At 52.6% G+C, this 139249-nt stretch overlaps 5 protein-coding genes across 7 annotated transcripts; 3 read left to right on the forward strand and 2 right to left on the reverse strand.

Annotated features, from left to right (window-relative positions):
* The first annotated feature begins 1680 nt into the window (after positions 1 to 1680).
* On the forward strand, positions 1681 to 16120 carry HIGD1A (HIG1 hypoxia inducible domain family member 1A). 2 transcript variants are annotated; one of them, XM_012460098.2, is made up of 4 exons: positions 1681 to 1765; positions 5570 to 5709; positions 14272 to 14406; positions 15105 to 16120. In XM_012460098.2, exons 2-4 carry the CDS (start codon positions 5613 to 5615, stop codon positions 15152 to 15154), a joined length of 282 nt encoding a protein of 93 aa, XP_012315521.1. In that variant the 5' UTR covers positions 1681 to 1765; positions 5570 to 5612; the 3' UTR covers positions 15155 to 16120. The 2 variants fall into 2 exon arrangements, with proteins under 2 accessions (XP_012315521.1, XP_012315522.1); XM_012460099.3 differs by lacking the exon at positions 1681 to 1765 and adding an exon at positions 2522 to 3095.
* Positions 16121 to 38134: 22014 nt separating this feature from the next.
* CCDC13 (coiled-coil domain containing 13) lies at positions 38135 to 88405 on the forward strand. Its single transcript, XM_021666620.2, has 16 exons — positions 38135 to 38439; positions 39454 to 39680; positions 41165 to 41313; positions 45549 to 45691; positions 46239 to 46328; positions 50866 to 50982; positions 52147 to 52251; positions 54676 to 54837; positions 57778 to 57954; positions 61656 to 61862; positions 63861 to 64000; positions 64471 to 64554; positions 66647 to 66769; positions 82455 to 82609; positions 85525 to 85639; positions 86165 to 88405. Exons 2-16 carry the CDS (start codon positions 39460 to 39462, stop codon positions 86322 to 86324), a joined length of 2148 nt encoding a protein of 715 aa, XP_021522295.1. The 5' UTR covers positions 38135 to 38439; positions 39454 to 39459; the 3' UTR covers positions 86325 to 88405.
* Positions 88406 to 89656: 1251 nt separating this feature from the next.
* Positions 89657 to 103521, forward strand: HHATL (hedgehog acyltransferase like). 2 transcript variants are annotated; one of them, XM_012460102.3, is made up of 12 exons: positions 89657 to 92230; positions 93902 to 94020; positions 94889 to 94956; positions 95505 to 95618; positions 95713 to 95907; positions 96233 to 96442; positions 96882 to 97053; positions 97388 to 97532; positions 97652 to 97687; positions 102439 to 102640; positions 102985 to 103126; positions 103316 to 103521. In XM_012460102.3, the coding sequence occupies exons 2-12, from the start codon at positions 93915 to 93917 to the stop codon at positions 103438 to 103440; spliced, it is 1515 nt and encodes a 504-aa protein (XP_012315525.2). In that variant the 5' UTR covers positions 89657 to 92230; positions 93902 to 93914; the 3' UTR covers positions 103441 to 103521. The 2 variants fall into 2 exon arrangements, with proteins under 2 accessions (XP_012315525.2, XP_012315526.2); XM_012460103.2 differs by lacking the exon at positions 89657 to 92230 and adding an exon at positions 93391 to 93627.
* A 238-nt stretch (positions 103522 to 103759) lies between these two features.
* KLHL40 (kelch like family member 40) lies at positions 103760 to 110886 on the reverse strand. The gene is made up of 6 exons (XM_012460101.3): positions 109662 to 110886; positions 108209 to 108369; positions 107804 to 107911; positions 107475 to 107660; positions 105135 to 105281; positions 103760 to 104285 (listed from the first exon to the last, which is right to left on the reverse strand). The coding sequence occupies exons 1-6, from the start codon at positions 110805 to 110807 to the stop codon at positions 104174 to 104176; spliced, it is 1860 nt and encodes a 619-aa protein (XP_012315524.2). The 5' UTR covers positions 110808 to 110886; the 3' UTR covers positions 103760 to 104173.
* Positions 110887 to 130181: 19295 nt separating this feature from the next.
* ZBTB47 (zinc finger and BTB domain containing 47) lies at positions 130182 to 136263 on the reverse strand. The gene is made up of 5 exons (XM_021666611.2): positions 134719 to 136263; positions 133012 to 133159; positions 131545 to 131660; positions 130773 to 130917; positions 130182 to 130531 (listed from the first exon to the last, which is right to left on the reverse strand). The coding sequence occupies exons 1-5, from the start codon at positions 136180 to 136182 to the stop codon at positions 130182 to 130184; spliced, it is 2223 nt and encodes a 740-aa protein (XP_021522286.2). The 5' UTR covers positions 136183 to 136263.
* Between the last annotated feature and the right edge of the window lie 2986 nt (positions 136264 to 139249).

Here is a 139249-nt window from a genome sequence, read left to right on the forward strand (position 1 = left end):
CCTTGGTCTCCACAATCTTTTATCTTAACCTGAACATTCCCTTTCTATTCATCCTAGGTCTTTAGACAAATTCAACCAATTATCAACCAGAAAATGTTTACATTTACCTATAGACTGGAGCTCCCCTCCCCCCTTGCCTTTGAGTTGTCCTGTTTCTAGACCAAACCAATGTATTTCTTTTTTTTTTTTTTTTGAGACGGAGTTTCGCTCGTTACCCAGGCTGGAGTGCAATAGCGCGATCTCGGCTCACCGCAACCTCCGCCTCCTGGGTTCAGGCAATTCTCCTGCCTCAGTAGCTGGCATTACAGGCACGCACCACCATGCCCAGCTAATTTTTTGCACCTTTAGTAGAGACGGGTTTCACCGTGTTGACCAGGATGGTCTCGATCTCTTGACCTCGTGATCCACCCGCCTCAGCCTCCCAAAGTGCTGGGATTACAAGCGTGAGCCACCGCGCCCCGCCCGTACCAATGTATTTCTTCAATGCATTTGGTTGATGTCTCACGCACCTCTAAAGTGGATAAACCCGAGCTGCGCCTCGACCACCTTGGGCACGTGTTCTCAGCACCTCCCGAGGGCTGTGTCGCGGCCGAGGTCACTCACACTTGGTTCAGAATAAATCTCTTCAAATACCCTAGAGTTTGATTCTTTTCGCTGACATACCAATTCGCCGGGTTGTTACTGATTATTTACTCGACAAACACATCAGGAGACCTGTCCCCGGAAGCTCGCTGTCCCCCGGGACCTCTGCCGCCTCCCTCCTGAGAGGAGGGTCGCCCGGCCTGGGTGAGGCCGTCGTTCCCGCGACCCCACGCTCGCAGATACGGGCTGCCTCCGACCACCGTGTAAGCGCCAGGACGGGTCCCACGAGACACCCGAAGGCGCGCGCACGGGCCCACAGCCGCCCTGGAATGGGTGGAGCTCGCAGCCGTCCCCGGGCCGGGCGCCGGGCTAGCGCTGCGCCCTCTGCGGCAGCCAGGCCTCCAGCAGCCGCCGGAGCAGCCCTGAGCGCCATGCAGAAGCGCGAGTGAGTCAGACCCGAAGGGCGGAGAAGCCGGCGCCCCGGAGAAAGGCCGGAATGCAGGGACGAGTCCGGAAGACCGCGCCCGGCCCTTCTCCACTTCAGACCTTTCCAGGGCTCTGCAGCAACTGCCAGGCCCCGACCCTGTGACGGTCAAAGACAGCGAAACGCTTCGGCTTTCGGCGCTAGAAAAACCTGTGTTGCTAATTCCGAGTTGTCTGGTGCGTGACTCCGACTTTCTCCCTGTAACCTGCGGCGGAAGTCAGCTCCGTTCCTTCGCGGTCTGTCTGCAGCTCGTGACTGAGCGGCGGGAACCGCGCGGGTCCGCGAACACCGCCTCCACGCGGCCGAAACCTCGCGCCCGCCTCCCTTCCCGGCTCGTGAGGCTCCGCAGGCGGCCAGCGCTCGCCCCCGCCGCCCGAGGGAAAAGGGCGGGAGACAGCTGAAGCCCCTCAAGCGCCGGGGCGCGAAACCCGGGCACCGACCCTGGGCGCAGAGCTCTCACGTCGGTCACCGCCGGCCAGCCGGGGGGCGGGGGAGGCGGGGGGGCGGGGGCGGGGCGCACTGCCCCAGCCAATCCGGGGCCCTCTCTGGGCTGCTTCGGCCTCCGCGCATGCGCACGCGCCGTCCCGCCGCTCCTGGCCTTCGATTGGCTGGGACGGCTGTGGGTGGGGCGAAACCGCGGGACTCGGCGCGTGCAGGAGTCAGACGCGGGTTGGCGTGGGAGAGGATTCCTAGCTCTGGGTAAGCGAGGTGGGGCCGCGGGCGGGAAGACGTAGGGCAGCGCTCAGCCAGGCCGAAGGGGCTCTGGGGGTCGGGGTTGGGGGACCTGCCTCGATGACGGAGCTGAGGGAGGAGAGGTGGAGTTGCCGGGGCTCAGGCCCGGCCTCAGGCGTGGTCGGAGGCGAGGGGTCGGGAGCCGAGGCCTGGGCCCTTCGCGGGCGGGGAGACGGAGGGCTTGGAGCAGAAGCTTGTGGAGTGAGTCGTTGCTGAGCGGGGAAGACTCGCGGATGGGTGTTGATGAGAGACGGGGGCAAGGGCGGGTGTGGGCCGGTCCGGGCGGCGGGGCGCGGGAGCGCCCCCAGAGCTTGGAACTTTCTGAAGAGCGTGCGGAGCGCGGGCGCGGCGGGGTGGGAGAGCGGGGCCCGGGCCACGGAGACCCGCCAAGGTCACGGGAGCGGAGGCGGCGAGGACGGTCGGCAGGGTGAGGGGAGGGCGCGCGAGCGGAGGACCGTCCGGTCCGCCCTGGTGTTTCCTCCACCGGGAGGGGATGAGGCCGGAGCCCTGTGTAGAGCGTCCCGGACCGAATTGCATTTTTCTCCCGGCGAGTCGGCCGGTGGCAGACGACACGCAGTTCTGCGCTGGGGCAGAACTGGGAGCGGCCCACGGGGTGTAGCGGTGATACTCACCCTTGTCAATTCCCGGGCTGGGGCGGGTCCCCGCGACCGGGATCTCTGCTTCCGGAAGTACAAAGGCCCTTCGAGTAAGACGGGTTTGGATGCAAAGTTCTGACAGGTTGAAGCTCCAGCGTGACACACACATCTGGAGTCCTGTATACTGGGGGTTCTCTGTGCACCAGAGTCACTTGAAGGGGCTTCTTAAAGATTCCTCGAGCTCTGCCCCAAACCACCTGAATCCAAGTCTCCATGCTGGGGTCTTGGCCGTCATTGTAAACAAACTGATGGGCGACTGATGCAAAATCAAAATTTGAAGCCAGCGTTGTTTTAGATAGTAGTTCTCGTGACAAAATGAAGAAAGATCCTTCATTCAGCCTGTTACATCTCCTGATACTGGCGGCTCATCTTCCCTTATGCCTCTTAGGTTCCCTTTGGAGAGTTCTTCATTCGTGTCTTACTAAGCGTCCAGAATAATTTATGCTCTCCTAAGTGACTCTGAATCTGGTTACTGGTGCCTTTTTTTAGCGTCTGTTCAACTTTCTGACAAATCTGGAGCAATGATTGTGGGTGAATGAGAAACGGCAACAAAGGGCAGTCTCGCAATGGTGCAGTGAAAAAAGTCTTCAAATCACAGCTGAAATTGTTAGACTACAAGTCACTGCAGAAGAAGATTCCATGTAACTTACGCATGACTTACATTTTTACTTTTTTATAAATCAACGAACAACATGGGCTTCTGTTGAGTAGTGGATTTTTATATTTTCTAATCTGAACTCTTATCTGCAAATTTAATCTAATTTACATCAGCATCATAAGATTGATGCTTTGGCAATATATTGTCAATCAAAAGAACCCAGGACTCTGATTCAGGAGAGCTGGATTCTAATCCTACCCCACCAGACGTGTATTCCTGGTGTTGAGCAATTCCTATAACCCTCTCACAACCCTTTCCCCACCTGCAAAATAAGGCTGTTCTGATTTGTTACTCTCAGATTATATGATTCATAATTATTGTTCCTGATACTTAACCGTTTTCAATTCAGGTGGCTATAAACCATGAATGCTTTGGAAACTTCTACGTGGTAATTAGAAAGACAGTTATCAAAATTTTGTATTCAGAGAATATTTTAGATATGTACTATATGGGAATTATATAATTTATAATATTTGGATACAGAAAAACAACTGACGTGTTGGATTTTAAAATATTCATCCTTATTAATTTTTATTCTGAAATGTACACATAGGTATTGTGGATCACAGATTATGGTCTTTCACTTCAAGCGAATAATGACCATTTCGTTCCCTACACCCTGATTCTTAACTGCAGGGCTACTTTCTGAAACCCAGGTCAAATGCCCTACCCATATCATACATGAAGAATGGAGAAATAGATTTTCTTCTGGTCTTCATTTATATACAAGAAATAGACAGTTAACCCCCTCCCTCCTGAAAGGAGAAAAAACAAACAAACAACTTTTGCTCCATTGACCTGTTAGAGAATTAGTCAGATGTGAGGTAATTATAACAAAAAGCCAGTCTTATAACACAAAATCAGTCTTAAGTGTTCTCTGTGAAACTTGCCAAACTTCCTTTAGCTAAAACACATCATCACTCTCTCTAAATTCAGTCCTTGTCTGTGTTATGCTATTGACGATTAATCACACTGTGATTGAAACTACCATTGCAAAGTTATAACTGAGACAGTGAAAGAGATCTGATCTAGCCAGAAAAGACAGAGCCAGGTGTGGTGGCTCACCTCTATAATCCTAGCACTTTGGGAGGCTGAGGTGGGCAGATCACTTGGGGCCAGGAGCTGGAGACCAGCCTGGCCAACATGGCAAAAAATAAAAAAGAAAATTATCTGGCCATGGAGGTGCGCGGCTGTTATCCCAGCTTTTAGGCTAGGGCACGAATCACTCAGACCTGGGAGGCAGAGGTTGCAGTGAGCCAAGATCAAGATTGTACTCCAGCCTGGGCGACAGAGTGAGACCCTATCTCATAAAATAAAGATAAAAAAAAGCAAAGATAGTAACAGCCCTTTCCCGTAACTATCCCCCTTCTTGCCTGGGGACTAGACGGCCTCTGTAGGACTAATGAATTAACCACAGATTAGAAATTAGGGTTTAGGAGTCCTGCAGCTGGAGGCTACAAGACGCCGCCCCTCCCTAAACTGCTCTTAAGATCAGAGCTTGAGATACTTTGCAGACCCTGCACTTGGTGGGGCAGCTGCACCACCGCATCAATAAACTGGCTCACCGGATCTTGTGTCCCCTACCTAGGAACTGACTCAGCACAAGAGGACAGCTTCAGCTTCCCATTTCATCTCCATCCCAACCAATCAGCACTCTATTCACTGGCCTTCCCCCACCCACCAAGTTATCCTTAAAAACTGATCCTCGAATGCTCCAAGGGATTGATTTGAGTAACAATAATAACCTTGGTCTCCCACATAGCTGGCTCTGGGTGAATTGCTCTTTCTCTATTGCAGTCCCCGGTCTTGGTAAATCGGCTCTGTCTAGCCAGTGGGCAAGGTGAACCTCTTGGAGGATTACATGATTTCTCTTTTTTTTAAAAAATCTAATTTTTGACCCATTAATTATTTTAGTGTTTATGTTGTATTATTCACATATATAGTGAGCATCTTGAACCTTGAGCTTATTGAACCGTGTATAGAATAACGCTCCCTAATTAGGAGTTTATTCAGTTAAGAAGTAATGGAGTACAAACAAAGAGAAGGTCTAAGTGCAATCGAAATTTTCTCTTATTTAGCTAAAATTTTCTTCTATGTCAGATGACAGGGTTGAGTATTCTCAATGAAAGTGGAGCTTATAGGGATGAATTCACTTTCTAAACTAAGCACACCACCCCCTACCTCTGGAGTTGCATTTTCTTTGAGGACCTTAACTGCCACTGACTCCCCTTGAGTAGAAAGGTGTTGAATGAAAGGTACTCTTATCAAAGGGAGCATGATGCACATGAAAAACCCAGAAGTGAAAGTAAGATTTTATATGGGTGATAGGATGGACATAGACTCTTAAGTTTATTTTAACTGATACTAATCAGAGATTCCTATACTTACACTGTGCTTGAGCCCCTTATTTTAAATACATCCAGATATTTAATAATGTTCAGATGCTGTTAATTACAGAACCTCATAGAAAATTCTCAGGAAGATTCTTCAAGCAACCACTATGTCAACAGACCCAGATATTTCCCTTTCTTCATATGATGAAGATCAGGGATCCAAACTTATTCGAAAAGCTAAAGAGGCACCATTCGTACCCATTGGTAAGTTTGACATTTTAGTAATCTTGAATACAATAGAGCCATGATAAACTTGTTCATTGAGCATATCCTGAAAGAATGTATTTTCCATTTGTTTCTTATGTTGTTGAAATATGCTGAGATTGGCATGATATAAATCTCATCACAAAGATACCTATGTATGTATTCAGACTTTTTTTTTCTTTTTGGAGACAGGGTCTCACTCTGTTGCCTAGGCTGAAGTGCAGTGGCTCGATACGGCTCACTGCCCCTTATCCTCTCAGGTTCATGATTCTTCCACCTCAGCCTCTTAAGTAGCTGGGACTACAGGTGTGCAACCACCACGCCTAGCTAATTTTTGTATTTTTTTATAGACATGCGGTTTTGCCATGTTGCCTAGGCTGGTCTTGAACTCCTAGGCTCAAGTAATCCTCCCACCCTCAGCCTCTCTAAGTGCTAGGATTATAGATGTGAGCCACTGCTCCAGCTCAGACTTATTTTATTGAGTCTTATTTCAGTGAATAATGTTGTATTGGAAACCCCAAGACTACCCTCAGATTTGATGATTGGGCCAAGACTCAAGACTCAAAAAAGCTTGTTATAGTTGCAGGTTATTACAATAGGCTATAGGCTAAAGTCAACGAAGGCGTACAGGGTGAAGTCTAGGACAAACCAGACACAAAATTCTAGGTGTCCCCGTCCTGGGAAGTCCCACGGGGAGAGGGGATACATTTAATTCTTCAGTACTGATATGCTGTGTGGCAATACATGCTAAGTCTTGCCCTCCAGGGAAGTCCACCAAGCCTTGGTAACCAGGTTTTATTGGGATGCCAGTCACAAAGGAATGCAGTGTCCATGTGACTGAAATTAGCTATTCAGTCTTCTAGCCCCCAGAGGTCGGACTTGCAGGCATGTGCACTTAAAACAGATGATGCTGCAACATTGGGGCCAATTAAAAAACAAAAACAAAACAGATGAAAGGTAAAATTGATAGTATGTAAGTCTCAAGAAAAAGTTTTAAAATTTTTAATTGTACAAAGAATTTTAAAATTACCTTTAATGCCACCATTTAGCTATAACTATTGTTACCATTTTGATGTACATATTTCTTCTGGTTTTTTTCTTTTTTTATCTTTACAAATTCAGGATCATACTAAGATGCATATATGTATTGTAATTTTTATCTCATGTTTTTACATATGTTACTCAAAACTTTTAATGACTTAATTTGTATTATATAAATGGCTATTACATATAACATTATTATAATCCTCTTGGTAGAAATTTATTGGTTTCTAATTTTTCATTATTAACAATTAAACTAATGAGCATACTTTTAGATGGTTCTTCAAGAAGTTAAAGGACTTTGAAGTCTCTTGAAGGAATATTTCTTCTGACCAAATAAATAATAAGTTAGCTGCAAAAGTACATAAAACAGAAAGATACATGCCCTATGATCCCGACTCTGAAAGACAAGAGCGGTTTGCACATTCTGTCAATGTTTTCTTCTCCATATACTACCATAAATTATTATTTATAATTATATTTAAATGAAAAGTTTTTCTTTAGCCTTGTTTTCAATGCATATAGGAGCATTTATATTTTTAATAATTGAATTGTTAATTTTGTAGATATACAGTATTTCATAACAGTGATCTATAGAATTTTTTGGTTCTACATTCCCTCAGTAAAAAATAATTTGAGCACGTACTTCCTGCCAGTGTGTTTGTGCTTGTGTGTGTGTTTACCTTTTTTTTTTTTTTTTTTTTTTTTTGAGACAGAGTCTCACTCTATTGCCCAGGCAATGGCACAATCTTGGCTCACTGCAACCTCTTCCTCCCACGTTCAAGTGGTTCTCCTGCCTCAGCCTCCCGAGTAGCTGGGATTACAGGCACACACCACCACACCCAGCTAATTTTTGTACTTTTAGTGGAGATGGGGTTTCACCCTGTTGGCCAGGAGGGTCTCAAACTCCTGACCTCGTGATCCACTTGCCTTGACTTCCCAAAGTACTGGGATTACAGGTGTGAGCCACCGCGCCTGGCCGTGTTTACTTGTTTTTAAGTTAAAAAGATGAGATACAAATATAAAATTTTCTGCTCTTTAATGGGTTGTCATTTATACATATCCGTACATATACGTAAATCCTGCATTGATATAACCATTGCCCTGTTCACGACATAGGAGTTGTTCCCATTATGTTGCTTTTACAAACTGTTGGAAGAGTGTGTGTGTAAAAATTAAATATCCTTATACATACTTAATTGTACCAAAACAGTAATTTGCACTAGTAGGCTGTGATGGGCTGGTTTTCCCATACTCTTAATAGCACTAGATATTATTCTTTTTACTTTTTGCCAGTTTCATAAAGTATTTTGTTTAATTTTATATTTATTTGATTATTGGTTGAGGTTGAGCATCTTTTCATACGTTATTGGCCATTCAGGCTTCTCTTCTGTGAATTAGCTTTTTTCGTTTCTTCTGTTTTGCTTTTGCTTTTGTTTCTGTTTTAACTAGGTTGTCTTTCTAACTAAATCATAATGATGTTTTTGGATATTAATGTTTTCTGATATGTTGCAAGGCCTTCACGAGCCTGGGGTTACTTAGGTTCCTGCATTTCTTTTTTTTTTTTTTTTTGAGATGGGGTCTTGCTCTGTCACCAGGCTGGAGTGCAGTGGTGCAATCTTGGCTCACTGCAGCCTCCGCCTCCTGGGTTCAAGCAATTCTTCCGCCTCAGCCTCCCGAGTAGCTAGGACCACAGGTGCATGCCATGATGTCTGGCTAATTTTGTTTTTGTATTTTTAGTAGAGACAGGGTTTCAACATGTTGGCCAGGATGGTCTCGATCTCTTGACCTCGTGATCCCCGGGCCTCAGCCTCCCAAAGTGCTGGGATTACAGGCGTGAGCCACCGCGCCCAGCCACGTTCCTGTATTTCTTTATCTTGTTGATATATCATTGCGATACTAATGTATCTGGAATTTATTTGTAGGTATAACATGAAGCAAAATCTCACTTTAAATTTTTTCTGTTAAGGATAGTTAATTTTCTAACAGTGATTTGGGTATATATTTTGCATTCTTTTCCCGTTTATTTGAAATGTGAACTATGTCATATACTAAACGAGAGATTTGTTACTCAACTACTGTACCTGTTTTGTTGCTGTGATCTGACTTTCTGTCAGAAACTTAATGGTATATTTAGATACCTCACTTTCAGTATTCTACCTTCTCAAGAAGAGCTTGCCTGTTTACTTCGAAACTAGCTTGTTAGTCGCAGCTACTCAGGAGGTCAAGGCAGGAGGGTCACTTGAGCCCGGGAGTTCAGGGCTGTCATGTATTGATCATGACTGCAAATACCTGCTGCACTCTGAAAAAAGAGAGAAAAGAAAAAGAGTTTGGCTTATTCAGTTCAAAACAGGGAAAATGCCTCATTGAGTTTTCCATTTGGATTACATTGAATTTATAAATTTGGGGAGAATGGAAATCTTAGAACGTGGTGCATCTACCAATTTTCATTCAAACCTTTTGTGTCCTTAAATGTAATTGTATTGTTTTCTCCGGGTCTAGAAATTTAATTTCTCTAGATATGTTTTTTAATGCATTCCTGAAAGTAATCTTTTTGATACTGGTTCTAGTTGTGTTTCTTTTTTTTTTCTTTTAAGACAGAGTCTTGCTCTGTCACCCAGGCTGGAGTGCAGTGGGCGCGATCTTGGCTCATTGTAACCTCCGCCTTTCAAGTTCAAGCGATTCTCCTGCCTCAGCCTCCCGAGTAGCTGGGATTACAGGCACATGCTACCATGACTGGCTAATTTTTGTATTTTTAGTAGAGATGGGGTTTTGCCATGTTGGCCAGGCTGGCCTAAAATTCCTGACCTCAAGTGATCCACCTGCCTCGGCCTCCCGAAGTGCTGCGATTATAGGCGTGAGCCACCATGCCCAGCCTCTGGTTGTGTTTCATTTGATTCTCCTGGATTTCCTATACACACAGTTAGATGATTTGTAAACCAGTAGTGTTTCTTCCTAAATTATGCCTGTAGTTTTTTTTAATATGGTTTAAAATTGTTTAGGATCTCCAGGCAGCAACAGCAATATTTACATCATATATCCCTGTCTTATTCTTACCTTTAAAAGGGTTTTTTTTTTTTTTTTTTTTTTGAGACCGAGTCTTGCTCTGTCACTGCAACCTCCACTTCCTGGGTTCAAGTGAGTCTCCTGTCTCAGCCTCCCAAGTAGCTGAGACTACAGGTGCATGTCACCATGCCCAGCTAAGTTTTGTATTTTTAATAGAGACAGGGTTTCACCATGTTGGCCAGGATAGTCTCGATCTCTTGACCTCATGATCTACCTGCCTCAGCCTCCCAAAGTGCTGGGATTACAGGCGTGAGCCACCGCACCCAGCCGGGACTTTTTTTTTTCTCGTTTTGTCATCTTTGAATACAAATATAAAATAAGGCTGAGCGCTTTGGCTCATGCCTGTAATCCCAGTGCTTTGGGAGGCTGAGGCAGGAGGATCACTTGCACCTAGGAGTTCAAGACCAGCCTGGGCAAGATAGTGAGACTTCTCTACAAAAAAAAATTTTTTAAATCAGCTAAGCATGGTGCCACATGCCTGTAGTCCCAGCTACTTGGGAGGCTGAGATGAGCGGTTGCTTGAGCCTGGGAGGTCAAAGCTGTGGTGAACCATGACCATGCCACTGCAGCCTGGGTGACAGAGCGTGACCCTTTAAATTAATAAATAAATAAATAGATAAAAATTAAAAATGGAATATTTCTAGTGTTTTAACACTAAGTACAATTTGTATTTACTTTGGTTTCTGGAATATATTCTAATTCACTTCTTTTACTATTGAGATGATCAAATGATTTCATCCTTCATGATTCTTAAGAGATTTTTTTTTTCTTGTATGTTCTTCCAGTGAATTTAAAAAAATTATTTATTTTTTTAATAGACACAGGTTTCACTCTGTTGCCCTGGCTGGTCTCAAACCCCTGGCCTCAAGCAATCCTGCCTCAGCCTCCCAAAGTGCTAAAATTACAGAGATGAGTCATTGCTCCTGGCCAAGATTTTCTTATGTAAAAGCAATAGTTAATTCCCAAAGTAAAAACCTAATGATCATGGTTGATAATATTATTCTAATACAGTTTTAAAGTTGATAAGCTGGTATTTGGTTTAGGAATTTTATATCCTAAAATTTGTAATTTATATTGCTTTGTAATTTCTCTCTCTTTTTTTTTTTTTTTTTGAGACAGAGTCTCACTCTGTCGCCCAAGCTGGAATGCAGTGGCATGATCTCAACTCACTGCAGCCTCTCCCTCCTGAGTTCAAGTGATTCTCCTGCATTAGCCGTCTGAGTAGTTGAGACTATAGGTACCCCCTAGAACGCCTGGCTAATTTTTGTATTTTTTAGTAGAGACCAGTTTTCACCACTTTGGCTAGGCTGGTTTCGAACTCCTGGCCTCAAGTGATCCACCCGTCTCGGGCTCCCAAAGGGCTGGGATTACAGGTGTGAGTCACCGCGAACATGTTATCTTAATTTTGTTTTGGTATCAGGGATTTGTTTTCTTGGGAAATGTATTGGAAAAAAATGTATTTGTTATATTTTTTAATGCCCTGGAATACTTTAAATAACATGAATTGAGAATGCCCTTATAATTCTTATTGGACCTTATTAATAAAACTCTTTGGGTCTTTATCTTTTTGGGGATAAAGCATGTATTGCCCATTTAATTAATTATTTATTTATTTATTTATTTTTTTGAGACGGAGTTTCACTCTTGATACCCAGGCTGGAGTGCAATGGTGCGATCTCGGCTCACCGCAACCTCCGCCTCCTGGGTTCGGGCAATTCTCCTGCCTCAGCCTCCTGAGTAGCTGGGATTACAGGCACGTGCCACCGTGCCCAGCTAATTTTTTGTATTAGTAGAGACGGGGTTTCACCATGTTGACCAGGATGGTCTCGATCTCTTGACCTCGTGATCCACCCGCCTCGGCCTCCCAAAGTGCTGGGATTACAGGCTTGAGCCACCGCGCCCAGCCTCCATTTAATTATTTCTATGGTTATTGGTATAGAAAGGTTTTCCACCACTTCTTGAATCAAATTTAGTAATTTGTATTTTCCTCAGAAATCATTCATTTCACCTAGATTTTAAAATTTAATTGGCAACTTTAATCTCTTATTTTTTAAAATCTCTTTACCACTTGTGATTATATCCACTTTCTCATTCCTAATGTTGTATATTTATTTTCTGTTTTATCAGACTTCCTAGAGGTTTGAGAATTTTATGTAAGAACCAGTACTGTTTGTATTTTTCTGTGCTTATGTAATGCTTAATAATTTCCTAATCTCTCAGTTACTACTCTAACCTCCAAGTCCAGTTATTAGTACTCAGCTTCTCAGGGGTTAGAGGGTGGTTTTATGTTTTGATTGCTAAGTTTTGGATTTATGGTGATAGTCCAGGAATAAGGCCTTTTTGGAAGTTGGAATTTTCTTCATGGCCTAATAAATGATTGGTTCTGTCAGAGCTTCATAGACATTTGAATGTGGGATCTCTGTTTTAACTTAAAATATTAAATTTTATTTATTTTTAAAATTTAAGTAAGGTTTTTTAATGGTGTTGTTCACTTCTGTAGCTTTAGTTTGGGGCTTCTTATTCTGTTGTTTTTTGAAAGAGATTTTCCCATATTGTTATCTTCTAATAGAGCTGGTCTTATGTTGCTAACAATTTTTGCTTCATTTATTTTACTGCTATATTAGATTATTTTAAAGTTTTATGACTTTTTAATTTTATTATATATATGTATATTTATAAATATATATATTTATATATACTTTTTGAGATGGAGTCTCAGTGTGTCGCCCAGGCTGGAGTGCAGTGGGGTGATCTCGGCTCACTGCAACCTCCGCCTCCCGTGTTCAAGCATTCTTCTGCCTCAGCCTTCCAAGCAGCTGGGATTACAGGTGCATACCACCACAGCTGGCTAATTTTTTGTATTTTTAGTAGAGACAGTTTCACCATGTTGGCCAGGCTGCTCTCAACTCCTGACCTCAGGTGATCCATCCACCTCAGCTTCCCAAAGTGCTGGGATTACAGGTCTGAGCCACCACTCCTGGTCCTACTTTTTTTTTTCCTTATGTTTTCTTTTTTTTTTTTTTTGAGACAGAGTTTCGCTCTTGTTGCCCAGGCTGGAGTGCAATGGCGCAATCTTGGCTCACTGCAACCTCTGCCTCCCAGGTTCAAGCGATTCTTCTGCCTCAGCCTCCTGTGTAGCTGGGATTACAGACATGTGCCACCCTGCCTGGCTAATTTTTTAATATTTTTAGTAGAGATGGGGTTTCTCCATGTTGGTCAGGCTGGTCTTGAACTCCCAACCTCAGGTGATCCACCCACCTCAGCCTCCCAAAGTGCTGGGATTTCAGGCATGAGCCCTCGCATCCTGCTCTTCTTGTGATTTGGAAGTTCTGCAGCTATTCTTGTACTGCTTGCTGGTGGTTGGTTATCTTTACATTGTTAAAGTAGGATGGGTTTTTTTCATCTATTTCAAGTATTGAAATGAATATAAATTTATTCCGTAAGATAAGACCATTAGCACACGTTTTGTTGTAATAATTATAGCCTAATTTCAGATTCTTAATTTTTCTGTATTAACCAGTCATTTTCAAGGGACCAGTACAGATTTTCTTGGCTTTATTGCTCACTGTTGTATCTTAACCATTGTGTCTTTATTTCTTGAACTGTCCATTTGACTGACTGTTTTTATTTGACCGGGTGTTTTCCTCTAGGCGTTTGTATTAGTAAGTGGGTGGCAGCTCGGGAAACAGAGAGCCCTCCTGTAGTAGTCCCAGTTGTTAGGGAGGCTGAAGCAAGAGGATCGCCTGAGCCGAGGAGTCCAAGGCTGCAGTGAGCTATGATTGTGTGGCTGCACTCCAGTCTGGGCAACACAGCAAGACTCCGTCTCTTAAAAAATAAAATAATAAAAAGAAAACATGCAAGGTCATGTTCTTAATGCTTTTGCCCTCAAAATGAATGAGAGTATGGCTCTGTATAGAATTCTAGGGTCATAACCCTTTTAACTGAAACTAACATTGCTCATTCTTTTCCTTTATTTACTTACATTCTTCCCAGTACAGTATCTCCAAGTTTGACATACTCAGGCAGTGTTTCTCAGTGGTAGTAATGTGTAGGACTGTCTCTGCTGTATTAACTGATGATCTTCAGGGAGGGAAGTAGAACAGAGCAAACGGAATACACGTATTTCCTAACTCAGGACCTTCGGCATACTTTTGTTCTGATAATCATAATCTAGGGTCCTGTTAATAACCTAGCACTCTTTTAAAGTATTTTAGCTACTGGCCCCACAAGCCCACATTTTTAAAGATAATCCTGGCTTTCTGGATCTGCCGTTGTTTGCTTAAATATTTTTGGTTCTGATGGGGGAAAACATGAAAAACTCAATTTGTATGTTAGCTAATTAATGATCTGATAAAGAATCCTCATAAAAATAATAGAATGTACATTGATTGGTGATAAAATCATCTTGGTCCCCTCTCCTCATGCATCTGACATACATGTTATTTTGTTTTACAGGAATGGCAGGTTTTGCAGCAATTGTTGCATATGGGTTATACAAATTGAAGAGCAGGGGAAACACTAAAATGTCTGTTCATCTGATCCACATGCGTGTGGCAGCCCAGGGCTTTGTTGTAGGAGCAATGACTGTTGGTAGGTTCCTACAGGAAATTTCCAAATTTTTGTTCCCCATTGAGGTATTTCTTTACAAACAAGACAAGTAAATATTTTTAGCTGACCTTTTAGCAGTTTGAGAATATCACTTATATTCGGTAAAAAATGAATTAATGAAGAGAATTCAAGTAGTGACATAGTAGTTTTTCTATGTTATATTCTACTACAATTTTAAAGAAAGAAAAAATAATCCTGTCAGTCACTGAGTTTATAATTTTACTGACGAGTCTAGACATGTAAAGGGGTTGGTAGTAACGTGTTATCTGGGAGAGACGTAAGTTGCTATTTTATAGTGTTTTTAAAGAAAAGATTCTTAAAGTGTAGGTATTCTATGCTTCTATGGCTTTATAATTCATTGACTTTATTTGGTATGGTGTAGCAAGAGTGACTCCTTTCAAAGTTACCAGGGAAATATTGATTGCTCTTTAAAGGAAATATTGCAACATGTGAAATAGTCCTACCAGCCTTTGCTACTTGGCAAACCACTGTATGTAAAAAGAGTTTTAGAAGTTAAGTTGTTTAAAAAGGCAAGAGTATAAGCTTCCTGGGGTCTTATTCCCCTTGTAAATATTCCATGCTAAGCAACTGTGCTACTTTCAGCTCTTTTATGAACTGGTTTTTATTTTTCAGTATTTAAGAAAATATTGAGATGCTTAACTAGCATTCTTTTCCCTTAGGTATGGGCTATTCCATGTACCGGGAGTACTGGGCAAAACCTAAGCCTTAGAAGAAGAGATGCCGTCTCGGTCTTGTTGGAGGAGCTTACTTTAGTTAGACGTCTCTTTATCGAAGTTACATATTGTTGAAAATAAACTAATTTGTATGGGTTTAGATGGTAAAATGGCATTTTGAATATTGGCTTCCTTTCTTGCAGGCTTGATTTGCCTGGTGTGACCGCATTACTAGTGGCTAGTTTACTAACTACGTCATTGAAGGAAGTCACGTTAACTTGAAAGAAACATGTCACCTAAATGCACTTGATGATGTTGAAATGTCCACCTTAAATTGTTCAGCTGAGCTTAGTTCTAAAAAAGATAACAGGCCAACCCTGAAGTACTCCCAGTTTGCTGCAGAATCTCAGATGTTTCGGATGTTACATAAGAGTCCTATTTGTCCTAGTTAATTTAACTTTTTTCTGCCTGTTTTGTGGACAGGCTGGCCCTTTTAGAACTCTGTCCAAAAAGTTCATGGAATATGACTTGTAAAGCTTTCCACAACTAACAATGTGTATATGTGCATGTGTTTAAACCAAATGTAGAAAGCTTACAGTCGAGCTGCATGATAGTAGTATTTATTAAAGAATCTCAGTTGTAAACATGAGAATAATTTATGGATTCTAGTTCTTGTGTAACTGCGAATCATATTTTTGCTGCTGTTAGAATAAATTTTGAATGTCATCTTGAAATATAAATTTGTATTTTTAGCGCTCATAGCAAAGGTAAATGAACACTTTTTAAATGTGTGCATTGCTTATTTTTTCCGTAAGAATTGTAAACATTAAACTGAACAAATGACCTGTAATGGATTTGATTAATGACTTATGAGCAAGCTGGTTTGGCCAGACAGTATACCTAAACTTATATAGTACAGAAATTTATTACACTTGTGAAATTCTCTTGTCTAAACTGAATTTACATTCCATCATGATAACATGGTATATGTATCGTTATTAAAGTAAGCGACCCATGCCAAATGTCTTGTATTATTTCATGAAGGGGAAGCTTTCTGTAGAGGAACAGGCTGGAGAACAGGTTTCAGGAAATGGTCTTTTTTCTTGTTCCCTACTTTAATCATCTTCTGCTTTCTGTTCCGACGATTTGAAAAATATTCTACTATACGGTGTGTTTTATTTTCTTTTGTGGGTAATTTTTGTTCTATTGATTATCCATATAATTTTTTTTTTTTTGAGATGGAGTTTTGCTCTGTTGTCCAGCATGGAATGCAGTGGCACGATCTGAGCTCACTGAAACCTCCGCACCCCACCCCGGGTCCAAGCGATTCTCCCGCCTTAGCCTTCTGAGTAGCTGTGACTACAGTCATGGCGCCAACATGCCGGGCTAATTTTTGTATTTTTGGTAGAGACGAGATTTCACCATGTTGGCCAGGTTGGTCTTGAACTCCTGACCTCAGGTGATCCACCTGCCTTGGCCTCCCAAAGTGTTAGGATCACGGGCGTGAGCCCCCGCGCCTGGCTGATTATCCATATAATTATAGCACTCTGTTTATTTTCAGTCACTAATAATTCCTTATGAGCAGTATTTAAGTCTAGCATATTTCTTCTTTCCCTCCTCCTCTACTAACCAGTTCTAGTCAATGAGGTTATTGGACTTTACTCTTGTATTTTTTTTTTTTTTTTGAGACAGAGTCTCGCTTTGTTGCTCAGGCTGGATTACAGTGGCATGATCTCAGCTCACAGCAACCTCCACCTCCTCGCTTCAAGTTATTCTCATGCCTTAGTCTCCTGAGTAGCTAGGATTACAGGCATGCGCCCCCATGCTGGGCTAATTTTTGTATTTTTTGTAAAGGCGAGGTTTCACCATGTTGGCCAGGATGGTCTCGAACTCCTGGCTTCAAGCGATCTGTCTGCCTCAGCCTCCAAAGTGCTGGAAATAAAGGCGTGATCCGCCACGCCTGACCTACTTGTATACCGTTAAATGTCATTATGCTTCCCTTTGACTTGTCAGCTTAGCTTCAGCGGATTTGCTCTGTTGCCCGTCTACCGTGCTGTCGGTGAACTTCCACTTTCTTTTCCCTTCGTCTCAATTTTTGTCGTATCATTTCTGTGTTGTGAGAACATAAAATATTTACATTCTGTTCTGTCATCCTCACATTTTTTAGTTTCACAGTTTAAATATATTTGAAATTCAAACATTCCCAGTAATCTCTCGGTCAGCTGAAATTAATGATTTAATAATTTCCTCAAGAAAGACTCATGGAATAATTTTCCTGAATTTTTGCCATGTCAAATATGTTTGTAGTCTTTACACAGTAAACAAAATTTAGCTAGATATACAATTCCCAGTTTATGTTTTTGTTTGGAATATTGAAGTGTTGCTCTAGAGAAGCTTAAAGTGACATTTTTCTGATGTAAGTGATTTGACTTTTTGCTTGGCTGCTCAAATTCTTCCTTTATCAAGTCCAATAACTCACAGGTCTTGGTATTGACCTTTCACTACATTTTCAGAACACTTTCATTCTAATAGATGAGTACTCTACTGGTTTTGTTTAAATAACAAATTTGAGAGTCATTGATCTAGACAAATGGCAGAAGATGGGGGAGAAATACAAGTGAAGGGTTAAGACAGTCATGAGTACTGATGAGCTCTGTGTGAGGTTGCTTTCCTGCAGAGATTGGATCTTAGGTGCTTCAAGTGGATGAGATACTGTTTTTTATTGAATGAGACCTGGGTTCATGGTTCTGCCCCTCCTAACCAAGCACCCATGGTTTTCTTATCTGTAAAATGGGGACGGCATCAGTGGCCTAGGGTTGTCGGGATTAAATAAAATACTGTAAAGGGCTTACTTAGCATAGCACCCAATGCATTAGTAAGCCCAATAGACGGTTGCTGTTTCCATTGTTACTGTGCTAACTATGGGAATGCAGTGGCACGGGAGACACATGAGCCTTGCCTTCAGAACTTATAGTCTAGCAGGGAAGGCTGGCATTAAATAAGTGATTACCATTGTAGGGGCCAAGGGAAATGGTTCCCTTCAGCCTCTGAAGGTTTACTGAAAAATCAGCTGACAAAAGGCTGATTAATAAGAGAAGACATGAAATTATTTTAATGTGTGTATCATGGGGGAATGGCAGAATGATCACTCAGTAACCCAAGAGGATACATGTTTATGTCCCCTTCTTCATAGGGTAAGTGGAGACGGGGGAAATGTGGCAATCTGAGGGCCAATGAATTATTTTTAGGGACCTAAGTAACAGGATGGCCTAAGACAAAGTCTGTTTGGCCCACAGAGCAGGTAACAGTTTGTGACAAGTCTGTCCATTGACGGGTTTTTGTCTCCTCCTGCAATGAGTTAAATTAATGGGAACTTCATGCCGGGTGCAGTGGCTCACACCTGTAATCCCAGTCCTTCGGGAGGCCCAGGCAGGTGGATCACTTGAGGTCGGGAGTTTGAGACCAGCCTGGCCAACGTGGCAAAACCCCCTCTCTACTAAAAAAAAAATACAAATATTACCTGGGCATGGTGGCATGCCCCTATAGTCCCAGATACTCAGGAGGCTGAGGTGGGAGAATCACTTGAACCCAGGAGATTGCGCCACTGCACTCCAGTTTGGGCAACAGAGCGAGACTCTGTCTCAAAAAAAAAAAAAAAAAAACCCTCGGGGAAAGGACCAGGGGTAATTTTTTTTCCCCTTTGGCAGGTCTAGACTTTAAGCAGATAAGGGAGCTTCAAGGAACCGCTTCTTGGTGGGGAGGGAGTGGGAGGTCAGAGAGACCTTGAGGCTGCATCTTCATTCAGTCCAGCAAGTCAAAACATCATATTTTGGGGCATTCATTTCTGAGTCCCAGCACAACAAAGTGTGATGAATATTAGGTATAGGATGCAACAGGAACATCCGGCTGGGGACTGGACCCAGGGCTGGGCTTGGAGAAACTCTCCCTGAGGAAACACTGTTCTGCTTCAAGGAGATAGTATGTTGATTTTTCACTGAGAGTTGGAGTCCGTGGCTTAATGTTGGAGGTTATTGAGTGTTGACGTGTGCGATTGCTTCCATGCGTCTCCTCCAGTTGTCTGAGGGCATGATGGCCTTTCTCATCCGGAGCACCTGGCACGCAGAAGTGCTCAGTGTTGGTTAAATTAACTGAGTAGAATAAAAAGGGTCGGGGCTTCTGCATTCACGATCCTACTGTCCCTAGAAGGTGCTATTTCTAGTTACTGAACAACAGTGACATCTGCTGGTAAGAGTTGGAATTTGACTCCATACTTAAAATCCCCCTAAATAAACGCGACTTCGGAATCACAGAGACAGATTTTTGGAGTGGAAGGAGGGTTGGTCATGTAGGCCATGCTTCTTGCCTCACAGATGAAAAACCGCTGCTCAGTTTCAGGGACCTGAAGCTTAGGCTGTCTCCCATGTAAATCTATAGTTCATCGTATCGTAACTACCAGACCAGAACAACACTGAATGAACATCAAGCATTTGAAAGTTCTCGTGTCATAGTGGAACTTCAGATATTATTTATACACTTGGTCCCATTTGCAAGCTGTTTGAATAGAATAGGGACATTTGGGAGAGGGAGCTGAGACATGCACCCTGCCTGGTTTGCAACTTTATGGGTGAATGATTTACCTGACGTGAGTTCACGGAAGAGCCTGCACTGCTCATGAACCGTTTCCTTCTTAGAGAAAAGAGAGCCTACTTTTGCCTCAGTCATTGTATGAAGCAAAAGAAAGAATTTGTTTTAGCAAGACAAAAGTTAGAAAAATTTCCCCTAAATTAATTCAGTCGTAATGAGTGAGTCGAGGGTGGAGGCCAGTGTCCAAGTGGTCCCCTCAGAAGAAGCTAGGAACAGGTCCTGGCTGCGGTATTTTGAGCTTCTCATAACGTTGGTGTTAGGTCTTTTCCTATCCTGAATGTAATTCTGAAGTGTTAAGAGACTGGATAAAATGTTGCCATCACACCTTTGAGTTATGGTTCTTACCTGGTCTCAGCTTGTCTACAACCATAGCTATTGTCTGCCCCGTGGCACCCCTTCCTACCTCACTCATTTCTGTCAACGATAACCCCATCTCCCACTGACCCCCTAAGCTCAAACCTCCTGGGCTCAAGCAATCTTCCCACCAGAGCACCCCAAGTAGTTGGACTACAGGCGTGGGCCAGCACGCCCAGCTGATACTTGTGTTTTTTGTAAAGACTGGATTTCACCATGTTGGGCAGGGTGGTCTCCACCTCCTAAGCTCAAGCGATCCTCCTGCCTCAGTCTCCCAAAGTGCTGGGATTACAGCGTGAGCCACTGCACCTGGCCTATGTATGTATTTTTTAATTGAGACTGGGTCTTGCTCTGTCACCCATGCTGGAGTGCAGTGGCATGATCATACCTCACTGCAGCTCTATCTCCTGGGCTCAAGCAATCCCCCTGCCTCAGCCTCCCGAGTAGCTGGGACTGTAGGTGCACACCACCACACCTGGCTAATCACTTCAGCCTTTATAGAAGGGAAGCTGAGGAGATTCCCACATACAAATGGTCTTTACTGTGGGAATGGTAAATTAAATACTAGTAAGTGCACAGGAATTGGGGACCTAGTTAATGAGAGAAATGAATAATTACCAGGATCAGGTTACTTTCATCCAAATGTTTTGAAGGACCATGATGTGAGCCAAGAATGGAATTGAGAAATTTGAGGGTAAAATAAAAATACATGAGCAACCGCATGCTGAAGGCTTGGTGGAGAGCCAGGCTAGACCTCATCTATCAGAGAGGCCCCTGGGAACTAAGGACTGACGAATCTGGCAGAACACTGAGTTTTCTGATAAAGTCAATGTATGATGGATGAGACCACATCTATACAAACACATCTTAGACAAAATAGTTCATGGATAAAATAAGATTGACTGTAGCCAAAATGGTGTTAAACTAAAATGTGCTGGAGGAGTCTGGGAGGCTGTTGGCTACCAAAGCCCAAGTCCATGGCAGGTTGCGGAGGCAGAACTTCCAGCAAAAAGGGGCTTTAACCTGGAGAAGATGAACAAGTTTTATCTATGTAGGGCTCCTGATGATTGTGAAGTAGAATAATTTTAAAGGGCTTAACTCTGGGCCAAAAACATCTCTAGGCAGTTTGTTTCTGTTTGTTCTGAATCCATGCTCACAATATCTTTCTGATGACTCTTTTAGCTGGGAACGGAGAGTCTGAACGTGGCTTACAACCCACAGACATAAACGACTGGTTTAGTGTTCCTGGTTTGCATGTCAGTTACGTGTGACTGCTGTAAGTCTAGCCCCGAGAGATACTCATGGTAAAATGACCAGATTGGATTTGGGGCCTGCAAAGCTGAGGTCTAGAATGGGAGCTGTGAAATGGAGAGGGCCAGAAGAGGCCTTTGTTTTAAGCTGTAGCAAAACTTGCTTCCATTAACAGGCAAAACAGCGAAATCTGTAGTAATATGTATGAGTATTAAAATAATAGATAACCGAACAGCATTTCACATTTTACAAAGCACTTTCGTGACCTATTTGACTATCATGATAATAAAGGGACTATTATTATTTTGGGAAGAAAGTTGAGGTTTGTGACTTGACTAATGTCAGAGTCAAAACTCAGGTATTCCCACTTCTGACTTTGTTCAATTCATTTTTGTTTTGCTGCTTATGTTATGTTTACTTATTTGTGGGAGAGAGAATTTCAGTGAGGGGAATCTATTTGGTGACTATTATCATTAAGAGAAATAAGCATGGGTAAAGGTCCCGCTTTAGAGTTGGAACTGCATGGAACTGTGGGGAGAATCTAATTTAGGGATTAGGGAACAAAAGCTGTCAGACCCACACAAGTATGCTCAGCTGATTTTAAAGCTTTATTGTGGTAAATATACAAATAAAAATTACCATTTTAACCATTCTTAAGTGAACAATACAGTGGAACTAAGTACTGAAGCGCTATGCAACCACCACCACCACCACCACCTTGAGTCTCCCCATCAGCCCAAACAGAAACTCCATGCCCTTTAAGAATAACTTTCAGTGGGATGTGGTGGCTCACACCTCTAATCCTAGCACTTTCAGAGGGCGAGGCAGGTAGATTGCTTGAGCCCAGGAGTTCGAGACCAACCTGGGCAACAAAGCAATGAACACCATCTCTACAAAAAATACAAAAATTAGCTCGGTGTGGTGGTGCCAGCCTGTGGTCCAACTACTTAGGATGCTGAGGTAGGAAGACCACCTAAGCCCAGGTGCTTGAGGCTGTAGTGAGCTGTCATCGTGCCACTCCGGCCTGGGCAATACAGCAAGACCCTGTCTCAAAAACAAAAACCCAAAACCTGTCTACTTCCCCTTCTTCCACTCCCCAGCAACCTATATTCTACTTTCTGTCCCTGTGAATTTGTTCATTCTGGGTACCTAACATACATGGACTCTTATGCATTTGCCCTTTTGTGTCTGGCTTAGTTAACTTAGCATAACGTTCTCAAGGTTCATCCAGAATTCAGAACGTCGTTCTTTTCTAAGGCTGAATACTCCACTGAATATATAGACCACGTTTTGTTCCCCATTCATCTGCTGACGGTTGCTTGGCTTGTTTCTACCTTCTGATTATTGTGAATAACACTGCTATGAACATTGGCATACAATGATCTGTTTGAGTCCCTTCTTTATTTTTCGTTATTTTTTTGTAGAGATTGGGGGGGTCTTGCTGTGTTGACCAGGCTGGTGTTGAGTTCCTGACCTCAAGCAGTTCTCCACCTCAGTCTCCCAAAGAGCTGGGGCTACAGGCATGGGCCACTGTGTCTGGCCGAGTCCCTTCTTTCAACCCTTTTTTTTTTAAGATGGGAGTCTCACTCTGTCACCCAGGCTGGAGTGCAGGGTGGGATCTTGGCTCATTGCAACCTCTGCCTCCCGGGTTCAAGCGATTCTCTTACCTCAGCCTTCCGAGTAGCTGGGATTACCTGCCACCACGCCCGACTAATTTTTGTATTTTTTCAGTAGAGGTGGGGTTTCGCCATATTGGCCAGGCTGGTCTGGAACTCCTGATCTCGGGTGATCCACCCACCTTGGCCTCCCAGAATGTTGGGATCACAGGTGTGAGCCACCGCGCCCGGCTCCCTTCTTTCAAATCTTTTGGGCATATGCTTAGAAGTGGAATTGTAAATCCTATAGCAATTCAATGTTTAACTTTTTGAGGAACCGCCAAACTGTTTTCTACAGTGGATATACCATTTTACATTCCCACCAGCCATGCATAAGGGTTCCAGATTCTTCACATCCTGGCAAACACTCGTTATTTTGCATTTTTTGGATCACATCCATCCTGATGAGCGTGAAGTGGTGTCTCACTGTGGTTTCGGTTTGCGTTTCTCTAATCGTTAGTGATGTTGGGCCTATTTTCACGGGCTTATCTGTCATGTGTATATCTTCTTTGGATTAATGTCTATTGAATTCCTTTGCCCATTTTTGAATTGGGTTTTGTTGCTGAGTTAGCTCATTTGATTTTTGACAAAAGTGCAAAAGCAATTCGATGGAGGAAGCTTAGCCTTCCAACAAATGGTGCTGGACCAGCTGGACATCGGAGGCGAAAAAGCAAAAAAGCACCTTGACCTAAACTTCACACCACATAAAAATTACATCGAAATAAATCATGGGCATAAAACACTAACACTTTTATAAAAATGGTGGGAAACCTTTGGGACCCAGGGCTAGGCAAAGAATTCTTAGACTTCACATCACAAGCACAATCCACAAAAGAAGGAATTGATAAATTGGACCTTGTCGAAAAGCCTTTTGTTCTGTGAAAGCCCAAGTGAGGAGGATTAAAAGACAAACTGCAGATTCAGAGCAAGTGTTTGCAAACCACGTATCCAACAAAGGGCTAGTATATAGAATACATAAAGAATTCTCAAAACTCAACAGTTAGAAATTGAGCAAAAGAGATGAACAGACACTTCACCAAAGAAAATATACAGATGACAAGTAAGCACATGAAAAAGATGTTCAATATTAGTCATGTACAATCAGGTATCACTATACACCTATTAAAATAACTAAAAAATAGTGACAACAGCAAATGCTGGCAAGGTGGTGGAGAAACTGGATCACTCAAACATTTCTGGTAAGAATGTAAAGTGGAATAGTCTGGAAAACAGCTTCGGCAATTTCTTCTAAAACTAGATATGCAATTACTATACTACAAAGCAACTGCACTCCTCCATAGGAATGAAAACATGCTCACACAAAAACCTATACATGAATATAACAGCTGAATCATAACTGCTCCTAACTGGAAACAACCCAGATATCCTTTAGTGGGTAAATGGTTAAACAAACTGGTACATTCATACTAGAATCACTCAGCAATAAAAAGTAATGGATAATTGATATACAACAACTTGGATGAATCTCCAAGGAACTATTCTGAGTTAAAAAAAAATTCATCCTAAAAAATCTACATGCTGTATTATTTCATTTGTATAACATTTTTGAAATGACAAAATTTTAGAAATGGATGACCAACGTGGTTATAAAGGGTTAGGGACTAGGACAGGAGGAAGGAGGGAGGTATACATAGTTATAAAAGGACAACAGAGAGATCCTTGTGACAGTATTCGGTATCTTTTTTTTTTTTGAGACAGCGTCTCACTGTCCCTCAGGCTGGAGTGCAGTGGTACAATCTCAGCTCACTACAACCTCCACCTCCTGAGGTCAAGTGATTCTCATGCCTCAGCCTCCTGAGTAACGGGGATTACAGGTGTCCACCACCATGCCTGGCTAATTTTTATTATTTTTACTAGAGACAGGGTTTCGCTATCTTGGCCAGGCTGGTCTTGAACTCCTGGCCTCAGGTGATCTGCCCACCTCGACATCCCAAAATGCTGGCATTATAGGTGTGCATGAGCCACTGTGCCCGGCCAGTATTTGGTATCTTGATGGTTGTGGATACACAAACCAACACATGATAAATCAAAAGAAAGTAGCTAAATTGGAGAAATCTAAATAAGAGTAGGTTGTATCGATGTCAATATCCTGGTTATGACATTATACTTAAGTTCTGCAAAATGTTACCATTGTGGGGAACTGGAATAGTATACAGGGGATCTCTATTATTTCTTACAACTGCATGTGATTCTTTTTTTTTTTTTTTTTTTTTGAGACGGAGTTTTGCTCATGTTACCCAGGCTGGAGTGCAATGGCGCGATCTCGGCTCACCGCAACCTCCGCCTCCTGGGTTCAGGCAATTCTCCTGCCTCAGCCTCCCGAGTAGCTGGGATTACAGGCACGTGCCACCGTGCCCAGCTAATTTTTTTGTATTTTCAGTAGAGACGGGGGTTTCACCATGTTGACCAGGATGGTCTCGATCTCTTGACCTCGTGATCCACCCGCCTCGGCCTCCCAAAATGCTGGGATTACAGGCGTGAGCCACCGCACCCGGCCTATAACTGCATGGGATTCTATAATGACCTCAATACAATTTCAAATTAAAAAGCAAACAATACAAAGAGCAGTGTCCTACAGATACTTCTGGTTAGAGAAACAAAATGGGCTGGAATTAACAAACATCTGTATACTCTACATGAGGAAATACTGGTGACCCAGATTGGATTATCCAGCTTCTTGGATGATAAAATGTCAAGCTTATAAACTAAAGAAAATTCTCAAGAGAATTTTGGGCAGAAAAAGAAATGGCATGAGAGCCTTAGTGGCGACAGTGGAAAATAACAAACCTAGAGGAAAATCATCCCTGGTTTTGAAAAAATGGGTTACTGCAAGAATGATATCCTCGTCAAAAATAATCCTTGAATTGCTGGAGCAAATGTTGCCCCCATTCCCACACTTTCTAATGCACATTCCAATTCGTCTGTTCTGAAATTCTCCTGCGTCCTGAACTTTCTCACAGCATGTTCTTATTTTAACGGAAACCTGGCTCCTGCTGGGAACCATGCTTTCCAGAAGCCCTCTAAGTAGACATGGCTGTTCCTTTTCCTATCCCACATAGTCCCCTCGTGGTCATGAGGTAAACAAATGATACTCCCCACTACACACACCGTATAAAAAGACCCTAATCCTTCGAGGCTCCCCATCCCTGAATCCTGCTCTTCAGGCTGTCTCTTTGCTGCCACCTGTAGATTTACAGTTCTGCCACCCTCAGCTCACCAGGCAGCAATTGGACACCAACGGGAAAGATCTGTTTTTCCTTTATAAGATAACTCTGAGTTTGTACCTGCAGTGCTGATGGCAGTCTAGTGCCATATCTTTATGTATGCATGTCTATGGGGGTGGGTATTCATTCACCGTATGAGGAAAAAACAAAACAAAAACAGAAAAACAACTATCAAGATTTTCAAATTATGAAGGCCAGTATAAATATTTGGCCAGGCACCATGACTCACACTTGTAATCCCAGCACTTTGGGAGGTCGAGGCAGGGGGATCGCCTGAGGTCAGGAGTTCAAGACCAGCCTGGTCAACATGGTTAAACCCCGTCCCTACTAAAAATAAAAAAAATTAGCCGAGTAGTCTCAGCTACTCGGGAGGCTGAGGCAGGAGAATCGCTTGAACCTGGGAGGTGGAGGTTGCAGTGAGCTGAGATCGCACCACTGCGTTCCAGCCTGGGCGACAGGGCGAGACTCCGTCTCAGAATAAATAAATACGTAAATAAATAATTAATTAATTGGAAAACGCCCTTGAATCATCTTTCCTAGAAATTTGCCTCCCACCTCCATATGGCCCTGAAATATAGTAGTGTCTTAAATTGGAAGGTGCCATTAAAAAAAAAAAAAACGAGTGTTTTCCTCTACGAAAATAAACGATGTTCATTATCTTTAAAATCCTCTAAAGCGTAAAAATGAAAACGCAGCACTGCGATTCCACCGCCAAATAGAACCACTTTTAAGGTTTCTACTTCGGTCTTGTTTTAGTGCCTAGTTTGAAATAAACACAACTCTATTGATTACTTCGCTATACGGCGTGCTGCTTCCTTGACTCACCGTCGTAGCACGGCCTTCCTCCGCACTGTTTCACATTTTTCAAATATATCTGAGTAGCTACTATCAATGTCATGGTGCGATCGTTCGCTTTTTAACTCCCCAGCAAGAGAACGGAATACACATCTCTGTGCAGAACGTTTGGTCCACAAAACTTTTTTAAAATCTCCAGCGCACTCGGGACGCTGCCCACTGGGATCCAGCCCCGCGCGCCGTCAGCACCCCTGTCACTTACAGAACTCTTGGCGCCCCTCGGCCCCCGTAGAGAAACGCATTTACGTAGAGAGACGCGTTGACGTAGAGACGCGCTGACGACGCGCGAGTGACGACGCTTGTTTCCCTGGTGATGGTTGCCAGGGCAGCGCGTGCCGGCGTCCGGAAGAAGTGACAGCCGCGGCGGTCACAGCAGGGAGAGGTGGACAGAGACCGCAGTAAGTGCCGGGGAGGAAGGAAGGGCCGGGCCGGAGCCGGGAGAGCCCGAGCTGCCAGGAGCGCGGGCCCGAGCCTGAGCGCACACCCCGGTCCGAGCGCGCTGCCTGTGGCCCCCACAGGACTGAGGCCTCGCCAGGGGGAGTTCCCCTCCAAGCGCAGACTCCAGCCCGGGAACCAGATCCTCACCCGGCCCCATCCCAAAGCCATCCCTGCGTAGACGCTAGCAGGCTTCAGGGCGCCCATCTCGGCATCCGCGGGCGTCTCCGCCACACCTCCAGACCCCCAGGCTATTGTTGAGAATACTCGAAAAGAACACAGTAAAAGGAGAGAGAAAGAGAAAAGCAATGAAAGAAAGTGGCAGACCGACGGGGCAAGGGGCCTTTCCTCTCAGCAGCCCTTGGGAAGTTGCTTCCTCACGGGATCCTGGGTGGCTGCCACTCTTCCCACTCCCTGGCTCTAAGTCCTGCCTGGGCCAAGAATTCTTTCCATGCAGCTCTAGCCTTTACTTTTTTCTTTTTTTTTTGAGACGGAGTCTCACTCTGTCGCCCAGGCTGGAGTGCAGTGGCGCGATCTCAGCTCACAGCAACCTCTGCCTCCCGTCCCAGGTTCAAGCGATTCTCCTGCCTCGGGCCCTCGGGTAGCTAGGATTACAGGCACCCGCCACCACACCTGGCTGATTTTTGTACTTTTAGTAGAGATGGCCAGGCTGGTCTCGAACTCCTGACCTCAAGTGATCCGCCCACTTAGGCCTCCCAAAGTCCTGCGATTACAGGCATGAGCTACCGTTCCCAATCTAGCCTTTACTTTTAAAAGAAAATTAATAGACTTAAAGTAGGTTTATGAAAGCTTTGAAAAGAAAACAGTTCCTTTATACCTTCCATATTCCCGTTTTCTCTGTTAACATCTTCCACATGGCATTGATGTGGTACATTTGTTATCATTGATACAACTATATTGATATGTTGTTACTACCTGAAGTTTATAGTTTACATTCAGGTTCATTTGTCGTTGTTTTGAGACAGGGTCTCACTTGGTCACCCAGGCTGGAGTGCAGTGGCGTGATCATGGCTCACTGCAGCCTGGAACCCCTGGACTCAAGCAGTCCTCCCACCTCAGACTCCTGAGTAGCTGGGAACACAGTCACATGCTACCATGCCTGGCTAATTTAAAACATTTTTTTGTAGAGATATGGTCTTGCTTTGTTACCAGGCTGATCTCAAGCTCCTGGCCTCAAGTGGTCCTCCCACCTTGGCTTCCTAGAGTGTTGATTACAGCTGTGAGTCACCACACCTGGCCAGCCTTCATTGCTTTAGGTTCTACAGGTCTCCAAGTTTTGCTAAATGTGTAATGCTGTGTATCCACCATTAAAGTGCACAGAACACTTTCACTTCCCTAAAAACCCCCGAGGCTTTACTGTTCATTCCTCCTCCCCACCAGCCCGTGGAAACCACTGACGTTTGTCATTGAGAAAACCACCGATATCTTTACTTCTCTATAATTTTGCCTTTTCCAGATTACACAGTTTGCAATTGTATAGTTTGTAGCCTTTTCAGACTGGCTTCTTCACTTAGCAACGTACGTGTCTTTTCGTGGCTTGATAGCTCATTTCTTTTCATCACTGAATAATATTCCCTGGTATGAGTGTACCAGGTTATCTATTCACTTGCTGAAGTACATCTTGTTTTTTTTCTGATTTTTGATAATTATGAGTAAAACTATGAACATTTCATGTGCAGGTTTTTTTGTGGACATATTGTCCAGCTCATTTGGGTAAATATGATTACTGGGTCATATGGCAAGACTGTGTTTAGCTTTGAAAAGATGACCCAGTTGTCTCACAAAGCGGCTTTTCCCTCTTGCGTTCCCACCAGCAATAAATGGAAATGCCTGTTGCTTCACATTCTTGCCATCATTTGATGTTGTCAATGTTTTGGATGTTCTAATAGGTGTGTAATGGTATCTTATTTTTGTTTTAATTTGCAATTTCCTAGTGGTACATGATGCTGAGCATCTTTTCATGTGTCTGTTTACCATCCACATTTCTTTTTTGTTGAGGAGTTTGTTCAAATCTTTTGCCCCCGGGACGACGGAGTTTCACTCTTGTCATCCAGGCTGGAGTGCAATGGCGCGATCTCGGCTCACTGCAACCTCCACCTTCCGGGTTCAAGCTGTTCTCCTGCCTCAGCCTCCTGAGTAGCTGGGATTACAGGCGCCCACCACCACGCCAAGCTAATTTTTGTATTTTTAGTAGAGAAGGGGTTTCGCCATGTTGGCCAGGCTGGTCTTGAACTCCTGACCTCAGGTGACCTACCCACCTCAGCCTCCCAAAGTGCTGGGATTACAGGCATGAGCCACCGCTTCCAGCCTCTTTTCATTTTCTTAACAGTATCTTTCACAGAGTAGAAGTTTATAATTTTAATGAGGTTGAATTTATCAATTTTTTTCTTTCAGGTATCATGCATGCTTTTAGTATTATATATGAAAACTCATAGCCAAACCCAGGGTCAGCTAGATTTTCTCCTGCATTACATTTCGGTATATAATCCATTTTGAGTTAATATTTGTGACAGGCATAAGGTCTGTGTCTAGATTCACTTTTTTGCGTGTGGATATCCGTTGTTCCAGCACCATTGCCTTTATTTCTTTGTCCAGGATCAGTTGACTCTCTTTATATGGCTCTCTTTCTGGGTTCTTCCTTTGGTTTCATTGATTCATTTGTCTGTTTCTTCACCAACACCACACTGTTAATTACTGTCATTTTATAGTAAGTCTTAAGGTCAGGTAGGGTCCGTTTTCCACCTTTGTTCTTCTTTAATATTGTGTTGGATATTCTGGATCTTTGCCTCTCCACATAAACTTTAGAATCATTTTATCAATATCCATGCAGTAATTTGCTGGGATTTCTTTTTTTTTTTTTTTCTGGCAGGTGAGTCGTTACACACTCCTTAGTGGATTCCAGCTTCCATGATCACCATCCTGGTGCTGGGATTTCTGTATTGCGATTGCATTCAATCTGTAGATCAAGTTGGGACGAACTGACATCTTAACAATATTGATTCTTTCTATTCATGTTCATGAGATAACTGTTTGTTTAGTTCTTGATTTTATCAGAGTTTTCTATTTCTCCTAATATAGATCTTACACATATTTCGTAAGATTTATACCCAGGTATCTCCATTTTTGCGTTAATATAAATGGTCTCACATTCTTCAGTTTTCCATTGCTTATTGCTAGTATGTGGAAAAGCATTTGACTTCTGTATATTAACCTTACTTATGGCAACCTTGCTACAATGACTTATTAGTTCCAGGAGTTTTTTTTTTAATAGATTCTTTGAGATTTTCTACACAGACAATCAGTCATCTGCAACCAAGGCGATTTTATCTCTTCCTTTCCAAAATGTATATCTTTTTATTTCCTTTTCTTGTCTTATTCTGTCAGGTAGAACTTCTGGTATGATGTTAAGTGAGAGTGGAGAGAAGGGACGCCTTGCCATGTTCCCGGTCTTAGGAGGAAAGCGTGTAGCTTCTCACTGCCACGTGTGATGGTAGCTGGATGTTTTTTGTAGATGTTCTTTACCAAATCGAAGAAGTCTCCTCTATTCCTAGTTTACTTAGAGTTTTTATCATGAACAAGCATTGAATTTGGTCAAATGCTTTTTCTGTGTCTGTTAATATGATCGTGTGAATCGTGTGACTTTTCTTTCTCCTGTTGATGTGATAGGTTACATTCATTGATTTTCTAATGTTAAACCAGCCTTGCATACTTAACTCCTATTTGGTCATGTGGTATAATTATTCAAATACATCGTTGGATTCAATTTGCTAATATTCTTGGAGGTGCAGGATTTTTTTTTTTGAGACAGGATCACACTCTGTCACCCAGGCTGGAGTGCAGTGGTGCAATCATGGCTCACTGCAGTCAGAGGGAGATTTGGGAATTACCTTCCCTCCATTCACTTGACTGGCCAATTAAATTCTTTCTTTGCTGCAAAATCTGCTGTTTCAGCCAGTTGGTTTTCTGGATGGCAGGCAAGATGAACCTGTCAGGCTGTTACATGCTCCAGGTGCGTCGTCTTCCTCCTCCTCCTCCTCCTCCTTCCCTCTCTCCCCCTCCTCACTCTGCACCTTCTCTTCATCCTGCTTTGTCCACACTCTAGGTCTCAACTACCTGAGACTCCAGCTTAGACTTCCCTTCTGAGTCCCAGACCTACCCAGCATCTCAAAGTCCACCACCTTGTCTGCAGCGTGGAAAACCGGTCCTCTCTCAGGCCTGCTGTCTCCCCCAGTCACTCAAACTCAGCACAGCCCAGGTTCCTCCCCTCTCCTTCTCTGCATACCTGCCTTCAGTCCCTTCCATTTGGCAGCAATTCCTGTTCCCCCTTCTCCATCTCTACAGGTGCAGTTTTGATTTAGGCCCACATGCCTTCCCAGAGACCCCTCCTCACTAGGCCCTTTGCCTCCAGCTCTGTGGAAGGCAGGGGTGATCCCGTGTGCACCCCCAGAACATCCCCCACGCCTCAGGATAAAGTCCAGGCTCCTTCGCTGGGCAGATCAGACCCTCCTTCTGGTGCGTCCCCAAATCTGTCCTGCCCTCTGGCCATTCTGAACCATCATAGTTGCCCACACTCATCACATTCTCTGCACATGCTCTTCTGGCAAGAGAGCCTCTGCCCCCAACTCAGGCACCCTCCCTCCCCAACCCAGGCTGATTTCTTCTGCACTCAGCTTCAAATTGACTGAGATACCTGCCTGTCCTGCAGCCTCTCTCTCCCCAGCCAGCCTCTCAGAGCACTTAACACCTCTCATTCTCAAACTGGATGAACATTAGGCTCACCTGGGAAGCTTTAAAAGTGCAAAAATAATTAGGTGTGATGGTGCACGCCTGTAGTCAGCTACCCAGGAGGCTGAGGCAGAAGAATTGCTTGAACCCAGGAGGCAGAGGTTGCAGTGAGCCAAGATCATGCCATTTCCAGACTGGGCAACAAGAGCAAAACTCCATCTCAAAAAATAAAAATAAAAATAGACACCCTGGCCACAGCCCCGACCAATTAATTCCAAATCTCCACTGGCCTCATGAATAGCACTGACACCCTGGGGGCTGGGCCTGCGCCACACGTGTCCTCCGTGCAGGCGTGATTGGCTCTCCCAGAAGCCTGATTGGCCTAGAACACCACTTTTCATACAGTGATAATGATCATTATTTCCATGCATTCTTTAACCTAATCTCACAACCTCCCTGTGAAGTTCGTAAGTATTTGAGTTCCATTTTACAAATGGGTAACAAAAGCAAAGAGGTTAAGTATAATTTGCCTGGGGCGCAGTGTTGATTCAATGAGTACCAGTTCCTCAGTGACTTAGCGCAAGTTGGGAGTGGAAAATGAGAAAATGCCTTCCCAGAGACCCCTCCTCGCCAGGCCCTTTGCCTCCAGCTCTGCGGAAGGCAGGGGTGATCCTGTGTGCACCCTCGGAACATCCCCCACGCCTCAGGATAGAGTCCAGGCTCCTTCGCTGGGCAGATCAGACCCTCCTTCTGGTGCGTCCCCAAATCTGCCCTGCCTTCTGGCCATTCTGAACCATCATAGTTGCCCACACTCATCACATTCTCTGCACATGCTCTTTACAAGTTACTGTGTTCATTCATTCAGTGACAGTTCTCCGAACGGTAGTTGAAGGCCTGTTCTGGGCAAGATGCTGAGAATTAGCAAACGAATAAGATATTATTAGGACCCCTGCTTTTAAGAGGTCTCTTTGTAAAGGGAAGTAATGTAAATAAAATGATAGATAATTATAATAAACTGAGGTTAAGTTTAGTGATTAAGGGGGGCCCTAAGGATTCTGGGAGTCCACAGAGTCCCCTGAGGGGAATCCTAGAGGCTAACTGGGTGTTAGTGGGAAGGTAAAGGGCTGGGATGGGGAGGCCTGGGAGGAAGGCCTCCCAGGGAGGGGAGTGGCCGAAGCCAGCCTTTGAGGTGCTGCCGGGCTTAATCCTCAGCAGGAGCCACAAACTCAAAACGTGCTGTGGCTGATGGGAAATGTAAGAGAAAGAACACCGTTTATGTGCATTGATAATGGGCAGCTGACGCGCTGGCCGCAGTCTGGCCACAGCATCTGGAAGTGGCAGGGACGGTGGTTTAATGAAAAGAACATATTGTTCCCCAAAGGAACTCTCTGCGTAGCAGCTGCTGTCCATGTAGGATTATGGGCCCAGCATTGCCAGATCCGTAAACTTTAAAAAGAAGCTGGTGGAAACCACACGTAGCATTCAAAGGCCCCCAACCATCTGAGTGGACTTCCTTCTCAGCCAGAGCCCTCCCAGGTTAACCTGAAAGGCTGTTTCAGGCCTTGATGGGAAGCAGGGGTTGGACAGGCTTCATTATGCCCTCCTCCCTTCTGGAATTCAGGAAAAGTCGACAGACACTGAACATCAACACAGACCTTAAGTCTGATCAGAAACATTTACACTCTGTTCTCTCTGAAGCCTGCTGCCTTGAGGCTTCATCCACACAATAAAACTCTGGTCTCTCTTCTCCTAACCCAGATGTTCGTTTCTAGTTACAGTAACTCTTTCAACCAACTGCCAATCGGAATAATTTTAAATCTGCTGTGGCCTGGAAGCTCCTCCCTCCTGACCTTGGAATTGCTCTTTCTGACCAAACCAGTAGATACCTTCAATGTATTTGGTTGATGTCTAAGGTCTGCCTGAAATGTGTAAAACCAAGCTGTGCCCCTACCACCTTGTGCACGTGGTCTCAGGATCTCCTGAGGGCTGAGTCACAGGCCATGATCATTCATATTTGGCTTAGAATAAATCTCAGTCCGGGCGCAGTGGCTCACACCTGTAATCCCAGCACTTTGGGAGGCTGAGGTGGATGGATCACTTTGAGGTCAGGAGTTCGAGACCAGATGTAACCAAACTAGATATTTAAACAGACTGTAACCGACTCTTGTACCAGTCACAGAGTTTCAGCCAGTCACAGGCAGCCAGCTGCTCAGATTGTATCCAGGTAAGGCAGTCAGCCCAGCTGCTTCTGTGCCTCACTTGTGCTTTGTGTCCGTCACTTACTTTCTCTGTCCATACATTTTACCTGACCGGGTGGCAGCCCTGGAGTCACTCTGAATCTGTGAATCCTTCTTTGCTCAATTAAATTCCGTTAAATTCGATTTGTTTAAAGTTTTTCTGTTTTTATTTTGGAGACAGGGTCTCACTGTCACCCAGGCTGGAGTGCAGTAGCTGGATCACAGCTCACTGGAGCCTCAACCTCCTGGGCTCATTTGGCCTTCGGGTCAGCCATTATACTCACATGTATTGTTTACTACAGTGAAAGAATACAGGTCAAAATCAGCAAAGAGTCACATAGGGCAGAGTCCGGAAGACACAGGTGCAAGCTTCCAGTCCTTTCCCAGCGGAGTCCTGTTGACAGTGCTTACTTCTCCCGGAAACCATTCATGGCAACTTACGTGGAGTTGCCGGCCCGGGAAGCTCCCCTGAGCCTCGGTGTCCAGGGTTTTTATTAGGAGATGGTCGTGCAGGTGCGGTTGACCTCAGTCACTCAGTCTCCGGCCCCCTCCAGCCTACCCCACACCCAGCAATGGATCACATTGTTAATTCGCATACACTGGAATGGCCCAGGGCCCCAGGTGAAGAAAAACACTCTCATCAGGAAGCGCAGTGCTCGGAGAGTCTCTCTTAGGAGCGGGTCAAAGGCCAAACCTGTTTTTTGGAATGTGCAGGTGTGGATGGTACAGGTTTTCTGAGTTAATTCTTTCCCATTCCTCTTACTGTATGGGGCTGCCTGGTAAAGAATTTCAACAAAACACCAGCTCCTGCTTGTGCTTGACCTTTGCCAGACCCTGGGCTCGGCCCACAGCACATTCAAACCACCTGGGCAGCACGTAAACTGTCCCGTGCCTGGTCTCCACTCCAGACCAATTTAAATCAGATTCTCGGGGTGGGGCCTGGTTATCAGCATTTTTAGATTGTATCCTGGGAATTTGGCATTGAAGCAAGTTTAAGAGTAACTGAGTACAGGCTCTGGGACCGCTGCCGTGGGAGAGATGGAGATATGTACATTGAGAAGGTACAGATTCAGCAGCTGAGGCTGTCTGGGCAGAGAGAGTGTTCCTCCTGGAGGGCCAGACAAGGACCAAGGCATTCATGCTGGGTGTGGGAGGACCAGCAAGATTGAAGCTCTGGAGGAGAAGGAGGTGTAGGGACAGGAGCAAGTCAACACAACCAGCTGGAACCGGCATCAGGAAAGGGAAGACACTGAGGCCGGATCCAAAGCGCTTATGCTGTTGGCCTTGGCTCTGTGGCTGAGGGGCATCTGCTGGAGCTTTTTGCACGGAGCCTGTCAGGCTCAGAGCTGTGCTTTAGAGAAAGTAGTCCCTCAGCAAATGCTAGTCATTCGTTCACCAAATATTCATTCCATGCCTGCAGCATCCCAGGCCCTGCTGTAGGCATGAGGATTCAGCAGGGAACAGCACACAGAGCCTGCCATTGTGAAGCTGGTGCGGAGGGAGAGAGGCGGGGAACAAGTAAACAAATCAGAATACAACGTGTCAGGTGACCTAAGTGCCATGGAGGAGGAAGACGACACACGGCAAAGGCATGGGGAGTGAGGGCGGGATGCTTTCCACAGTAGCTGTGGGGAGACCTCCGTGATAAGGTGACATTTGAATGGAGGGTGAGGGCGGGATGCTTTCCACAGTAGATGTGGGGAGACCTCCGTGATAAGGTGACTTTGAATGGAGGGTGAGGGCGGGATGCTTTCCACAGTAGAAATGTGGGGAGACCTCGGTGATAAGGTGACATTTGAGAGGAAGTCGGTCAGGTGGATGTCTGGGGAAAGGACATTCCTGGCAGAGGTAACAGCAAGTGCAGATGCCCCTTCGTGGTTATGAGTCTGATGTCAGTGGGAATGGGGACATGGGGGCAGATTTTAGGACGTTTATGGAGAATACACAAGATTTATGGTTAATTGCATGATAGGTAGATGGTGTGGCTAGAGGTTGGTTTAAGGCAGGGACGTCACCGCTGGCTACACTTTAAAATCATGAGGGGAACATTTAATAATTCCAGTGTCTGTGCCCTATTATTTCATTTATGTGAAGTTCAGACAGACAAAACATCAAGAACGTGTAAGAAACTGACCACCCAGTTATAAGACAGACAACACACTTTAAAAATGGGCAAAAAAAAAATGCAAGTAGTCATGTCACAAAAGAAAATAGACACATGGCCAGCAAGCACATGAAAGGTAACTAGTCAGCCGAGGCGGGTGGATCACAAGGTCAGGAGATCGAGACCATCCTGGCTAACACAGTGAAACCCCATCTCTACTAAAAAAAAAAAAAAATTAGCCAGATATGGTGGCATGCGCCTGTAGTCCCAGCTACTCGGGAGGCTGAGGCAGGAGAATCGCTTGAACTCAGGAGGTGGAGGTTGCAGTGAGCCGAGATCGTGCCATTGTACTCCAGCCTGGGTGACAGAGCGAGACTCCGTCTCAAAAATAAAAATAAAAAAAAAAAAAAGAAAGGTAACTAGTCAGCAGAGATGTAAGTTAAAACCACATTGAGATAGCATTTTATTTTTATTTTATCTGAATTAATGTATGTATTTACCTATCTATTTATTTTTCTTTTTTTGAGACAGAGTCTTGCTCTGCTGCCCAGCTGAGTGCAATGGTGCAATATTGGCTCACTGCAACCTCTGCCTCCCAGGTTCAAGCCATTCTCCTGCCTCGGCCTCTTGAGTAGCTGAGATTACAGGCATGTGCCACCACGCCCGGCTAATTTTTGTATTTTTAGTAGAGATGGGATTTTGCCATGTTGGCCAGGCTGGTCTTGAATTCCTGACCTCAGGTGATCCGCCCACCTCAGCCTCCAAAGTGCTAGAATTACAGGCATGAGCCACCACCCCCAGCCGAGATACCATTTTACATACCAACGGGAAAGACTAAAATTTAGGCTGACCAGACTAAATGCCGACAAGGATGGGGCACCTGGGACCCCAGGCATTGCTGGGGAAGGTAACACGGTGCAGCCACTCTGGCCAACAGTTTAGCAGTTTCTTTTGAAGTAAAGCATAAATTTACCATATAAGCCAGAATTTTTACTTCTAGGTATATGCCCAAGAGAAATAAAAACATATATTCATAGCCGGGCACAGTGGCTCACGCCTGTAATCCCAGCACTTTGGGAGGCTGAGGTGGGTGGATTGCCTGAGGTCAGGAGTTTGAGACCAATCTGGCCAACATGGTGAAACCCCAACTCTACTAAAAATACAAAAAAATTAGCCAGGTGTGGTGGCAGGCACCTGTAATCCCAACTACTGGGGAGGCTGAGGCAGGGGAATTGCTTGAACCAGGAGGTGGAGGTTGCAGTGAGCCAAGATTGTGCCACTGCACTCCCGCCTAGGTGACAGAGTGAGACGCCTGGCTGATTTTGTATTTTTAGTAGACACAGGGTTTCTCCATGTTGGTCAGGCTGGTCTCGAACTCCTGACCTCAGGTGATCCACCCACCTCGGCCTCCCAAAGTGCTGGTATTACAGGTGTGAGCCACTGTGCCCGGCAACAGCTTTATCCATAATAGCCAAAGCTGGAAACAGTTCAGATGTCCAACAACAGGAGAATGTATAATCAAATTGTTTATCTAAACAATGTATATTAGTAATAAAAAGGAATGAGCTTATAATGCATGCAGTGATATGGATGAATCTCAAAAAGATCATACTGAGTAAAAAAGCCAGACACAAAAGGCTAACTACTGCATGATTCTAGTTATGGGAAATTCCAGGAAAGGCAAAACTGCGGTGAACAAAAGCAGGCCTGAGTTTGCCTGGGTTGGGACTGGCAGGGAAGTGACTGCAGAAGGGCACAAAGGAGGATCTGGCGTGGTGAAAATGTCTTTTATGGTGGCGGACATGGTTGACACAGGTGAGCATATTTGTCAGAACTCATTCGTACACATAAAATTGGTGTGTTTTGCTTTTCTGTTTTTTTGTTTCTTTGGAGACAGGGTCTCACTGTTACTCAGACTGGAATGCAGTGGCACAGTCACAGCTCACTGCAGCCTCCGCTTTCTGGGCTCAGGTGATCTTGCCACCTCAGCCCCCGGCGTAGCTGGGACTACAGATTTGTACCACCACAGCCAGTTTTTTTGTAGAGATGGTTTTTGCCACGTTCCCCAGCCTGACCTCAAACTCCTGGGCTCAAGCAGTCCGTTCACCTTGGCCTCCCAAAGTGCTGTGATTATAGGTATGAGCCACTGCACCTGGCCGGGTGTATTTTACTGTACATAAATTATTGTTTGATAGATTGACTAAAAAGAAACCAGACAAAACTCATCTTCAATGGTAGCGGTCAGAGTAATAGTTACCCTGGGGGAGGGTTCACTGGAGGAGGCACAGAGTAGCCTGCTTGGGACTGGAAATGCCCTGTGCCTTGGTCTGTGTGTACCACAGAGGTGTGTGTCTGTGGAAAGACTGATTGAGCCATATGGTCAGAATTTGTGTACTTTACTGTATATGAATTATGCCTGAATTTAAAAAGAAAAAGAAGAAATGGCCAAGCCCTATTCCTGGAAATTGAGATTTAGTTGGTCTGGAAATGGTCCCAGGCATTGTTATTTGGGGGTTCCTGGGGGACTTTAATGTTCAGCCGGAGTTGGGAGCCATTGATTTAGGGCCAGCGCGAGTCGAGTGTTGAGTGTGAGTGACGGAGACTGTCCCCATGCCATGGGCCGTCTGGTGGCGTGTTCGGGAATGGGGAGGCCGCTCAGTTCCGCCTCGGCTTTCTAGTGATAGGAGGTGAGGGTGGGCTTCCAAGCTTCCGTGTGGACATAACGCAGCGCGGAGCAGTGAACTCCAGGGCCGGCCGCAGACAGGGCGCACTGCGTGCTGAGTCTCGGTGTGGAGTTTGCTTCGGCTCAGGCTTCTTTTCTGATGCTAGGGCGGGATGGCAGCAGATGAAAGCTCGCAGGACACTCTGCGGCTCCAGTTCCAGGCGATGCAGGAGATGCAGCGCAAACGGTTACAGAAGCAGATGGAGAGAAAGAGGGAGAAGGAACTGAGCCCCGAAAGCAGAGCCGATGGCCAGGAGGAGCCCCTGGAGGTCCCAGGTGGTCTCAGCCTTCTCCATGCCGGGGAGCCACACTCGAAAAACAGCTTTGAGAAGAGGTAAATGCAAATTTGAAATCTCTCCGGGGGTGTGTGTGTGTGTGTGTGTCTGTGTGTGTACGTACCACAGGAGCTATAGCAAAACTTGTAAAATGCAGCTGAAGTGACAGAAGGAAGCTTCAAGCCTTAATCATACCTGCATTTACCAAGTTCTGATACAGCTTCTGTATTCAATCCATTCTAAATGCTTTATATATGTATTGCGATTTCTTCTTAACCCATAAATAATTTAGGAATATAGAGTATTTTTCTAGCTTCAAACATATGATGAGTTTTGGGTTGGTTGGTTCCTTCTCTCCCTCCGTCCTTCCTTCCCTCCTTCCCTCCTTCCCTCCTTCCTTCCTTCCCTCCTTCCTTCCCTCCTTCCCTCCTTCCCTCCTTCCTTCCCTCCCTCCCCTCTCTCCCTCCTTCCTTCCTTCCTTCCCTCCTTCCCTCCTTCCTTCCTTCCCTTTTTGATGGAGTCTTGCTCTGTCACCAGGCTGGAGTGCAGTGGCACGATCTCAGCTCACTGCAACCTCTGCCTCTAGAGTTCAAGCTGTTCTCCTGCCTTAGCTTCCCAAGGTGAGTGCTACCACACCCAGCTAATTTTTGTATTTTTAGTAGAGATGGGGTTTCACCATGTTGGCCAGGCTGGTCTCCATCTCTTGACGTCGTGATCCACCCGCCTCAGCCTCCCGCAGTGCTGGGGTTACAGGCGTGAGCCCCCCTCCTGGCCTCCCACAGTGCTGGGGTTACAGGGTGAGCCCCGTGCCCGGCCTCCCACAGTGCTGAGGTTACAGGGTGAGCCCTGCGCCCGGCCTCCCACAGTGCTGAGGTTACAGGCATGAGCCACACGCCCGGCCTCTTGTTTTATTTCTATTTTTTATTATCGATTTCTGATACAGTCACTTGCCGTTAGAGAAAAGAATCTATATAATGTTATTATTTGGAATTTGCTAAGATTGCCTTTATAGCTTTTAATACTTTTTCTTTTTTTTTTTTTTTTAAGAGACAGGGTCTTGCACTGTCACTCAGGCTGGAATGCAAGATGATAGCTCACTGCAGCCTCAAGCTCTTGGGCTCAAGCAATCCTCCCATCTCAGCTTCTGGAGTCACTGGGATCACAGGTGTACACCACCATGCCTGGCTAACTTTTTCCTTTCATTTTTAGAGACAGGGTCTCTCTTTGTTGCCTAGGCTAGTCACAGACTCTTGCCTTGGCTTCCCAAAGTGCTGGGATTAGAGGTGTGAGCCACCACACCCAGCCCTGTGTTATATTTTATGCATGCTCCATGGATGCTTAAAAGAAGTATGAATTCTAAGTGGGGGTTTTTTATAACTCCCTATTGAAGCCAACTAATGAACACAGCATTCAAACCTTTCTTCTTTCACGTGTGTGTGTCTGCATCTGCGTGTCTGTGTGTCCACCTGGGCACTGGAGCCCTGACCCCTGCCCACCAGGGCCTTTGCCTTGAAGGAGCATTAATTCTGCCTTTGCCTTGTAGGGTGCTTGAAGATGAGATTGAACACCTTCGAAACGAGCTCAGGGAAACAGTGGACGAGAACGGGCGATTGTATAAGCTGCTGAAGGAAAGGGACTTTGAAATCAAACACCTCAGAAAGAAAATAGAAGAGGACAGACTTGCCTTCACAGGTAGCTCCACATTGTTGTGACAGGCCTTGCCCTGCAGTCCAGGGACGTCAGACGGGGCAGACAGCACGTTCAGAGGGCAGGTGCCCACGAGCGTGCCGAGGGCCAGTTGTGGTCAAGCTTGTCCAGATGAATCCTGGAAGTGAGGGAGAGGGTAGAGGAAAAGAGCAGGCCCAGGGAGGCCAGCCCACCAGAAGATGGGAGCACGGGGGGCAATGAGGGATTAAAACGTGGGCCAGCAGGCAAGCCTCCTAGGCAATGCTGGTGACCCAGCCGGGCCTCGTGACAGGGACTCGCCATCACGCTCACATTATGTTCAAGGGCTGGCAGGGTGTGTTCCTCTTCGGTACGCTGGCTCAGATGTTATGATGTGAGCATGAAAAAGCCCTGGCAGCCTGCAGTGAGCTACGATCACCCCACTACATTGAACCCTGGGCAACAGAGTGGGATCCTGTCTCAAAGAAAAAAAAGCTCCAGTAGAGACGGGCATTAACTGTATGGCGCCTGCTGTTGCTGCTCCAGAAAGGTAGACTGAGACAGGGAAGCCAGCTGCTCTGGGAGGACATCCTGGGACCAGCCACCAATGGGGGCTGGGCTGCGCCTTGCCCCGTAAGTCTGGGTAGACCTGAGCTGTGCTCATGGAGACCTAGGCCCTGTGAGTCTGGTGAGGACCTCGGCCTTGCAGGTCTGGGAGTGACCTTTAATCTGTGGGTGTGAGCTGGGCATCGGCTCTGTGGTTATGAGTTTAACTTTGGCCCCGCAGATGGAGTGGGGACTTTGGACCTGACTGTCGTCTGCTTTGTATGCACCCATTGAGCAATTCCCAGGTGGCTCATAAATCAGAAAGTATTGTAGATGTCACCAGTCACAGAGAGCAGCAGGGCTGATTCTGCACCCCCCAGACTCTCCCCCTCTGTCTTTGAGAGTAAATACGATTGAGGGTGGGACCGAAGCTCTGGTCACTCAGTGCTGAATTACAAAGCCAGGGGAGTTTGGTGTCCTAAAGACCCGTGCTGGCCTAATGCACCTCCCTCCATTCTTGGGCCTTTTCTGTCTGAAACAGAAAACACAGACCTTGAAGACAAGTCTTTGTATTGTGAGGAGTGGATAGACTGAGCCTGGCCGAGGATCCAGCTGCGGAAGGGGCTGCTTGCCCGTTTGCAAGGTGTAGGGAAGCTGGTGGGCTCCAGCAGGCACAGGAGATGCCTCTCCACCCAGCGGGCCTGGGCAGCAGACCTGGGGTTCCTCCCTCAGCCCCACTCCTTGTTCACTGTCTCTTCCAGTCTTTGCTAGCGCACAGACTTGGTCATGGCCTCATCTGACTGCCAGCCCTAAGTGTCCCTGAAAACCACTGAAGTCCAGTCTTCACTCTGAAGTCACCGTTTCTGATTTCCGTTTTCACATTTCGGAGAGAAAATCTGAGAGAAGCCCATTTGTGTTTTCAGACCGGGCTGCAAGTGACGGGCTGCTGACAGCTGATAAATCGCTTCCCTTTGGCTGGATCTTTAGTGATTGCTTTTGGCTTTTGTTTACTATTTTTTTTGCACTTTTTTTTAGTGATTGTTCTAATGATATGTACTTACCTTTTTATAGTCTACATAGAACTAATATTTTACTACTTCAAATGGAATCTAGAAACTGCCACCATTCAGGTCCCTTGACCTCTCCCTGTGTATTGCAGGATTTATATGTATTATATCCGTGTATATATTGAAAATCCTATCAGTCAGTGTTATGATTTATATGTATTATATCCATATATATATTGAAAATCCTTTCAGTCAGTGTTATGCTTTTTGCTTTCAACTATTATACATATTTTAATGAACCCAAAGGGAGGACTATTCTCTTTAGCCAGATAGCGTTTCTGTGCTTCCGTCTACTGCTGCCCCCATCGATCGGGGGTTGTAGCTTCAAGAGCAGAGCTTGTCTGGAGACAGGGTTGGTAAAGAATAAAAAAAAAAAACCCAGAGGATTCTTTCCATGCTGTCCGAGCCCCACTTGGTGCTGTTTGCACTGGAAAGGCATTCTCTTGGACCTCTTTCTGATGGCCAGTTCAGGATTTGTGCTGATTTGAGTCCTGGGAGGAAACGTACCACCAGACCGTTTGCACTTCTGGGTCTGCTTTCCTTCCCCAGAACGCTTGCTACCATCACTTCCAGAACGCTCAGGGCACCGCCTCCACGTCCTATCCAGGCCTTTGGTTGTATTCAGCGAAAGAGACAGGGTAGAATGTGCCACTCCATCTTAACCGGAACCAGGCCTCTGCTGAAATTGCAGTTTTTTAAGTGCTAGAGTTGATGATTTTCACAGTGATCCTTTATTATCACCACCCCTGACACCCCCCGACACACAGCGTGTTAAAGGAGGCGAGGGTGCCATCGAGACCCTCCAGGCCTCAGGTCTGCTCTGGGCTTTTCCTCTTGGGGTGTCCTTGTCCTCCTCAGCAGACATGAGATTCCAAGGGCAGCTACTCCTACTTGTCCCCTCGCTGCCTCAACCAGGCTGGCAGGAGCAAGCCTGGGCTGAGGTGATTTGAAAGCCACCGAGTGCCTATTTGCTTTCCACCAGCTGTCACCCTTCATCTTGTTTTGAGGCGTATGATGGCCATGTTAAAAGTAGGACTAAAAAATAGGACTGCCAGTTACTCCCCGCTACAGTGTTGGAAGCATTCAGGAAACTTGCTGACCATCTGACCACATCTGCCATCACACCGATGGGGAGCTGCACTCCAGAGAGGGCGAGGGGCTGTCAGGGCCACCCAGCTAGGCAGTGACCATGCTGGGCTGGCTCCCACTGCCCGCCCTCTGCCCAGCTCCCCGCTCCGCACAGCTCCCGCCGTCCACACAGCTCCCATCCTCCGCCCGGCTCCCCCCCTCTGCCCGACTCCCCCCTCCACCCGGCTCCCCCCTCCACCCGGCTCCCCCCTCCGCCCAGCTCCCGCCCTCCACACAGCTCCCACCCTCCGCCCGGCTCCCCCCCTCTACCCGGCTCCCCCCTCCACCTGGCTCCCCCCTCCGCCCAGCTCCCGCCCTCCACACAGCTCCCACCCTCTGCCCGGCTCCCGCCCATGCGGCTCCCCCCATCCACACCCTCCAGCCTCCTTCCACAGCCTCCTTCCCTTGCCCACTGCAGGGAGCCTTCCCTCTACTCTGGAGTCCTTGATGGTCCTCAGATACTCTAAGCATATTCCCACCTCCAGACCTCTGTACCTGCATCTCCTCTGCTTAGAATGTCCTTCCTGGGTGAGAACACTCTTCATGGTTTGAGCCCTCACTTCGTTCATTCAGGTGTCTGTTCACACCTCACTTCCTCAGAGAGCCCTTCCCGGCCAGTCCATCTAAAATGGCGTCACCTCCCTCATTCTTACCCCTTGCCCAGCTCCAGTATATTTCCCAACACTTACTCCTCCTACGTATTAGAATATATAGTTATTTCTTTGATGTTTTAAATTATCTGTCTTCCCTACTTGAATGTAAACTCCATGAGTCTTTTTTATCCACTATGGAATCCATAATGCCAAGAGGACCCAGCACTTGATAGAAAACAAGTATTTGCTAAATGAATGTATGCCTTTGTATTGGGTACGTGTTACCACCAAACTCTGTGTAAGAAACAACCACGCAATCTCCACAGCAGTAAACGTTTATTTAGCTTAAACACCGGGGGTTGGTTGGGGATGGGCCAATCTGGGCCAGACTGGGTAGGTTGGTTCCTCGCGTGACTCTTCTTACTCTTGAGACCAGCAGCCAGATATGCTCTTCCTGTGGGGAGGGTGTAAGCAAACCAGGAGTGCTTTGCACGCCTCTGCCTTATCTGCACCTTATCTGTTAACATGCCTTTGGCCAAAGCAAGCCACGTGGCTGAGCCCAGACTCATAGAAGGGCCAAGGGGACTGCATCCTACGCATCAGAGGGCACAGCGGAGTTACAGGGACACGGACGTAACCCTATCACTGAGGAAGTCATGAAGCTCTGGAGTGATAAGCCTGACTCTCACAGAAGGAAAACTGCTTTCTGCGTTTAGAATTTTCCTAGAACATTCTGAACCTCTGAGTGGCTGCATTTCCACTCATGGGAGTTGGGTCCCAGGGCTGCTAGGTGTGTGGTGCTCATCCTAAGCCAGTGCCCTTCATGAGCATCCATGCCAAGCAGTTTTAGATTTCAAGACCCTGGTGCTGTTGGTGGTGGGGCGTGCGTTCAATGTTTTAATTGACCTCACCATTCCCCCCTTTTTAGGGACAGCTGGTGTAGCTGGAGACATGGTTGCCACCAAAATTGTGGAGCTATCAAAAAAGAACCGGGTGTTGATGGCAGAATCAGAGGGTGCAAAAACCAGAGTGAAGCAGCTGACCAGTCGCATCCAGGAGCTGGAGCGGGAAGTGAGGGGCCTTGGTCATTCTCCCTCTGGAGGGGACTCCCAGCATGGGCAAGAGGGAACCTTCCCAGCTTCTCCATAGGTAGCTGGAAGGGCTGAAGTTGGAGGGTTAAGAGGCTTTCTCAGATCACACAGTGTGTGGTGTGCTGCATTTGAAATCCAATGCTGTGACCCTCCAGCAGGCTTCACGGTGTCTCTGGCCTCATCTGTTCATCTGTAACCTGAAATCCATCATTTTTTCTGCCCCGCCTCCTAGGCTGTGGTTGGAACTCCAGGAGACAGACGATGAGTGAAGCATTATTATCTATTAAGCTGTTAGTGAGCCCCTGGGCTGCTTTTACAGTGCAGCTAGGGAGTGGGCCAGACGGTCAGGTAAACCCTCTCCATTCCAGAGCGGTTTCTAAAGGAGAACCCTTCCACGAGTGACCCTAAAGTGAGCTAAAAGGATGCACCACCAAGATAGGTCACCACACACACGGTGGCACCGGAGTGCTTTCTTTGGGCTGCACAATTGCCGAGCAGAGTATGAAGTGTGAGGTTTGCTTTTTCAGCTGCAGTCAGCCCCGACCAGGCCACCAGCCAAGGAGGCCACTGACGCGGGAGCCAAGCCGCCGAGGACGCGGACGGGAGCCAGAGCATCGGTACGAACTCTCCTCTGTGCTGGGGAGTCTGCGAGGCAGCCACCGGCCCGGGCCCCTCCTCTGCCTGTGTGAGGTACCTCCGCCCAGAGCCCACTGCCGAGCCAGGGCCCCCTCCTCCACCAGTGTGAGGTACCTCCACCCGGAGCCCACCCCTGCCCCACCCACAGCCGAGCCAGGCGCCTGTCCACTGGCTGCCATTGCTGCATCCTCAGAGCAGACGTCAGAGGGCAGTACTGAGTCTGTGGCCTGAGGCCAAGAATGTCCGGTCAGAAGCCATGGAGGGTGTCGCTCCAGCTCTGTCTGCAGAAAGGAAGGCTGGGAGGAGCCTGAGAACCCTGGAACCCTAGAGCCTCAGGATCAGGAGGGAAGGCCTGGTCCAGCTGACCTCCCGGCCATCTCCTGTCCAGCACCGGCACTGGGGACGTGTGCAGCCTCCGCCTTACTGCAGGGACAGCCCCGTTCTTTAGGGCAGTGGTGAATTATATCAGATTATCAGCACCCCCCTTTGGTGGAGCTCCAAATCGACAGAGCCAAAGTGGCTGTTGGAAATGGGGACTTGTCCCCCACAGCCCATTTTACAAACCAGTGAACAGCTCCTGAAACTCAGGAGGTGGGAACTGCAGCTCCATGAGAGGAAGGCAGTCTGACCTAGTGGGTTGCTTGTCCCCCAGCCAGACAGTAAATGGCATCAGAGTCTAAGTAACATTCCAGGAGGCTTCCCGAGGGTTTTCCTGGGAAGCCAGGCCAGTGGCGAGAGAGGCGCCGAGCCCAGGACTCCCAGTGTGCTGCCTATTTTCTAGCCCGTCTTCCCTGCCGCCTGCACCTCAGGATCGGATTGCCCCTGCCTTCCTTGAGGACAGTGCAGTCCTCCGTGTGCAGCAGTGGGTCCCTCAGGCTCTGGGTGAATGCACCTCCTCAAGTCTAGTCTTACATAAACCTGTCTCATTGCTGGGGAGGCAGCAGAGGAGCTCTGCCCTCCTCGGGGCTGGACTGAGTATTCTTCAGGCCCTTTCCTGGCTCCAGGGGACAGTGCTAAGCTGCCCCTGGTCTATTCCGAGTATTGGGCACCTCCACGGCCCCAGCTAGAGCTGCCTGGATAGGAAGCTGATGTTCAGCCTGATGGGACTTTCTAAGCCCTGTGACACAGGGAATCAAAACAGCCTTGGCTGGGCTTGGCCACTCAGGCCCAGAATCCCAGCACTTTGGGAGGCTGAGGCGGGTGAGTCACTTGAGGTCACACGTTCAAGACCAGCCTGGCCAACATGGTGAAACACCATCTCTACCAAAAGTACAAAAATTAGCTGGGCATGGTGGCGTGCGCCTGTAGTCTCAGCTACTCGGGAGGCTGAGGCAGGAGAATCACTTGAACCTGGGAGGCGGAGGCTGCAGTGAGCCGAGATCGTGCCACTGCACTCCAGCCTGGGCGACAGAGTGAGACTCTGTCTCAAAAAAAAAAACAAAACAAAACCAGAGGCTCTGTCTGTGGAGAATCCCAGAGGAGGAATGAGGAGTCCTTGGAAGGTGGGATGTGGAGAGGGCCTTCAGAGATGGCCCAGTGCTCTGAGCTCACCCAGGAGTCCACCCTCCGTTAAGGCTGCAGCTAGAGCTGGGACAGAGGAGGGTGACCCTGAGCTGGCCTTACTGGAGAAGGAAGATGGGGAAGGTGAACTGAGTGTCTGCTGGTTGACACTTGACTGCAGCCCAGAGCTCACAAGGGGAAAGGGGAATGTAAGCCAAAAACTCTGGGGTGGAGTCACCCACAGAGGGAGCCCTTGAATGGCAGCTGGAGCAGTTTTGACTTCATTCTGTGGCCACAGGGAGCCCGGGAGGTTCCCGATTTGGAAAGAACAGAGTGTGATGGGCTGTGTCTGCGTCCATCAGTGTCACGCGCTGTCCCCATCCCTGTCATCTCCCAATCAGAGCGAGAGCGAAAGCAATGTTCCCCTCAGAAGGCTGCTCCCCTCCAGAGGCATGCAGGCTCAGTCCATGTTCCAGCCCGAGCCTCCAAAGCATATTCCAGTGAAGCCGAACACCCTTCCCTCTGCTTGGGGCTTCGGGAGGCCGTGATGTGAGCGGCATTGGCATCGTCTGCTCCCCGTGGACTGCATTTTAGTTATTCCCTCAAAGGAAATAGCCTGGGGTAGGGGAGGGAGTGTGTCCGTATGCAGATCCCCCACAGAGCCTGTGGAATTTCACTCTTGGCAGAAAGCTCTCCAGTGGTTTGGAGGTAGGATTAGCTCAGCTGCCTAAGCCAGGAGGACGGGGCCTGACCTGGTCCCCTCCAGAGCACCATCTGGCCCTCAGCCCCCTTGCCCCCTCAAGCCAGGCGAGGCCTGCCAGCATTGCCTTCCGTCAGCTGCCCCAGACAGCACCCTTGATGTGCATTGTCTTAGCAACCCGCACAGGTTCCCTGAGGTTGGCATTACATAGCCCCATTCTACAGATGAGAAAAGGAGGCCTGGGCAGGGCTGGGTTCAGAGCCAGAACCGTCTGTGCGCTTTTTCCATGCTCTGATCAGATCCAAGAGACCCTGCGAGGTCACGGCAGCCACATGGACGTACATGTATTCCCAGGGCCTTGGTACCTGAGGTCAGGGTCAGCCCAAGGTCAGGGTCAGCCCTGAGGTCAGGATCACCCCCGAGGTCAGGATCAGCCCTGAGGTCAGGCCACCCCCAAGGTCAGGATCACCCCTGAGGTCAGGGTCACCCCCAAGGTCAGGGTCACCTCCGAGGTCAGGCCACCCCCGAGGTCAGGGTCAACCCCGAGGTCAGGATCACCCCCAAGGTCAGGGTCACCCCCGAGGTCAGGCCACCTCCGAGGTCAGGGTCACCCCCAAGGTCAGGCCACCCCCGATGTCAGGGTCACCCCCGAGGTCAGGCCACCCCCAAGGTCAGGATCACCCCTGAGGTCAGGGTCACTCCCGAGGTCAGTGTCACCCCCGAGGTGAGGCCACCCCGGAGGTCAGAGCCACTGGGGCTCATGGCACTGGAGATCTGACAGGTAGGGCAGGGGCGTGGCAGGTGGAGGGGGTTTGCTTCCCAACCCAGGGCAGATTCAAAGCCACACATTTAACAGGAGAAGAGAATGTGCAGGGATGGCAGGCAGCCAGACAGAAGGAAGAACACAACATAAATATGCTTATGTTTCATATAAGTTCCCAGTTGGCACATTCTGTTCACGTTGGCTGTTCTCTTTAGCCTGATGGTGGTGCTCGGAGGAAGCGGAACAGGGAAATGTTTTATACCCACTCCATAGATGAGGACACTGGGTGAGCCCAGGGTTTTTGGACCAGGTGTCCCTGTCTAGCTTCTCTGGCCACTGGTTTTCAGCTGGGCTGCCCAGAGCCTCTGGGGCCCATGGAGCTTTCCAGACCCAGTATACTTGGATCTGTCTTTCACACTAGCGTTCACAGGAGCTTTTGTTTGTGCCTGCTAGAGAAAGCCACTGCAGGACCAGCCCTGCTTCTTGAAGTTTAGCCCCTCTGCCCTGTGGGGCAGCAGCAGAGGGCCCCAGCGTCATTGCCTGCTGGGATGCTCAGCCTAACAACCAGTGTTCCTGTGGCCACAGTGCCCATCATTAGCAGCAGCTTAAATTGGAAGAGTCGCCAGGGCAGGGGAAGGACCAGTGTTCTTTCTGATCCCACCTGCGTCACCCCAACCAGCTGAAGCCTGAAGGCAAATTGCCTGCCCTCTCTGGGCCTTATTTTCATTATTATGAAAGGGGTTTGAATGGGCTGACCTTGAAGGTCCCTCCTCAAATGTCTGTGAGTCACAGGAGTGTCTACTGAAGACAGAAGTAGTCAGCACATTTAAGAAAAATTTCTATCCAGATAGTTGAAATAAAACAGTGGGTTGAAAAAAAAGACATTGCTGAAAGTTTCAGCAGGCAGTTTTCATGTGGCTTGCTGCAGTTCTTCAAGCCACAGAGATGAGCATTTGTAAATTAAAGTGGGTCCTTATTTCTGTTCAGTGGTCACTGCTAGGAAAGAGAGCCCAAGGTCCAAGCTGACAGTTCTGGGAGAGGCGGGCCCTGAATTAGGGTGCCGCGACTCCTGCCACGCTGGGTTGCCCTCTGGGAATGACAGGGTTTCCTCTATATTCTGAGTGAAGGTGGATTAGCTGCGATGTGGATCTCTGAGCACGGCGGAGGGTCCACACCCGGGAAGTATCTGGGAGGTGTGGTGTCTGCAGCTCTCCAGATGCTCCACCTCTAGGGCAAGGCCTGCATCCACATGTGTGCAACACTGCAGAAAGCCCAGCCCCAAAGCTAAGCTGCCAGGATTCAAATCCAGGTTCCAGCTTGATTAACCAGTCAGCCCAAGTAGAGGACTGGCCTTCCACCAACCTCCGTTCTGCACCTATGAGGGGCTTACGGCTTACGAGAGAACCTATCTGACAGGGCTTGGTGAGGATTAAATGAGTTACTCCATGTCAAACACTTAGCACAGTGCCTGGCACAGACTTGGGTACATGGGGGCTATGATGGCTGTTCCCATGTCGGCAATAGTGACTACTTTCTCTCCTGTCCTTCCCCACAGCGGGAGACCCCAGAGGTGAAGGCCCTGCAGGACAGGCTGGCGGCCACCACCTTGAAGATGAGTGACCTCCGTAACCAGATCCAGTCTGTGAAGCAGGAGCTGCGGATGGCACAAAAGGTCTGTCAGAGCCAGGGCTGGGGCTTCTTGTGTGGCTGGGGCTGGACTGGGGAAGAACGTGGCTGGCACTGTGGGTTCCATTCTGGAGCCTGAGTGCTCAGCCCCGTGAGCACACTACTTGCTCTGGGTCAGGCTCCAGGTCCAGTCCTTCCTCCCACCAGCCCTCGGTCCCCACCCCCCAGCACACATGCCCTTGTGATGCCTGCCCAGCTCTGGACTGAAAAGGACAGTGCTGTCCACCCAGGGAGAGTCCATTAAGCCTTCCCTGAGTCCTCGTGCCCCAGTAGATCCTGGGTCTCCCCTGAATGTCACCCTTAACTTGGAAGCCTGCTGACCCCTGCCTTCTGCTCTGCTATCTGTAACAGAACATGAATAGGTTACTGTGGATTAAAGGACCCTTTCAAAGGAAAATGCTCAGCCTTGGGACACAGGCCCAGCTGGGTCATTATTTTTATTTACATAGCGAATTCTCTGGCATTTGTCTTCCCTGCTGGAACCACTCAGACTGGCCAAGATTTCCAAAACAGTGTTCTATTGTGGAAGCGAGCGCCAGAGGCTTGGTGTGCTGGATGGGGTTTCTGTGACAGCCTCAGAGGGGCCCAGGTCACAAGCTGAGTGTATTGTTTCTGCCTCAGAGCCTTGAGGTTGGGAGAGTGCTGCCCATCAACAGCTGCAAAGCTGGGCCCTTCCTGGACCACAGTGTCCCAGCTGACATTCAGTAGCCCACCTTTTGCTGCACTCAGAGGTCCACTTGTCTGTGGCTTTTCACAGAGGGCAGGGCTCTGTGGCGATGCACTTCCCATAGCCAGAATTAGCTCAGCTTGAGGCGACAGGTGAATGGGTTAAGGAAGCAGCTGTTGGTCAGCTTTGTGGGTCAGTCATCCCGGAATATGTCAAGAGCAAGGGACCCTATCTGGGCGTGGTTGGCGGCTTCTTGGTTGCTCTAAGCACTGCCAGGAAGTGCCAGGGATGATGGGTTTACCACCTTCCCAGGGAGAGCCGCCCTTGGGGCATGGAAGACTGGCCTTGGAGGGCTGCGCTCTGGGATGGAAGAAGATTGTGTAGGTGAAGGCTGCTTCCAAATGTGCTTCTAAACAGGCCGCCCTGCCAGGGTCTGGGGGAGCCCTCTCTTTTGGCCGCACTGAAGGCCCTGCCTTATTTCAGGTTTTGGCCAGCGAGGTCGGGGAAGGCGTCGACGTCCAGCAGCTCCTGTCCTTGCCAGGGACCTGGAGGGGTCGGGCTCAACAAATTCTTGTTTTGCAAAGCAAGGTGGGTGAGTCATCAGACTTCTAAGGATTTAAAACATCCCAGAAAGACCCGCCCTGAACCCCTTAGAGACTTGAGCACACGGTTCCCAGAAAGGCCTTTAGGTCTCACAGCGCTGTCGTGCAGGGCTGCTGCATCACCTTCTCGCCAACCAGCCTGATTGTAATGTTACTTAATGAACAAGCTCTTACGTGACACCACATGCCAGGCCCTGGAGCTTCACAAATGCCGACGCCTCTGGTTGATTTATTTTACTCCAGGCATCTTTTTCTAGTTCATGTAAATTTGCGTGACTGTTGTAAGCTTTTTCCAGTTTTGTCCAGATGCTTGTAGTCTTTTGAAAGTTTTAATTACTCAGTAAAACTTAGCCTTGTCCCCCTCTTCAGTATCTGAATATTTTGGAGCATACCAAGAGAGGCTGACGGCAGGGGCTCAGAGTCAAATCCCAGCTCTCCACTCACCAGCTGTGTGGCCTCAAGCAAGTTTCCTTAGCTCTGTGCCTCAGTTTCCTCATCTGTGTAATGGGGATAATAGCTATACCCACCCCACGGGGTTGTTGGGAGAGTTGTCGGTACTTGTAAGGTGCGCAGCGCAGGCCTGGCACGGAGGGAGCGCTGCGTGAAGGTTACGTGTGGTCCTTTCACCTTTCCCCCTCAGCTGAGAAGCCCGTGAGCAGCTGTGTGATTTCCACTCTTTGCCAAGCATATCACCCTTGTTCCGGGGACTTCAAGGGTCACAGTGGCTTTGGTCCTGTGTCTGCCATGGGGTCCTTGAAGCCAACATAGAGGGGGAACAACTCCAGGAAGCTGATGATGGTCTGTGCACGGCCTTGGGGTTCTAGACACCTGAGTTGAAGTTTGCCCACTGGTCTGCCAGCTCGGTGGCCTTGGGCAAATCCCTTCATCTTCCTATGTCTTCGTCTTCACACTTGTGAAATGGGGTGACATCAAATAACATTTGTAAAGCACCTAGCACAGTGTCGGACCGTAATAAGATGAAACAACTTACTATTGTCATTAAGTTGTATGTCGAATTCTTAAAGTCAACAGTGTTGTTTAATGATTAAGTGGAATTGCCACACAGCGCCACACGAGGGCACTGACGGGTGCTGCCAAAGCTGTGCTCCTGCCCTCGGCCAGGGAGCCTAGCGAATTGTGCTTCCTTTCCTGGTTCAAGTTTACCAGCGCTGTTCCGTCATTTGGTTGCGTTGACACAGAAACCAGGGTCGGAAGGATGCTAGGAGTCGTCTGCTTCTACCCCAGGGTTACCAGGGTGATAAGGGCATTGTTCTGTGGGATGACATCTATCTGCCACTTGCTGAGAGCTCATGCGGGCCAGGCTGTGTTGATGGCTTCACCTAGACCGTCTTGGGATTTTACAAAGTTACCTAATCCTAAATATCACCTTAGCGTTTAAAATGCAGATGCCGAGGCCCTTCCCCTAGAACTCTCTTTTGTTGGTCTGAGTGAGCACCAAGATCGGTCAGTCCAAGAACCTCAGCGTATTCCCAGGCTCAGACAGCCTCACATGACGGTGTTACGCAGGGCGTGCTCTTAGGCGAGGAAACTGAGATTCAGAAAGGCCACCCGTATGCAGTCACACGGTCCATGAGGCTTTGAGCCACTCTCTGCTTCCAAACCCTGCATAACCTCTGCAGTACCTCCTGTAAGTGACCTCCACCTCCTGAGGGGCCTTCCCAGTCTTAGATGGTCTGTCGCTAGAAAGTTCCTCCTTACCTGGCACTTTGGGAGGCTGAGGTGGCCAGATCACTTGAGCCCAGGAGTTCAAGACCAGCCTGGGCAACATGGTGAAACCCATCTCTACAATATATATATACACACACACACACACACATATGTATATACACAAATATATATATACACAAAATAATTTAATTTTGGTATATATAAATATAATTTATTTGTGTATATATATAAACAAAAATTATCCAGGCACAGTGGCATGTGCCTGCGGTCCCAGCTGCTCAGGAGGCTGAGGTGGGAGGATTGCTTGAGCCCAGGAGGCAGAGATTACACTGAGCCATGATTATACCACTGCACTCCAGCCTGGGCGACAGAGCAAGACTCTGTCTCTAAATAAATAAAATAAGAAAGTTCTTTCTTGAACTGAGACCTGCCGTCCTATCCCTCCCAGGTTCCTGGGGCCACAGCTGTGCTTCCCAGCCTCAGACAGCCCCTCAGAAATAGGGTGATCTCTGTTTTCTGAGCTGAACTTGCCTGGCGCCTTCCACTGTGTTGCTCAGGATGCTGGCTCAGATCGCGCCCCAGCCCTCGTCCTCCTCAGATGGGGCTACCACAGCCATCTGGAGAGGCGGTTCCATCTTCAGTCTGCGGTCTCTGATCACACTTGTGAGTAGTAGGGGCTGGCTGCAGACCCATTGTGAACGATGGGTTTTACCACCCTCAGGTTCGAGAGCTTGAGAAGCAGCTGGGCCAGGCCCGGAGCCAGTCTGCAGGAACAGCCAGTGATGAGTTGTCTGTGTATCCAGACCCAAGGAAGCTGTCGGCACAGGAGAAACACCTGCTGAGGATCCGCAGCTTGGAAAGGGAGAAGCAGGAAGGCCTGGAGGTAACGCCTGCCCAGTGAGGAGGTCGGCTGGGCTGTGGGAGCAAGAGATCCCGATGGTGCCTGCAGGGCTCAGAGGCACGTGTGGTCGGAAGTCTGAGCCACCCCTTCTAGGCAGGAGTCACCTGGGGACCTGGGTCACCTCCACGTGTTCCTCACGTCCTGTCAAACCAGCCTGAGGTGCCTGTCTGGGGCCTCACTGTGAGCCCATTCAGTCAAATTTGCTTGGCCCCATCCTGGCCGTTTTGGAGATGCTGTACCTGAAATTCTCCCACTGTAAAAGGGAGAGGGAGAGGGTCACAGCCCCAGAAGTATGAGAGGGTTAGACGGGGCTTGAAGGAAGAAAGTCCCAGGCTGATGAAAGAGGTGGGCAGGCTGGACTCAGTGTCAGGGGCCGCGTCTCACTGGCTGCACTGGGCATGTCAGAACTCTAACTCCACCAGGTTTAAGCAGCAGAGAAGTTGTTGGTCCACATAAACGAACAATCCGGAAGGGGCCTGGCTTCAGGTGCAGACCAGGGCCTTGCTGCAGCACTGCCTTCTCCGGGGCTGGCTTCACCCTCTTCCACAGGGACCCTGGCTAGTCCCAGCTCCTCTCCTCCAACGCAACCTCCACAGGCAAAGGCCTTCTCTTCCAAGTAGTTCCAACAGAGTCCTAGAACTGAGTGTCTTTGGTCTAGCTTGGGTCACGTGGCCATCCCTGAGTCTGTCACTGGCCAGGAGTACAGGGTGTTTTGATTGGTCAGGCTTCAGAGACCTGCCCCAAGGTTTGGGGGATTAGTTAGCCTCCCCAAACTTGCCGTGAGAGTGGGAAGCGGGGGCCGCTTTAAAGAAGGCAGCAGAAGCAGCATGAGAGGTGCAGGCAGGGCACACAACAGGCCCACTTCCGTGGCCCTGGCAGCAGGGCACCTGACGGTGAGGCCTTGCCTTTCCATCAGGAGACTTGCCTGTGAGCACCGACTCTGGGCTAGGCCCTGTGTTAGGGACGCTGTGACCTTGGCCACGCTGCGCCTCCCACACCCTAGACCATCAGCTGTGAGGAGAGAACAGTGAGACCACAGAGGGCCAGGGCCTGCTGGCCTTTTATGCCAGCTGGGACTTCGGGCCTGTGTCTTAAAGGCTGTGGAGAACCACCAAACGGTTTCAGTTTTTGCTTTTTTAGGTGAAGCCTCGCTCTGTCGCCCAGGCTGGAGTGCAGTGGCGCGATCTCGGCTCACTGCAACCTCTGCCTCTGGGGTTCAAGCGATTCTCCTGCCTCATCCTCCCAAGTAGCTGGGATTACAGGCACCTGCCACCACGCCCAGCTAATTTTTGTATTTCTAGTTTGTATTTCATGTTGGTCAGGCTGGTCTCAAATTCCTAACCTCAGGTGATCCACCTGCCTTAGCCTTCCAAAGTGCTGGGATTACAGGTGTGAGCCATCGCACCCAGCCCACCAAAGGGTTTTAAGTTGTGGAGGGAGGTGGTCAGCTGTCCGTTTTGAAAGGTCACATGGTTGGAGCAAGAGGAGGAATGGGTGGGAAGCGGAATGGGAGGCAGGGTGGTGACCCTGGAGACGTGAGCGAGGACCTTTGCCGAGACGGTAGGCTGCTGTGGAAGGACCAGGCACCCGGGCTGTGCGCACAGACTTCCTAGGGCTCAAGGACTGATTGCGCTTGGAAGAGAGAGGAGGAGGAAGAGTCCTGAAGGACTTCTGGGGGGCATAGCAGATGGGTGGGGGAAGCAGGGTGGGTTCAAGGGGAGCTGAGATTTGGAGGCGTTGGGTTTCAGACGTACCTCACTTGGACTTACACGCTCACACAGGACAGATGATGTTGGACAGTTGGGCCGACCATAGGCTGCAGTGGCGGGTGGAAGGAAGCAGCTTCCTGCTTGCGTTCCCTCTGCCAGGCACCCCTGAGAGCCTGGAGTGTGTAGGCAGGAGGGCAGCTGGTGAGGAATGCCTCCTGCAGAGGGCTCTTGTCCTGTGGATTCATGTTTGTCTCGCATTTCTATAATTCACTTCATCAAGGATATGAAAACACTTTTCCAGCAACGAGTCACCCTCAGGACCAAGCAGCTGATGTCACCCACTGCCCAAGCTCCTTGGCGTGTCTCCAGCTTGTCTCTACGGGTTTGCCTAATCGAGCCTCTGCCCTTCACTCAGTGTTCCCGCCACACACGTTCTGCTCGGGGCCTTTGCCCTCCCCTCTCTCCTTCCATCTCTGCTCAGATGCCACCTTTTCAGAGGCCTTCCCTGACCACATCCCTCTCGAGATTCCTGTTTCCTGCTTTCAAATTCGCATTTGTCACTATTGGATGTCATCTGTGTCCTCCATTAGGGTGTCAGCTCCTTGAGGACAAGGACTGTTTTGCTTTTTGCTGTCTCCCAGCATCTGTAAAGCAATACTCAGCCATAGTAAGCCCTCAGGAAACCCTTGAGAATGAAGGGGTGAGTGAGTGAGAGACTCCAGAGACACGTGCGGCACTGAGTTTCCAGCTGGTAGCTGACAAAGCGAGGTGCAGTCAGGGATTGTACCAAGTGGTCACGGAGGATGTGGGGAACAGACCCTCCCTTCTCATTCCAGCTCCTGGAGAGGCGAGGTGCTGCAGCGGGGGCCTAGCCTAGCGCCTTTCTCCTCTCTCCAGCGTGGGGAGGGTTACAAGCGGCACTGGCCACGCTCTCTGGAGGACACACGCAGTTGGCCGGCTTCCCTCTGAAGTGCGGGAAGCCCGTGGCTCGGGCGGAGGCGGGGAGTGCTGTCATGTGCTAGGGCGAGGGTGGGGGCTGCTGGCCACTGACGTCCCTGAGAGGCCTGGGCTGGGACTCAGGGCCCTGGATCTAGTGGCCTTCAGCAAGCACCCCCAGCCTAGCCCCGGGCCTTGCCAGAGTGGGAGCCAGGGAGCAGACGTGGCCAAGGCCCCACACAGCCCTGCTGACCGTGCCCTCACTTTCTAATTACAGAAACTTGCCAGTGAGCGGGACGCCCTCCAGAGAGACCTTGAGGAGCTGAAAAAGAAGTGTGAGGGCGTGAGGTCTCGGAACAAGGTGCTGGCGAGTGAGGTGAAGACCCTCAGGAGTCAGATGGGGACCCTGGTGGACAAGGGCCGGCATGACGACGAGCTCATCGACGCCCTGATGGTATGGCCCCGCCACTCAGGAGGGTGGGAGCCCGGCCCGGTTCTCATCGACGCCCTGATGGTACGGCCCCGCCACTCAGGAGGGTGGGAGCCTGGCCCGGTTCTCATCGACGCCCTCATGGTATGGCCCCGCCATTCAGTCAGGGTGGGAGCCAGCGCTGATCCCCAAAGGATGGGCCCCAGCCCTGGCCAGAGGGAGCCCTCATTCACCCCTCGATGCCACCTGTGTAACCCTGAAGCCCGCTGCCTCCAGATGGCCCCCAGCACAAAGCCCCGCCCCAGGGACAGGAGCAGCTCAGAGAGACTGCCTGCGGGCACGTGGGGGGCTGTGATGGAGCAGCGCCAGGCACAGACACTAGGCCTGTGGACCCCAAAAGAGACAGAAACTTCCTGGGGGAGGAGGTGGGGTTATGCCCTAGGTTATTCTTCAGCAGGAGTGACAGGGGCGAGAGGGAGCCGGTACAGTTCTTGTCTCTGTCACGGCCAGAGCCCTTCCCCTTTGGGTACTTAATAATGCTTAGTCCCCAACGTAACTTCTAGGGTCATATAGTTTAATCCCACTTCACAGATGGGGAAACTAAGACTCAGACTCATTGCATAACTCATCTGAGACCATACACCTGAGTGCAAGCCAGGTGTGCTGACTGTAAAACCTTCCTCGATTGGTGAGGCCACACGGCTTTCCTAAGCCTACAGCTTAGGCTTTTCTCTGTGGGACCCGAGCACCAGAGTTTGGTGTCAGATTCTAGGTTGTGCCTGCGGGCCTTGGAGGGTGATCATGTCTGGCGTGGCTGGGCTGTTTGGGGGTGCTGGCTCAGGTCATGATCACTTGACATGGCAGGGTGGCGGGCCGGGTGCAGAAGACCTGAAATCTAGGCCTGCCTCTGCCGATACCTCACTGTGTGACCGTAGGCCAGTAGCCTCCCCTCCCTGAGGCTCAGCAGCCAGCTTTAAAAATAAGTTTCAGGGCTGAATGTCCTCTGAGGTCCCTGCATGTCACCATTCTTTGTCATTGAAGGTGGCATGATGAGAGCTGCAAACTAGCCCAGTCATGCTGTTCACCAGCAATGTGCCCTTGGGCTCTCTGGGCCTCAGTTTCCTCCGCTCTGAGGGGAGGACAGCAGCCCTCCTGTTCCACACCACTGACCTTGTCCCTTCTGCTGGCCCGGGCAGGAAGCCTTTGCCTGGAGTCTCCTGAGGGCATTTGCTTGGGATGGGGCTTCAGTCGGGTGCTAACGGATCCCTGGCAGGGTCATCTCCCAGCCGAGCGGGATCAGGCTTTCCTGTGAGCTAAATACCTGCCCCCGACCCCATTGATAGGTGAGGAGCCACCATCTGATCTGCTCCCCCCTACACCCCCATCAGGTGAGGAGCCATCTGATGTGCTCCCCCACACCCCCCTCAGGTGAGAAGCCACCATCTGATCTGCTTCCCCCCACCCCTCCCGTCAGGTGAGGAGCCATCTGATCTGCTCCCCCACCCCTGCCCCAGGTGAGGAGCCACCATCTGATCTGCTCCCCCCCACCCCCACCCCCACCCCAGGTGAGGAGCCACCATCTGATCTGCTCCCCCACCCCCACCCCTGCCCCAGGTGAGGAGCCACCGTCTGATCTGCTCCCCCCCCGACCCCCCCAGGTGAGGAGCCACCATCTGATCTGCTCCCCCCCGATCCCCCCAGGTGAGGAGCCACCGTCTGATCTGCTCCCCCCCGACCCCCACCCCCACCCCAGGTGAGGAGCCACCATCTGATCTGCTCCCCCCCACCCCGACCCCCGCCCCAGGTGAGGAGCCACCATCTGATCTGCTCCCCCACCCCCACCCCTGCCCCAGGTGAGGAGCCACCGTCTGATCTGCTCCCCCCCGATCCCCCCAGGTGAGGAGCCACCATCTGATCTGCTCCCCCTCCACCCCCACCCCCACCCCAGGTGAGGAGCCACCATCTGATCTACTCCCGCCCCACCCCTCCCAGGTGAGGAGCCACCATCTGATCTGCTCCCCCCCGACCCCCACCCCCACCCCAGGTGAGGAGCCACCATCTGATATGCTCCCCCCCACCCCCGCCCCAGGTGAGGAGCCACCATCTGATCTGCTCCCCCCCACCCCCACCCCCGCCCCAGGTGAGGAGCCACCATCTGATCTGCTCCCCCCCCCACCCCCCCAGGTGAGGAGCCACCATCTGATCTGCTCCCCCTCCACCCCCACCTCCACCCCAGGTGAGGAGCCACCATCTGATCTGCTCCCCCCCCACCCCCCCCAGGTGAGGAGCCACCATCTGATCTGCTCCCCCTCCACCCCCACCTCCACCCCAGGTGAGGAGCCACCATCTGATCTGCTCCCCCTCCACCCCCACCCCCGCCCCAGGTGAGGAGCCACCATCTGATCTGCTCCCCCCCCACCCCCCCCAGGTGAGGAGCCACCATCTGATCTGCTCCCCCTCCACCCCCACCTCCACCCCAGGTGAGGAGCCACCATCTGATCTGCTCCCCCCCACCCCCCCCCAGGTGAGGAGCCACCATCTGATCTGCTCCCCCCCACCCCCACCCCGCCCCAGGTGAGGAGCCACCATCTGATCTGCTCCCCCCCACCCCCCCCAGGTGAGGAACCACCATCTGATCTGCTCCCCCCCACCCCCACCCCGCCCCAGGTGAGGAGCCACCATCTGATCTGCTCCCCCCCACCCCCACCCCGCCCCAGGTGAGGAGCCACCATCTGATCTGCTCCCCCCCGATCCCCCCAGGTGAGGAGCCACCATCTGATCTGCTCCCCCTCCACCCCCACCCCCACCCCAGGTGAGGAGCCACCATCTGATCTACTCCCGCCCCACCCCTCCCAGGTGAGGAGCCACCATCTGATCTGCTCCCCCCCGACCCCCACCCCCACCCCAGGTGAGGAGCCACCATCTGATCTGCTCCCCCACCCCCACCCCTGCCCCAGGTGAGGAGCCACCATCTGATCTGCTCCCCCCCCGATCCCCCCAGGTGAGGAGCCACCATCTGATCTGCTCCCCCTCCACCCCCCACCCCCACCCCAGGTGAGGAGCCACCATCTGATCTACTCCCGCCCCACCCCTCCCAGGTGAGGAGCCACCATCTGATCTGCTCCCCCCCGACCCCCACCCCCACCCCAGGTGAGGAGCCACCATCTGATATGCTCCCCCCCACCCCCGCCCCAGGTGAGGAGCCACCATCTGATCTGCTCCCCCCCACCCCCACCCCCCGCCCCAGGTGAGGAGCCACCATCTGATCTGCTCCCCCCCCCACCCCCCCAGGTGAGGAGCCACCATCTGATCTGCTCCCCCTCCACCCCCACCTCCACCCCAGGTGAGGAGCCACCATCTGATCTGCTCCCCCCCACCCCCCCCAGGTGAGGAACCACCATCTGATCTGCTCCCCCCCACCCCCACCCCGCCCCAGGTGAGGAGCCACCATCTGATCTGCTTTCTGTTGTCCCGGGAGCCCTTGGATCTCCTCCTTGGCCCCAGACTGAGAGAAGGAGGCTGAGAGAGGAAAAGGATGTGGTCCCCACCCGCCTGGCTTGACAGGCTCACGGCAGGCAAGGAAGGTGTTTTTGCCTCTCAACGGAACAGGGTCCCACTGTTAGGTTCCTGCAGGCTGCTTTGGGGTGAGGGAGGCAGTCTGTCCTTGTCCTCCCTGCCCAAGGGACATGACTGACTCCACCCACCCTCCTGCCTGGCCCCCGCAGGACCAGCTGAAGCAGCTCCAGGAGACCCTAGGCAGCCTGAGTCTGAAGGAGGAGAAGGCGCGACTGTCCCGGCACCACGTGGACCAGCAGCTGAACAGTGAGGCTCAGCAGAGCAGCAGCCTCGTCGCCCGGCTGCAGGCCATGGTGGCTGAGCGGGAGGCCAGAGTGCAGCAGCTGGAGACGGAGATCGGGCACCTCAGCGTGCACGTGAGTAGGGCACGGGCACAGCCCCCAGCCACCTCCTCCCCTTTCTTTCCACTTGCCTTAGCTCAGGCCGGACTGCGTCGTCCTGGCTCCACTTTGGACGCCTGCTTCTGTTTCGCTCCCCAACGCACTCTGCACACGGACCTGATCGCGTCCTTGCTCTCCTTAAAATCTGTTCGTGGCTTACTGTCACCCATGACCTCACCTGGTCCTCACGGACCCAGGCACCTTCCAGTTTACCCTCTCCCATCCCCAGCGGTGGCCTCGTCCTCAGGGTTCAAGGTGGTGGCAGCAGCCCCAGCAGCGGGATGGGTGAGGGAAAGCGCCCTCGTTCAGCTTCCGGGCACCACGTGACTAGCTCTTGCGGCCAGCCCTCCCCACATGCCGGCTGCCCAGGCACCATTCAGCTCCCCACGCAGCCCCGGGCTGCGCACAGCGTGAGGCACACTCCCTCCCTCTGGACAGCTGCCCCTCAGCCTTCAGGTCTTACCTAGCCAGGAGCTCCACCAGGAAGCTCCGGGGCCCCTGTTCTGTGTTATGTGCCCTCCCAGGAACGCTCCTGACTCCCCACACATCCCCCAGCCAAACTTCTGTCACCCCGTGTGGTCATTTTCCTGTCTTCTCCCCTGCACTGCCTGTGAGAGAGCGCAAGCCATGGTGCCTCGGCTCCTGGCACTGGACCAAGCCCAGAGTAGATGCTCAGTAAATGCTCGTGGGAGGTACAAGCTTGTAAAGATACTTTGTCTCGGCAGGTGCTTCGAAGACACAGCTTGGGGCTGCTAGGAGTCAGGCGCCTTCACCTCCTCCCTGGGGCGGTGCTGGGGCTGGGTGGTGCCCTTGGGACGAGTTCCTGCCAGGCACGCAGGTCTCCCAGTGACAAAGGAGCCTTGCAGCCTCTGGCCCGCTGGGACATTGACGGGCTCCACTACAGGCACGTTGCAAAGCAGCCCTGCCCTTTGTGGGGATCTGTGGTTTGTTCAGAGGCAAGAGCCCAAGAGCCCCTCGGCCCAGCCTTAGGCTGGCGTTGGCTGACAGTGGTTTGCCCTGTAGCCTCTATCCCCACAGGCCAGGGCAGCCTAGTCTCCCAGAACTGGCTATGACACAGAGTGTTGCCAGGCTGAAGGGGAGCCTGGGGGCATGGGGAGGTCTGGGAACAGAGCACACGGGGCAGTGAGTGGGGACGCGGCCTTGCAGTCCTTGCCCTGCTCCCCATCCTGGCTCACTGGGGTGGGAAGTCTGAAGGGGTACACAGGAACATTCCAGCATCCTCGCCTCACCGCTTTCTCCAGGCACGCAGAAGACTGTCCTACCTCCGAGGTCACCAGCTGAATGGGGCCAAGATTACCCACCAGACAAGTCGGCACACGTTTTGAGTTTTCTCAGAATGGGTGGGACTGGGGGACAAGCCAGGTTGTTAGGGGCACGCACCGGGCTGACCTCCCACTGGGGGTCCTCTAATGTTCCTGTCAGCCCTGCCCCTGCAAGTATCCAGAAGAGGAAGGGGTTGAGGGAGGGGTGGGGGCCTGGCAGGCTCAGCCTCCACCCGAGGCTGCCACCCTCATCGAGGTCCCGCCAGTCTCTCTGGCCGCGGGTGTCTGGAAGGTCCAGGTGTCCAGCTGAGTAAGGCAGCTGGCCTCAAGTCACACTGGAGTTCATCCACACGTGGGTAGAGCCGCGTGGGGAAGTGGCCCACTCAGAGAGTCAGTCTCTAGCTGCCCTGCGTGCGAGGCCACGCACCTCCCTCTGGAACTGGAGCACAGAGCAGCTTCCTGGCCCAGTCACCGTCCTCACAGCGTGGAGACTTCTTTCTGAAGAGAGGCATTATTAGACATCATTATCATGCAAGCAGTGCCCTCACCAAACAGGCCTCGCCTTTCACTCCTGAAAAGAAGCCTCTTTCATATCCTCTGAAAGCCCCGAAATGAAGCCAAGGTCCCCTCCTGCCTTCTCTAGGCCTCTGAGCCAAAGTCCTGAGGATGGAACCCACATCTGTTCCTACAGTATCTTCAGAATAATGGAGCGGGTGAGGGGTCCGGCGGTCCCGAGGTCAGCCCTGCCTACACCCAGTTCCTGGAGGACCCAGACTTGGCCAAGCCCCCGACCTCGGCAGGCGGCCACGCTGGCAGGCTGGGATCTTCTCGGTAAGAAAGCCGTGGGAGGGAGGGGTGGAAAGTGAATATTAATTATTCAGAAGAAAGCTTGTTTCTTGCCACCTCTAATGGGAAGCCACGGGTGCAATGTTAGGATGACTTTGCTGTTCTGCCAATGCGTGAGCCTGTCCTATGGCATCGGCTCTGCGTCTGCAGGAGTGAACCCGTTAGGTCCAGAGCTCATAACTTCAAGAGCAGGCTGGATGCAGCTTCCTGTAAGAGCCTCTCTGAGCGGACCTCAGCACTCTTCTGCCCCGGGACCCTCAAACAGACCTCTGATGGGCTGTGAAGGCTCTGGTGTCTCCCGTTCTGTCTCATTTTGAGCAGGCGGGAGTTCTGGAAAGAAGGGCGGCAAATGCACAGGACCCCCGCCGGCCACGTCTCTGCCTCACGGGCGGAGGTGAGGCCCAGCAGGGCCCGGTCTGCCTCACGGGCTGACAGCCCCTTCTGCCTTTGCACAGCTCCGTGACCAGCCTGGGCCACACACTGGTGGAATCTGCTCTCACGAGGCCTTCCCTGCCCAGTCCCCACAGGACCTCGCCTAGGTATGGACCCCCGACTCTGGACCCTCGCAGCATTTCCCATTCTGGATTGCTCAGCCAGTATTCCCATCCCATTGAAAGGAGGGGAAACTGAGGCCAGGTAAAGCCCAGGGACTCTTCCAAGGTCGCATAAGGACACGGAGGATCAGGGAAGTCTAGTGTTTTGTCCACAGTGATGGAGTCAGCAGCTTCAGAGCTAGGATCTTGGCCTCCGACTCCCAGGCCAGGGTTCCTACCTGCCACCTGGGAATTAACGTGAGGAGCTTCCTGGGCCTGGCTTCTAGCACCTTCCCTCACCTTCTCTTGTTCATTGAGAATGAGCCTGTAAGGGAGAATTTCACATGATATGGGTTCCCGCTGATATCCCCGGAGCTCTTGGGCCCCTCTTTGTTGATAGAATCAAGCCAGAGGGTGTAAATGAGCCCTTTGTTCCTACTGCCCATAGACAAAGGGTGGCATTGTCCTGCCTCTAAGCCCTGTCGCAGCCCTGCCCACTGTCCACTGGAGCCATGCTCCTGCTGTCAGCACTCCCCACCCTGACCCTCAGGCAGGTCAGCTCAGGTTCCAGGCAAGGCCTCAGAGTGGCCCCAGCCCCTCATCTCTGTGGCTCCAGGGAACTGGTTCTTGTCTGGGCTGCTCTCCCCAAAAAGTGGGGGGAAGCGTGCTGCTGACACTTGGCAGCACAGAATCTGTGGGCCAAAGCTGCCTACCCGTCGGGCCGGGGTCACAAGAGCACTTGGGGAGAGTGAGCTGCCACCGAGCTGCAAGGCGCGTGCCACACTCCTGCGGGTGGGAGGGAGAATGGCAGGCTCTGTCTCAGGTTTTAGTCACAGTTCTGGGATCAGGAAGATGGACGAGATGACTCGTTAGAGCCCCTCCGGGCCTGTGTGGCTGGGACCTCTGCACTACACGGGGATACAGGAGCTGCTCTGCCCTGCTGCCGCCAGACAGCCGGTTCTCAGGCGTGTTTCCTCTGCAGCGCACAAACACCCCAACCACGCACGCGTGGGCCCTGCTCTCATGGAGCTCACAGTCCCCTCCCGCAGGTGGCAGGCAGGAGTTCACAGGGCAGAGTGACCCCAGAGAATGCGCGGCGTGAACCACTCCCTTCCAGCGCCTCTGGTTGGGGGAGGGCCGCGTGCTCCTGCTCCTCCTCTGCTCACATTGAGAATCGGGAGAGCAATGAGGCTTTCCAAACTGCAGCGCACACAGAGCCCCCACGATCGGCAGGTCTAGTGTGGTTCTGATGCAGCAGGTCTGGGGTAGAGCCTGGGACTGCGTTTCTAACAAGCTGTAGGCGATGCCAGAGCCGCCGATTCAGAGACCACTTGGAGTAGCAAGACCTTAGAGCATGTTTAGGAGTCACAGAGGGGTCTGCAGTTCTCGGAGCCCATCTCAACTACCCCTCTCCATGTTTGTGGGAGAACTGGGACCAAGAGAGGGGAAGGGACCTGCCCAGGACCGCTGAGGAAGTCCGCCCTCAGGGTCATATTTCCCAGCCCGGTTCTCAGGACACTGCCCAGCTCTGCAGCCTCCCTGACCCACATCCCTAGAAAAGTGAGCTCAGAGTCTCCCTAGGAAAAGTGGGGGCACGGCAGAGAGCAGCTTGGAACTCACCTGTGGGCTCCTGTGGGGTTGAACTTGGGGGGCAGAGTTACCTGCTTTCCCCGGCTCCAGCCAGCAGGTAAGGGCTGGTAGGCAGGCCCAGTGGTAAGGGAAGCAGTGGCGGGTTGGCTCAGGGCTGGAGAAAAGTGAACAAGTCGCAGAGCCAGATGCCTAGGCTGCAGGAAGGTGGGCTGGGCTTGGCGACCAAGCAGAAGATGCAGGAGGGCTGGGGGAGACTGGCAGGGACACGGGGACGGGGCACCCCAGGTCCCCAGGAGCCAGCATAGGAGGCCTAGGGCCTTCAGCAGGACCAGGAGTGGTGGACAAAGCAGCCAGAAGGGAGGACCTGGAGGGACTGGGCTGCTTCCTTAGCTCTGGCTGTCTCTGAGAACCCCTGAGTGTCCTTCTACTTTCTCCCACCGTCACAGGGATAAGTGTTATTTTCAGGCCTTGGATGACCTCTGCCCTCTGCCCTCCACCCTGGTCCCAGGTTCTCGGAATCCCCAGAACAAAAAGGCTGGCAGGCACGAGTGGCAGAGATGAAGGCCCTCTGGCAGGCTGCTGAGGTGGAGCGTGACCGGCTTGCCGAGTTTGTCACCGTCCTGCAGAAACGGTAACGTGGGCACGCGGGGGTCTCCCCCAGGACCTGCATGGGGCGGGGACTGGAGCCAGGCCTCATTCGTGACCAGGTTCCCTCACCTGAGAGCTCGGCTCCCAGTGCTGGTTCAGGGCACTCCCAGCCACAACTCATGTGCCCGTGCAAAATGCCCCCAGCCGGGGCCCTGTCATCACACTGTTGCCTTAGGAACAACTGCATTCTGCATGCACCCAGTGGGACTGTCGTGTGGTATGTGGATGTTGCTGGGAGTCTCGGGGCAGATCAGTCTGATCAACCCATCAATAATTAAAACCTGTGATGAGCCTGGCACTGTGCTTGCTGCTGCTGGGGGGTTTGGTGGGAAGAAAACACAAGCTAGACTGACATCTGGAATTGCAAAGAACAAGAGAGCTGGGGAGGCGGGAGGGGAGCACGAGGCCCGGGGCGCTGGGCCAGGAGGGATGGCTTTCTCCGAAGCGTTGACAGGCTTCCATTCAGATAAATCAGTGCTCCTCGCTCAAATGATCCTTTTGGCAAGAATTGCAGGTGACCAGGCCAACACATGGCTCAACCATGTGACCTCCACGCTGAAAAATATTCAGCACACCGCTGAGTTTCTGCCCTAACAAGCCGTGTCATGTATCATCGGGTTCGTTGATGACGGACGATGGAAAGCAATTCTAACTGAATTCAGCGACGGGCAGAGAGCAGGAGAGGAGCCCAGGCAGGCACAGGCGTCTTGGGCAGCAGGAAACCCCGGGCAGGTCCCTGGCCACTGAAACGATACGACCAAATGGCTCTTAGCCCTGTGCCCATGGGTTCTGGGAGAGAAGGCTGAACTGGCCAGTGCTGTGCCCAGGTCCACCCCACATGTGAGGGCACTCTGCCTGAAGTTCCTCTGGTGCCCACAGAATGCAGGAGGGGTAGTTTGCCAAAGTGAAAAAGGGGTCACTGATAGCAAAAGAAGGAGCTAAGGATGCAGGAAGGACGAGGGAGGCCTGCTACCTCCGTAGTGAGGAGGCAGCTTTGTTTTCACACCGTATGTAGAGAAGATGTGAATTTGAGACAGACTCAAATATGAGAAAAGCAACACTAATTCTTTTTCTGTAATTGGAATGTAATGGATGATACAAGTCTTTATCAAATGGTAGAAACATACTCAGTGCAGGCGTTCTCATTTCTCTCGAGTCACATCTGAGCTTGGGGTGTGAGGAAGGTGACTCGGTTAGCTATCACTGCATAACAAACCATCCCAAACCCAGTGGCTTCAAACACAATGGCTTGTGCTTTCCACGATGCTGCGGCTCGGCTGGGTCGTTCTGCTCCACATAATGTCAGCTGGGGTCACGCACTGCTCTCATGCAGCTGGCACTTCAGGGGGTGCCTCAGCCCTCCCTCATGTGGCTTCTGTCTCCATTCCAGCTCCATCTCATTTCCAGGGCCTCTCCACGCAGGGCTGGGATGGGGGGGCCAAGCAAGGCACCTGGGGTGTGAAGTGTCAGGAGGTGTGAGAGAGATCCAAGATGGCCGATCACTAGCAGCTCAGGATTGTAACTCCCAAAGAAAGCGCAGAGAACGAGAGGACGCCACACTTTCAGACGAATTTTTGTTGCTCACGGACCAAGAGATTCCCAGCGGAGGAGCCCCATGGGGCGCCAGCGCGACTCTTGTGGCCGGCGCGGTGGTTCTTGGTGCAGAGTGAGCGGGACTGGGTCCCTCTTAAGTGGAGATGCTCACGCCCAGTCACGTACGTGCAGCTCTGTCTGCCGATATGCTGGCCCTTTTTGGGTCCTTGCATCCCTCCTGCTACTCAGTGTCATGCCAGGGGTGTCGGGGGCTCTGTGAGGCTGTGCTGGGCCCGTGAGCTGAGACCTGCTGCCTTTTTTCCTTGCAGTTACTGCTAATTCCCTGCGCCGTAACAAGAAAAATCCCTTAAATCTATTTGGTTTAAAACTAGATGTTTTAAACGAAAACCATTTAGTTATAACTAGTTAGGTAAATTACCAAAACTGATGATGGGCCAATTAAACCAAATTAACTTAATCATTTTAAAGTAAAACTAAATGTTTTAACTATCCCAAAGTACAGGGCCTTCCTTTCTCAGAGAGCCTCAGTCTCCACTCCCTTCTTCATCTGCAGTCTGTCCCCGTCTTGCATAGGGAGGTCTTTCTCCGCTTAGCTTCTCTTCTCTCTTCCTCTGCCCTACAATTTCCAGCTGCCTCAGTTCCCCCTCCCACCCAGTCCCCTAATCCCGTGTGCTTGTCCCAAGAAGACTGCCCCCACCTCACACTGCCGTGGAAAGTGCCTCAGGCAGAAAGCCAGGGCCACAGGCCGGCTCCAGTCCCTCCTTTCCTCGGGTCGTGTGTCCAGTATGTGTCATCCTGTCATCCAGTGTCTGAAAGCAAGTTCCTCCGTTTTATTCCCTTTTCTAGTTATTTGCGATAGGAGTTGCTAGTCCAGTGAGTCTGCCACGGCAAAAGTCACTAAATATGTCTCTTTTTTAAAAAAGCACGTAGCTGGCTTTGTTCTTAAATTGAATCTGGGAACGTCTGTGTTTGAACAGTGTCGTTTAACCCATCTTCGCTTCGGTGGCGTTTAATCACCTTCGTTAATGTTTTCTGTTTGCCGTGATTTTTCATCGTTCCTTTTTTCTCCTTCCGTTATGTGGGATGGATCAAGCTTCGTTTCTCTTACTTCTTTACAAGTTTGGAAGTTAGACATTCTATCTCTGTTCTTTGAGTGGTCATCCTTAGCTTTTAACATAAAACTCCGCAATCTAGAGTTAGTGGGTTTTGCTGCTATCACTTTAAGCAGGAGAATAAATGTAGAATGTTTTAACTCTGATTTCTCCATTTGTCCCTTCGTGTCACTGTTTCCTAATATTTCTCTTCCATGTTCTTTTTTTAAACCCTGAAATTAAACCCTCCAATGTAAGTCTTGAATATTGAATAGTCAATATTCATTTCCTTTTGCCGACATATTTGAAAACGTCTTCACTCGCTGCTGCTTCTCGTGTCTCAGTCTTCCTTCCAGGCTTACCTTCCTTCTTGCTGAGATGCTGTTTAGTTCAGTGAGGCCGTGTATGTGGTGAACTCGCTGAGTGTTTGTTTATTTTTATTTATTTGTTTGTCTGCTCGTTTGTTTTCCGCCCCAGTCTCTCTCTGTCGCCCAGGCTGGAGTGTTGTGGTGCCATCTCAGCCCACTGCAACCTCCGCCTCCCAGGTTCAAGTGATTCTTGTGCCTCAGCCTCCTGAGTAGCTGGGATTACAGGTGTGAGCTACCACGCCCGGCTAATTTTTGCATTTTTAGTAGAGATAGGGTTTGACCATATTGGCCAGGCTGGTCTCGAATTCCTGACCTCAGGTGACCCGCCTTCCTCAGCCTTCCAAAGTTCTGGGATTACAGGCGTGAGCCACCGCGCCCGGCCTGAGAATTTAAAATAAATTTGGGCATAGAATTCTAAGTAGATGGGTATTTTTTCTCAGCGCTTTGAGGCCGTCCCATTGTCTTTTATCATCTACTATTGCTAAAAAGAAATCTGCTATCGGTTTTGTTGTCATTCCTTTAAAGATTTGTCCTTTCTCTCCAGATGCTTTTTCAGATACTCTCTTTGTCCTTGATGCTTTGAAATTTCACTGTGATGTGTCTAGGTGTGTGTGTGTATATATATATATATAGGTGTAAATATGTATAAATATATATTACATACATACATACATAACATAAATATATACATTTTACATATGCATGTAAACATGTGTGTATTTGTGTGTATATGTGTACATGTAAAGTACACACACGTCAATATGTGCGTCTATGTCATATGTGATTTTATCTACTCAGAAGTTAGTGTTCTTTTTCAGTCCACGAACTTTATATATTCCCAAGGACTGCTCCCCTCATCTATGAGGAATGTGGATTTGGCGATTGAAAAGGAGGCTTTTTTGCAAGAAGTAGGTATACTTTACAGTGGAAAAGCTAGTAGAACTTCCAGTAGCATAAGGCAGAGGTTTCAATGCCAACATGATGAAATATTTATTTATTTATTTATTTACTTTTGAGACCTAGTGCCTCTCTGTCAGCAAGGCTGGAGTGCAGTGGCGTGATCTCAGCTTACTGCACCCTCTGCCTCCCAGGTTCAAGTGATTCTCGTGTCTCAGCATCTTACCCAGGCTGCAGTTCAGTGGTGGGACCGCAGCTCACTGCAGCCTCCATATGCTGCCTCTCCCCCATTCTCCCTATTCTTTTAATCTAAAATTCCTAGTTAATGTATGTTAGGTTTTCTTATTCATTCCTCCACAGCTCTTTACCCTTACTATTTTGGGCTAAATTCGGGTGATTTCTTCAGATTGGTCTTGTAGATCATTAAATATCTTCAGTTGTGCTTCATGTACCGTGAAACCTATTTTGATAACTGTATTTTTCGGCAAAACCTGTTCTCAGCCGGGCGCAGTGGCTCATGCCTGTAATCCTGGCAGTTTGGGAGGCCGAAGTGGGCGGATCACCTGAGGTCAGGAGCTTGAGACCAGCCTGGCCAACATGGTAAAATCCCATCTCTAATAAAAATACAAAAAAAATTAGCTGGGCGTGGTGGCTAACACCTGTAGTCCCAGCTACTCGGGAGGCTGAGGCAGGAAAATTGCTTGAACCCAGAAGGCAGAGGTTGCAGTGAGCAGAGATCATGCCATTGGCCTCTGGCCTGGGCAACAAGAAAGAAACTCTGTCTTAAAAAAAGAAAACAAACAAAACCCTTCTTTTCTCTTTCTTATAGCTTTTTTTTTTTTTCAGCAAGATTTTTGCCTTTCTCTTTTTCATAGTTTTGGACTTACTCCCTGTAGAGTTTTCTACCATCCTCGTTACTTCGGGTCCTGGGTAACTTCTGTCGGCTCTCCCCTTGTAGTAAATTATTTCCCTGTGGTTTGTATTTCTGTGATTTTATGAGCTTATCTTCAGTGGGGCATTTTTCTTGCAGGAGTTCGTAGGTTTTGACAGTGTTTCTGTGAAGCTTTCGGGGTTCCAGTGGCCTCCGATCGGTGCTTTATGCTCACGTACCGGCTCTGATTTCCTCTGTGAAGCTTTCGGGGTTCCGGTGGCCTCCGATCGGTGCTTTATGCTCATGTACCGGCTCTGATTTCCTCTGTGAAGCTTTCGGGGTTCCGGTGGCCTCTGATCGGTGCTTTATGCTCATGTACCGGCTCTGATTTCCTCTGTGAAGCTTTCGGGGTTCCAGTGGCCTCTGATCGGTGCTTTATGCTCATGTACCGGCTCTGATTTCCTCTGTGAAGCTTTCGGGGTTCCGGTGGCCTCCGATCGGTGCTTTATGCTCATGTACTGGCTCTGATTTCCTCTGTGAAGCTTTCGGGGTTCCGGTGGCCTCCGATCGGTGCTTTATGCCCATGTACCGGCTCTGATTTCCTCTGTGAAGCTTTCGGGGTTCCGGTGGCCTCCGATCGGTGCTTTATGCTCACGTACCGGCTCTGATTTCCTCTGTGAAGCTTTCGGGGTTCCGGTGGCCTCCGATCGGTGCTTTATGCTCACGTACCGGCTCTGATTTCCTCTGTGAAGCTTTCGGGGTTCCGGTGGCCTCCGATCGGTGCTTTATGCTCACGTACCGGCTCTGATTTCCTCTGTGAAGCTTTCGGGGTTCCGGTGGCCTCTGATCGGTGCTTTATGCTCATGTACTGGCTCTGATTTCCTCTGTGAAGCTTTCGGGGTTCCGGTGGCCTCCGATCGGTGCTTTATGCCCATGTACCGGCTCTGATTTCCTCTGTGAAGCTTTCGGGGTTCCGGTGGCCTCTGATCGGTGCTTTATGCTCATGTACTGGCTCTGATTTCCTCTGTGAAGCTTTCGGGGTTCCGGTGGCCTCCGATCGGTGCTTTATGCTCATGTACTGGCTCTGATTTCCTCTGTGAAGCTTTCGGGGTTCCGGTGGCCTCTGATCGGTGCTTTATGCTCATGTACCAGCTCTGATTTCCTCTGTGAAGCTTTCGGGGTTCCGGTGGCCTCCGATCGGTGCTTTATGCTCACGTACCAGCTCTGATTTCCTCTGTGAAGCTTTCGGGGTTCCGGTGGCCTCCGATCGGTGCTTTATGCTCATGTACCGGCTCTGATTTCCTCTGTGAAGCTTTCGGGGTTCCAGTGGCCTCCGATCGGTGCTTTATGCTCATGTACTGGCTCTGATTTCCTCTGTGAAGCTTTCGGGGTTCCGGTGGCCTCTGATCGGTGCTTTATGCTCACGTACCGGCTCTGATTTCCTCTGTGAAGCTTTCGGGGTTCCAGTGGCCTCTGATCGGTGCTTTATGCTCATGTACCAGCTCTGATTTCCTCTGTGAAGCTTTCGGGGTTCCGGTGGCCTCCGATCGGTGCTTTATGCTCATGTACTGGCTCTGATTTCCTCTGTGAAGCTTTCGGGGTTCCGGTGGCCTCCGATCGGTGCTTTATGCTCATGTACCGGCTCTGATTTCCTCTGTGAAGCTTTCGGGGTTCCAGTGGCCTCCGATCGGTGCTTTATGCTCACGTACCGGCTCTGATTTCCTCTGTGAAGCTTTCGGGGTTCCGGTGGCCTCCGATCGGTGCTTTATGCTCATGTACCGGCTCTGATTTCCTCTGTGAAGCTTTCGGGGTTCCGGTGGCCTCCGATCGGTGCTTTATGCTCATGTACCGGCTCTGATTTCCTCTGTGAAGCTTTCGGGGTTCCGGTGGCCTCCGATCGGTGCTTTATGCTCACGTACCGGCTCTGATTTCCTCTGTGAAGCTTTCGGGGTTCCGGTGGCCTCCGATCGGTGCTTTATGCTCACGTACCGGCTCTGATTTCCTCTGTGAAGCTTTCGGGGTTCCGGTGGCCTCCGATCGGTGCTTTATGCTCACGTACCGGCTCTGATTTCCTCTGTGAAGCTTTCGGGGTTCCGGTGGCCTCTGATCGGTGCTTTATGCTCATGTACCGGCTCTGATTTCCTCTGTGAAGCTTTCGGGGTTCCGGTGGCCTCCGATCGGTGCTTTATGCTCATGTACCGGCTCTGATTTCCTTAGCACGTGAGTGCGTCCTCGTGTTTCAGTTTCACACGATTGCTGCTTCCTCCCCTCTTCCCCATTTCTCAAGGCCTGCAGGCTTCCTTACTACTTCCCTCAGCTTGTAGATGGATATTATCTTAGTCCTCTTTTTTTTTTTTGAGACAAGGTCTCACGCTGTCACCCAGGCTGGAGTGCAGTGGTGCGATCATCTCACCGCAGCCTCGACTTCCCGGGCTCCAGTGAGTCTCCCACAGGCGAATGCCAACATGCCCAGCTAACTTTTGTATTTTTGGTAGAGATGAGGTTTTGCTGTGTTGCCCAGGCTGGTCTCCAACTCCTGAGCTCAAACAATCCACCTGCCTCAGCCTCCCAAAGTGCTGGGATTGCAGGTGTGAGCCACACGCCTGGCCTGTCACAAACAAGGCCACACTTTCGAGGCTTCCAGAAGTATGCAGAGAACTCACTTGTGGCTCATTATATTATAGACGTCCAAGCTTATGTCTTCTGCCCTCATGTTGGCATTGAAACCTCTGCGTTATGCTATTGGAAGTTTGACTAGCTTTTCCATTGTAAAGTATACCTACTTCTTGCAAAAAAAAGCCCCTTTTCAACCACCAAATCCACATTCCTCATAGATAAGAACTGTTGAAACTTTCAGTCTTCTTCCCACACCCAGTAGCGTGTATGTGCATATATATGTGTGTACGTGGGGTATATATGTCATACATACTATTTATAGACTCACACTAAACACATCCTTACATTTTCATGGGAGTGTATCTGTATTACAAATTCCTAAAAATGAAATGGCTGACTCAAAGCATATGCACATTTAAAATGTTCACAAATGGTGCAAATTGCCCTTTTAAAATCAATCCGTTTACATTCTTTCCAATAATGTGAACGGTTGATCCTTTCCCCGTACCTCCACATCTACTAGGTTGTGTTAATCTTTAACATTTTTGCCAAAGTAACAAAGGAACACTAACATCTCAGGTTGTTTTTATCTGCTTTGCTATGATCAAAAGTGAGGATAAGTGTATTTTTCACGTAACTTTTGCATGTTGTTTTATTTTAACTGCCTATTCATGCATTGCACGTGTTTTAGAGTTGATTATATTTTTATTTGACTTAGAACATTTTATGTATTATATATGTGGTATTATGTATATCATGTGTATTATCATGTATGTTTGTCTTCATGAAGGTTTTGTGTCATTGCGTTAAATTCGTTCTTAGCATTCGTAGGTAGGGAAACCTCCTTATCCGAGTATTCTTACCAGCACCCCCGCAGTCACAGTCCCCATGAAAGCAACATTTTTAACATCAAAACACTCATCATTTGACTTTTAACATTCTTCACTTCACACTGGCACTGGCTTACTTTGGCCAGACTCTTAAAATACAATGCAAATCGATTATGAAGCAAAAAGGCAAATCTTTCAAAATATTTGGAATTTCATGAGATTGATGCACACGAGGTTGGAGAAGTATTAGAATCACAGTCAAAGACAAATGAGGATCTGACCGAGTTAGACCTATTAACAACCGAAGCAAATCAGTGAGACCAAAGATTGGTCAAAAGAAAATAATCAGAATACCAAAGGATCGGAGCGGTCTGGAGGCCGACAGACATCGGTAGAGCCCAGGCAGGAGCAGCAGCCTCTGGTCCAGAGAGTGGCAGAGGATGAAGGAGGAGGTGGTTGGTTCATGTTTGCAGGAAAAGCTGTGGAGCCTGCTGGTAGGTTGGAGCCTGAAGATGAGGGAGAAAGAGAAGGCAAGGGTGACCCCCGGGTGTGTGGGCTGAGCAGCTGCGTGAGTGAGGATAACACTTATTAAGAGATGTGGAAGGCACATTATGGGGGAGAAGGAAAGAAATCAAGAGGTTTCTGGTTCCTAAAATTTTGTGGGAATTCGCAATGTGCTTTGCCGTTTCGTGTGATGTTTCGCTGTGGGTTTACTGTTAAATATGGAGTTAAACAAAAGCATCCATTACTGAAATTCCTAACGGAGAGGTGAAAGCCCCTCCCCACAGTCGAGGCCGTAGCTGCTGCACATTCCTGGCTGTTTTCAGTTCAGTGGCTGAATTACACTAACCTTATATTTGTTTGTTCTTAAATGTTTAATTTGTTTTAAATTTTTAAATTAGATCATGTATTATGCATGATCTTCTGCTACTTCTTTTACTTAGTACGTTGCATTCTCTTGTCAGTACATATTCCTTTTATGGTTACAGAATATTTTATTGTACAAATCCACTCTGATTTATTTACCATCTTCTGTTGATGGGTTATTAGTTTTTGATTTTAAAATACTTCATTGTGTTAAGATGTTTCCCTCTATTCTCATTTTACTTTGAGCTTTTAAAATCAGGAGTAGCTGCTGATTTTACCAATGCTGCTTCAGTATCTGTTGAAAGGATTACATGATTTGCTCCTTTAACCTAATTCTGATGTTGAATCTTACAGCTCTAGAACTATGTTGTGTTACTCTCTTACAATACCATTGAATTTAATTTTCTTTCTTTCTCCCTCTGTTTTTACTGTGGTAGGCAGAATTCTAACATTCCCGCCCCCGATATACGTGCCTTGTAAATTTCCCTTTCCTTGATCGTGGGTAGAGCCTGTGAATGTGGTAGGATATTATTGCCACAGTTATGTTAACTTACATGGCGAAGGGGATTTTGCAGAGCTATTTAAGGTTACTCATCAGATGACTCTGAGTTAACCAAGCAGGAGACTCTGAGTGGACGTGACACGATCATATGAGCCCTTTTAGTCTGAGTCCAGCTCTCAGAGACAGAGGAAGCCAGAGAGTGGAAGCAGCAGACATTTTCTTACCGGCCTTCAGGACATTCTCCTGTAAACTGTTAAAGGAAAGGGGTCTTGATCCAGACGCAGGAGAGTTCCTGGATCTCGCGCAATAAAGAGAACAGTAAGGATTTAGGGCGAGTCCGCAGTCCAGAGCAAAAGCAAGCCTACTGAGAAAGGAATGAAAGAGTGGCTCCTCCACAGACAGAGCAGCCCCCAGGGCTGCGGGTTGCCCATTTTTATGGTTATTTCTTGATGATATGCTAGACAAGGGGTGGATTATTCATGCCTCCCTCTGTAGGGGTCAGGTGACTTACTGACGTTGCTGCGGCATCTGTAGACTGTCATGGCGCTGGCGGGAGTGTAGCAGTGAGGACGACCAGACGTCACTCTCGTGGCCATCTTGGTTTTGGTGGGTTTTGGCCAGCATCTTTACTGCAACCTGTTTTATCAGCAGGGTCTTTATGACCTGGATCTCGCCGACCTTCTAGCTCATCCTGTGACTTAGGAATGCCTTACCCATCTGGGAATGCGGCCCAGTAGGTTTCAGCCTCAGTTCATCCAGCTCCTCTTTTAGATGGAGTTGCTCTAGTTCAAATGCCTCTAACAAAACCAATGTGCTTTGGAGGGAACAGCATGGCGATGGATGGCTGTGGTATTATGTCAAAGCAACACAAAATGGATGAAGACACTCCCTTAGACACAGCGGGGCAACATACCCGAACTCCAGAATAAGGAGAAAAGTCTAGGAGCTCACAACCACCCAAGTCATTAGCCGGCAAAAGAATGGACACCACAGTCAGCCTCCCTCTCAGGCCACGTAGGGTAACTTCTGACATTTCCGTGGCATCTGTATAGGGGACTGACTTCTGCTAACAACCCGAATGGGCTTAGAAAAGGATCCCATGCCTCAGATGAGAGCGTCTCCTGTCACCTTGACTTCAGCCATGTAAGACCCTGAGCAGAGAAATTAGCTAAACCAACCTGGGACTTCTAACCGACAGAAACTGTGAAATAATAAATCTGTGTGATGTATGTATGTTTTAATTGTGGTAAACTATATACACCAAACACTTGTCATTTTAACCATTAAAAGTGTACAATTCGTGGCATTAATTACATTAGCAATACTACGTAACCATTATCACTGTTTCCAAACTCTTTCATAAGCACAAAGAAAAACTCTATTATAATTATTATGCAATAGCTCCTCATACCCCGCCCCACAAACCCAGCGTCTAGTCTGGTAACCTCTTTTTCTTTCTTCCTTTTTTTTTTTTTTTTTTTGAGATGGAGTCTTGCTCTGTTGCCCTGCCCAGGCTGGAGTGCAATGGTGGGATCTCAGCTCACTGCAAACTCTGCCTCCTGGATTCAAGCGATTCTCCTATCTCAGCCTCCCAACTAGCTGGGATTACAGGCTCCTGCCACCACACCCGGCTAATGTTTATTTTTAGTAGAGACAGGGTTTCACCATGTTGGCCAGGCTGGTCTTGAACTCCTGACATCAGGTGATCCACCCACCTTGGCCTCCCAAAGTGCTGGGATTACAGGTGTGAGCCACTGTGCCTAACCAGTAACCTCCCTTCTGTGAATTTGCCTATTCTAGATATTTTACATAAGTGGAGTCATACAATATTTACCCTTTTGAATCTGGCTTGTTGTGCTTGGCCTGTTGTGTTTGGTTCATCCACATGGTAGCATGTCGGAACTTGGTTGCTTTTTATGGCCGGATAATATTTTGTTGCATGCATAGACCACGTTCTGTCTCTCCGTTCATCTGTTGATGGACGCCTGGGCTGTTTCCACCTTCTTGGCTGGTGTGAATAATGCAACAAGAATATTGTTGCACAAGTATCTGTTTGAGTCCCCGTTTTCGATTCTAGAAATGGAATTGTTTGATCCTATGGTAATTTTTCAGTTAGCTTTTTGGAGCCTCCGAACTGTCGTCCAGGAGTTCTAGTTTCTCTGCGTCCTCACCAACACTTCTGTTTTCCTCTTTTTCAGTTACAGCCGCCCTGCTGGGTTTCAAATGACACCTCTTTGTGGTTTGGACTGGCATTTCCCTAATGGCTGATGATGTCAAGCGTCTGTTTATGTTCTTGTCGGCCATTTGCGTATCTTCTTTGGGGAAACACAAGTCTTTTGCCTACTTTTTAATTGGGTTGTTTGTCCTGCTGTTGAGTTGTAGGAGCTCTTTATGTTTTTTGGAAAGTTTGGATTGTTTTAAGCCACTGTTTGTGGTAGCTTGTTATGCAGCAGGATTAATACACTAACCCTATTAACAACTGTGAAATCAGGAAGCTATCTGTTTTTTCTATATTGTGGAATTGCCAGAACAGCAAGAACGATTGGTTCCTTGGAGGTTAGATAGAACTTTCTCGAGAACCTGGCTTGACCTGATGTTTTGTTTTGGAGGTAGATTTTTGACAACCTTTTTTCAAATTTAGATTTTCTGTGTCTTCTTGAAGTAGTGCTAGTGCACGTGTTGGTTACTTACAGAATTCGACATAATAATGCTTATGCAGTGCCTCTACATAGTGGTTGGCACATGCAAAGCACTCAGAAGTGTTAGCTGTGCTGCTGTTATGAGATTTCTCCCCTTGTCCTGGAGTTCAGTTACCCAGCTGTGTCTAAGATGTGTCTTAGTCCAGTTTGTGTTGCTATAACAGAATACCACAGACTGAGTAATATGTAAAGACAAAAAATTTATTTCTCTCAGCTCTGGAGGCTGGGAAGTCCAGTATCAAGCTGCCAGCATCTGACAGGGGCCTTCTTGCAGCATCCCATGGTGAAAGGCAGAAGGGAAATGCTGGAAGTGAGGACAAAGTAGTCCTTTAGCAGAAACCCACTCTGATGATAACTGCTGTCCGGTGGAACTGTCTGTGATGATGGAGTTGTTCAGAATCTGCACTGATCAATACAGTTGCCATTAGCCACGTGTGGCATTTAAGAACTTGAGTGACTAGTGTGACTGAGGAACTGAATTTTTAATTTTCATGAACTTTATTTTTTTGGTGCTGTCAAGACAGAGCCTCACTCTGCTGCCCAGGCTGGAGTGCAGTGGTACAATTTCGGCTCACTTACTGCAACCTCCACCTCCCAGGCTCAAGTGATCCTCCTACCTTAGCCTTCCAAGTAACTGGGACTACAAGCATGTGCCACCATGCCAGCATAATTTTTGTAATTTTTTTTGTAGAGGTGGAGTTTTGCTGTGTTGTCTAGACTGGTCTTGAACTCCTGGGCTCAAGTGATCCACCCACGTCTGCCTCCCAAAGCACAGGCATAAACTATTCATGCATGACGTGAACTTTAATTCTTTTTTTTTTTGAGATGGAATTTTGCTCTTGTGGCCCAGGCCGGAGTGCAGGGTGCGATCTCAACTCATTGCAACCTCCGCCTCCCGGGTTCAAGCAATTCTCCTGCCTTAACCTCCTGAGTAGCTGGGACTACAAGCATGTACCATCATGCCTGGCTAATTCTTTTGTGTTTTTAGTAGAGACGGGGTTTCACCATGTTGGCCAGGTTGGTCTTGAGCTCCTTGTTGGGGTCACTACTTGTGAAGTCTCCTCACATGGGGCACCACTGTTGGGGTCACCACCTGCGGGGGTCTGTCCTGCAGACCCTGACTCAATGACAGATGAGTAAAGTACACTGACACACAGATACGATGCTTTGCCACCTCCACCGAGTGTCTGGGCCACTCACAGACTCCCTGGAGAGTGCTGTAAACAGTTGTGACTGCTGGTCCCAAGCAGCCCCTACTCCAGGCTTTTATTTAATATATCAAAGGACAAGGGTCTTTGGATAAACACCACTAGAGGGTAATTAACTTCTGTGGGCCCCCTGAGTAGAAGGCAGTTAAGCACCTGCAGTAAATCAAAGGTCAGTCTTAGGATCACATGAGTAAACAAGCTAGCTAGGTAAACTCCTCTGTGCGCCTTTGTATTTGTGCCTTAATCTCTCCGGCTCCTGCAGAGAGATGCTGGCTGCCTTCAGCCAGATTTATTACTGGAGCTTATGCAACCCCCCTAGGCCTTCTAAGAGGCTTTGTGGCTATTATAACTAAATTTTTTCCCAGCAGCCTGACTGAATCCTCACACCCCTGACCTCAGGTGATCCTCCCACCTCGGTCTCCCAAAGTGCTGGGATTACAGGCATGAGCCACCGCGCCCGGCTCCTGAGCTGTAATTTTAGTAGCTATGTGTGGACATGCAGCTGGCAGGCACTGTGTGGAGCTCTGTCATATTCTAGGACATTCTGTAGTATGAATATGTTTCCGCTTATTTGTTTGTCCCCTGTTGATGGGCCTTTAGGTTGTTTTGAGTTTTTGCTTTTGCAAATAAAGTTTCAAGGAATATGCTTAAATAGGTGTTAGCAGCTGTTTGCTGTGATACTATACAGCTTTTTATTAGTGGTTGTATACTGTTCAAAACTGTTGACATTCTGGTTTTTTGACCCTTCACCAGGGTGAAAAGATCACTTCCTGCAATGCTGTCAGTTTCAAGGCTGCCACTGTGGTTTGCAGGTGTGCACGTGACTCTGGGCTTGGGTTAGAGCTCAGGGAGTTCTGGCTTCCTCACGGAACCTTTAGTATCTTAGAGGTCCGCAGTGGCACACCTGGCCACAGGAAGGACCTGAGCCCAGGCTCCAGTGGGATTAAACGATCCACAATCCTGCACGTGCAGTAGCCACAGAGCAAGGTCTTCAAGGCCTACGCATGGATGATGGGCGTGTAGAAAACAGCACACTAAGCTTGAGGTAATCCAACTCCAAGAAAGGCAAACAATCAAATGAGAAAGGAAATGTGACCGTCAGTGCGCTCTGCGCCGCGGCTCTAACTGTCCTAGTGTACCGCGGTGGCAGGCAGGCTTTAGGTGTCTGTGCCCTTCACTCCCCGCTCTTATGCCTGTGGGTGCTTGACGTGATGTGGCAAAAGAGATTTTGCAGATATAATTATTGTTATGGACCCTAAAATGGGAAGATTATCCTGGATTATCTGGTGGGCTCGATCTAATCTTTTGAGTCCTTAAAAGCAGAGAAATATCTCCATCTGGGTTATTCTGAGAGATGCTGTGGAGGAAGTCAGAGGGACAGAGAGACTCAAAGCATGATAAGCATATCCAGCTGGCTTTAATGATGGCGGGGCAAGGTGGCTCCTAGAAGCCGAAACTGACCCACAGCCCACAGGAAACAGGGACCCCAGTCCTCCAGCTACCGGGAACTGGAATCTCTCAATACTCGGAATGGGCCTGCAAGTGGATTTTCCCCCGAAACCTCCAGAGAAGGGCCTAGGTCAGCCCACCCCTTGATCTCGGCCTGTGAAACCCGCTGAGCCTGCCATCCTTCGGGCTTACAGAACTGTGAGATTATAGATTTGTGTTGTTTTAAGCCGCTAAATTTGTGGTAGTTTTTTATAGCTGTGATAGAAAACTGATACACCACCTAATATCAGTTTATCCAAAAATGTGTAGAGGTGATTCTGTTTGGTAGGGGGTGAGCACTAAAATAAAACTGAATTCTCATGTTGCACGACAGGAAATTAAAAGATTATATTTAAACCTTTTAAAAATAGCAACATAAGCGTCTATAGAAACACGGCAGTAAATATTAAAAGAAGCAGCGAGGAGTATTATGAGTGATTGCTTTTAGAGAGCGGGAACTGAGAATGGTGGGGCTGGGAAGGGACCGGTGGTTCTCAGTTTTAACCTTGGAGAGAGCCATATGATGTTTAAATGCATATCCCTGTGTTACTGCGATGAAAGTGAAGGTGTCCCATCACCCAGTGTCAGATGCACCCGTCTGTCTGAGGGCCTGCGCAGGTGGGGTGGGGGCTGCCCCTGCCTGCTGGGCATGCGGCACCCTCCTCTCTAATCCCCAGGGTGGAGGAGGGCTGCAGCAAGCTCCTGCAGTCGGAGAGGAAGCTGCAGGAGGAGCGACACCGCGCCGTGGTGCTGGAGCAGCAGCTGGAGAAGACACGCCTGGAGCCAGGGAGGGCATCAGCCTCCCAGAGAGCCGCCCCCAGGACCAAAACAGGTAGGGGCCAGCGCAGGAGGCCCCGTGCAGGGGGCGGGGGCAGCGTTGCTGTTAACAGAGGCGCCAGGCAGCTGCACCGTCAGCCCGTCAGCGAGCGTGTGGGAGGCAGGGCCTCCATCAGGGTGGAGCTCTGCCTGGCCCCGCTGTGGGTGTCCTCTTCCCTGGGCCTCCCAGTCAGAAGCAGGAGCCCCAGAGTCCACTGGCTCATGTGGCCTTGGCCCGGCCACCTGGAAGCCCTCAGCATGAGGTGGCAGTGCCGGCATCCCTGGCCACCACTTCCTCTGCCACCGCCACCCCAGCCCTCAACGCTCTGTCCTGAGCTGACTTCATTCAAGGTGGCCGTGGGCAAAGCTGGTCTGCTGGGGAGGCCCACGCAGCAGCGGCCGAAGCAGGAGAGGAGTCCCTTTCTGCCTCCTGCAGCGGCCGCGTTGGTATAAGCAGGAAGGAGCCTCACCAGAGGTCTGGGGACCCGAGCTCCCTCTGTTTTGTGGCTCCACTGTCCTCAGCATGCAGCTTCCATCTCCTGGCCTACAATGACTGCTGGAGCTTTCCCTGCAGCAGCAGGAAGGGGAGGAAGGCGACAAACTGTCCTTACCATTCAAGGTCGCATGTGTCACTTCCGCTCTCATCCTACCAGCCAGATCCTAGACAGTCGGGCATAGCCAGGTGCAGAGGGACGCTAGGAAATGCTGTCCCTACCTGGAAGGTCTGTCGCTCTAACACAGAGGTTCTCAAGGTGCGGTGTCCAGACCAGCAGCGTCCGCATCTTGTGGGGCTGGGACAGGCTGTGGGTGTGGGATGGCTGACTCCCAGGGAGGGAGGGCCTACGTGTGGAGGGCCTAGGCCTGCCTCCTTGGACCTCCCCATCCCACCCATCCCAGCCCCTCCAGGCTCTGGAGTGGAGGTACTGCTGCCCCCACTGCACCTCTCTCAACACTCCGGCGGCCCCCCAACCCCTCCCCCGCCAAGGATGAGCAGACCCTTGGTCTCAGTGCTCAGCCCGGATGAGGTCCGAATGTTTCCGAAGGCTGTGCCAGAAGTAGGGCACAAGGGGGGCTGGACCACCTGCTTTCTCTCCTCCACCAGCAGGGCCAGGAGCTTCTGAGAATCCAGGCTAGAAGGGTCCCTGGGGCTTAGCCTTGCTGACCCTCCTGGGCTCTTAGGAATATGTCCCCTAGGAGTGTGGCTTCTGCAGGCTGGGGCCCACCTCCTGCAGGCAGCAGGACTTCCAGCCAGGGAGAGCTCAGCCACAGCCGGGAAGTCGCTTTGTTCCCCGCTGGACAGTGAGGGCAGCTGCCTGAGGGAAACCGTGCGGTGACCTCGGCTGCCTGCTGGCCTGTAACATGGGCGAAGTGCTGTCCCTCCAGGGAGCAGAGCACCACCTCCCGGCCTGCCCCGGCCCATCCGTAAAATGAGGAGACTGGGTTTGCAATTCCATCCCCCATGCAGTCCCGCTCCAGTCGGGTAGCTGGACATCTGAGCAGAGGCGGAGGAACGGGGAGCGGGTGTGGGCTGCAGACCCCAAGGGAAGAGCAGGTGTCGGTGCATGGAAGCTTAGCTGGAGGCTTGGAGGAACAGCGAGGCGGCAGGGAGGCCGCGTGGCCCAGCCGCACAGGCCTTGAGAGCCAGTGGAATTCCCCGAAGCTGCCAGGGCTCCAGAGGCAGAAACTATTATCCTCTTTTTCAGGTGAGGAAGCCAGCTCAGAGAGGCTGATGGTTTGCCCGAGGCCTCTCAGCAGAGGGCGAAAGCCAGGTCTGCTGATGCCAGAGAGTTACCGCGGGTCACACCAGCTGAGGCCTTTTCAGCGCTGAGCTTTTCTGAGGCTGTGATTTTGCCCAAGTTCACCCCAGCTGGGCTTTGTCTTTCTTTTTTCTTTTTGAGAGAGTCTGGCTCTGTCGCCCAGGCTGGAGTGCAGGGGTGTGAGCTCGGCTCACTGCAGCCTTCACCTCCCTGGTTCAAGCAGTTCCCCTGCCTCAGCCTCCCAAGTAGCAGGGATTACAGGCGCACACCACCGTGCCTGGCTAATTTGTGTGTGTGTGTATTTAGTAGAGACGGGGTTTTGCCGTGTTGGCCAGGCTGGTCTTGAACTCCTGACTTCAGGCAATCCTCCCGCCTCAGCCTCCCAAAGTGCTGGGGTTTCAAGTGTGAGCCCCGCGCCCGGCTGCTTCGTCTCCCTTTTGTGAGCATTCTGTAGCCCTCAACCCCGGGACCCTGGATCACCGGCTTCCTGGTCTGAAGCTGCTGGCCTGGATGGGGACCACTGGTATGAGGGCATCAGGTTCAGTGAGTCGGCTCAGCCTGCAGCCCAGACCTCAGGCCCAGCTGGCTTCTCGTTTTGAAAACGAATTACCAGGCTAGGCATGGTGGCTCACGCCTGTGATCCCAGCACTTTGGGAGGCCGGGGTGGGTGAATCACTTGAGGTCAGGAGTTCGAGACCAGCCTGGCCAACATGGTGAAACCCTGTCTCTGCAAAAAATGCACAAATTAGCTGGGCATGGTGGCAGGCACCTGTTGTCCCAGCTACTCAGGAGGCCGAGGCACAAGAATCGCTTGAACCCGGGAGGCACAGACTGCCATGAGTGGAGATTGCGCAAGACTCTGTCTCAAAAAAAAAGAAAGTAAATTACCAGAAGCTTGTAAAGTATAAAGATGGAGACAGGGAGGTGAGGAACCAACCACCTTGGTACAAAGCAGGCAGAGTCAGGGCTGTAGCCGAGGCCGGAGCCCAGGCAGAGTCGTGCAGAGGAGGCGCCAGGGCCGGCTCCGGGGAAGCAGAGCTCAGAGCTGCCCTGCGTCCGAAGGCGGTGCGCCGTTTCACCGTGTGGAGACGCAGGCAGTGGGCGGTGGGGGAGGAGAAGCAGGTGCTAGCCAGGGCCGTGGCCTCCTCACAGAGTGGCTGCTGCTGCCCCACAGGTCTGCCCACCTCCAACGCCAGGCACAACCCAGCCGGGAGCGAGAAGAAGGACCCATCCTCTGCCCAACTCTCCGACGTGCCCACGGAATCCCAAATGGAAGAGCTGACAACGAGGTGCCCCCCGCCCGCCTTCCTGAAAGAGTAGGGTTGTCTGGGTGGAGGCGCCTCCAGGGGCAGAGGGCTATGTCCCTCCCCTTGCACTTGTGACTCATTTGCCCAGAAGGCTGGTCCTGCTTGGTCCTGGATTCCGGGCCTGTAATTCAGGGACAGGTCTTCAGAGGACAGAGGGTCCGGCCCCAATGCTGATGACCCATAGTCCAAGAGAAAGTTTATCAAGCATGAATCACTAAACTCAGTTTCTCGCCAAGTTAAACCTTTTAAGATCCCACGCAGCCATGGGAAAGGAAAGACAGGGCCCTCTACCAATCAGAACTCAGTTTCTAAGCTGTCTTGAGGCAGCTTAGGGTTGCAGGGAGCCAGGCCCTTAGAGAGGAATCCACGGTATCCCCAAGAGTCTGAGAGGAGGGGATGGGTCAGAGGGGCCCTGAGCCTGAAGAGCAGCCGTGCCGGCAGCCACGTTCCCACCCACGCACCTGTGTGCAGCGCCGGCCACGCTAAGCACTGTGTCTTGTGGTCCAGGCTGGCCGTCCAGGGGGAGGAGAATGAAATGCTGAAGGCTGCCCTGGCCCGCGCCCTGCGGGGAAAGGAGGAGGACTTCCGGATGTACCGTGAGATCCTGGGCCAGGTGAAAAGTGTCTTCCTGCAGGCCCTGCGGCAGCAGAAGACGGACAAGCAGTAGGGTGACAGCCCAGCGTCGGCCTGGCCGGGTGGGCAGCCTCGGGTCTGGAGAGGGCAAGACTGCGCCATGGAGGGTCCCCCATAGCCACACACCCCAGCTCCATCTGCTCCAGGAAGCCGGCCCAGGGCAGCCAGGTCAGCTGCTTCCACCAGAAGAGGCTCCTTCAGGATGACCGAAACCGACGCCTCAGGCCAGGAGGGCAGAAGAGAAGCCCTGGAGGGACACTAAGGAGACCCTGGGCCGGCCCGGCTGCAGCAGCGGAGAGGCACGGCGGCCCGCTGGCAGAGGCGAGAGCTCCGGGACAGCAGGGCGGCTGCGAATGGACAGATGCGTCCCTGGGGCAGGTGCTCGTTGTGGACGCCCCACGGCCTCACACACAGGAGAGCCCTTGGTTACTCTGGCTGGGCACATCCCATGCCACTCAGCCCCACCCTGTCCCCTCACCCCATCCCGGCTCCATCTGTAGCCGTCCACACCCTGCACAGACTTGGGGCACTGTGCCCTCAGCCAGATTGTCAGCCGCCCTCAGGTTCTGCCCCAGATGCAGACCCTCGGACTTGTAATAATAATAAGTATTCTCATAGTCACTGCAGCTCCCAGTGAGTAGCATCTACTGTGGAAGCCTGGCCCCACCCAGTCCTCCAGGGGATTGTCACCCTATTTGACGGTTAAAGAAACTGAGGGTCGCAGAAAGAAGCTGAACTAACGTTTAACTGCAGTCCGCCTGACCCAGAACCAGAGGCTTGCCGTTGAGAGGTTAGCCGGGGCCGGTGTGCCCACCCGCCACTGGACGGCCCCACCCCCAGGCAGCTGCCCCAAGCACCTCCTGCTCACCAAGACTGCAGCTGCTGGGTGCTGGTGGCAGAGGGCCGAGGGGGGCTCGGCTGGAGCTTCAGGCAGCAGGGTTTTGAGGCAGTGGCTCCAGCTGAAGGTACAGTGCACCTTCCTCGCCATGGTGGTCTGGGAGGGCTGCTGCAGGGGACCCTAAAGGTCTGCAGGCCTCTGTGTGACTGTCACAGTGTTGCCCTTTCTCAGCTGTAACTACTCACAGCTACAGGAATGAGTGTCCCCACAGAGGGTTCCCCATAGCCACACACCCCAACCTCAGATACCCTGGCCACACGTGTGCACCCATAGGCCCACACAGCGCTGCAGATGCACACCAATGCAATTCAGGAGCATGCAGCTGTGCATGCACACAGGCCTCTCCGTGTGCACACTCACAGAGGCCCTGGTGCAGAAGAGCACACACGTGGCTGTGGACACATTCCCACATGTGAAGACAGCCGCTTGTGTGTTGTTGTGCAGCGATGCACACATGCAGGTGCCCCTGCTGTGAAAACACTCCCTTCCCCAGGAAAAGCCATGGGGCTCCTGGGACCGTCTTCTCAGCCCCTTCCTTGGGGATGGGGCTACGGAGGGACTCCGTGCCAGCTGCCACTCCTCAGGAAGCCTCTGACCCTGCATGGAGCTCCCACAGCAAGGCAGAGCAAAGACCACTGAGAAGAACTGCTGGTTCTTATGGGGTCCTAAGGGTCTCTGGGAAGGAAGAGTTTTTCTCTGGTTCCTTGTGAAGGAAAATGGCCAGGCAGAGAGTCAGGAGAGAGAGGGTCTGTGCTGGGAGGGGACTGTGTGTGACAGCGAGGGGTGGGCCTCAGGGATGCTGGGTCTGAACACGGAGGAGTCGGCTCCTTCTTCTGCAGCGCTGGGGAGCCCGAGGGTGATGAGTGTGTGGGGTACAGGCTCTGGCCTCAGGGCAGCTCCAGGGAGTGAGAGGCAGGTGCGGGACCAGCCGTCCTTCCTCAGGGTCACGTCAGGGAAGTGCAGAGGTGGCGTGACCTACACGCCAGCCTTTCCAGGGTGGTTCTGCTGCCCTTCCTGGGCTCGGTCTGAGAGAGGAAGGGCATCAGTCATGGAGTCTGAACAGGCGGGGGTGCCTGGGGCATGCTTCTCTCCCCACCTACCAGCTGTGTGGCCTTGGGCAAGTAGTGTAACCTCTCTGATCCTCCACATTCTAATCTATAAACTGGGGACAATAAAATCCTCCCTCTGGGGGCTGTTATTAACATATGTGTCAATAGCCCAAGGTCGTTTCGGTAATTATTAGTTCTCTGTTTCTGTACAAGGGACATGAATGTATAGATTGATTTCAACAAAAGTTATATAAGAAAGAGGGCAGAGAAAAACTGCAGACGGGCAGGCACGGGGAGTCTTGTTTGCACACGTTTGGGCAAACCGATTTCAGCCAACTCTGGGTATAAAGTTCCAGTTTCCAGACCATGTGGGCGACCCGGAGAGCACTGCTGTGAGCCGTGTGTGTGCGTCCCTGTCACAGCACCGCCCCACCCCCAGCCTGGTTAGATCAGGTCTGCTGCGTTCCCTCGTGGGAACCCTCTGCAGGGTTCGCTGAAATGAAGCGCCCGGTGCTCAGAGCAGCTGTCGGCACACAGTAAGTGCTCAGCAAACGTTCGCTCTCCGTCTTCCCTGTACTCGCTCACCAGAACTTGTTGAGCAGTTCCTCTGCCCCAGGCACAGAGGTGCCACGGTGAGGCAGGCACAGTCCCTGGCCTCCAGGAACTCCAGCTGGGGAGAGACACAGACTGGTCACAGGTCACCATTCCATCCAGCCAGTTGGCCACCAGGCCGTCCGTGAGTGCCAACCGCATGCCAGCCTCTGTGGGCCTGGGAGGGGCCTGGGAGGGGCATGGAGGTGAATCTGACTTGTTTCCTCCTTCCAGGGAGTTCCCAGTCCAATCAGAGGCGTGGGAAACGCCGTGATGGAGCTGGGCGGAAAGGACGCCTGGCCAGACTGCGGCACCACGGGGCTTCCCTGGGCAAAGGAGCAAGGAGGGTAAAGGGAAGGCGGGGAGAGCCTGCGAGAAGGATTTTCAAGGGAAGGAGGTGGTCAAAGGGGCCAAGGATAGGGACCCTGAGAAACCCAACCCAGGTGAGCCAGGCGCAGAGCCAGGCAGCGGGCCTGTCAGGTTAGTGCCAGTCTGCTCCCGGGCAGCACGTCTGTCCCTGGCACCCTGAGGATGGCCTCCCGATCCCTCAGGCAGGTGGGCAACAGGTGGGGGGCCCAGACGCCAGGGGCCCTGGCCAGAGCCGCGAGGCGGCAGCTGGAGGGGAGCATGCAGGTGCCTCAGCGGGTTGAGGGGCAGGGCTGCCTCGCGTGAGGGCGGGGGTTCTCCCTGGCACACCCCAGGCAGGTGCTCTGGTACCAGCACTGACGGGTCAGACCTGGCCGAGCCGTGGGTGTGGTGTGGCCACTGTCCCCATGGGGGCCTCTGGGGCTCCACAGCTGAGCTGGCTCCCAGGAGCCCAGGGCAGGGTGACCTCCAGTGCGTGTGCTCCTCTGGGCCCCCCACAACTAGGGGCCAGAACCAGCTTCTCCTCCCCACCCCTGGCCAGCCCACAGCCAGCTCTGAGCACGACGTCTGCCCACCTTCTCCCACTGGTGTGCCTTTATATACACTGTCTCTACTATATCCCTCAACCTTGCACACACAGCACACAACACACACATGCAGAGTGCACACATCACACGTATGTACGATACATGTGCACACACAAGCAATACACACAGCGCACACACTCAGCAAACACATGCTGTGAACAACATACAACACAAAACCACACACAGACTCCACACACAGCTGGTCAAACAGTCACGCGCACACTTGCAAACACAGAGGATACTTTCCTACCGTTTTATTTGGAGCAACAAACAACCAAAAAAGCACTGAAAAAAGACTCGGGTTTGAGAGAATTGTCCCCACTCCCCACGGCATCTTTCCCAGGGCCCTTGTGGCATTTGGGAGGTGGCCGCAGGGCCAAGTGCTGGTCTTAGTCAGCTTCCTGCCCCTCGTGTGGGCTGGCCTTGCCAGGTGCCCTCACACAGGTCAGACCATGGGGCCTCCCTAGCCCTCCACCTCTTGCCTTTCCCGCCCACCACACTCCCTGCAGACCCTGCCATGCGTGGATCACCTGGGAAACCCTCACTGCTGTGTGTGAAACCAGCCTCTCAGCCTCGGGGGCCAGGCTGTCTGTGGCTGTCTAGCAGCCTCTGTTTATGAGCGAGGCCTGTCATGGAGTGAGTCGCCGGTACCCCTGCCACCCCCGTGAGAGCCAGAGCCAGCGGTATGCCCATTTCACAGCTGAGGGTCTGAGGCCCAAAGATGTAGATCACACCAGCTCAGGTCGTCAATTGGCTGAACCTGTGTTCTTAACTCGGGTCAAACCACCCTGTCTGCTTCCTCCAGCCTCGTGAGGGGCCTGGTGTGGGTGTGCAGGCTTCTCACCCTACAGGGCGGTCAGTGCCAGGAGCTTACGGGACTGACCCAGCTACTCGGCTTCCTCAGGTGCCAGGTTCTTCTTCCACCTGCAGACAATGGTGACGCCTTCCCTGTGGGCGGTGGCGACACTGAGTAGTTAATCCCTGTACGTCCTGCCACTGTGATTAACTTACTCCTAACAACCACTCACTCCTCCTCTAGGAAGCCCTCCTGAAGCCCCAAGTCTGGCTCGGGTACCATTCCCTCCCTGGTGCTGGCCTCTCTGGTGGCCATTACCCACCACGGCGTTAACCCAGGCTGCACTGTGCGGTGGTCAGCACTCATGCTTCTCGGCGTCCTCTGTTTCCTGTGTGCGTGTGTATGTTGGGGGTCTCCTTGCTGTCCTCCGGCCAGCACATTCTCTCCCATTCCTGGGCCCTGGTGGGTGGGAAGCAGTGCCTCCTTCCTGTCGCCTGAGCTGAGCCTGAAGCTGGCGTCACAGGATCAGCAGGGGCTCCAGGAGCTGTCCTGTGACGGACCACAGCCACGGAGCTCCCCCTACCCCCCAGAGCCTCCCCATGGCACACATGTGCGCAGGCCTGCACAGATGGCGCAGACACACACAGCTCCCCATGACTCGGCCTCATCCGAGGGGGCACTGTCAGAAGTTCTTAATCTCAGGAGCATCTTCAGGATACTCTTCCCCTCAGGTGTCCAGGGCTGATGCTCCCTTCCAAAATGAGGGCCCTGTCACACCAGGACCCCCAGTTGGTCAGGAGCACTCCTGTCTTCCTGTCTGCCTCCACTCTGCCATCAAGAGGATGCCAGCCATTCTAAGTATCCACAAGCCTTGCCAAGTGACCCTGCTGGCACCCTCCATCCAGGACACTCTGTATGGGACAGGGCTGGCCTGTGGGGACCCCTCTCAGCCACATGTCCCATGCCACTTCCAGTCCCATCAGGCAAGTCAGCCCTCCCTCAGGCACTGATGTGTGGCCAGCCAGGACTCACTGCATAATGAAAAGGACCAGGGCAGGGGGCAAGATGAGTTCTGCCCTGGGATAGTCCCTAGGAGGTCTTACATAAAGGGGGAGGTGGCTGGAGTCCTTGGAGCCCAGGTGTGAAAGTGTGCGCATGCTGTGAGTGTATGTGGCTGCGGTAGGGGCAGGGCTCACAAGCCTGGAGAGGCTGGTGGGGCCACCAGGAAGTCTTCCTGGACGAGGGAAGTCCTGGGTAGCAGTGAGAGAGGCACAGGCTCTCTAGGAGCCAGAGGAGACAGGCTGAAGAGAGACCCAGGTGTCCCTGTCTGAGCCTATGCTACTGGACACCCTTCCCCCCAGCACCCGCCCCCCTCCAAGGATCCTCCCTTCGGCTCCCTGTGGCCACAGCTCTGCAGCACTCAGCTCAGCTCCACTCTGCTCAGCTCCACTTCAGGAAGGCCACCTCCTCCTCCCCCTCCTCCTCCCGCTGTCACCACTCACCACTCATAACCTCGCGGGGGTGGGGACCCCAGGGCTGGACACACCCCACTGTGGCCCTAGAGCTCAGCCTGTCGGACGGACGGACAGTTGGACGCAGGACCCCAGAGCCCGAGGTGGGCAGTGTGCCAGGGTCCCTCGCAGACTCCTCAAGGTCAGTGCCAGCTGGGGATGCAGCTACTCTGGGGCTCTTGAGACTTGCGGGGCACACCCCAGGCCCTCAACCCAAATTACAGACCCCAAAGGGGGTTTTACCCCAAGGGCATCAGGGGCAGGCAGGACCAGGGGAAAGAGGATGCCCCTGTGTCCACAGGCCAGCCCCCATCCGAGGGTCTATCAGGAGAGGCCCCAAGCTGGGGGCCAGCTCCTCGCAGAGGCCTTGCTGGGGACACCCGCACCGGCCATGGGGAGCTAAAATTGGAAAGTGGCGAGTGGGAGGCAGCTGACAAAGCTATTTCTCAGGCTCTTCACCAAGCTCTGGTTTCAAGCTCCTGCTCTATTAACCTGATCCCCAGGGCCTCTCCACCCCCACCCAGCTGGTGAGGAGGTCCCTCCACTCTCTGGCCGGCAGCCTCTGCTGTGGGCAGCGACAGTGGTGGTCTTCTCTCATGCAAGATTCCAGAGGGGCTCACTGAGAAACCTGATCCTGAGGGGAGGTGGGCAGAAGCCTGTCCCAGGTCTGCTGTGTGACCTTGACAGGCCCCTGCCCCTCTCTGGTCCGTGACCCCTCCATCTGTACGAGGAGACTTCTGACCTCGGGGGCCTGGGGAGATGGCTGCAGTACTGGGAATTTGGGGGAGGATCGAGGGTGGGCAAAAGGGCCACATCAACCACCTCTTGGCCCCATCAGCCCAGGAGGTGCCGGGACATGTTCATCCCTTTAATTTGTACGCTGAGTCGGTACCCGTGGGGTCCTTAGGAAGCCCCTGGGCCAGGCCGAAGCAGGGTAGGAAGGGCAGAGATGCTAGCTGAGGCCACAGGGCGGCCCAGCAGGACTCCAGGGGACAAGCCAGGCCCTGGCGGGAGAGAGTGGCCAGGCTCAACCAGGGCCTGATTCTGGTCAGCACCTTGGACAGCGGCCAGCACCCTCTCGGACTCCTCCCACATCCACCCCTCCAGGGCACCTCCTCAAACAGCACAGCCGCCAGCCGGCGCCTGGGGCCTGGATCCACGGGGTGCTGAGGGAGTGGGCAGTGTGGTCACGGACACGGGCAGGGACTGGGAAGCGGCAGCTGGAGCGCCGGGCCGTGTTGGGGGCAGGGTGTCAAGTGACAGGTTGGAGGCTCAGGCGAGGGGTGGAGGCTTGGCTGTAGGCGCAGCACCTGCGGAGGTCACGGGATCTCAGGGAGGGGCGTGGGAGTCAGAGAAGGGGGTCTTAGAGAGGCTGGGGCTTTGCGAGGAGCTGAATGAGACTCACCGAACGGGGTGGGACTCTGCAGCCAGAACCTGATTGCAGTGATAGAGATGGACGCACGAAGGTCATGGGGGCCTTGGCAGGAGCGGGTTTGACAGAGGGCGGGGCCTCTGGAAGGCCTGAAGATGTAAATCAAGGTGAGGGAGGCAGGCAGGCTGCGAGTGAGGACTCTGCCAGCAAGAGCCTTGATGGGTGGGGTGGGGACAGGAGCAGCAGCTGGGATGGGCACGGTGCTGGGTGGCCTGCGAGCAGTGGGGGGCACAGGAGCAGGCAGAGTGATGGCACAAGGTCCCCAAGGGGCGGGTGGGGCAATCTCTCTTCAGAGCGGGGTCCTCACTGGGGTGATGGGCCAGGGGGTGGGTCGAGGCAGGGCTGGAGACGGCAATGCCCTCACACGGCCTGTCTCCCCAGCCCTGTCTAGGTTATGCGCATCAAGACAGCATTGCCGGCGGCTGAGCTGGGCCTGTACTCTCTGGTGCTGAGTGGGGCCCTGGCCTATGCTGGCCGTGGCCTCCTTGAGGCCTCACAAGGTAACGACTGTGCTGGGGGCAGGGGGGCAGGACCCTTCTTCCCCTGGGGGCCTCAGGGTTCCAACAAGCAAGGCCAGAAACTTTCAGGCTCCAGATCCAGGGTACTCCTAACAGGAGTCCTGGGGTTGGACCTCCCTTTTCAGCCTGGGGCTCCCATCTCAGTTAGGCACTGGGCGTTGGGTTGAGCCAGGTGCAGACACACTACAGAGACATGGACATAGAGTCACACACACACACACAGACACACACACAGAGACACACGCACACACAGACACACATGGACACACACAGAGACGCACACACAGACACACATGGACACACACAGGCACACACACACAGACACACACACAGAGACACACACACACACACACAGAGGCCTGGACACACACACACACACACAGAGGCCTGGACTCAGACACACATTCACAGACACACACACACACACACAGAGACCTAGACCGAGACACACATACCCTGACACACACACAGACACAGTCGGAGACCTGGACCCAGACATATGGACACGCACACAAACACACAGACATATATACACACAAGGACACACACACAGTGTCCTGGACGCAGACACACACACTCCAACACACACACACACACACACATACAGAGAGGCCTGGATCCAGACACACACACATACACACATACACACATAAACACAATATACACACACACAGACACAGACAGAGTCAGAAGCCTGGACCCAGACACACAGCAAAGCCCAGAGAGACCCAGACCTGCACCCTGCTCCGTACGCCCTCACTCCCCAGGGTGGGGGCAGCCTTGTCCACGGGGGAAGGTGGGGTGGGGTGTATGAAGGGCCCTTCTCCCTGAGGCCACACTCTGTTCTCAGATGGGGCCCACAGGAAGGCGTTTCGGGAGTCTGTGCGACCCGGCTGGGAGTACATTGGCCGGAAGATGGTAGGTCCCTCACACTCCAAGGTCCCTCCCATCCCAACCCTTCTCCGCTGGCTCCCGATGTTCCGGAGGTCCTCAAGTTACACGGAGCTCGGGGGGCCTCCGACTGGAGCTTCGGTGCCTTTAGCTTCTCCGCTGGCCCCTCCTGTATCCTCCTGGGGCAGTGAGCCTGCCCGCGCCCTGCTCCCTTGGGAAATGGGTGGCGTTAGTGGAGGGTGCTTCAGCGGAGCCTCCAGCACCTCCCTTCCCAGAAACAGCAGTAAGGGGAATGGCAGGCAAGGCGTGGGGGCCAGGAGGAGCCCCCACGGTGCCTTCACTCCTTTCTACCCACCTGCCTGCCAATTCCCTCGGAGAGGACTGGGGAGGCCTGGAGGCCCTGCTCTTGTGTTTGCATAGAGGACGTGTTGGGTTAGCCAGTGGTAAAAATAGTAATTATTATTAAATTTAAACATGATAATAATAAAAGAAGAACACGAAGGCGGGGAAGGTGTGGGCTCTGACCAGCCCGTCTCCCACCCTAACCTGCCCCACCTCCTGCCCCGGCTGCCCAGGATGTGGCCGACTTCGAGTGGGTGATGTGGTTCACGTCCTTCCGCAATGTCATCGTCTTCGCCCTCTCTGGACACGTGCTGTTTGCTAAACTCTGCACGATGGTGGCCCCCCAGGTGAGCCTCTTTCACCACAAGGGTTGTGGGAAACCCCTCCTGGGGTGGCACCCCCACTTATGGGGCAAAACTGAAGCCTCCTCCCCGTCCACAGCTCCGCTCCTGGATGTACGCCGTGTACGGGGCCCTGGCCGTGATGGGCACAATGGGGCCTTGGTACATGCTGCTGCTGCTCGGTCACTGCGTGGGCCTCTATGTGGCCTCGCTCCTGGGCCGGCCCTGGCTCTGTCTTGGCCTGGGCCTGGCCAGCCTGGCCTCCTTCAAGACGGACCCTCTCATCTCCTGGCAGGTATGCCCTGGTGCAGGGGTAGACGGTGTCGGGATAAGATCCCAAACCTCTCACGTCATCCAAAGTCCTTGCCCCCCAAGCATCCCCAAGTGTTCCCTTCGCTTTCCCACCTGTCTTCAAGCCTTTGGGTGTGCTCTGGCCACAAGGCGACCACCTGCATCGCAGGAGGAGCTGACCAGCTCATTCCAGGCTCCTCACGTTGCTGGGACGGAGCAATGGCCAAAGTTAACTGGCTCTGGAAGAGAGGAAGGGGCAGGACCAGGCTGGGCCCCTGTGGAAAGCCAGGAGCACCCTGGTGAGCTGGCGGCCTGTTCTTTTCCTCCAGAGTGGGTTTGTAACAGGCACTTTTGATCTTCAAGAGGTGCTGTTCCACGGCGGCAGCGGCTTCACGGTGCTGCGCTGCACCAGCTTTGCGCTGGAGAGCTGTGCCCGCCCCGACCGCCGCTACTCCCTGGCCGACCTGCTCAAGTACAACTTCTACCTGCCCTTCTTCTTCTTCGGGCCCGTCATGACCTTCGACCGCTTCCACGCCCAGGTGAGGGGACGCGCCGCGGGCGTCTAGAACAGGCTCAATCTCCCTTTCAGATTCGGGTTCCCGGGTAGAACGCCCCATCCTCAGGCATGATCCCAAGTTGAAGCATGTGTCCCCTCCCTCCTCAGACCCCAGGACGGGGCCTCCTTTCCCCTCCAGCAGGGATCCCAGGGTGGAGACACGTGTCTTCTCTCAGACAGGGCTCCCAGGCCATGGCTATTCCCCTCCCACTCAAATGGGGCTCCCAGGACAGTGCTGGGTCTCCGGTGGCTGTCTTCAAATCTTCCCCCGACTCCAGGATGACTCGTGTCTCCACCCTCAGGCAGGACTCCTGGATAAAGCCATGTCCCCTCCCGCCCCCAGTAGTTGGTGAACTCCTCAGACAGGGCTCCCCAGGTAGGCAGGGTTTGCCTCCCACCTCAGACTCTTCACATCCCCCCAGGTGAGCCAGGCGGAGCCGGTGAGACGTGAGGGTGAGCTGTGGCACATCCGAGCCCAGGCAGGCCTCAGCGTGGCGGCCATCATGGTCGTGGACATCTTTTTTCACTTCTTCTACATCCTCACCATCCCCAGTGACCTCAAGTTCGCCAGCCGCCTCCCAGACAGTGCCCTTGGTGGGTCCCCAGAAGAGGGATGGGGGAGGGCTGCCACCCCAGGAAAACAGCGCCCTGCACCCCCACGGTGCCACAGCTGGGGAAGCACCTGAGGGCATGGGGGCAGGGGCTTGTTCTTTCTAATGCACAGGTCTCGGCATTAGCTTCGTCCTGTGGGGCCGGAGCAGCATCCACAGAGCCCACCCACCTCGCCAGCCATGGCTGGTTTCCACACATGGGGGTCTCCATGGGGCGGGCAGAGCCTGGGTCTCCCGAAGGAAGTAGCGGGACAGGGTGCCCATGGGGACAGACCCCACGCGATGAAGCCCAGGCAGTGACGGTGCCCTGCCCCCAGCTGGCCTCGCCTACTCGAACCTGGTGTATGACTGGGTGAAGGCGGCCATCCTCTTTGGCGTTGTCAACACCGTGGCGTGCCTCGACCACCTGGACCCACCCCAGCCTCCCAAGTGCATCACTGCCCTCTATGTCTTCGCGGAAACGTGAGTGCCGGCCAGGGCGGGGAGGCGCACCCCGGGACCACACCTTCCCCTGGCCTCCTCCCCACGCTTCCCTGGGGTCTGCACCTGAGGGCTCATGCCTGCCTGCTTTCCTCTTACAGGCACTTTGACCGTGGCATCAACGACTGGCTTTGCAAGTGAGTGGGGGTGGGTGTCACAGCCATCCTGCCAGGTGTCTGAGCAGTGCCAAGATGGGTCCACCTTTTAAAGGATCACCCCTGGGCCAGGGGAAGCAGTGAGGAGGTCTTAGCAGAGGTCTGGGTGAAAGATACAGAAGTTAGGACTTGAGTGAGGGCCCCAGAGCGGGAGAGAGGTGGCAGGAGGGGGTCACACAGCCAGCAGCCTGGGCAGGACATGGCTGTTGAGTGTGGGTGTCGGGAAGGAGAGGGAGATGATGCCTGAATTCCTATCTGCGGCCTGGATGCAGCTTCCCATCCTGGGAGGACGGAGGGCAGTTTCCAGAGAGGGCTTCAGTTTCAGAAATGTCTAGTTGCAATCCAGGAGATATCCCTCTGGAGACTCAGGGAGGTGGCTGGGCCTGAGGAGGCTCTGGAGGACTGAGAGAACTCAGAGCGTGCGAGTGTGGCAAGTGGTCCCAGGCGTCCGGAGTGCGTGAGTCCTCAGGAGAGGGAGTGGGTGAGAAGAGACGGGGATGGCCGAGAGGAGGCCTGCAGGAGCTCTGCTTGGAGGGAGAAGGAAGAGCCAGCAGAAAGAACTAGAGAGGTTGGAGGACAGGAGAAGAATCAAGGCCTTGTGCTGCCCTGGAAGCCACGGGAAGACTGTCCAGGCCTGGTGGGGGCAGCTGGGTGAGACGTCGCCGGGCCGCAGGGAAGCTGGAGGCCGAGATTAGTGCTGGTAGCATGGAGGTCTGCAGCCTTTCACGGGCAAGGCAGGGGCAGGTAAGAAGGGAAAGTCGACTGAGGGGTGGAGGAGTGTGGGAAGACTGCAGGGGAAGAAGGGTGGCTGAGGGAGGAGAGGGTGTGTCAAAGATAGGGGAGGATGGGGCGCGCCGAGAAGAATCACTCAGCAGAGGAGACGGCGGTGCAGGGTACGGGGTGACTGACGGAGTGAGGTCCCCGAGGAGGAAGGAGGTGACAGCGTCTCATTCCAGGCAGAGGCCTGGCTTAGGCGGGAGGAGGAGGAGAAGCCGGTGTGCATGCGGAGGAAGGCAGGTTCGTGTGGAGAAGAATGGGATTCCGCCTGAACGCTCAGCCTTCTCCACGAAGCAGGAGGCACGGCCATCCGCTGAGAGGCAGGGCTGGGGACGTGAAGAGGCAACAGTGTGCCTGTCCCTGTAGCCCAACCTGGATCCCCCTCTCATACCATCTCTCCACTCATGCCTGCGGGGACATATGGGCACAGTGACCCTTGCAGAGCACGGGAGAAGCAGCCGACTAGAGAAGCCTTGGCACTGAGCGCCCAGGTGGTATTGGAGGTGGTGGCTTATGAACTCCAGCATGTGAAGCTGTGAGGCCTCCCCCATGGGGCTTAGCTGCCCGGGTGTAGCTGAGGAGAAAGTGGGTGGGTGAGAAGGAAGAAGTCAGGAATAAGAGTTCTTTTTTTTTTTTTAAAGAAAGAAAAAAAAAAGAATGAAGGAGAGGAAGAAAAAGGAAGAGAAAGCGGGAGAGAGAACGGGAGTATTGCTTTATTGCCCAGGCTAGAATGCAGTCTAAAAATGGGAATTGAAAACCTCTTTTATGCCAATAATTGTGCTTAACAATGGAGACAGGAAGGAATAAGGGAAGAAAATAACAAACAAGGAGCCAACCAATATTTCATTTAAACCTATGAAATGCTATGCAATTATTGAGGAGTGATTTACTTCCAATTATGTAGTCACTTGTGGAATAGGTGTGATGTGGTACTGATAAGAATGTGTGTTTTGTGTATTTGAAGTGGAGAGTTCTATACATGTTTATTAAGTTTACTTGTTCCGGGTCTGAGTTCAAGTCCTGGATGTCCTTGTTAATTTTCTATCTCGTTGATCAGTCTAATATTGACAATGTGATGTTACAGTCTCCCACTGTTATTGTGTGGGAGGCTAAGTCTCTTTATAAGTCACTAAGAACTTGTCTTATGTATCTGGGTGCTCCTGTATTGGGTGCGTGTATATTTAGGATCGTTAGCTCTTCTTGTTGCATTGATCCTTTTACCATTATGTAATGTTCTTCTTTGCCTCTTTTGATCTTTGTTGTTTTAAAGTCTATTTTATCAGAGGTGAGAATTGCAACTCCTGCTTTTTATTTATTTATTTATTTTTGCTCTCCGTTTGGTTGGTAAATCTTCCTCCATCCCTTTGAGTCTTTGTGTATCATTGCATGTGAGATGGGTCTGGATGCAGCATACCGATGGGTTTTGGCTTTTTATGCAATTTGCCTGTCTGTATCTTTTGATTGGGTGATGTAGTCAATTTAAATTTAGGATTAATAATAATATATGTGAGTTTAATACTGCCATTTGATGCTAGCTGGCTGTTTTGCCCATTAGTTGATGTAAGTTCTTCATTATGTTGATGCTGTTTACTTTTTGGTATATTTTTGAAAAGGCTGATACTGGTTGTTCCTTTATATGTGTAGTGCTTCTTTCAGAAGTTCTTGTAAAGCAGGCCTGGTGGTGATGAAATCTCTGAGTACTTGCTTGTTCACAAAAAATTTTATTTTTCCTTCACTTGTGAAGCTTAGTTTGGCTGGATATGAAATTCTGGGTTGAAAGTTCTTTTCTTTAAGGATGTTGAATATTGGCCCCCACTCTTTTCTGGCTTGTAGGGTTTCTGCTGAGAGATCTGCTGTAAGTCTGATAGGTTTCCCTTTGTGGGTAACCTGACCTTTCTCTCTGGCTGCTCTTAGTATTTTCTCCTTCATTTCAATCCTAATGAATCTGACGATTATGTGCCTTGGGGTTGGTCTTCTTGAGGAATATCTTTGTGGTGTTCTCTGTATTACCTGGAGTTGAATATTGTCCTATCTTACTAGGTTGGGAAAGTTTTCCTGAATGATATCCTGAAGAGTATTTTCCAACTTGGATTCATTCTCTTCGTCACATTCAGGTACACCTATAAAACGTAGATTAGGTCTTTTCACATAGTCCCATATTTCTTGGAGACTTTGCTCATTCCTTTTTATCCTTTTTTCTCAATCTTGACTTCTCATTTTAGTTCATTAAGTTGGTCTTCGACCTCTGATATCCTTTCTTCTGCTTGATCAATTCGACTGTTAAAACTTGTGCATACTTCGCAAAGTTCTCATGTTGTGTTTTTCAGCTCCATTAATTCACCTATATTCCTCTCCAAATTGTCTCGTTAGCATTTTGTCAAACCTTTTTTCAAAGTTCTTAGTTTCTTTGCATTGGGTTAGAACAAGTTCTTTTAATTCACAGAAGTTTCTTATCCACTTTCTGAAGCCTACTTCTGTTAATGGAACGCACTCGTTCTCCATCAGACCTTGTTCCGTTGCTGATGAGGAACTGTGATCCCCTGTAGAGGGAGAGGCGTTCTGATTTTGAGTATTCTCTACCTTTTTAGGCTGGTTTCTTCCCTTCATTATAAATTTATCCATCTGTCGTCTTTGTAATTACTGACTTTCTAATTAGGTCTCTGAGTGGACGTCCAACTTGCTGATTCCCAGTACTGAAATCTGAGCAACCCACTGCGCCGGCCAAAACAGCGGTGTTAAGATTCATGGTGCTCTTCTGCCCAGGAATCTCCGGTCTGGCTCCCGGGGATCTCCGCCGCGCCGGCCACAAGAGTCGCACTGGCGACCCGTGGGGCTCCTCTGCTGGGAATCTCCTGGTCCGTGAGCAACAAAAATTCATCTGAAAGTGTGGCGTCCTCTCGTTCTCTGCGCTTTCACTGGGAGGTACAATCCCGAGCTGCTAGTGATCAGCCATCTTGGATCTCTCTCGGAATAAGAGTTCTTAGATTGTTTATAGTGATGACTCATTGGATTAATCCTACTAAGGATGGTGGTGAAGATGAGAGGGTCACAAGTCCAGTGGGATTGAAGAACGGAAGCTGGGAGGCCAGGAGGTCAAGAGGGGTTGGGCAAAGAGTGGGAATTAGGAAGGAGCGAACTTTCAAGTGGTGACGAAGTTGGGGTGTGGCCATGGGTGTGAGTGGTTAAGGTGGAGTGGAGAAAAAAGCCATCGGAAATGAGGAGGTCGAGGAATGGAGAGGCTGGTTATTCATGGGTCTTCTGCTGAATTTATTTAACAAATATTTATTGAGCACCTACTATGTGCCAGGCACTGTTCTAGGCCCTGGGGTAGAGCCGTGAACATGGCAAAGACCCTGACCTCGTGGAGCTTACAGTCTAGTGGGGAGAGACAGACCATAAACAGGTCAAACACATGAAGGAGAAGCTTCAGAGAGTGGTCAGTGTTATGAAGAAGCTAAAACGTGCAATGGGACAGAAGTCGGCGACAGGATAGGGGCTTCTCTAGTGGGGCCTGGGCAGCCTTCTCCAAGGAGGTGGCATTTGAACTGAGATTTGAATGGTAAGATGTGGGACAGAGAGTACCAGGTGAAGGGAGCAAGACGGGCATGTCTGGAGCGGGGTTTGAGCAGGGACAGGGGAATCTGTCATTCAAGTGACATGGCTGGTAGCAACTGGATATGCAAATCAGGAGAGACTAGGCTAAAGACAGACTTGGGGGTCACTGGTACAGAGGTAGTACGTGAAATCTTGGGTCTGGATGAGAGCGTCTCGGGAGTAAACAGAGCTGGAGAAGCTGTCACGCCCCAGGCTGAGCCTGCCACCATTTGAAGTTGGTTGGAGGAGGAGCAGCTACCTGAGGTCAGAAAGGTTGAGGAGGTCGCCCTGTTGTGTGTGCTCTCCCATCTCACCCCTGCCCTTCCCACACTCCTGGTGGTCTTCTCCCGCTTTTCCTGCAGATACGTGTATGACCACGTCGGTGGGGAGCATTCCGCCGTGATCCCGGAGCTGGCGGCCACGGTGGCCACGTTCGCCATCACCACTCTGTGGCTTGGGCCTTGTGACATTGTCTACCTGTGGTCATTCCTTAACTGCTTTGGTCTCAACTTCGAGCTCTGGGTGCAAAAACTGGCGGAGTGGGGGCCGCTAGCACGAATCGAGGTGAGCAGAGAGGTCTGGGGCTGGAACTGGCTGGGTCACGGAGGGCAGTGCTGCTTTCTGGAGGTGTCCACCCCCTTGCCCCTGGTCTAGAACTTTCTCCCCAGCCCCTCCCAGTTGTCAGGGCAGTGGCGTGCTCCGTGGGAATCCAGCCCTCCCTCCCTTCTATGGGCTGGAGCGCCTGGACCTCACTGTGCTGGTCAGGCCTTGCCCTCTCTCCGGACCTGTCTCCCGTGTTTAACAGGGAGGGAGAGCTGGCCTGGGGCTCCCTGAGACCTGACTGGCCGTGTGGGCCAGGCTGCTGACCCACCACGGCCTCTTTCCTTTGGCCTCCCTGGACCGGACAGGCCTCTCTGTCAGTGCAGATGTCCCGCAGGGTCCGGGCCCTCTTTGGAGCCTTGAACTTCTGGGCCATCATCATGTACAACCTTGTGAGCCTGAACAGCCTCGAGTTCACAGAGCTGGTCGCCCGGCGCCTGCTACTCACAGGTGAGGGACGGGGTGTGGAGATACCCCGTCCGGGGTAGCCTCAAGGACCGGGACCTTCCAGAATGTCTCCTACCCCCCATCAGCCCGGGGACCCAGCAGGGAGGGCCCATCACGCCGGGACAAGGATGGCAGGAGAAGTCGCCGTGGATGCGGAGCTGCCTGAGCATCTGCGACCCCTTCCCCACACAGGGTTCCCCCAGACCACGCTGGCCGTCCTGTTCGTCACCTACTGTGGTGTTCAGCTGGTGAAGGAGCGTGAGCGAACCCTGGCACTGGAGGAGGAACAGAGGCAGGACAAAGAGAAGCTGGAGTAGGAGGGAGGGCAGAGGGACGGGCTCTGCTCAGCTCTTCCCGGCCAGATGAGGCCGGACCAAATAAATGACTTTTCTACCACAGCCTGGCTGCTCCCCGCCCCTTCTCTCCACAGACCCCTGGCCCCACATCCATGGTGGCTGAGGAGCTGGCGGCTCCGGGCCTCGGGCGGGGGGCAGGGGTTTCCACCCATGGAGTGGAGGGGACAGCAGTTGGAGGCCAGTGACCATCGACTAGGCAGCCCAGCCGTGAAGCCCTGGAGCCCCAGGGCTTCAAAACACCTGCCCGCTGGCTCTCGGAGCGCGGACGCAGACGCTGAGCTGCTTGCTCAGAAGGCACTTTATTCTTAGAGACAGAGACTGCCCCGTACACTGCACTTGATGGGGACGCTCCCGCCGGACAGGCAAGAAGACTCAGTTCTATGGGGAACTTTCCCAGCGCTTCGGCCAGGCTGGGCAGAGCCAGGACACAGCCCGGGATACTGCCCTGTGGTTCCGGCTCATGGGTCAAGACAACCCAGGGAGATATGGCAACAATGGAGAAGCCTCTAGTTCCTCATCCTTGCCCAAAAGGCCAGGGCCAGGCTGCGTCCCTTTCCTTGGCTGACGAAGCCCCTGGGGCACCATAACTGTGTCCAGACTCTGGCCTCTCCTAACCTCTTCTCCGGAGCCCCACAAGGCCGGACCTGTGAGGGCCACAGGATGGGAGGGGTACCGAGCTCAGGCCCCGGGCTGGTCACATCTTGGTCAGGCGAAGCACGTTGAGCCGCACTGGCAGGAAGGTGGCACCTGCCGCGTAGGCGATCTCCCGCAGGACACCCTCCCACTTCTTCTCCTCCTCGTTATACCTGGGGGTGACAGAGGGTGGGGACGAGGATGGGGAGCTCGGCCAGCTGAGTCCAGAGAGGAACGCAGCAGAGAGGGCGGCTGAGTGCACTCGGCCATCTCTAAGATATCTGCTCCTGAAGGTCCCCAGGCTCTGGGAAAGGAGACCCCACAAGTCCCACCCAGGAACACCCACCCACACTCCAGGAAGGGCCTTGCTCCCCAGGAAAGAGCTCCTCTCAAGTGCTGTTCCCATATTCCTCAAAAGCCCCTCCAGAAAGGTCTACGCTCCCACACCACCCCCTCGATGTCCTTGAGAATTTCCACTCTCCATTTCTAGGAAGTCTCCAGTCCCCTCCAGCAGCACTGCTCCCCAGCGGCTGCCTGCAGCAGGGGGATGGCTGCAGGTTCAGGAGATGCCCCAGAGGCTAAAGCCTCCTTCCCCCACCCCGAGAAGGACCAGCCATCGAGAGCAATGGTTCTGAAAGTCCAGGCCTCCAGCTGCCTCCCGGTCCTGGTGGCAGCCCTCGCTCCAGACCAAGCACCCAGAAGGCAGGAGAGAGGAAAAGCCGGCTGCTGCCTGGGGCCTGTTTCTGTGGGTCTGTGGCCTAAGCGTGGGTCTGCTCCCGTCTGCAGCATTGCTGCTGCTCCACCATGGGGCACGGTGCCGTCTGTGCAAGCCCGGACTTCCCCAGCAAACTGGGAGAAACGGCCGAGCAGGGCATGTTGGCTTTCCTCCCTACAGGACTCCCCGGAAGAGGGATCCGCTTTGCCCCCAGAGGAGCCTGCCCGGTGCCTCGGGACCCCACCACGGCGCTGTGGGTGTCAGTCTTGCTCCTGATCCCCCCTCACCTCCCTGGGGCCGGACTCACCTCCAGATGTCATTGAGCTCTGTGGGAACAAGCTCTCCGGACTCAGTCTCCAGTGTGGCAAAGCCACCGATGGCATAGAGGGTGCCCGCCAGGCTGACCAGGCTGAGGGAGCTGCGCTCCTGCGGGAAGGCCTCGAAGGCTGCCCACCTGGGGTGTGAGGAGGTGCATCATCGGGGTGCCTCAGCAAGCCCAGTGCTCCAACTGCACCCCTTTGCAATCCACGTCCCAGGCACCAAGCCCCACCCCGTTCCCCGGCCCTGTCCCAGGGTCTTCCCTTCCTTCCCCATTCTCTTGCCCCTCCCCTTTCCCTTCCTGTCTTCTTGCCCTTCTACCCAACTTGCCCAGCAAAGTCCACCATGGATCTCCCACTGCCCCTCCTCCTCTCCGGAACTCACTCTGGCTGCCAACTCACAGCCCCAGCCCCCAGCAGGCTCCCACATGAGCCCTGGACATGTCCTCTCGCCCCTCAGCGGCCCCTGCAGCCCCGCCCACACACCTGCCCAGCCCTTCTCCTCCCTTCACAGCCCAGCTGTTCTCAGCTGGGCTGCCCTGGCTCCTGCCTTGGGCCTTGGTCCATCCTCCAAACTGCCTTCCCTGAGGTCTGCAGCCACTGCGCATGCACTGAGGCCCTGGGGTGCACGCCCTGCGAACGTGACTTTCCTCACCTCCCATCTCTCTGGCCTCCCCTTCGTGGCCTCCTTCCTGGATAACACAGCTGCCCTGACCACGTACACCCTCTCTCCCGAGGGAGCCGGGCCCCTCTGCGCGCTGCTGACCCCAGATCTCTTCCTCCAGCTCAGCCCTCTCTCTTCCAGGCGGGGTCCTTTTGGACACCTCAGGCACTTCAAATCTACATGTCCTAAGGGGACCCTCACTTTCCCTACCCAAACCCCATGATTCTCCAGTAAATGGCCTCCCACCCTCACTCCGAAACATGCCCTTCCCCCCACCCCCACATCCAATCAAGAGCTAAGCCCTGTTTCTTCCACCTCCTAGATGCTTGCTACTCAAAGTGTGGCTCATGGACCAGCAGCATCAGCATCTCCTGGGGGTGGGTTAGAAAGGCAGCGTCACAGGCCCTCAGGCCGAGAATCTGCACTTTAACACCATCCCGGGAGACTCGCATGCCCATCACAGCCTGAGAAGCCCTGGCCTGCCACGGCTCCTGGCCTTCACCACCCCAACCTTCCTGCCCCCTGGGAAATCCCTAATCTGATCTCTATATCAGCAGCTTGAGTAGAACACAGATATGATACAGTCCCTTTCCTGCTGGCCCCACTACAACCCCAGCACCCCATCCCACCTCCCTCACCCAGCCCCTGCACCCAGCCCCAGCACCCCATCCCACCTCCCTCACCCAGCCCCTGCACCCAGCCCCAGCACCCCATCCCACCTCCAGCACCCAGCCCCAGCACCCCATCCCACCTTCACCACCCAGCCCCAGCACCCCATCCCACCTCCAACACCCAGCCCCTGCACCCCATCCCACCTACATCACCCAGCCCCAGCACCCCATCCCACCTCCAGCACCCAGCCCCAGCACCCAGCCCCAGCACCCCATCCCACCTCCAACACCCAGCCCCTGCACCCCATCCCACCTACATCACCGAGCCCCAGCACCCCATCCCACCTCCAGCACCCAGCCACTGCACTCAGCCCCAGCACCCCATCCCACCTCCATCAACCAGCCCTTACACCCCATCCCACCTCCATCACCCAGTCCCTGCACCCCATCCCACCTCCAGCACCCAGCCCCTGCACCCATCCCACCTCCAGCACCCAGCCCCTGTACCCCATCCCACTTCCATCACCTAGCCCCTGCACCCCATCCCACCTCCAGCACCCAGCCCCAGCACCCCATCCCACCTCCAGCACCCAGCCCCAGCACCGCCTTCCCTCCTGTGGGCCTGGCCTTTTTTCTCCTACCTGCCTCGGCGCCACAGTTCCTTAGTCTGGGGCAACCTCCTCCCACCACCCTTATCCAGTTTGCCAGCTGAGTCCAGCTGTCTCAGTTCAGTTTTCTCTTCTCTGGTGTCCCAGGGAGGGCAGCTTCTGTCTCGTTCACTGCTATATCTCTCGCACCAGGCCACTGCCTGAGTCCCTGAGCGAGGAACCTGGCACCCCCTCCCCCAGCCCTGGGAGCCCCTCCTGCAGACCAGGCTGGCCGTAGCCCTTGCCCAGCCTCCCCACCTCACTGCTGATCAGGAGAGAAGGCCTGTGTCTATGCTGATGTCCAAACTCAATGCTGGAGACCCAAGACAGGGACTGTGGCTCCTGCCGGGGCTGACAGAGGCCCAGAGCCACACAGTCGTCCGTGGCAGAAGGGACAAGTTTCCGTACTTGTTGTCTGTGATGCTGTACACCTCGGCAGCACTGGTCAGCCCTGTGTCGGTGACCCCAGCTGCCACAACAATGCGGCCGTCGTGGACAGTGGCCCCGAAGAGTGAGCGGGCGGTCTGCATGGGTGCCAGCTCCGTCCACGCGAACTTCTTGGGGTCATAGACGCACATCTTGTTCAGGCACTTCCTGTGGGGTGGAGGGCGGGAGTGAGTGGACACGCAGCCCAGCAACCCTCGCTGCAGGCGCCTCCGGGGCAGCCAGGACAAACCCCTGACAGCCCCTGGGGGATCCTGCCTCTGCTCCGCGGACTCACTCCAGGCCCAGCTCACCTGTCGCCGCCTTTGCCGCCGATGACGTAGACAAGGTCCATGTGAGACAGCACCGCGTGGCCGTACACCGCGTAGGGCAGCGGGTCCGACTCGCCCCATTTGAAAGACCTGGAGGAGACGGAGTGGGGGTGGGCACGCACCCGAGCTCGGCTCAGTCCCCCTCTCTGCACCCATCCACCCACCCACCTGACACGTATTCGAGCTGCGTCAGAGCCATTGCTGGAACTTCCCAGGCCTCTCAGTTCTGTGCTCCCGCCCCACCTCCCAACTGCCCGCCCCCACCCAAGCCCAGCTTCACCTAAGCCTGAGGTTCTAGCTCCAGCTCCCACCCCAGGCCCTACACCGCGGTGGCCTCCGTGCCCCACCCGCCCCCGGGCACTCGGCGCCACCCCCAGCCGCACTCACAGCCGGTCGTAGCACGAGACGGAGTCCAGGCAGCGCTCGCCGTCCTTGATCTCTCTGCCGCCGACCACGTAGATGGAGTTGAGAGCCTCTCCCAGGCCAAAGAGGCAGCGGGGCGAGGGCAGCGGTGGCATCCCCAGCCACTCTGAGTCCAGGTGGTCAAACTGCGGGCCGGGTGTCCAGTCAGCTATCGCCCCAGCTCCCCTGGCCTCAGTCTAGCCCCACGCAGTCCCGCTGCCCCAGGTAGGGCCAGTGCCCCTCCTGCCATCAGCCTGAGAGCCAATGAGCGTCCCCCACGCCCAGGCAGGCTCCCAGCAGCCACCTTTATAGCAGGCGGTAGGACTCACAGCATGGAAACGAGGGGCAGCCCTGCGAGGGAGGTCCGGCTACAGCCTTACTTCCCCAGGCACTGAGGCCTGCCCCCCCGCCCCCCATCACTCTCTACCCCATCCCACAGTTCAGGAAACTTCCAAATGCAGCCCTGCCTTTCACCCTGTAAAACCTACGGTCCATGGCCCCGTCCACCTCCACGGCCTGTAAGAAAGATATTAATTCTAGGGGCTCATCTTTTCGGAACGTTTTCTGAGGGCTGGGCGCTGTGCTGATGAGCACTTTATAAGCATCATTTACTTTATCATGACCTTATCATGCAGGAAGAATAATATCCCCACTTACAAACAGAGGCCCAGAGGGAACAAGCAATGTCCCTACCCTGCTGAGCCAGTAGCTGGCAACGCTGCCCTCAGCCCCCAGGGCAACCGAACATAAGGCTTTGTGAGCTGAACCTCGGCCCAGTGCCAGTCGCCCGTCTTGCTGGTCAGCCTCCCTGAGAACGCCGCTCACCAGGCTCAGCCCCCGTTCTGTCCCTTGTCTGTGGTTCCCTGGCGGAAACACGGCCACCTCCCCTTCACATCTCCAAATCCCACGCTGCTGGCAAGGCTCAAACTGACATGGCCAGTCTCCAGAAACTGTCTGTGCCCTTTGAGATCTCACAGTCACGCCCCAGCTTAGAGCCGGCACTTCATTCTACTGATCCCTGCTGGGCCTCGGCTTCCTCATCTGTTACAACGGGAGGGCCAGATGGGATGGTGCCTTTGTCTGGGACACTGCTCTGAGCTCCAGGCCAGGCCTTTGTGCAGAGGCCCTGCCCAGGACCCTGACAGCGACCTTGATCCTCCTCACTGTGCAGGGCCAGGGCCTCCAACATATGCCAACTTGGGGCTACCACACCCCTGAAATTGAGATGCCAGTTAGGCTGCTTTTCGGCAGCTGCCTATTATTAACTGTCTTCAACCTTCCAGCAGGTGGCAATCAGCCAGCAGTCTCCACCTCACCCTAGACCCAACCGCGTTCCCCCTGTAGACACAAGCCCCTTCTGGGCCCAAGACTGCCCGCACCCCACCCCCAGCGCCCAGAGCCCAGAACTAGCCGGCGGCCCCCAGGGCTGGTCGGGCACCTGCAGGAAGTATGCGCTCATGGGGTCCTCTTTGTTGTCTTCGTTGTAGAAGAGGCCTCCAGCCACGAAGACCTGGTTCTCCTTGGTAACCAGGCTGACGTGGTTCTTGGGGACCTGGCTGGAGAGGGAGGCGCAGTAGCACTCGTTGGCTGCGGGGTCGTAGGCCACTGCGCCCTCCTCGCTGACCATGAAGATGAGGTCCTGCAGGAACATGCCGAAGCGCAGGGTGTCGTTGAGGATCCCGGGTAGGATGCGCTCGGCCTCCTCCTCGTCCTCCGCTCCGGCTTCGCCCGCGCTCTTCTCGGCCTCCTTGGCGGCGTCCCTCCCCTTCTTCTTCCTGCGCAGCGTGGTGAGGCGGCCCTCGTGCGCGTCCTTCACCATCTGCACCTTGCGCAGCAGCTCGGGCTGGGCGCGCACGAGAGGGTGGCGCTCCACGCGGCTCTCCAGGAAGGCGCGCGGCAGCAGGCGGCAGCGCACGCTCTCGAACACGGTGGGCAGCGCGCGCTGGCGCTCCGCCTGCGCCTTGGCCTCGCCGCTGCCCGCCCAGCGCATGACCGCCTCGAACACCGCCTCCTCCTTCTCCACGTTCAGGCCGTCGCTGGAGATGATGGCGATGAGCTCGTCGGCCGAGAGTCCCAGGAAGTCGGCGTCGCGCGCCACCAGTGTGAAGTGCGCGCAGATGAAGTCGCGGGCGGCCACGGCCAGGCGCGCGCAGTCCAGCAGGAGCCCCAGGCGGAACACTGCCAGGCAGTTGGAGAGGCACAGGCGCTTCTGCAGGAAGGACACGCAGATGGTGAAGATGGACGGGATCTGGAAGCGGTGCGCCGCGGCGAACAGGTCCTGCACGCTGGCCTCGTCCAGTGCGATCTCCGACGTGTACAGGTAGTGCAGCACCTGCGCCACCACGTCCGCCGACACCTCCTCCAGCTGCAGCTCGCCCGCGCGCTCGGGCGCAGCCAGGAAGCGCGCGCGGAAGTAGGGGCTGCAGGCGGCCAGCACCAGGCGGTGGCACGGGAACTCGCGCTCGCCCGCGCGCACCACGCAGTCCAGGAACTTGCCGTGGTCCAGCATGTCCTTGAGCCCGTCCTGCAGGAGCGTCTGCTGGTACAGCCGCTGCTCCTCCGCCTGCTCCAAGCCCAGCGCCATGGTGGGGGCCTAGGGTGGGGGGATGAAGGTGGGGGCCTAGGGTAGGTGGCGGGGCCGAGGGGCTCCTCTCTGTGCCCCTGCTTTCCTGCGGGGCTCGCTCAGACTGCGCAGCTGCCTTCGAAGAGCTATATATAGAGGTGGCCGGGGCCCTGTAAGGCGAGCCGCCTGGCCTCCTGCACATGACGCACAGGGGACAGCTGGGCAGAGGCCCCCTCTGGGAGAAGCCTTGGCTCAGCCCCGGGGCTCATGGGACGGGGTTGGGTGTCTGGGCCCCTTTGAAAGATGAGGGCCTGGCTGCCTCATTTCTAAATGGAGCACGGGGAGGCAACGACTCTGGATGCTTTGGTCAGGAGAGCCCCTGTGGGAGGGGGTGGCCTAAGCATTGGAGCCGGTCTTCCGGTGTCTCCCTCCGTTCCTGCTGCCCGGGTCCATCTGCCCTGGTGCCCCCGTCTCCCTCCCCGGAATGTACCTCACTCCAGCCCCTGGAGCCTTGGGTTTTCTGTCAGAACTTGGACACGGTGTTTGCTCTTTGCTGGCCCCGTTGCCCTGCCTTTATTTTATTTTTATTTATTTATTTAGAGATGGAGTCTTGCTCTGTTGCTCAGGCTGGAGTGCAGTGTCGTGATCTCAGCTCACTATAACCTCCGCCTCCCAGGTTCAAGCCATCCTCTGCCTCAGCCTCCCGAGTAGCTGGGATTACAGGGCCTGCCACCATGCCTGGCTAATTTTTTTTGTATTTTTAGTAGAGATGGGGTTTCACCATCTTGTCCAGGTTGGTCTTGAACTCCTGACCTCATGATCCACCCGCCTCAGCTTCCAATAGGGCTGGGATTACAGGTGTGAGCCACTGCACCCAGCCTATTTTATGTTCTAAGAGGCAGGGTCTCACTATGTTGCCCAGGCTGGACTTGAACTCCTGGGCTCAAGCCATCCTTCTGCCTCAGCCTCCCTAGTAGCTGGCACCACAGACATAAGACATCACTCACGTTGCCTCCCCTTTAAAATGGGAAGAGCTTTTCCTCTTTCTGCCTCTGCTCTGAGACCCTCCTCCTTGCAAGAAAGCAAGAAGCTACCTTAGGTAAATGTCGCCACTTTCCTGTAGGGCCTGGGGCAGGGCAGGTCTCTTTGTTAAGCCTCAGTTTCCCTTGCTACACAATGAGGAGGTGGCGAAGTTAGATGCTAAGGGCCTCCATTCAGCTGTGCTGGAGTTCAGAAGCACCAGGCGCTGTGTTCCTGGGAGGACACCTTAGAGGCTTTCACATTTCGAAGTGTCGGACGTGCTAGAAAATTCATTTCTTAGGATTCTACTCTTCCAGGTATTTAAACCCCCAGGGTTTTCACATTCTAGGGGAGTGACATTCTGAATTCTAGTGTTTAAAAAGTAACACTGCAAGGTGACTATTTCAGGACTTCAGTCGTCTGTACTCACTGTGGCCTGAGCTGCCTGGCCATGGGGCCCCTGCACCTTGTCTGTGGTTTGAGGGACGAGGCTTGAAGCCCGGGTTGCCAGCCAGGCTCGATGCCTACCTTGTTCTGGACTCCTGGCTCCCTTCCCCCCACCCCCGACCTATCACCAGACACACACGTTAGCCTCAGTCACCAAGATTAACTTGTTCCCAAAGTGCCAGAGGCTACAGCTGTGTGTTAAATTTAGCCCCCAGGACACTGGGATGAACTATTATGAGGCACACCCCATCATTCCTCTGAGTCACTTGTTTATAACATCAGGCCTGGGGGGCACAGGAGAAGTGACAGCTGGCTGGGCTAGGACTGAGTCACCTCCCTTTTGTGATCTCAGCAATATCACTCTGTCCCTTCTTTTTTCTTTTTTTTCTTTTGAGACAGAATCTCTTTCTGTTGCTCAGGCTGGAGTGCAATGGCACGATCTTGGCTCACTGCAACCTCTGCCTCCCGGGTTCAAATGATTCTCCTGCGGCCTGATTCTCAGCCTCCTCGGTAGCTGGGATTACAGGTGCCTGCCACCACGTCCAGCTAATTGTTTTTCTTTAGTAGAAATGGGGTTTAACCATGTCAGCCAGGCTGCTCTTGAACTCCTGATCTCAGGTGATCTGCCTGCCTTGGCCTCCCAAAGTGCTGGGATTACAGGCGTGAGCCACCGCGCCCGGCCTCTGTCCCTCTTAAATGGTGCAACTGACCGTCACTCTCTCACCCCACCAGCAGGTCCCAAAGGGACACAGCACCTGGGCAGGCTCTGGAGGCGGCCAGTGCCCGTTGCTGAAAAGACAAAGGCTCACTCAGACAGGGCAGGTGGTGGGCTCTCAGCCCAGCCCGGGCCTGCAGGGCATCGTGGCAAGCACAGCCACTGAGAAGACTGGGCTTGAGGGCTGGGCACCTTGGCCAAGTCACAGAGCGGGCATGGGGCGGCGCCAGGATTTGAAGCACATTTGCCCCCTCCAAAGACTGCGGGAACCCTTCCCTACCTCGCCGCTTCCCAAGAATTAACAAAACTGTCATTAATCATAGTCTCATTTCAAAGACCAGGACAGAAAATACTGACTGACCAATTAACTTAGATTTATCAAATGACCTGATGAAATATTTTCAGATGATGACGGAGCCCACAGCGCTCACTCTACCGAGCATTCCCGTAGAACGTGTGTATATGGCTCACTCATTCATCAAGAACCAGCTGTGCGCCGCTTTAAATGCTGAAGAGTCAGCAGTCAGGCCTCATGGAGCTTACATTCGTCAGGGGGTGGGGGCGAGGGTGGTAGGGGAGAGAGAAATACATAAATAGTTATTCAGGGCGTTGGACGATGGTCGTGGCTGTGCAGACAAGGGAAACAGGGAAGGCGCATGGGAAGTGGCAGGAGGAGGTGGGAACGATTTTAAACGGAGCAGTCAGGATGGACTCACCAGGAGGATCACATTTGAGTCCAGCCGTAGAGGATTCCCGGTGGGGGCGCGGCTGGAGTCAAGGTCCCGAGGCAAGAGTGTGCCTGGCATGTTCCTGGAACAGCTCGGAGAGCGATGGGGCTGGAGCTGTGAATGAGGAGGTGAGTAGGAGGTAAGAGGAGAGGTAAGCATGGGGGATCCTGTGCTGACCCGCGGGCCAGCATCAGGACTTTGGTTTTCCTCTGAGTTGAAATGGGGAAACACTGGGTTATTTATTTATTTATTTATTTATTGAGATGGCATCTCGCTCTGTCGCCCAGGCTGGAGTGCAGTGGCACGATCTTGGCTCACTGCAACTTCTGCCTCCCGGGTTCAAGCGATTCTCCTGTTTCAGCCTCCCAAGTAACTGGGACTACAGGCACCCGCCACCACGCCTGGCTAATTTTTGTATTTTTGGTAGAGATGGGGTTTCACCACATTGGCCAGGCTGCTCTCCAATTTCTGACCTTGTGATCCGCCCACCTCGGCCTCCTAAAGTGCTGGGATTACAGGCGTGAGCCACTGTGCCCGGCCTTATTTTTTATTTTTATTTTTTGAGGCAGGGTCTTGCCCTGTGTCCAGTCTGGAGTACAGTGGTGTGATCATGACTCGCTGCAGCCTTCACCTCCTGGGCTCAAGTGATCCTTCCACCTCAGTCTTCTCAGTGGCTGGGACTACAGGCGCCCCCCCCCACCACACCCAACTAATTTCTACAATTTTTGTGATGATGGGGGTCTCACTATTTTACCCAGGCTGGTCTCGAACTCCTGGCCTCAAGGGATCCTCCCACCTTGGCCTCCCAAAGTGTTGGGATAACAGGTGTGAGCCACCATGCCTGGCCTCACTGTTTATTTTTTAATTATTATTGTGGAAAATACAAATATGTACAAAAGTAGAGAGGATAATACCCTGATCCCTCAGGGACCCACCTCCCCACTTCGATAACTGTCAGGTCTTTGGGTCATGGCCGTAGAGGATAATACCCTGATCCCTCAGGGACCCATCTCCTCACTTCGATAACTGTCCAGTCTTTGGGTCATGGCCAACCCTGTCTCATCTCCACCGCACCCACTCTATTAATCACCCCCGGAGGTCCCCGGGGGTTGTATGTGGGTGTGGAAAAAGAGGGGAGAAAGGGTGACTCCAAGGCTTTCAGCTGAACCCAAGGGAAGTTGTCATCTCATTTCATCCTTTTAATTTTTACTGATTTAATCTCCACACCAAAATTATGAGGTAGGTATTATTTTTCCCATTTTACCGAAATTGAAATTTCGATGGCCAGCAGATGGGAAGCAGTGAAATGTGTTAAAAACAGCTTTAATGAGTCCTAAGCAGCATGTGATAAAGCACACGTATTTAAAGTGTACAATCTGATAAGCTCTGACATGTGTATACACACCCGTGAACCCCCCCCACCACAATCAAGACAGGGAACACACCTGTCACCCACGAACCCTTCCTCATCCCCTTTAAAATCTCTCCTCCATCTCTTCCCACACCCCGTCACTGTGAGTCATTTGCATTACCCGAGGTGTTACGTAAGAGGAATCGTGTGGTACGCACTCTTTTTTTTTTTTTTGTCTGACTTTGTTCACTCAGTGTAATTATTTTAAGCTCATCTCGGCTGTCTACTCATATGTTTAACTGGAAACTCTGCCTTCATTAGGAATCTTAGCATATCACAGGGTCATTTAAGAGAAACACAAAGTGTGCCGGGTGCTGTGGCTCACACCTGCAGTCCCAGCACTTTGGGAGGCTAGGGCAGTGGGTGGATCACCTGAGGTCAGGAGTTCGAGACCAGTCTCACCAATACGGTGAAACTCCATCTCGACTAAACTACAAAAATTAGCCAGGCATGGTGGCATGCGCCTGTAGTCCCAGCTACTCAGGAGGCTGAGACAGGAGAATTGCCTGAACTCAGGATATTTGGGTGGCAGATGTGTGTCACACTTGGTGGCCTTCCTGCATCTCCTAAATAGTCTTCCTATGTTTTGGACAGTTCCACATAAGTAGCACTTCTCCTCTGTGGTAGAAACCAGAATTTATTTAAAATCCCAGCTTCCCCAGGAAAACAGACATGCCACTGAGCTCAGGCCATCGTACGCGCCTGTCCCAAACTTCAGCTGAGATCAGGAAGCAGGAACACGCAGCATCCATGTTTTGACGACGATGGCTGATGGAAAGCAGTGTTGGAACTTCTGGAGTCCCCTTCCCACTGCCCACGTACAAGCTGAGGGATCTGTCCCTGCTGGCTGTGGTTTGGCCATCGTCTGGGCTATGCAGCCTGCGATCCTGACTCGAGCGTTCCTGAAGATTCTGTAATCTGTCTGATGCCACACCAGCCAGCGAGCCTTCTGTGGTCTGCTGCTACGAGGGCTGTGTGATGTTGAAATTCATTTCAGGAGTATTCCAGCAACAGGTGCTCCAGGCGGAGCTGAAGCAGCCGAGAGCATTTCTGACGGCCTGCTTGCTCACTGACTTCTGTGATGTGAGGAGTTGAGATGCTGCAGACGCTCTCATGTGACATAAAGGGACCCAAAGACAGGAGCCCTGAATGGGAGTGGATACGTCAGGCATGTCACCCGTCCCCCCGTGTCTGCTGAGAGGGCTGAGAGGACACCTCGCCCATCATTGAGGACTTCCGGCGACTTTGACCTGTCAAGGGTGTGAGTGGGAGCCTTTGCCTTTGAAGTGGCCTCCCTGCTTTCAGGGAGGATAATGGGATCTTAGGGTTGACAGTGGCCAAGTAATGGCTCATAAGCACCAAAGGCGAAATGGGCACGGTCACTGACATAAGCAGCAGGGCTGGAGTGGTGGTAATCAGACGGTCTGACCCACAGGGATCCTTGGGGGTGGCTAATGGATGGTGGGTTTCCTAGGAAGTGAAATAGATCACTTTTCTAAAGTTTGACTGATACGTACTGTGAATCCGGATTTGCCTTCCCAGCCTGCTACATTTCTGCTACTCCCTCCAGCCACAGACTTCATGCCTCACTCATTTTCATGGAACCGAATTCAACCCTGCTTCTGATCCAAGATCTCATTTTGTAGCAAGAGAAGCGAGGCAAGTCTTCCAGTTAATGACGGCAGATAAAACACAAGCTTTTCTTTTTGCTTCCCTTTGAGAGCTTACTACAACTGAAGTAGAGGGTTAAGAGAAATAAAATACGTAGCGTAAACTCCCAGGAACATGGTATTCAGCACACTCTGCAGGGACAGAGCAGCACGGCCGCACACTCTGGAAAGCAGGCGAGGTGTGATGAGCAGCGTGGCGGTCCCGACTCTGGGTCCATGAGGAGGAGGCCAGACCTGACTCTTCTCTACCTCAGAATCCACAGAGAAGGCCCAGAATTGGCAGCATCAGGTACCTTTAAACATACAGGAGAATCAACCACCACCTGGTAAAAGCCAGGGGTTTCATTTCCAAAGAAGATAAACCAGAGGGCTCCTGACTAAGACACTCAGCAGAGGAAAAGGCAGTGGTGCAGGGTGAGCGCTGGGCAACGAAGAGCAACTCCGTATTCTAAATGGCAAACGCTCCTCCCGCTCAGCTCCCAGAAAGCCGGCAGGTCAGCTATGACCTCCAAACAGGGAACTGAAATTGGGGGATCTGACAGCCCAAGAGAAAAAAAACATATTAATGAGCCTGGTCAGATCATCGACAGTGAAGCCCTCTAATTAACAAGGCCCTTCACACATGCTGAGTTTCCAGTGAGCTTTTTGACGGAAATGGTCTGGCTGTGTCCCCACCCAAATCTCATCTTGAATTGTGGCTCCCACAATTCCCACGTCATGAGAGGGGCCCGGTGGGAGGTGACTGAATCATGGGGGCGGGCTTCTCGCTTGCCGTTCTCATGGTAGTAAGTCTCACGAGACCTGACAGTTACCTGCACAAGCTCTTTGCCTGCGCCATCCATGGAAGACGTGCCTTCACCCCTCCTTGCCTTCCACCACGATGGTGAGGCCTCCCCCGCCATGTGGAACGGTGAGTCCATTAAACCTCTTTCCTTTCTGAGTCACCCAGTCTCAGGTATGTCTTCATCAGCAGGATGAAAACGGACTCATACAGCGATCTCTTTTTTAAAGGCTTGAAAATACGACTTCTGGCCTGGACAAAATGGTGTGAGCTTGTCTCTCCCTGCTCCTTCCTGTCAAGTTCAGCTATAAACTGTGAAAACAATGCAAGAGGCCATCAGAGGATAACTCTGAAAGCTGGCAAGGGAATTATGCATTAGTTCGGGACCCCAAGAATAAAGGAACTCAGTGGCAGGGTCTCTTATGTACCCCTCCTCAGGGAAGAAGGTGACCCAGGCCTGGCGTTTCCTGACCCCCAGCCTGTCAACAGAAGGCAGCCAAAGCAGGCTCAGTGCCCTCACAATTGAAGAGGAGTGCTCTGACAACTGCCCAGGGGCCCAGCAGCACGGGAGCGGAGATTACTCAGGTGCCCAACCAACCATAAGCAGCTGGGGACGCCTTCTCCCTCCACGCTGGACCTGAAACTCACCTCCCCTGCCAGGAGGTGCTGGGCAGCCTGACCTGGGAACACCCCGTGGGCCCTCTCGGGCAGCCCCAAAGAAACCAGGTATGAAAAGAACACCACAAGGGCTCTGAAAATCAAATTGTCATTGGAAGCTCAGCCCACTGGAACCTCAGCCCTCAGACCAGGAACTGCGTGGTGAATGTGAACAAGGTGACTGAGGTTGCAACCAACAAGCTAAGTGGGACCAGAGGCTCCTGACGTGACAGCAGAGTATCTAGGGTACAACTGAGACTCACCCGTCACACCAGCGACGAGGAACATCACAACTTGAATGCGAAAGGAGTCGACTGGCGCCAACGTGGAGGCTAACCAGTTGTTAGAATGATCTGGCAAGGATTTTAAAGTGGCCGGCATAATAATGCTTTAACGATTGCACATTTTATTGGAACTAATAAAACATAAAAAATCTCAGCAAAAAAGTTATATAGAAGAACCAAATGAAAATTATAGAACTGAAAAATATAACCACAGGAATAAAAGCCTACTGGGTAGCCTCGGGAGGAAAGGGGAGATGACAGAAGATAAAATCAGTGCTTGATTGAGGACAGATCAATAGAATTTACCAAGTTTGAACAACAAAGAGATAACATAGTGGGAAGAAATTGTGTGTGTGTGTGTGAGTGAGTGTGTGCGTGTGTGTGTATGAGTGCGTGTATGAGTGTGCGTGTGTGAGTGTGTGAGAGTGCGTGTGTATGAGTGTATGACTGTATGAGTGCGTGTGTGTGAGTATGAGAGTGCATGTGTGTGTGTATGAGTGCGTGTGTGTGTGTATGAGACAGTGCGTATGAGAGAGTGCGTGTGTGTGTGTGCGTGTGTCAGTCTCAGGGACCTATAGGACAATAACAAAAATCAACATTTGTGTCACTGCGTTGCATTGCAGTCTCAGAAGGAGAAGAGAAAGAATGAGGCTGAGAGAATAACGGAAGTAATGATGCCTGAAGACTTCCAAAATTTGCTGAAGACACAAACCAGCACATTCAAGAAGCTGAGAAAACCCCGAACAAAATAAACCAAAGAAACCCATGTCAAGACACATCATAATTAAACTTTTGCAAATTAAAGACATAAAGAAATCTCAAAAGCAGCCACAGAGAAACAGCACATCACCTGTAGCTGAATGCCAATTCAAATGACAGTGGATTTATCATCTGAAACTATGGAGGTCATTTGGGAGGCTGAAGCGAGTGGATCACTTGAGGTCAGGAGTTCAAGACCAGCCTGGCCAACATGGTGAAACCCCGTCTCTATTAAAAATACAAAAATTAGCCAGGTGTGGTGGTGTGCACCTGTAGTCCCAGCTACTTGGGAGGCAGAGGCAGGAGAATCGCTTAAACCTGGGAGGCAGAGGTTGTGGTGAGCCGAGATCACACCAATGCACTCCAGCCTGGACTCCAGCACTCACTGCACACAGTGAGACTCCATCTCTAAAAAAAGCAAAACAATGGAGGCCAGAAGGAAGTGACACAACATATCTCAAGTACTGATGGAACCATCAGCTGTGAATTTTATATCCAATTAAACTATCTGTCAGGAATGAAAGGGAAGTAATCTCAGGAAATTCCCACAAAAAGCTTACAGGAACTAATAAATGAGTTCAGCAAAATTGGAGCCTGTAAGACCAACACACAAACATTAACTGCATTTCTGTTTACTAACAATGAACATGTAGAAACTGAAATTTAAAACTTAATACCATGCACAGTCACTCAAAAGAAAATGACGTATTTAGGCAAAACACATACAGGATATGTATGCCAAAAACTGCAAAATGCTGATTAAAGAAGTAATGGAAGAGCTAAATAAATGGAGAGACAGAGTGTGTTCATGGATTGGGAGACGTGACATCGTAAAGATGTCACGTCTCCCCAAAGGGAACTAGAGGTTTTATTCAATGCCTATCAAAATTCCAGCAAAGTTTTTAATAGATTTAGACAAGTTTATTCTAAAATTTATACGGAAAGTTACAGACCCTCGAAGAGTTGGAATAATCTTGACAAAGGAGAAGAAAGTGGGAGCAATCACTCTCCTGATATCGTCTTCCTATAGAGCTACAGTAGTCAAGATCATATGGTATTGGCAGAGGGATAAACATACAGCTCAATAGACCCGAACAGAGAATGCAGAAATACATTCAAATAGGCTCAACAAATTTTTGACAAAGATGCAAAAGCAATTCAATGGAGGAAGGATAGACTTTTCAACAAATAGAGCTGGAGCAATTAGGCATCCATGGGGGAAAAAATTACCTCAACCTAATCTCACACCTTATACAAAAATTAACTCGAAATAGATTGTGGATTTAAGATGTAAAACATCTAAAACGACCTTGAGCCAGGTGTGGTGACTCGTGCCTGCAGTCCCAGCCACTCCGGAGGCTGAGACAGGAGGAGGATTGCTTGACCCCAGGAGTTCTGGGCTGCAGTGTGCAGTGCTGATTGGGTGTCCACACTAAGTTCAGCATCAATATGATGACCTCCTGGAAGTGGGGGACCACCAAGTTGCCTAATGAGAAGTAAACCAACCCAGGTTGCAAATGGAGCAGGTCAAAACTCCCATGTTGATCAGTAGTAGGATTGTGAACAGCCTGTGAATAGCCACTATCCTCCAGCCTGGGCAACACAGCAAGACTCTTGTCTCAAAAAAAAATCTTGAAAAAGAGAAAGTTAATGGTCTCACACTTCCTGAATTCAAAACTTACTACAAAGCTACAATAATCAAAACAGTGTGGCACTGGCATAAAGGTAGATATATAGACAGTGACAGTTAATTTTAGGTGTCAGTTTGACTGGGCTAATGGATGTCCAGATATCTGATAGAACAGTATTTCCAGTGTGTCTGTGAGGGTGCCTCTGGAATAGATGAGCATTTCAATCACTTGTGCACTGTTGGTGGGAATGTAAAATGGTAGAGCTGCTGTGGAAAACAGTATGGCAGTTCCGCAAAAAATTAATAATTAAATTACCATATGATCTAGCAATTCTACATTTGAGTATATACCCCCAAAAATTGAAAGCAGGGTCTTGAAGAGATATTGATACACCCATGTTCATAGCAGCATTATTTGCAATTCCCAAAAGGTAGAAGCAACCCAAATGTCCATTGATGAATTAAGTGATAAGCTAAATGTGGTATATACATACAATAGACTATTATTCAGCCTTAAAGAGGAAGGAAATTCTGACACATGCTGCAACATGGATGGAGTGCGAGGAGGTGATGCTGAATGAAATGAGCCAGTCAAAAAACACAAAGATTGTATTATTCCACTTACATGTTAAATGTACAGAGACAGGGAGGAGAATGGCGGTTGCTAAGAGCTGGAGGCGAGAGCGAGCAGGGAGCTCCTGTTCAGTAGGTACAGAGTTTCAGTTTGGAATGATCAGAAGACTTCTGTGGATGGATGGTGGTGATGGCTGCAGAGAGTGGGAATGTACTTAGTGCCACTGAACTGTACATTTAAACATGGTTAAGAAAGTAAATTTTATGTTATGTGTATTTTACCATAATATATATTTTTTGAGATGGACTCTCGCTCTGTCCCCAGGCTGGAGTGCAGTGGCGTGATCTCAGCTCACTGTAACCTCCACCTCCCGGGTTCAAGTGATTCATCTGCTTCAGCCTCCCAAGTAGCTGAGACTACAGGCACATGCCACCACGCTCAGCTAATTTTTGTATTTTTAGTAGAGACAGGGTTTCACCATGTTGGCCAGGCTGGTGTCGATCTCTTGACCTCGTGATCCACCTGCCTTGGCCTCCCAAAGTGCTGGGATTATAGGCGTGAGTCACCACTCCCGGCCTCATAATTTTTTATAAAAGAACACAGAGACCCTTGGCAATCTCAGTGCTGGACTTGACTCAGAGAATAAGTAATTGAGCATCTTATAAAAAGATTTAAAACCAAAATATAAAACTTCTAGAAAAAAAAACCAGGAGAATATTTTAGCATTTAGGACTATGGAATAAGTTTTTACACTTAACACCAAACACATGATGTATAAAAGGAAAATGTGATCATCTAGATCTTACCAAAATAAAAATGTTTTGCTCAGCAAAACCCCATGTGAAGAGAATAAAAAGACAAGCCACAGATTGGGAAAAATATTTGCAATATGTAGACACAAGGAATTCTCAAAATTCTAAAACATACAAACAATTGAATGAGAAAATGGGCAAAAGGCAGGAACCAATGATCCACCAAAAAGGTGCACAGATGGGGAACGATTTAACGAAAGGGAGTTCAGTATCATTAGCAGGGAAATACAAATGAAAGCGAGTGAGACATCACTACGCACCTCTCAGAGTTGCTAAGATTTAAAAAATAATGACAGCACCAAAATACTTGTGAGAATGCAGAGACCCTGGATCACTCACATTGCTACTCGGAAGGTAAAATAGTGCAGTCACTGTAGAAGACACATTGGCAGCTTCTTAAAAAACCGAACATGCAACTATGCCACAGGACCCAGCAACTGCCCTCTCAGGCACGTATCCCAGAAGAATGAACACCGTTCACGCAGAACCCAAACATGAAGGCTCATAGCAGTTACATTTGAAAGACTGAAAAAGTAGAAACAGCTCTGCTCTGCGGAGGGATAACATGGGGAGAAACGCCAGATCCAGGTGACGGGGTGATGGAGGCAGCAAACCACACTGCCATGTATGTACCTGTGCAACAGTCCTGCATGTTCTGCACATGTACCCCAGAACCTAAAGTGCAATTTAAAAAACTATTATATATATTATATTATATATATATATATATATTTTTTTTAACCATTTGCCAGTGGAAGTTGAGCACGGCTGTTTCTTTATGTATATTATATATATATTTTTATATATATTATAATATATATAATATACATAAACAGCCCTGCTCCAATATATATTATACATAAAGAAACAGCCCTGCTCAATTTCCACGGGCAAACGATTGAACAATAGTACACACCAGCTATGGAATACTACTCAGCAAAAACAAAACCAAAAAAGAATGAACTCTTGGTACACACAATGACTTGAATCAATCTTCAGGGAATTAGACTGAGTGAGAACAAAGACTGGCCCTTACCAGCCATATTTCTATGAACATTCTGTTATGACCACCTTAGTAATCTCTAAGAAGACGGAGGCTTTCTTTACAGCTCTCTTCTGAGCCCTCACCAGAATAGCCTATGGGGTGGCCCTGCCGTGGGGTGGCCCTGCCTATGGGGTGGCCCTGCCATGGGGTGGCCCTGCCTATGGGGTGGCCCTGCCATGGGGTGGCCCTGCCTATGGGGTGGCCCTGCCATGGGGTGGCCCTGCCTATGGGGTGGCCCTGCCATGGGGTGGCCCTGCCGTGGGGTGGCCCTGCCTATGGGGTGGCCCTGCCATGGGGTGGCCCTGCCATGGGGTGGCCCTGCTGTGGGGTGGCCCTGCTGTGGGGTGGCCGTGGGGTGGCCCTGCCATGGGGTGGCCCTGCCTATGGGGTGGCCCTGCCGTGGGGTGGCCCTGCTGTGGGGTGGCCCTGCCTATGGGGTGGCCCTGCCATGGGGTGGCCCTGCCTATGGGGTGGCCCTGCCATGGGGTGGCCCTGCCTATGGGGTGGCCCTGCCATGGGGTGGCCCTGCTGTGGGGTGGCCCTGCCTATGGGGTGGCCCTGCCAAGGGGTGGCCCTGCTGTGGGGTGGCCCTGCTGCGGGGTGGCCGTGGGGTGGCCCTGCCATGGGGTGGCCCTGCCTATGGGGTGGCCCTGCCGTGGGGTGGCCCTGCCTATGGGGTGGCCCTGACTATGGGGTGGCCCTGCCATGGGGTGGCCCTGACTATGGGGTGGCCCTGCCGTGGGGTGGCCCTGCCTATGGGGTGGCCCTGCCGTGGGGTGGCCCTGCCGTGGGGTGGCCCTGACTATGGGGTGGCCCTGCCGTGGGGTGGCCCTGCCGTGGGGTGGCCCTGCCGTGGGGTGGCCCTGACTATGGGGTGGCCCTGCCGTGGGGTGGCCCTGCTCCCCAGTAACGTACCTCTGCTGCTGCTGTACACTGCCACTTCAATAAAAGTCGCTAACACCTACGGCTCAGCCTTGAATTCTTTCCTGGGTGAAGCCAAAGCCCTACCTGCCTAAGCCCCGATTCTGGGACTTGCCTGTCCTGCGCCACTAGGGCACAGACATGACAGATCTGCCACTCAGACACGCCCACGTGAGACTCTAACTCCGGTGAGAGGGAAACAGAAAACGTACTGCACAGACGTGCTCTCTGAGGGTGGCCGAGAGCTTCGTTTTGGAGGGAGAGGCAGTCGAGACAGAGCTTCTTATGAGCAGCCTTCAGCACTGTGAGCTCCAAGCTGCGTGACGGACACACCTCCCCTGGGGTACACGGTCACACCTCCCCTGGGGTACACGGTCACACCTCCCCTGGGGTACACGGTCACACCTCCCCTGGGGTACACGGTCACACCTCCCCTGGGGTACACGGTCACACCTCCCCTGGGGTACACGGCGCAGTGCGCTTTGGGTTTGTTTTTGGCTGCATAACCCCAGAGGCTGAGTCTCTGGTTCTCCCAGAGATTTACTTGGCTCCGTTGTTTGCAACCAGCAGCCCTGGTCCACCAGCCACTGCCATGCTCTCCTAAATGCCACTGTGCACCAAGTTCTGTGCTGAGTGGAGGGGACACAGCATTGTTCAGCGCTTAGGGAACGTGGCTTTGGGATCGGACACACTCAGGTTTGACTCTGGCCCCACTGCTTTCTGGCTGTGTGTGCAAATGGCTTCACCTCTCTGAGCTCCTTTGTTTAGATTATTCAGCAGCCTCGGAAGGTTATGGGGTGAGGAGCGACCACAGAGTGTCCTCAGCACATGAGAGTTAGAGTGTTAGCCCACAGCTCCACAGATGCACAGGGGGAGGTTTGGCCACAGGGACTTCGAGAGGCCCTGGCTGGAGACAGGCAGGAGTGAGGGGAAGTCCAAGGTGGGGTCCTGCTGAGCTGCTTTCCCTTCCCTGGAGGTGTGGGAGTCCATCCTCTTCCCCACTCTCCACAGGTCCCAAGGCTGTCATCTGTAGTGACAGGAGGTTCGTCCCACCTTAGGAGACACTGCTCCTCTATTTTGCTGACCCTCCAGAGACTTTAGAAAGCAGCTCTACAGGCTGGAAAGCTCTCAACCTGACCTCCGGAGTATGCAAGGTCCAAGTGTAGGAGAGGCTCTGGCTACTCACCAATCTTTTTTTTTTTCCTGAGACAGAATCTTGCTGTGTCACCCAGGCTGGAGTGCAGTGGCATGATCTCGGCTCACTGTAACCTCTGCTTCCCAGGCTGATCCTCCTGCCTCAGCCTCCTGAGTAGCTGAGATTACAGGTGCATGCCACCATGCCCGGCTAATTTTTTTTTTTTTTTTTTTTTGGTATAGATGGGATTTCACCATGTTGGCCAGGCTGGTCTTGAACTCTTGACCTCAACTGATCCACCCACCTTGGCCTCCCAAACTGCTGGGATTATAGGCGTGAGCCACTGTGCCTGGCGGCTACTCACCAATCTTTCCTGCTTTCCTCTCCTTCCGGCCACACAGGAGGGTTGTGTGTCCACACCCCCCGGAAGTAAGGCATGATGGCAGAACTTGCTTTAGATGACACAGAAAGCAGCGATACACCACTTCTCCGTGGTAGCACTGCAGAGCCAAGGCGCGATTCTCCACCATCTTTTCCCTGATCTGGTCAGTCTGCAGGCCCATGTGGATGTGGAAGTGCCCCAAGGTCAAAGCCTGGAATTCTGGGCCACCACATGAAGAATGACTGCCCTGAAGCATTCCCCCAGAGACACAGATGCTGAGTCACTGAGGTCAGGAGGTGGTTTGTTATTGTAGCAGAACTCAGCCAACCCTGATTTATTCACAGTCCCGGTTCTAGAAAGCTACATCATCAGCGGGTAGGTAGGCCCAAGAGCGCCGCTAAGCCAAGAAAGTCGGCCTCACTTCCTCTTGCCGGCCCCTCAGGAGGAAGGAAAGTCTGCCTCACTTCCTCTCGCCGACCCTTCAGGAGGAAGGAAAGTCTGCCTCACTTCCTCTCGCCGGCCCCTCAGGAGGAAGGAAACTCTGCCTCACTTCCTCTCGCCGACCCTTCAGGAGGAAGGAAACTCTGCCTCACTTCCTCTCGCCGGCCCCTCAGGAGGAAGGAAACTCTGCCTCACTTCCTCTCGCCGGCCCCTCAGGAGGAAGGAAAGTCTGCCTCACTTCCTCTCGCCGACCCTTCAGGAGGAAGGAAACTCTGCCTCACTTCCTCTCGCCGACCCCTCAGGAGGAAGGAAAGTCTGCCTCACTTCCTCTCACCGACCCCTCAGGAGGAAGGAAAGTCTGCCTCACTTCCTCTCACCAACCCCTCAGGAGGAAGGAAAGTCGCTTTCGCCAGCAGGGCAGTGCTGCTCTGACCTATGCGTGCTTCAGGACATGAGATGTTAGTGAGCTGCTTGGTCCCAAAGAGCAAGATCAGGGAGCGTGAGTGCCCCAGAGACGCCAATCATGGTGCCCATCATCCCACAGCCGCCCGGAGGCTTCTGCTCCCAGTCCTGGGAGGTCCTGTCTGACCCCTCTCTACGTATGCAGAGGTAAGTGCCACAAGGAGCCTCACTCTGCATGTGTCCCCAGGGTCTGGAATTCCGTGTGGCATGGAGCGAGTGCTCTTTGTATATACTACTTGTGCCATAAAATAATTCTCAGAGCTCCCCAGGGAGAGCCATCTGCTTCTCTGGAGGCCACCACCTGTCTTCCATCTGCGCTTTCGTCTTCCCGGGTGCCTGAGTCAGCATCTCTGTTATCTGGCCCCTTCTGACCTCCCCTGCCTGCCGAGGGAGGGGAGTCCATGCTGCTCATCACAGCATCCCCAGGGGCTCAGCACATGAATGGGAGCACCCGTCCCTGCCGTCCTGGAGCTCCTGTGGCTCCACGCCTGGGGCTCATGGGAAACCGCACCTGCACAGGCTCTGGTCCCCTGTGGCCATCGCCTTCAGGGCCTCACCCGCAGCAGCCCCAGGACCTCTCTTCTTTCGTGCCCCTCTGCATCTGACCCAAGACCCACCTATTTGCACGCCTCCATCCCCCGCCACTGCCCTTGCCTCAGCTCCTGACTCCGCGTGGCCCCAGGCCCAGCTCCTTGCTCTGGTCCGAGAGACAAGGCAGGCCAAGTGCAAATAACAGCCTGGGCGAGGGACACAAGTTGTACTGACTTTATTCCCCTTCGCCCGTCTCACTCGCATGCCTTCATGCCCACACTTCGGGGCTGTGGGCCGCCTGTACACGACCAGACGTCGATGGTCTCAGCACATGCCTGGGCACGGCCATTCTGCCACCACCAAGCCCTCTGTGAAGGGCACCAGGGAGACTGTGGGAGCATGAGCCAGGGTCAAAGGCTCCCAGAACTGTGGCCACAGGGCTTGAGTTCATCACTCTTGCCACCCATCCCCAGCTGGCCTGAGACCAGAGATCCCCAAGGAGCTGGGGACGGGGCAAGCCCAGGATTCAGACATGAGGCTGAGAAGTCCAAATGGACCGTGGGACCCCCACAGTCTCCTTGAGAGGGGATGATCCTGTGTTCCCCTTCTCCCAGCCCTGGGAAGTGGGTATGGCGCCCCAGTCCCCTCATTCTGACATCTGGGGACACACTGTTTAAAATAAAAAGGAGATATAAAAGCTGGAACGCAGGAACCCCTATCCATACCGGCACTGCTGAGGTGCCATTATTGCTTCTGGCCTTGTGGTCCGGCCAGAAAGGAAGCCCCACCAGCAACCGCCCGAGTGAAGTGTGTTTAGCACCTGGGACGCAGGCTCCTACCCCAGTGGGACAGGGGTCTCCCAGGAGAGGGGCTGGTTGTGCCCACCTGGAGCTCCCGTGACCATCTTGACCAGTCTCTGGCCAGCTGTCTGGACCCCTCACCTGCTGCCAGAGGGGAAGAGTGTACAAGTCCCAGGACAGGGTTTCATTGCCAGCTCCCCACAACTGTCTCTGACCTCTGCTTGTCAGTATGGCCGGACAGGTCTCAGCCTGGCCAGGGACACTCAGGCCCGCTCAGGCTGTAGTGGGGCCAGCAGGTGATGACGCCACCAGCCCCTATGGGAGACCCTGGTGCCAGTACGGGGTGGGGGGGCTGGAAACCCACGGAGGTTCCTGCCTACAGCCCACTGGGAAATCAACTCTTTTTGGAAAAACGTGAGCCAGCTCCGAAGAGCTGCCAGGCACTGGGACCAGAGGTTAGAAACAGCAACGGGGAGGGAGGGGGACCCTGAGGACATCACGGAAACCCAGAGGTCAAGGAGTGCAAGGAAGAAAAAGAGCAGCAGCAAAGCAGCAGCCTGGCGTCCCCAGCCTCGGAAGCCTTCCTCCTCAGGGACAGCGGGGGCCGAGCCTAAGTCTACAGCCCCAACATCAATCGGGCAGGGAAGCTGCTGGCACTGTCCCCTCCAAGCCCAGAGAACAACCAGGGTGCCGTGGTTTGGATTATAAATCCTCAGATCACTCGGGCACCTTGGGCCTGCCCAAATCTGTACAGAATAAAGTGCTTCGTTTATTGATGATTAAAATGTCCCCAGCTCCCTGCCCCAGCGCCATGGGCCTCACAAGGAGGTCAGAGGAGTTCAGTCCCCTAACCGTTCCCCCGGAGCCCAAGCCTCTTCCCACTCCAGCCATGCTGGGAAGGCAATAATGTGGGGAGTGGTGGGGATTAAGGTGCAGAGTATAACAAACTTATAAACAATAGGAAAGAGCTTAACTAGGAACGTGTAGCTTATGGAACCTTCCTCCCCATATTAAAGGCAGGAATATAGACGGTAAATGACAACAAAAAGGGGTTCCTATTAGTGCTAGCCTCATGGGGGCAAGCAAAGGGTCTAGGCTGCGCCTCCCAGTCCTCCCCGGCCCCCCAGGGGCCTGAACATGCAGGCTCTTTACCGGCAGTGTCATGGGCGCCCCACCCACCGGTGCAGAGGCCCAGGAGGGGCGAGGATGCTGGAGCCAGCCAGGGACAGGCTGCGGCAGGACCCAGAGTGGCCTCTGGGGAGCAGAGACAGACACAGCCACACTAGTTCCTTCTGGTGTGGGATATATGGCCAGGGCAGCTGGTGAGGAACTGGGGTGCTCTGTGAGCAGCCGCCCTGCCCCTGCCTCACTAATAGCACCTTGAAACCAACACTGTCCAAGCCTCCTCCCAGGACTCTGCCCCCAGAGCCTGTGCCAGCCAGCCTGTGTGCCCACCCAGGGCCTGGCTGACAGTGCTGAGGCGCAGCCGCTTCTGGGGACATCACCGGGACTCAGGGCCCTTGGTGCCACCTGGTGCGAGTCATGGATCCCTGGGCCTGCAGGCAGGGGGTGGGTGGGGAGGGCAAGTCCCTGGGGTCCAGCCCCTGCCTGCCCCGCTCCACACAGTGCAGCGCTGGTCCGTAGCCTCCAAACCTCACCACCCCAACCCCACACGCTCGCCCTAGTCCAGTCTCAGGCCTTGCCTCGAGCTTGCGGCCCTCAGACTGGGTCTGCAACTCCTCAAGGGTTGGGGGGGGTGGCACACCAACTCCTCCTCAAACCCTCCAAGAAGAGGAAGCAAATTAGGGGCATAGGGGACAGGGGGATAGGCCGCGGAGGCTGACCCAGGCTCCACCTGGCCAACCCGTCTGGCTCGGGCCTTGCTGCCCAGGCCCCTTTCTTCCTGCCGCACGCCCCCAGCACCCCCTCACCCGGAGGGAGAAGCTGCAAAGTTTCCTTCCTTCACTTCCAAAAAAAAAACCAGTCAAGGCTTGAAGGAGTCACAGGAAGGGGGCGCCTGGGAGTGAGGTGCCCTCCAGCAGCTCAGGGGCGCCAGCCTGCTCAGCGCCCGCGGTCGGGGCCTCGGCAGGACTCATCCAGCCGCGCGGCTGCGCTCCCGGGGAGGCAGCGCGCCCCTCCCGGTCCGGCCCCGGCTCCAGGCCCCGCGGGTGCGGGGGTGACGCTCCCCAGCTAGTGGTTGGCGCTCATCCTCCCGCCCGGGCTGGCGGCGGTGGGAAAGAGCGGGGGCGGCGGCGGCAGGCGCGGCGGCGGCGGCGGGGGCGGGGACAGCCCCGCGAGCAGGGGCAGCGCGTGCGCCGGGGGCGGGGCCGGGGCCGCGGGGGCGCCGTCGCCGGGCGGCGGGTGGCTGACCCGGAAGCACTTCTCCTTGTGCGCCTTGAGCATGTTGGAGAACCGGAAGCGCTGGCCGCACACGTCGCATGGGTATGGCTTCTCGCCCGTGTGCGTGCGCCGGTGCCGCTTCATGTTGGGCCGGCTGGTGAAGCTCTTGCCGCAGATCTCGCAGATGTAGGGCTTCTCTCCTGGGGACCGGGTGGGCAGCGGGGATCAGCGAGGCGCCGCCGCAGCCCAGCCTGGGCCAGCCTCGTCTCCCATGGAGCCACAGCGGGGCCCGGCCCTGGCGCGCTCAGCTCCTCCCGCCCTGGGCATTGCGTGCCAGCCTCACCCGACCCTGGGAGGCGGGAGGGGTGGGTAAACTGAGGCCCGGCCTTGAGAAGGGGCGTGGCCAGCCGTCCTGAGCTGGAGCCCGCCCCGGCCCCGCACCTGTGTGGGTCTTCATGTGCTCGTCGAAGTACTGCTTCATGTTGAAGTCCTTGCCGCACCACTGGCACATGAACTGCTTGTGGCCGATGTGGATGCTCATGTGTGACCGCAGCTGGTACTTGTACTGGAAGCGCTCATTGCAGTTCTGGGGGTGGGGTGTGGGGGTGAGGCCCAGGCGCAGCGCAGAAAAGCAGCCTTTACGGAGGGAGCAGCTCCCCTGTGGCCACTCAGGGGCTCCTGGGCAAGGAGGTGCTTGCCGAGGTGCTTCTGGGTGGGCGGTGCGTGGGCACAAGAGGAGAGGCCACAAGCACCCAAGGGGTAGGGGGCGGGTTGGGGGTCAGGAAGTGGGAAAAAGCCAGAGAGTGGAGGGAGCCCCATCTTGAGGCGCCAGGTCCCTCATCCTTCCTCCTGATCAGAAGCTCAGCCCCTGCCCCCACCTCCCCGCGTGCAGCTCTGCCGTCTCAGCTCTGAGCTCCCAGCCTGAGAAGCTCCTGAATCCACCTCCCCAGAAAGCCTGCCCGCCCACCCCCACGCACGGTTCCCACCCTGAGTGTGTGGGGCTGGATTGGGGGAAGGAAGGGCAGGATGGGGGTGGGCAGAGAAGAGTAGGGGCTGGGTGGGAGGGGGAGGGGCCGCAGACCTCAGAGGGCGGCCTCTTTCTTTCTGGACCCCACATTCCGCTCCCACCCCCTTGTTTTTCAGCACCTGCTCTCCCTGATTCTTGCCCCTTCCCGTGGTCCCTCCGGCAGCCAGGCGGGAGACAGAAGCTTACCTCACACCTGAACGGCTTCTCCCCGGAGTGCTGCAGCGAGTGCACCTTGAGAGACATGCTGCGCTTGAAGGACTTCCCGCAGGTCTCACAGGTGAAGGGCATGTCCTTGGTGTGGGCTGCAAGGCAGGCACCAGGGCCGGCATGTCTTATGGGCCCACCCAGGCACCGCCACACTGGGCCCCAACCCTGCCTCCTGCGGCAGCCCTATGCCACCACTGTCCCCTGGGGCCGGCATTGTCCCCTGTCCCAGGACAGGGCTGACTCCCAGGACAGGCCCCTGCCTCCATGGCTGGGTCTCCTGTCTGCTCTGAAGGTCAGTCTCAGACATTCAGGGGCCCTGTAGTTCTTTAGCCTCTGGCCAGGGCAAGTGGCCAAGGCTGCCTTGCCCCCAAAGCTTCAGGAAAGGACGGACAGTCCCTGAGTGGACCTGGCCTCAGCTCAGATCCCAGCCCGACAACTGGCTTCCTGCTGGGTCTCTGCGGGCCTCAGCTTCCTCCTCTATAAAAAGGGACTCATAGTGGTCCTGAGCTTCAGGGTGGTGGGCTTTATAGGGGACCAGATGCAGAAAGGCCCTGGCCCCAGGCCCTCGCCAGCAGTCGGGGGGAAGTTGTTGCACTCCCCCCAGCACCTGGACAGGTGAGGACCGACAGACTCTTCAAGGATCTGATAGGAGGCCGCTGGAGACAGAGGGCTCCCCTCCAAGCTCACACGCACTAGTCCTAGTCTACCCAGCATGCTCCTGGCTGAGACATAGGCCACAGCGTCCCAGCTTCCAGTCGGTCCACGCTGGAGGCCCCCAACACTGTCCGACGGAGAAGGGGTTAGGGCCAGGTCAGGGACTCACCGTCTGCCTTGGCTACCCCTCCTGCTCAAGGCCCAGACGGGGCAGGCAAGAAAGGACGGGCTGTAGGGACATGAGAGTCTATCAGGCCCACGTACAGCAGGTGGGCAGCCTTGCCCTGTGCAGTGGAGTGGCCAAAACATACTTGGGGGACCTCCTTACTGTGTCCAGGCATGAACCCTAGGGGAAGGCTGCATTCAGAGAAGCCTGAAGCCCTATGAGGACCAGAAGGTAAGAAAGAATCAGAGGCACAGCTGTCATCAAACTGACACAGGGCCTGTAGCCGCCCATGCAGCACTCTGTATAATTAGGAGAAGGTATTCCTTTCCCTGGGTGGACACGAGCCCATGCCAGGGTGCACAGCCTGGTTGGCAGTGTGCCAGCTTGATTCCAGTTCCCACCTGCCATCTTGTCCAGGCATCCTTGTGCAATGTGCAGCCTGCCCCACTGTATGTGCCAGCCCTGGCCCCAGGGCCTGTCCGCTGCAACCAACCTCCCCAGGCCTCCCCGCTGAGAGGGGCTTCCTCACCCCATCACATTGCCCTTGGATGTGAAGTCTTTCCCGCCCAGCAGCCAGAAGCTGGTCCATCTCTAACCTCTGGCTCCATCCCCCGGGCCAGACTCACCAACCATGTGCTTGCGCACGTGCGCCATGGTGTGGAACTTCTTCTCGCAGATCTCACAGGAGAACTTCTTCTCCGCGTAGCCGTGCACAGTCTTGTTGTGCTCGTGGAGGGACCAGAGCTTCTTGAAAGCTTTGCCACATGCCACACACTGCAGAGTAAGAGGGCGTGAGGCCGGGGTCCTGAGTCCCCGGGGCCTTGGGCTGGGCAAGCGACTGTCCCCTCTGGCTCAGTTTTCCCACTTGAAATGTGCTGGGGGGCCCTTGATGCTCCTAAGGTTGCAGATGAAAACTCCTGAAACCCCCAAATGCACAGCCTGGGGTCCTCCTTCACCCTGAGTTAACCAGGGTCAGGGGTCACCTCTTCCAGGAAATTCCCTCCTCTGGGCTCATTTCAACAAGGGCTTCCGAAGGCACCACGCTTTGTCTGTCTATGGAGGTGAGATGGCCAGCTAGCTAAAGGGCCGCCTCTGATATGGAGGCCACACACAGATGACGGGTCCCACGGGGCGAGCCATTATCCCCGCTGCTGCCTCCTGCTGGGATCTGTGCCATGACACCATGGAGATCCCAAGAGGATGGGTCCCCAACGCGTTGGCTGAGGAGGACAGCAGGAGCCTCAAGTCCCATCAGGCACAGAGAGTCGTGGGGGATGTTGGGGACCACATCCACCCTTGTTCTCCTGGACGCTGGTCCTGCCCACCCGTGCAGGATACCCCACAGGGAGGCTAGGCTAAAGCTCGGGCGGTAACTGGTCAGGGTGCCCAGGTTGGATGGCGCAGAAGCTGCTTCTTCAGGAGGGATACTCAGGTGCGCAGCAGGTGGAGCATCAGAGGGCAGCCCAGTAGGCGGGCAGGTGGGCACAGGCACGTAAGGGAAGGGCAGGGGAATACTCTCCACGGGGCACTGCAATTAGCAGTTAGCTCAGGCAATTAGCACCCGCCTACCTGCTGCCTTTCCCCCTTCTCCTGGGCCAGAAGAGGTGAAAACCACCCGTGGGAGCCTGGCTGGCCCTGTGCCACTGCACCCTGAGAGGCGAGCCTGGCACAGACAGACTCAGCCTGGCTCAAGGCCCAGCAGCCAGCTCAGCTCCCCTGCTTAGCCCCAGCAGCCTCTGCTCTTCCGAGATTTCTCACCCAGTCCCTTCTCCCCAGGCCCACGAGAGCCGGCCTCTCCAAAGAGCTGAAAGCGGGGGCTGCCTACTGCTCTCTACAGCACTTCTGTGGGAGGTGGAGGATGGCATCCCACTGGGCAAACCCCTCCTCCCATCATGTGCTTGTTTGTTGCAGTGCACAACCTGTGAAACTATACACAGTGGCCCTGCTGGCCTTCCTGCAGCCCTAGTGTTTGTTAAAACCCGTCTGACTCATCCCATCCAGAGTGGGCCGTCCTCTGGCCTCAGACAACTCTCCACTCTCACCCTCCCAGGTCGCACGTCCCCTCTGTCCCTCTGGCCAAGGGTACTGTTTGTTCCGATCCTCTGCACGTCTCTCCTCCACGCACCCAACTCTATCCACCTCCCCCAGGAAGCTCAGGTTGATGTTATCCCCTGAGCGCTAACCACCCTGAGAACTCTGCCTGGGCTGGCCTGTCTGGGGGCTAAGTCTGGTTGCAGATCATCTAGGCAATGCAGTCAGCAAGATGCTGGGTGCCTGGAGCCCAGGTCTGGCCTAGCGCCACCTGCCCCACCCCGCCCCGCCCTGCAGCCCACCTGGATGTTGCGCTCACAGTCCGTCTGCCTGTGCAGCAGCAGCTCACTCTCCAGCAGGAAGCGCTTGCCGCACTGGTCGCAGATCTGCATGCGGCTGTGGGTCACGTTCATGTGTTTCTCCAGGTACCAGCGGTTGTTGAAAACTCGTGGGCACTTCTGGCACGGATGGTGCTGCTTCTCCTCCAGCTTCACCTTGGCCCCCAGCCCATCAGTGGCTGGCGGCCCCCGGGCTGGTGCAGAGGCCACTCCTGGGGGGGGCTTCGGCCGCTTCCCACCCCGCCGCCCAGTTTCCTCAGGTTCAGGGGTGCCCCGGCGCCGGGCATTCTCCCGGGACCGCGTGGCCATGTGACTATGGGCAGGGGGGTCTGCCCGGCTGCCTCGGCTTCCCCGTGGCCCCTGTTTGCCCCCAGCCTCCCCCTCATCCCCCTCCTCCTCAGAGCTCTCTTGATCCTGCTCACTGGGTCCTTCCTCCTCCTCCTCCTCCTCCTCCTGCTCACTGTGCCCCTCCTCCTCCTCTTCCTCCTCTCCCTGACTGCCACCCTCCTCCTCCTCCTCTTCCTCCTCCCCTCCACTGCCACCACCTTCCTCTTCCTCCTCTTCCTCCTCCTCCTCGTCCTCATCGTCGTCCTCCTCGTCTGAGTGTCTCTGCAGCCCGTCCTCCTGGCCCAGCACCATGGTGGCCGGGCTTGGCCCGGCACCTGGCTTCCCCTCTGGCCCCGTGGACACGTGCAGTGTCTGGTTGTTAAGGTTCACCTCCACGATGATCTGGGACTGCTCCCTGCGGCTGTAGGTGCCGGAACCCCCAAGCTCTTCCTCCAACTCCTCCCCACCCTCCAGCTTGCACAGGCTGGCTGGGGGCCCGCCGGCCTCCTCAACACCACCCTCCTTCTCCTCCTTGAAGAAAGGTGGGGCTGGCCCAATGGTGGCAGGCCCTGTGCCGCCAGCAGCCCCTGCCCCGTCCTCGACACGCACGGAGAAAGGGTCGGGGCCCTCTCGGGCGAAGATCTTGGGCAGGCCTGGGGTGTCGGCCTCCTGCTTGATGTCACAGTAGTAGGGTGGTGCAGCTGGGGTGCAGCTGGCGGCCGGCTGGGCCAGGGCCACAGTGCCGGGGCCTGGTGGGCCTAGAGAGCGGGCATCCAGCAGCTCCTGGCAGGACGCAGCAATGTCAGCCATCTGCAGCAGCGAGGCGGCACTCAGCACCTCGTGGACGTTGGCTGCGTTGACCAGCAGCTTGGACGTGTAGATGAAGTTGAGGATCTGCTGCAGGCCCCCAGGTGCCAGCGCCTCCAGGGACAGCTCCACACGCTGCAGCTGCTTGTTCTGGGTGAAGAGCGAGTGGAAGAACTGGCTGTAGGCGGCCAGCACGCCCTTGTGCGCTGGGAAGACGCTGCGCTGGGGCACCAGCACCAAGTCCACGTCGCAGAGGTCGGGCTGGAAGAGGCGCTGCTCGTTGAGGCGGCCCATCAAGCAGGCGAAGTGCAGCGCCACGTCCTCCACCAGCGAGAACTCAGCCGCCGGGGAGTCTGTCGTCTTCTCAACCAGCAACTGCGGGGACACAAGGCGCAGGAGTGGGTCAAGGCCAGCGGGCCCCTGCCTGCCCTTCCCCCGGCGCCACCCCCAGCATGGCCCGCCGTCTGGGAGGCAGCCCGTCACCCGTGGCTGCGCTTCATAGCCACGGAGCGGCACCTCTAGCAAGGAAGGGACTCAAGCCCGAGGGAGCTGCCCTCTGAGCTCAGACCACCCGCGACCCTCTGAGGCCGAAGGTCAGCTCCTGCCACTCTTCTGGGCCTCTGGGTCATCTGTGAAATGGGAAAAGTCATCCCAGAAAGGGAAAGAGAAGGAAAGGGGACAGAAGAGGAACCACAGTGACCCACCACCCACGTTTGCCAGGGACCTCGGCCTTTTCTGGGGTACAGGGCTTTCAGTGCTGGAACCAGGACCATCGCAGGCACACTGGGACTAGGGTCACCCCAGGAGGGCCACAGACATTCCTTCAGCGATTCCGGAGCCGTGTGGATTCTCTCCGTGTATTCACTCACACATACCAATAGTAACAGAAGTCATTGCCGCTCACTGCCCGGCCTCTGGCTACAGCACCTGAGGGGACCCCTCACTGCAACAGCCCTGCGGCTGCCGCAGAAGTTGAAAGCTGTGAAGAAATCCAGGCCCAGGACCAATACCTTCTTCCTGTTCTCCCCTGCTGCACTGCCTGGTGAGGCCTGGCCAGACCCTCATCACAGCCAGGGCTTGGGCCAAGCTGCCCCCAACCCCTGCCTTCAGCCTCAGGCCTAGCTCCCAGCAGCTTTCTCACCGAGGGGCTCTGCAGGGGTGGAAGGCCACAGCTGTGGAACCTGCCTACCATGCTTGCAGGCAGGAGGCCTCCAAGGCCACCCCAGACCCTTGCCCTGTAGGCCACCAGACCCCAGGTCAGGTTTGGTCCATGTCACAGGCTCCGGGAAAGCCCTGCCTTGGAGGCCGCACCATCGGGGGCCTCCGGAGCCCTAGGGGAGGCCCTCAAAGTTTGATGGGTCAGACTCTCAGCCCTGTAGGCCACATCCAGCACCTGTGGAATAGAGACTGACTCAGTCACCACCGGCTCTACCGCGGCAGCCTCCCCAGCACAGACAGGCAGCCGCCCAGTCCCTGCATGAGGTCAGCACACAGCCATGCGCAGATGTGAGTTAACATTCGCCAACGATCTGCCCGGCTGGACCACCCCCCTGGTTATGCCCAGCCAGGTCAGAGCCTCCTGCATTTGGGAGGTACTTGGCCACAATATTTTGATGGCCACAAACCATCAGCTCCATCACTGCCAGAGACTCCCTGGGGGCCCTAGGATAAATCCTGGCCCCATCCATCCACAGCCTACCCCCACCCCCATGCCAGACCTCCATCTCCAGGACAGCAGTGCGTTGGGTGGGACCAGGTAGGGGTGGTGGTGGTTGAGCCCCTCCTCAGTCACCTGAAGGAGGACCTACCCTGGGCCTCAGGATGAGCCTCCTTGAGCCACCAAGGGCCACCTGTCTCCAGGCCTGCCCTGGACCCTGCCTCTACACTCAGCACAGGGCAGAATGTGCTCTCTCACAGCTTCCTTGGGTTCTCCACCATGCCCCTTACCCCAGCCAAGAAGCCACCCATCTGCCCCTCTCTGTCCCAAGCTGGCCAGGCCTGGCCAGTCTAACTGGGACATGGCACCAAGCCCCTCCCATCTCCCTCTGACTCATTCTGATTCATCTTCTGGGACCAACCCCTACTACACAGATGGAGAAACCGAGACTTAGAATGAGAGAGTTCCACAGTCCAGAGCCCCTGGACTCCCAGCTCTAAGGCCACCCCTTCCTTGCTAGACAGGACACCACTCCACATGGCTGGATTTCTGAGCCTTTAATGACTTAAAAGGCGAGAACAGCCCTGCACCTGGAGGCCAGCTGTGCTTCCCCAGACCCACCACTACTCCCTACCTGTCCTCCTCCCCAGAGCCACTGCACCTGCAGGTCAGTGAGGAGTCAGGGTGCAACGTGGGTTACAGCACAGGCTCCTTAGGGCCTCCAGGGGCCAAACAGTGGCAGGAGAAGAGGCTTGGATAGGGCCTGCCAAAGCCAGGTCTGTTGGGGGAAGTCCACTCCAGGCAACAGAGCCCCAGATCTCTCTGCTCTCCCTTTATGGAACCCCTTCCACTGCCCACCTGTGCCCACCTGCCACAGAAAGGGCAACCTTCCCATGTATACTTTGGCCTTTAGGCCAAATGAGGCCTGACTTCGGTCCTCCGGCCTCTCAGCAGGAAAGGAGGGGAGCGCTGCCCAAACGCTCCATTGCTAAGGCAGCACCCAGCCAGGCTAGCACCATCCATGGTCCTCGGGTGCCTAACCTCACTGCCCGATTGGACTCCCTTGACTGGGCGCAGAGATGCTGCCTGAGTCCACCACTGGCAGCCCCTCAGCAGGCTGCGGCCCGCACAGCCAGAGGTGCTGATTTTCCGAAGCAATGGGTGCCCCTCCCCACCCGGCTGTGCCAGCTGCAGTGCAGGCCCCTCCGGCCTAACTAAGATCGGGACCAGGGAGGCGGTCAGGCACTCTGGTTGCCAGGGGGTTTCATTTCCTTTCCTCAAACCCTCGCCCCAAGTCAGGCTGGGGATTCGCCAGGTGCCAGGGACATCTCCAGGCTGCTCACCCAAGTCACAGACTTCTGCACCTGAGAGGCACCTCGCCTCACTGACGCAAAGCCTCATCTCTCTACCCTGCCTCAGAGCCTTCCTGGAAGGGCCCGTGATGAAACCTGGGGAGCCCATCTATGCCCCCTCCCATGTCAATCCTTTCTTCGTGGGGCAGCAGTGGGTGGGCCCAGACTGAGCAACGGGGCAGAGGCTCATGACCTCGAGGCTCCTCCTTTTGGGGAGGGAGTGTCTATACCAGCCTCCTCTGTGCTCACACCTCCCCTCTTTCCCTTGGAAATAGACCCAGAGAGGGCGGGGGACCTGCCCAAGGTCACACAGGAGTTGGCACGGGGGCTGCAGGTGTCCTCCGACAGCCCC

Source organism: Aotus nancymaae, unplaced genomic scaffold (assembly GCF_030222135.1).
Source record: "Aotus nancymaae isolate 86718 unplaced genomic scaffold, 86718_ANA_hifiasm-v0.15.2.pri h1tg000038l, whole genome shotgun sequence".
NCBI classification, from domain to species: Eukaryota; Metazoa; Chordata; class Mammalia; order Primates; family Aotidae; genus Aotus; species Aotus nancymaae.

Excerpts from the sequence above, each read along its gene's own strand:
- HHATL (XM_012460102.3), top strand. The coding sequence starts at position 93,915 with ATGCGCATCAAGACAGCATTGCCGGCGGCTGAGCTGGGCCTGTACTCT. Across the intron at positions 94,021-94,888 it reads CCTCCTTGAGGCCTCACAAG|ATGGGGCCCACAGGAAGGCG; the intron begins GTAACGACTGTG and ends CTCTGTTCTCAG. Across the intron at positions 97,533-97,651 it reads CTCTATGTCTTCGCGGAAAC|GCACTTTGACCGTGGCATCA; the intron begins GTGAGTGCCGGC and ends TTCCTCTTACAG.
- HIGD1A (XM_012460098.2), top strand. The coding sequence starts at position 5,613 with ATGTCAACAGACCCAGATATTTCCCTTTCTTCATATGATGAAGATCAG. Across the intron at positions 5,710-14,271 it reads GGCACCATTCGTACCCATTG|GAATGGCAGGTTTTGCAGCA; the intron begins GTAAGTTTGACA and ends TTTGTTTTACAG. Across the intron at positions 14,407-15,104 it reads TGTAGGAGCAATGACTGTTG|GTATGGGCTATTCCATGTAC; the intron begins GTAGGTTCCTAC and ends CTTTTCCCTTAG.
- KLHL40 (XM_012460101.3), bottom strand. The coding sequence starts at position 110,807 with ATGGCGCTGGGCTTGGAGCAGGCGGAGGAGCAGCGGCTGTACCAGCAG. Across the intron at positions 105,282-107,474 it reads TACAGCATCACAGACAACAA|GTGGGCAGCCTTCGAGGCCT; the intron begins GTACGGAAACTT and ends CTCACACCCCAG. Across the intron at positions 104,286-105,134 it reads GAGCTCAATGACATCTGGAG|GTATAACGAGGAGGAGAAGA; the intron begins GTGAGTCCGGCC and ends TGTCACCCCCAG.
- ZBTB47 (XM_021666611.2), bottom strand. The coding sequence starts at position 136,182 with ATGGGCCGCCTCAACGAGCAGCGCCTCTTCCAGCCCGACCTCTGCGAC. Across the intron at positions 131,661-133,011 it reads CGTGCGCAAGCACATGGTTG|CCCACACCAAGGACATGCCC; the intron begins GTGAGTCTGGCC and ends CCTGCCTTGCAG. Across the intron at positions 130,532-130,772 it reads GCACATGAAGACCCACACAG|GAGAGAAGCCCTACATCTGC; the intron begins GTGCGGGGCCGG and ends CCCGGTCCCCAG.
- CCDC13 (XM_021666620.2), top strand. The coding sequence starts at position 39,460 with ATGGCAGCAGATGAAAGCTCGCAGGACACTCTGCGGCTCCAGTTCCAG. Across the intron at positions 54,838-57,777 it reads AGAAGCAGGAAGGCCTGGAG|AAACTTGCCAGTGAGCGGGA; the intron begins GTAACGCCTGCC and ends TTCTAATTACAG. Across the intron at positions 57,955-61,655 it reads AGCTCATCGACGCCCTGATG|GACCAGCTGAAGCAGCTCCA; the intron begins GTATGGCCCCGC and ends TGGCCCCCGCAG.